The sequence below is a fragment of the Eutrigla gurnardus genome (assembly GCF_963514095.1).
Source record: "Eutrigla gurnardus genome assembly, chromosome: 18".
In the NCBI taxonomy this organism is placed as follows: domain Eukaryota; kingdom Metazoa; phylum Chordata; class Actinopteri; order Perciformes; family Triglidae; genus Eutrigla; species Eutrigla gurnardus.
This window is the reverse complement of record NC_139929.1, coordinates 17,246,657-17,390,835: the sequence shown is the minus strand read 5'-3', so window position 1 is coordinate 17,390,835 and position 144,179 is coordinate 17,246,657. Positions and strand designations below refer to the sequence as shown.

At 41.0% G+C, this 144,179-nt stretch overlaps 2 protein-coding genes across 2 annotated transcripts; both read left to right on the top strand.

Moving 5' to 3' along the window:
* Nucleotides 1-24,799: 24,799 nt before the first annotated feature.
* Nucleotides 24,800-86,839, top strand: hecw1a (HECT, C2 and WW domain containing E3 ubiquitin protein ligase 1a). The gene is made up of 29 exons (XM_084033929.1): nucleotides 24,800-24,835; nucleotides 37,862-38,183; nucleotides 39,421-39,528; nucleotides 43,811-43,905; nucleotides 49,268-49,343; nucleotides 50,309-50,478; nucleotides 60,570-60,712; nucleotides 60,988-61,088; nucleotides 62,420-63,387; nucleotides 63,693-64,269; nucleotides 69,137-69,235; nucleotides 72,368-72,521; nucleotides 73,774-73,880; nucleotides 74,082-74,188; nucleotides 74,336-74,521; nucleotides 75,157-75,291; nucleotides 75,626-75,734; nucleotides 75,828-75,924; nucleotides 77,485-77,568; nucleotides 77,691-77,797; nucleotides 80,072-80,186; nucleotides 80,732-80,845; nucleotides 82,026-82,178; nucleotides 83,355-83,453; nucleotides 83,586-83,715; nucleotides 84,320-84,466; nucleotides 84,649-84,763; nucleotides 85,074-85,272; nucleotides 86,671-86,839. The coding sequence occupies exons 1-29, from the start codon at nucleotides 24,806-24,808 to the stop codon at nucleotides 86,780-86,782; spliced, it is 4,959 nt and encodes a 1,652-aa protein (XP_083890055.1). The 5' UTR covers nucleotides 24,800-24,805; the 3' UTR covers nucleotides 86,783-86,839.
* Nucleotides 86,840-93,276: 6,437 nt separating this feature from the next.
* Nucleotides 93,277-122,217, top strand: stk17a (serine/threonine kinase 17a). Its single transcript, XM_084034301.1, has 7 exons — nucleotides 93,277-93,680; nucleotides 106,640-106,852; nucleotides 116,230-116,377; nucleotides 117,282-117,408; nucleotides 117,493-117,541; nucleotides 118,520-118,699; nucleotides 120,772-122,217. The coding sequence occupies exons 1-7, from the start codon at nucleotides 93,499-93,501 to the stop codon at nucleotides 121,139-121,141; spliced, it is 1,269 nt and encodes a 422-aa protein (XP_083890427.1). The 5' UTR covers nucleotides 93,277-93,498; the 3' UTR covers nucleotides 121,142-122,217.
* The last annotated feature ends 21,962 nt before the right edge of the window (nucleotides 122,218-144,179 follow it).

Sequence of the window (144,179 nt, the reverse complement as noted above, 5' to 3'; positions counted from 1 at the left end):
TCATAAGATGGAGGTGAAATGAGTGCTCTGGTGGACATAACTTTACCAATAAAAAATTCTCACAGACTTCAGAGGAGGCTTCCAGACTGACAGACTGGGGAGCATTCAGAATAGAACTAATAATGCTGAAAAGAACAAGAGGCTTGTCATGGTTAGATAAAACAACATTAGAAAAGTGGTCGTTTGTAACAGCTTTCACACTTTTCTGATAAGAACGCCAGCTGTCTTTCAGTGATTCAAACGACACCTGCAGCTTTTCCTTCTTCCACTTGCACTAAGCTCTTCTACACTCACGTCTGACAGCACCGGCAGCATCGCTTAACCACAGTTCAGACTGCGGTTCGGGGGGCCTGGCTTTTAATGGAGTCACAGTGTTTTTCAGGCAGGTGGATTGAAACCACGAGGTTAACTCCTCGGTAGTACCACGCAGTGGAACTATTAAAAGCAGCTGAAAACTGGACAGCAGTGGGAGGGTTAATCACACGGCAGCTCTGAGCAGGAGGTTTAACCTCACGACAGAGAAAAAGGATCTCAAATATGACAGGAAATGATCAGAGAACACAGCAACACTCAGTCCATGTTGCAAACCGATAAACCGCATGATAAAACCGCATCAAGAGTGTGTCCAAGTTCATGTGTGGGACCAGCCACGGACTGAACGAGAGTAAAATAATCATGCTATTTATTTAGTTTGTTATTATGCAAATGTATTAATTGTTGACATCATCACTTTACAGAAGAAAAGGCAGGATTTCAATCAAGGTGTTTTAGACATTTCAGGAGCAGACCTTCTGTGGGGGAGAGTAACACCATTTGGACTTTTACATGAACAAAAAACTAGAACACACTGAAGGAAAGGCAATTTTTATGATCCTCCACTGAGCACTAAGTTTTGGTGGTGAAGGAGGGATTGGTGCAATTTCACTGGTTTGGCAGGTTTAGGAGAAGTGTGCTCATTTTTTGTTTTTACACACTGTTTTAAGCATTTATAACATATAATAATGACACATTCTTGCCAGGTTTCGAAAGTTACATTTCTCCTGAAAAAGAAGGAATATAATTTGCAAAAAGGACACATTTATTGCAACAACAAAAAAGACAAAAATGACCAGGTGGACAGTTATAATTATAGGACTAAAAGAGTAAATGTACAACTTATTTGTTTTTTTTTTCATTAAGCTACCAAACCAAAGTGTGCTGTAGGCAACCAAGTAGTTTTAGGAAAACCTTCAGGAAGAATCACTAGCTAACTGACATATTGGATCATGTCCCTGTACATGAAACCGATGAATTGTATTTGTTTCCCATCAGGCCATGATGTCAAGTGAAAACTATCTACTAATTGTGAGTCTGTTCATATTGACAGTCAGAAAAAAATGGAATATTAGGGCCATTGAAGATAATGTAAAGTTGAAAGTATTTGGTGAACATGGAGGATGCAGCATTGGACCAAATATAATTGAAAAATCATTTTTTTCTGTTACTCTCCAGCGGTCAAGCAACATTACACCTCTCATGAAAAACAGTGTCATATAATGGACAAAGACAGCATGCTCGTAAACCAGTGTGGATTTGCAGCGTCTGGGATGACAGTTGCCGTCCGCAGATTTTGTGTGACAAAATGAAGCTGTTGAAGAAGCAGCATGGGGAAATGTTTGTGCAGCAGGAGGCGTCGGCAGCTTCATCAAAGACAGCAGCACACAAAGGAGCGTGTGGCATCCATCATCGACAGGGAGATAAAACCATGATATCAGCAATCACCTGCTGGCTGCTGTGATGGAACTTCATTAATTCATTATGCTCACTTATTCCGTTATAATAGCATGATACATGATCAGTCCTCAATCAGTGCAGTGTAATCAGTTTCCATATGAACCAAAGTCCTCATGTAGACCGAACCATGTACTTCGTGTACTTCAGTGTTACTGCTGCTGCTCTCACCTGTCCCCGGATTTAACTATTTTCTGACTTTTTGATGAGATGTAAAGTAGGGCGTGTGGTCTCCAGTCGGCGATTGGTCTCCGGCCCCCTCCAACTTCCTGTTCGGATCTCCACAGATCCTGATTGGAGTGGCACCCAACCCAGCTCCAATCCTGAGGGAGCAATCAAGCTCACCTGCTTCTAAATACCATGGTAAACCATCACTTAGGGCCAGCTGTGATGACTCTTGATCATCCCGCCGTCATGCTCTGTGTGACACAAACATTTGTTGTGTGCTATACGTTTAGTATTGTGAGATTAACTTGGGTTTTGAACGAAGCATGTTTGCTGGATATTGCGTTTTATTTGTATTCATCTTTTGATGTAAAACTCCAGTTTTAAGGAGTCCTTTTTTAGTTTTCTTTGTTTTAGTAGCACCCACCGGCCCTTTTTCCTCATTTGTAGTTGTTTGATCACCTCTGTTATAGCATCTTAAAACTGTATGTTAAAATAAAAGACTTACTATACCAAAAACACCTGGTTTTATGTTGCTTCCCTTTTCCCCTCACGAGCCAGGTCGTAAAACAAAAAGTCCCAGCTCGGAATGACGTCACACCATTGTTTGCAATGGAGAGGCTAAGCCACGCCCCTTCCGGTGTCCACCATGGGAGCTTGTTTTGGAGAGAAAAAATGTACAGTATTCAACAGTTCCTGACATCCAAATACATGTGTTTAATTGAAAAATATTATGTGTAATTCAAAAATATCTTTATAACAGTTGAGGACAAGCATTATGCGTTATTATGCACATTAACATATAGAAGTTGGACAGTACTGTGTGTACGACTGACTTAGCAAGACATAAATAAAGACAGAAGTGCTAACAAACACTATATTGTAGTGATGGTGAGATGAAGCCTCATGAGGCATTGAACCACTTGAGCCAATTGGTTCGAAAAAGGGTTCATTTCTCGAAGCTTCATGGGCACACGAAACCACCTACTGGCCAAGTGTATAATCACAGGCAGCTATATCTGAACTAGTGATGTCCAAATGAAGCTTCGTGAAGCATTTTCTTTATTTCCTGAGCCCAATAGATGGCGCGCTCTGTTCAACAAAGGGTTGAAAGCAATGGAAATATATCGGCCTTCAACCCTTTGTTGAACAGAGAGCGCCATCTATTGGGCTCAGAAAATAAAGAAAATGCTTCACGAAGCTTCATTTGGACATCACTAATCTGAACCACATAATGTGTGATGCATTGAATTTTTGTGTCTGTTGGGAATGAATTACAAAAAAATGTATGACCAAATAATTTCTATACATAAATTATCACATATGTGTAGCCTATAATAATTTTTTTGAATGTATTCTGTGTGTGTAAATTTTCCCCAAATGGTAATATCATCACTCTTCTAAATCTCTCTCTCTCTCTCCCTAAACTCTCCAAACTATCTCCAAACTATATAAACGCTATCCAAACTCTAGTATCCAAACTCTCCAAACTCTATCCAAACTCTCAACTGACTCGTACGTAACGTAACGTAACTCTCCTTCAAAAACCCACATTTTGAATGGAGCCTGAGGGGTTTATAGCTGTAAAACCTTGCAGCAAAATCTGAACCACTTCCCGAAGCAATCACGTGGTACAGCCGGGCAGCCAGGCTTCGGACGTCATCATTTTTGGCTCCTCCCCTAAATGAAGCAAGCCTCGAAACGCCCCCTTCATTACTCGACACACGCTTTGAAGCCTCGGCACATCTCGTAACATCACTACTTTATTGGATCAGATTTCACTTCTGTTGATGCCCCCGAGCAGCCATCTTGGATTTAGGTTGGGATTCTTGGAAATCGTGACAGCCCAGTTCAAAAGCTCAACATGAGTTGCCTTCGCAAGCAGGGGTTTGGGATTTCAGTACTCTGCATGACCAAAGCTTCAAATCAATGTGCCAAACACTAAGCTTTAGCAGAAAGCTGAATAATCCGATGTTTAGCAGCAGAAGATCTCACTTGACCAGAACCGATTTTGCCTTTGTCATCGGGGCATTCTGTATCTGACCACAGCAGCTTTAAGATATAGGCAGGCTTTGCATTGCTTTTCTTGTATTTTGTGGATTTAAAGTGTTTATTGGTCACCATTTAAAGTTTCAAAGCAGAGCAAGCCCTCTAAAAGCTGAGCCTGTTGATCAACATCTTTGGGTACATTTTGTTTTTTCCCCTTTGCAAGTGTGACATCTGTGGGTTTTTGTTTTGTTGGTTCAGCAACGTGACACAATATTCATCAGTCATATTTTAGTGTCCAGACGGTTTAACATTAGTGGGAGACGAATGACTTGGACTTCTACAGACATCTGATATTTGTTTGACATCTGAGCTGAAGAGAACAGAATGTGCTTATTAAATGAATGTAGTCATTTGAGATAAACTTGAGGAGAATTGATGTACGCACCAAACTTCATACTATGAAGTTCTCACATAGCATCACTTTTTTCCCTGTGTCAGTGGCAGCGTGTCAATATACCCTCGTAACATACATAGTGTCTTTTCAAAATAAAATTCCATCTTCACATTAAGTTGACTGACTAGAAGTGATGTCCAAATCAAGCTTCGTGAAGCATTTTCTTTATTTTCTGAGCCCAATAGATGGCGCTCTCTGTTCAACAAAGGGTTGAAGGCCGATATATTTCCATTGCTTTCAACCCTTTGTTGAACAGAGAGCCTGGCAGGTTGCATGTGCACGGTCGATCACTGCTGAGTCAGAGTGGAGATAACCTCCGTGATTGGCTGCGTAGGAGTGCTCGCTGCTCCTTCGTACACTCCCCTCTTTGTGCACTGTGAACCGAGCCAGACTGGGTACAAAACAAACCCAAAAGTATTACTTTCACTCTGATTCGGAAAAGCCAAAGGAGCTGTGGCTGGTGAAACCCTGTGACTGAGTCAGAAGTTCATTCAACGCTGCTGAAAGGCACAAAGACAACATTTGGGAGAGCCAGTGTGCACCTCGGGCATTCAGGATAGTCATGCTGCTCAAAGCCGGTCCAAACTCACTACAAACCTGTGGCACGCAGCAGGGTACGGTCTTGGACTGCGTGTGCAGGTTTGATAAAGATAGTAGCCTTCAGGGAACAGTGATGATGGAGCCAAATGGCAAAGGATCAATTGTCCTTCCATGTCTGCCCAACACACATCAAGAAAGTGGCATCGTCACAGTGGAAATATCATCATCAATTTTATTTCACGTTTGAAGGAGTGTGTAATTAGCATTCAAATGGAAGGAGGAAAGGAACTGCACTGCTGAAAATTGTGTGCCAAACATTCCTGTTTGGGGGCAAAATATAGAAGGAGAGAATGGAAATGTATGCAAATATTCACTGCACCTGGTTTACTGTATGAGTAAAAAAATAAAAACTGGAGCAGCAGGAAGCTGTGTCTGAAATGTAACATCTGGGAAAAGCAGATGTAAAATCTGCAGCCCTGTTTTAGTAGACGTGCACACACACACACACACACACACACACACACACACACACACACACAGATGCAGATCGAGAGACTGTATAAAACAGGAACATAACCAGAGAGAAAAAACACAAATTAAAAGATGCATTAAAAGTTACTTTAGTGAAGCTCTCCGCTCTGTGATTTTTCATACGACTTTACCAGTCTTGTCTCCTGCGGTGGCCTCCTGCTTCTTTTTTTAACTTGACTTTTAATGGCTTCCAGCGCGCTCCGGTGCTGTGTGATTTAAGCAGCCTGTAATTTTGGCTGTTATTTTTCACAGAAATAATCTATTCAAAAGGAGAGCATTTTACCATACATCTTTGACAAATCTTTTAGTTATCAGCAGAAAATGTTCTTTCCCACACGGACCAAGGTACGTGATTGCTAGGTACTTCCTTGGTACTGCCGGAGTGCCCCTTGAGCAAAGCACCGGTCCCACAATCTGTTCCCTGGACACCATAGTCACCACAGTCTCACAGCCGTTTGTGAAATATTCATGAAGCAGCCTTTTGGTTTGGTATACAGGGATGCAAATTGGCCTTTTTTTCATGTCATTCAGCAGGAAAACAATGTCAATGGAAAGTTAATTAGAATCCTTTTTGTGGTGGACACATTCATTAAAATACATCCATGTGATTATGCAACACCCAGAGCTGGTGATGTATTATTAAATATTGGGAAAGACTATTTATAGCAGACGGGTGGGGAATGTGGATGGCTCCAACAACACAGGACTTTCAACCATGAGACCAGCGTTGGAACCCGCTCGTCCCAAAGTGAACCTAATGTTCTGTTTGTTGTTTTAATGAACTACACTTAGTTATTTTAATCCCAATCATGACGACTGACAGAAAAGACAAGTTTACTTCCAAATGAAAATCATTAGTTTGAGAGCTGAGCAACACAAAAATGGAAAATTGTACATGTAGATTGTAGTAGATTAAATTGTGTGACTATTTCACGAGCTGCTGTGAGACGGTGTTGCTATAGTAGCTGCCCAGAGCGAGAGAGAGAGACAGAGAGAGAGAGAGAGAGAGAGAGAGAGAGAGAGAGAGAGAGAGAGAGAGAGAATGTCGGTATCGCTCCACCGTCGTAGAGGATGTTCATGGAAACAATGTTTCTTTTACATTCAAATCGATGGCATCAGCCATACATTCAAATACTCGGGGACAAGTACCGCCCACTCCTCATCACCGTCGCTTTCAGGCAGCCTTTAGACACAAAAGTCCAATCTGATGAAACAGATACAGAAGTAATTGGCATTGGAGCTGATTCAAACTAATGGACAAGCATGCACATTATGTTTTCAGAATGTCCGCCCCGTCCGTTCTCATGAGTGCGATATCTCAGAAACATGATGGTAATTCTTCCAGTTTGGCACAAACATACCTGGACTTAGGGTTGAACTGGGCACATTTTGCGGGGCAAAGGTTAGGATGACTAGGACCTCAGGTCCGACCAACGTTCATGATATCTTCAATCCTGTGTGGACGTTTTTGCCAAATTTGAAATTTAGTGATTCAAAAGGTCACTATGGGTCATTCAAACTTTTATCCAGATTCCTTTGGTAAAACAATCTATAATGTGGGTGGGAGGCATCTCGAATAGATTTGTATATATGTTGGACATTAGATGTATGATATGACTATATTGCAAATACCATGCCTACAAATTGTCATGTATATTTTTGTGAAGCTGCCGGAATAAGACTTTCTCTCCTCTCTTGCTCTCTCCCTCTCTCTCGCTTCACATGGTGAAACTTGAGTTGCTCGTAAAGCCGATACTAAGTTGCCATTGAGTTGCATGGTGTGAGCCCTCAACAATGCCCTTGAACCTTATTTTAAACTCAGCCTCAACAGTTGCAAATAGCTAGTAAAACTACACAAGCGCATGGATCCTCAAGACACCAACATGAACAGTGAGGCCAAGAGTCTCAGGCTGCACACTGGGAGCGTAGTCAACATGAGTCGTCTAAAACGGAAACGTCCATGCTCTGGCAGCGTAGAGGTACGATCATGTGATGTTCAGCCGTTCACCCGCTGCTACTCTAACTGCTGCCTAAGTCCTGGCTAGCGAACAACAGCACATGTTGTGGTTGCATAGGCACTGTCCAATCGTGGAGGAATGAGCTCCATCCATAAAACGGAGCCGGATCAATGGAATGGATTTTTGCATGGGATTCTAGCTTCTCACCACTAGATGGTGACATCGTGTTTCTAATTATTTATTCAAGCAACAACTCATCATACTGGTTTGCATCAAAGGGTTACATTGTGTATCTATGAAGAGGAGATCTAAAAAACACAATATATATTGTGTATCGCGATATGACCTAAAAATATCACAATATTATTGATCACCCAGTTTATCACTTATTCACCCACCCCTAGCCCTTGAGACAAATCTACTGAAGCTTAAATATTTCAGATATCATAACAAAGATTATCTGAGTGACCGAAAGTAACACCAACATTAGCCCTGGATTAGCTTTTCCAGAGAAACTTACGGGCTGTGAAGGATATTTAGAAAATTGATTCCAGGCGAGATTCCCCCGGTAGCAGTTTAGCACAGAATGTCTTAGAAACGGTCTGGTACACATAGAGAGAACCATTAATAATAGAGAGCACATTGGAGTATATGGCCCCTATTATCTCCCTGGACAGTCTTGTGGTGATAATGTCAAGGGGACTGGATGAGGGCCTCGTGTGCAGCTCAATATTCATAAGTGCATGCAGTGATATTAGCTTAAAAATATTCACGTGCAACAGAAGTCCAGTGCAGAGAGGAGGTGTGAAATTAGCCCCATGTCAATATTACTGACAAATGTTTTTCAGCAGGGGAAGTATTCATGACCGGCAGTGTACTTCTGCATGCTCTTTTAAGGCTGCTGGGTTCTGTGTTGAACTCTATTTCACATTTGTATGACAAATATATTTTACTAATTAAAAAAAAGACAATATAACAATGTTAGAGGTCTTCTTTACACAGTGATTTTGCCGTTGTGGCATCGGGGACGTACTGCAGGTCGGGGTGAGAGAGAAACCGGCCCCCGCTGCATTTACACCGATAATGTTTTATCATTCGTGTTCGTAATAAACACTATTACTGCTTTGTACATGTAGTGGAAGTCCCGGACACACCGGGAAACTAAACGGCGTCCTGCCTGAGTTCATAGCGGAGGGAATGTTCCCATTCATTGTCTATGTAAGAAGCCGTGTAATGCCGGCGCGGAGCGGCGAGTTTCCAGAGACGCCGCCGCCGCCCACAAACTCTCGAAAATCTTTCAAACTGAGCGTTGTCGATCCAAAATAAAGACAGATTCAGCAACTGCATAGCTTATTTCTCACCTAAAATGTTTTCAGAAACACATTTCACTGAACTATTTGTGTAAAATAAGAGGGAGGTGGGAGGCTGCGAGGGAGAACGATACAAGCTCGGAGGAGCACAGAGGGGAGGGCTGTGTGTGTGTGTAGGGGGGGAGGGGGGGTTCAAACCTTTCAAATCGTAGAATACAGCTTTAAGACACATTAAAGGGATACAAGACAATGCAAATAAAATACCTATCCATCCATGCATATTCACATATGCCTCCACACAAATACAGGCACACATACATAAAACACAAATATACATAAAAACAATACATAGATAACGAGGAAGGTGCAGATCTCCACCAGGTGTATCTGCAATAACCACTGTTACACTGTGTGCTTGAATGAATACAACCCACGACAGGCTAACCCCTCCCACATCCCACACCCTTGTGTCTACATCGCGGGAGCTGAGGTGGAGCAAGGGACCAGTTATAGGTTCCTGGTAATCAACATCCTGACATGTTCATCACACATCGGTGAAGAAAGCTCATAAACAGCTGTATTTCTGAAGGAAGTAACCTAACTCTTAAGAAGGTAAAATGATTGTACCAATTTCTACTCACTTTTGTATTGATACACATATGCCAAGTATCCATCTTTTATTATGAAACTATTAATATTGCAAATATAGGTTCAATTTGGTATGATCATGGAGAAAGTCAGAGGGATTGGCAGGAAGTTGGTAAAGGGCTCTAAAACGGGTGATTAAACCCAAGAACACCGCTGGTATCCATCTACTGAGCATCAGTGATATTGGTGACAAGAGGTGCCTGCAAAGAGCCCAAAGAATGTTAATAGACAAAACCCAAGACACATCCTTCTATTATTTCCATCACCTAGTAGTGACATCAGTGTCTCTTTCATTTACAAACGAAACACACCTCCAGGCATTCATCTACAGATACATTATCGGCACATCCGTAATGGAAGTTGAGGGCTGTGGGCAATGCTGATAAAACTAATTGGCTGTTATGGCTGTAGATGCTACAGTCATCACTTTTTACAAAAAAACAACAAATTACTTTCTTAAATACAAGCAGACTTTCCAACAGCAAGAGACCTCTAAATATGTCCTCAATTAAATTGGCATACAACAGAGTAGAAAAGGTTCACGGTGATTAAATCTGCTATGGAAGTCATGTTTTGGGTTCAGTTTGTCAGTAGGATTTTGGAACTGATTTGTATTAAACTTAGTGGAAGGGTGAAGCATGGGTCAAGGGGGAACGCATTACACTTTGCAGCGGATCCGAATCATGAGGTGGATGAACGCATTATTAGTTCGCTTATGGAAATGGCCTTGGTGAAGGTCTGCACTCTTCCAGTGCCCTTGTAGTGGTAAGAGTTCATTAGCGTTGGCCCATCCCAGGCCTGGAAATCAGAGTGGATTAAGAAAGGCCAATAACTGTTTCTTTTTCCCGGCTAATTGGCTCAATCTTTTGCACAGCTGTTGAAATCTACAGCACCGGGACTCGCCAAGGGTGGGAGTCTACCACGGGGGTCTGAAAGTTCACCTGCCCCCCCTTCCTGCACCGAGAGTAGCGGAGGCATCCCTTTGTTTGGTGTTTGATTTGATTTCCTCTCTCTACATATATTTATGAGCCAAGATTAGAAGACTCATGGAACCAAGGGGTTCGATTGGCTCATTCATTTTCAAATGAAGATGGCATATTATACTATATATATATACTGTATATATATATATATATATATATATATATATATATATATATATATATATGTTATACACATTTGTCAAATGGCATGGGATGATATTCAAATTTCATGCCATAATCTTCGTGGCAATTTACAATATTATCCTGCAATTATCAACATTTTCTTAAAGCTCTTTAATTTGTTGTATATCTGAAATTCATATTGATGTTAGTGTGACATTGTTACCCGAAATAATCCTGTTGGTTCCATTTTCTCCTCTCTTTTGTCTCTCCAGGTTTTCACTCTCTAACATCAATATTCTCTGTCTCTGTCAGCACAGTAAATACTTGATACTGCAGGCGGAGAGAGCTGATATCATGTGTAAACACGTGGGCTGGAGTTTTTGTTTGATGTGACTTTTCTGAACCCTGGTTGTCCAGGCAGAAGCAGCTATTAAACTTCACATGTCTTTTTGCTTCATCCCCGTAAGCAGTAAGTCAGTTTGCTTCACAGGTTTATGTGTGGACAGTCTCTTGTCATTGTACCATTTAAAAAGACAAAGTACATGAAGCTCTTAATTAAAGCAGTACTCAAACTGTATTATCCGATGTTACTCCGTCCCTGAGCAGCAGAGCTGCTTCTCTGCCTGCCGCTCATTAATGATCTGATTCTCGTGAATAGCTTGTCAAGAATGACGAGACAATGAATGCCTGTCATTTGTGTGCCTTTTGACGTGGCTTTCAATCCTGGCACCAAAATGTGTTTACGTCAGTATGGATTTACTCCAACTTTATATATGATATTTAGTTTAGTTTTTTTTATGTCCAGCAACACAAGCGATCAGTGCACCTAGAGTGTTTAGGCAATAAACTATGTAGGTAAGTTGAGGACAAGATTGTGGTAGGCTTCAAATGAGTATCTTTGTAATGTAAGAAAAAGTTTTTATTACGTAACTTACATAGTCAAGTTTGTAATTTCTCCTACGTAAGAGAAGTAAGGTGTAGTCCTTGGTTTCCCTCTGGACACACACAGCTCTCCTGGGTGAAAGTCCTATGTTTGTCTGACCCTTCTATCCACTCCGACTCCCCTCCTTTGTGTAGACTTTGTGCTACATCACCTGACTTCCTCATGCCGTATTCACTTTAACTTTAACTAGTGATGTCCAAATGAAGCTTCGTGAAGCATTTTCTTTATTTTCTGAGCCCAATAGATGGCGCTCTCTGTTCAACAAAGGGTTGAAAGCAATGGAAATATATCGGCCTTCAACCCTTTGTTGAACAGAGAGCACCATCTATAGGGCTCAGAAAATAAAGAAAATGCTTCACAAAGCTTCATTTGGACATCACTAAGTTCAACACACTGACTTTGGAAGATCTGCACACAAACCCAGTCTGCCAAATATTATAGCATAGCTGAACTTTATTATGCATTTTTGCACAGATCAAGGATTATGGGATCAGTGGAAGTGCTTCATGCTTCTTGGCCAGTATGAACAGAAGGAAATGATTTCACTGACCAATTACTTTCAGTATATATTTCCTTTAAAGCTGCAGCGGTTACAGCAGTAGATCTAAACAGAGCAGCAGTATTTACAGCTGTTATAGTAATAGTTACTTGTTGTTATCATTATTATTATTATTATTATTATTATTATTATTATTATTATTATTATTATTATTAGCCTGCTGATGATGGCAGAAGCATACTGAGTAGTAGTGGTAATATTAGCAGCAGCAGTTGATGCAACAGTGTCAGATGCAGCAGGATTTATGTATATGTAATACTATTTTACTAGTAGTAGCAGCAGTATTAGTAGTAGAGGTAGTGAGAGTAGTAGTCGTGGTACTGAGCTGTATAACAGCAGTATTAGTAGTAGAGGTAGTGAGAGTAGTAGTCGTGGTACTGAGCTGTATAACAGCAGTATTAGTAGTAGAGGTAGTGAGAGTAGTAGTCGTGGTACTGAGCTGTAGTAGCAGTATTAGTAGTAGAGGTAGTGAGAGTAGTAGTCGTGGTACTGAGCTATATAACAGCAGTATTAGTAGTAGAGGTAGTGAGAGTAGTAGTCGTGGTACTGAGCTGTAGTAGCAGTATTAGTAGTAGAGGTAGTGAGAGTAGTAGTCGTGGTACTGAGCTATATAACAGCAGTATTAGTAGTAGAGGTAGTGAGAGTAGTAGTCATGGTACTGAGCTGTAGTAGCAGTATTAGTAGTAGAGGTAGTGAGAGTAGTAGTCGTGGTACTGAGCTGTATAACAGCAGTATTAGTAGTAGAGGTAGTGAGAGTAGTAGTCGTGGTACTGAGCTGTAGTAGCAGTATTAGTAGTAGAGGTAGTGAGAGTAGTAGTCGTGGTACTGAGCTATATAACAGCAGTATTAGTAGTAGAGGTAGTGAGAGTAGTAGTCATGGTACTGAGCTGTAGTAGTAGTAGAGGTAGTGAGAGTAGTAGTCGTGGTACTGAGCTGTAGTAGCAGTATTAGTAGTAGAGGTAGTGAGAGTAGTAGTCGTGGTACTGAGCTGTATAACAGCAGTATTAGTAGTAGAGGTAGTGAGAGTAGTAGTCGTGGTACTGAGCTGTAGTAGCAGTATTAGTAGTAGAGGTAGTGAGAGTAGTAGTCGTGGTACTGAGCTGTAGTAGCAGTATTAGTAGTAGAGGTAGTGAGAGTAGTAGTCGTGGTACTGAGCTGTATAACAGCAGTATTAGTAGTAGAGGTAGTGAGAGTAGTAGTCGTGGTACTGAGCTGTATAACAGCAGTATTAGTAGTAGAGGTAGTGAGAGTAGTAGTCGTGGTACTGAGCTGTAGTAGCAGTATTAGTAGTAGAGGTAGTGAGAGTAGTAGTCGTGGTACTGAGCTGTAGTAGCACTGTGAGAGGCAGCAGCAGCATTAGTAGTGGCTCGGTATACAAATATTGGCGTGAGCATTGAAACGCTGCCTGTTTGATTGTTTGATTGTCACCTTCACAGCAGGACAGGATTTGAAAAGAACAAGACAAATAGAGAGAGAGAGAGAGAGAGAGAGAGAGAGAGAGAGAGAGAGAGAGAGAGGAGAAGCTGGTGGTGTTCAAATATCTTCTGTTCATTGCAGCAGATGTCGTGCCTTGCTGCCACTGGACAGTACAGACCAGGCAAACCAATGCTGAGACTTGTGTCTCTCTCTCTCTCTCTCACACACACACACACACACACACACACACACACACACACACACACACACACACACACACACACACACTCCTTCTTATGTAAATACTAGATTGTGCACTGATGTGAGAGGGGGAGATAGATGGAACCACATGATGTCGCAGAGAGCACACAGCGAGCCTTTTCAATGGGCCCACTTCAAAAACAGTGAGGAAGAAAAACCTGCAGCGTGTCGGCTCTGCGGCAGGACCACACTGCCCTCTAGAGCAGGAGGGAGGAATAACACCGGGGACGCTGCAGATGATTTCATCCCTCCCACTCCAACGAGAACAAGTGGATTCTCTCTTTATTCTCACACTTGTTCTGTCTCTCTCTCTTCCTCTTCTGATGTTTCACTTTGCTGTATTGATCCCATTTCCATAAAGTGCTCGAGGTGTTTGGTTGAGTTGAGATGTGGCGACTGTGAAGGTCATAGCACAATATCTACAACTCATTCAACCATGACTCCCGATGATCTCTATACAAGCATCTGCATTGCCTCTTCATTCTTTCATTTAGTCATTGAGGTGTTTTCTTTATTTTGTCACCCATCTGTAGATATTTCATTTATATGGCTCAATAAATGTCATCTTGGTCTAATATGATTTAATGGCCCAAAAATAGCAACAAGCATAGAGTGGCTCTGTTCAAAGCTGACTGCACACCACTCTATACTGCCCATCTGTGGTCTTACAAAAAGCAGAAGTTACAAGTTGCCTACAATAATGCAATGAGTATTTTACTCAAGGTTCCCAGAGGAGGGAGTGCTACTCAGATGTTTGTATCGTAGGAGTTAACACACTGAAAGCACTTTAAGAAATTTGATGTTTAAGTTTATGCAACGTCTGGATGAGTCCACCAACAGTATCATGGTGGGACTCAAATCCCTTCGTGAGCTGCTCCAGGTACATCCGGACTGAGAGTGCATTGGCTGAAATGTCTGTATGTATTTGAATTCTTGTATTTGTTTTTCTTCTTGTTTGTTTGCTTGTCTTGTTTGTTTTTATCTGACTTGTCTTGTGTGGCTTTTGGACATGAGTCTGGCAAAATAAACTGAATTGAATTGAATTGTTTCTATTGACACAGCTGTACACATTGCTGCAAGGCCACTCAGAAATACCAACTCTTAAATCAACATGCTTGTTTGTTCGATATGAACTACTCCTGCAACGTCTGTGTCAAATGTAAATGATGTTGGCTGAGCAGATACATCACTCACTACTGAACAAAGAGAAATTGGTAAACAAGAACAGAACGTCAGGCTGAATCAATGGAGTGGATCAGGCCATAAGCTACCTACCTAAGCTTGGACTAAACCAGAGCTATAAGGAGAGTGAATATTATATACAGTATAATATATACTGAAAAGTTGAGATGAAATTAAAAGGTTGTAATAATCCTTTTAGATCACACCCCCATTCCCCATCCATCAGTGTGTCTAATGTACCCGGCCTTCACCTGCTGTCCTGGCTGGTGTCGTCAAAATTCTACTTCTTTACTCAAGTAAAAATGAAAAAGTACAGGCTCTGAAAATGTATAAAGTAAAAATTATCCCTTTGAAGGACATTTCTACTGGCTGCTTTTTTTTTTTTTTTTTGCAAGGCTGACTGAATTATTATTAATAAGGGAAATAAATAATCGATAATTCCCCTCCAATATATTAAAACTAAAGTAACAAACCTGATTTTGAAATGTAGACAGGAGTTGAAAGAACAGATCTTTGTTTTAAAATTGAGGGAGAAAAAGTAAAAATTTACCAGAAAAATGACTACTCAAGTTTAAGTGCAGATACCAGAAAATTCTACTTAAGTAGAGTGATAACGTATTTGTACTTTGTTACATCCAACCTCTGGTTGCTGCCTACAGGGTGATAATCATCAACTGTTTTTAGCTTGTTTTGCTGCCCCCAAGTGGGCAAAAAAAATATGAATGCAGCTTTGAAGAATGATTGAAAACACCATGGGAATTTGACATTACAACACAAAACGATCATAAGTAATGAGAATATATTATATATGATACAGATGGAGTATTTTGTAACAAATGCAATCATTTGCCGATGTGATATTTCTAATCTACAGTACATAAATATTAAAACTGTATTGCACACATTAGCAGATTTTAATGTTCATTATACCCTGCATTACAGTTTATCATTGTTTTTTCTTTAAGCACACAGCTTGGAATAATTTAAAATGGTTAAAGATAAATCAAAAGTTTTTGACTTTAAAGCCCAGATCTTTTGTCAGTTTTTGGTTTAGCACTATCCCCAGGTGCCTCTCGATGGTTGCACTAACTCTCTGGAGACGTGACTCTCTAATAAAGAGGCGACAATGCATTTTAATTACTCTCCACAGTGCTTTGCATCACCAGCCCAAAGCAGAATGTGCAGGCAGTGTCAATTTAAAGGTAAACAGACTGGGATCCGGCTGTTTTAACTGCAGTCAAATTAATGTCACTGGTGTAATTAAACCCAAAATACACATCACGGGGGCTTCTTCACCTCCCAACTGTCAGATTGGGATTTTATTAATTAGACCATCATCATATTTAACTTGTCAATGAAAGTAATTCAATGTGTCGTCACAACTTTTTGAATGAGTGCACACAACATCTGTATAATGTTCAAATCAAACAGCTAAAAAGCACTGAACACTGTCAACCTAACATGCTTTTACAATGACACAGCAGAATAAATATGTCTCTATATTATTCATGTTCAGGCTTGCAGGGCAGTGCTTACGATTCTCTGATGTATACTTTAGGGCCAGTGTTAAATATTTGGATATTTCTCTTCTTCCCCTGGATAACTGACCAAATGATTGCATCAGTTGTGGCTACAGCAGAGTTGAATTGAAAATGTTTCATTAATAAAACATCATGAAAGGCACTCTGGGAAACACATGATGTGTGCTGCAGGTTGAGGGGAAAGTTGGTACACCAACATTTTTTTTCCTTTAACGATCTCCTGATTATCTGGAAGCTCTTAAGACATTCTCCTCTGGTTCATTCATTAGTAGCCGTGGTTGTCACCATCGCGAACAACCTCCGACTTCTTAATTAGAAACAGATTGGATAAAACATCAAGGGGCGACTCCCCTGGGTGCTAAAAGAAGTCTGCTTTTATAGAAAATTTCACTTCATTTATTATCTCAGTAAACATTATAAACATGAGTTTATGGTCTCAGTCTCTAGTTTCAAGTCTTCTTCAATCCAGCATGATGTTCATTTAGTACATTATGGTCCATTTAGAGTCCAACAGACCAGAAAGCAGGGGATGCTTTGGGGGCGGGGCTACCTGCCTACCTACCTGATTGACAGCTCACTACCATGCAACCAATAATTAGCTACTAAGATGATTTAACACTTAGCTGTAAATTTGACCTTGAATTATGAAGCTAATGTTGTTAACAGCTTCACACCAGAATCCAGATGGATCCAGATCCACTAAGGTTGCTGCTCGGGGTTACGCTCTGCCGCTTGTGTTCGCCAGATCCACCCGTCGCTTCTCCACGGTCCAAATTTGGTCACTTCCTTCACTGGTTGAAAAAATACCTATACGGCAATTTCCAAAATGCCGAACTGAAGGCTTATAAAAGTGACTGAGTTATCAAAGCCAGATTGCTCAATCTATTGTTGAATACGTCAATACAGTAAACTTTACACATGTGCACATGAATCTGTTCATCCACACATTCCTAGTTAGGGTTTAACTAGAACCAGATGTTTCATGAGCGAAGGTTTAAGGAATGTTGCGTGGTTTAGGAGTAGCTGTAAGAGGTCCAGTTCTTAAACAAGTTGTCTGTCTGGTGAGGCCAGAGACAAATTAATTCTGTCTCTCCTTGTGTACGTTAGAAGCTAGCTTTAGGAAGTTTGGCCCATATAAGGTAGTAACAGGAACTATTATTTGCCGCACACTAGCTGAAGCTAAATATTGCCATATAAGTACAGGTTTAGCTTTAGCATGGGGGCCGTGCAACCTCTCTTTGTTCTGTATTAATTTACCAAGGTGACAGAATTAGCAGGAAGTAGTTAGGAGTGCATGTGGCAGGGAGATATTTCCTGAATTTGAAGGCTTGATAAGATTTCTCCGGTGGAACAGGTGGCGAGGCTTTAGGCAGGACTTTGCCAACCTCCACAACAACAAAGGGGGCGGCATTGATGTCACTCCTAATGTCACTCAGGACCACGTCTGAGATCATTCTGTAATTGATTTGGACGTTCTGGAAAATACACTTGATGTACGAGATGTCTAGCCAGTTCTCAGTACATAGTGACCCCGATAAGAAGAGCCAGCGCTTTCATCGTTGCCACAAAAAGATCTTTCAATACTTCACGGTTTTCCTTTTGCATTTTTTGTGGTCGCTGATGTTCAGCCTCCTTTGCTCCTCAAGAGCAAGATCGATCGAGCATGTTTTTCAGCGTGATTTGACACTGAATGTGAGCTGCAGACTTGTCATGCTTGGTCAAAGCTGCGGCAGGTTATTCAGGTCGTCCAAGCAGTATGGCTCGCTGAAAAAAGCAGGCAATGATAGCAGTACAGTCGCTGAGTGTTATTCAACCACATAGCCGATCCAACAGGGCTGACATGTAGAGACAAACAACCATTCACGCTGAAATGTAAATGTAAATAACATATTTACGTGCAAAGGCACACAAGAGTTGTGTTCTTTGATGTACATCCATAATGAATGGACATTAAAAGCTGCTTACTCTACCATCTTTTTGTATTTGATAATGCGTGCTGCTACATTTCTCATCATAACGTTGAAACTATTGAAGTAATACACAAATCACATTTAGAAATCACAAATATAAACAGTAAAAATACAAATACAAGTTTATTAAATGAAATGTTTATGTTTGATTTGGCAGGGTCGGCCTACCCGACTGCACGTCACACACACACACACGTGAGCATACATTATAACAAACTACTGCGATAATACACCCTTCGATTCATTGAAGGGTTTTTGGTTTAACAACTGGCTTGGTTCTTATCTTTTTCATGAACGAGTTGTAGTCAGGAATTAAAGATTCAAAGGCCTCGTTGCGTTGTTCTCCTTTGTTATGACACTGAGACCTTCTTGGAAACATCACGATGACGTAAAGCCATGCGTGTGTCGTATTACAAAACGATGACGTATGTACAACAGGCAATCTGGCCAAGGCCTATGTGGGCTTGGAGCAGTGTGAGTGCAAACCAGGGGGACAGTGGAGGGGGGGAAGGGGGGAGGAGGGGGGGGGGGGCAATCGTGCCAAGGCACAGTACGGATCAATTGGTCCCGGTGTGAGTGCACCCTAAGACCTCCCCTCCATCCCCCTCCTCCTCCCTTCCACATCACAGCCAGTGGAACGATGAATAGGCAGCTGTTCCTCCTTGTACTTCAATGAATCAACCGTAATGGAGAGGAGCTGACGGAGGGGCCGGGAAAATGAAACTAAGGACTGGAAATGAGGAGGAGGAGGAAGAGGAAGAGGAGGAGGCGAGCCTGGGGAAGGATGGGAGAAGACAGTGAGTGAGTGAAGACGATTGAGGAGGATTGAAAGGGAAGAGGCGATAATGTGAGGGGGAGACATCAGGGGGCTACAAGCGCAGGAAGATGTAAATGTTGACTCCTCATTTGCATTCATATTGACAGTGTTTCTCTCTCCCCACTTCCACACAAACACAGGCAGAATACCAACAGAGTCACTCACACTGATTGGGATGCTGAATAACAGCTTGTCCTTGCCTTTATATTAAAAGTCTACGATGAACTGATTCCTGGTTTGGGTATTCAGTGATGTCATTGAGATGTTGTCCAGCAGATGTCACTAAAGGAACAGTCCACCTTATCTGACCTCTGCAGGAAATGACACCAGTGATAAATATCCCATCATGGCAGATCTGAAGGTGTGGTTCCCAAACTTTAGATTTGTTTTTTAATTGCAAGACAAAAAAGAAAATATGCGAACCAAACATCGAGGACGACAAGGACGGGGTCACAGACCAGTAAACAACACAGAGGATGAGCCAACAAGGTGACGTTGATTTGTGTATGTGGAAGCAATAATAAATAATGCTACATTTTGAACTGAAATTATGAATGAAGACTGAACATTGTAGGCATGAGAGTAAAGTCAATTTTTGTATTGGCTTTTGTCTCGCCCACTCTAACTCTGAACATTATGTTCAATAATGTGTAAACATCCATCCATCCATCCATTTTCTACCGCTTATCCTGTATTCAGGGTTGCGGGGGGGCTGGAGCCGATCCCAGCTGTCATTGGGCGAAGGCAGGGTTCACCCTGGACAGGTAACCAGTCCATCAATGTGTAAATATGAGAAAGGCATTTCTAGGACGCTTCCATGAAAAAAGAAAAAAAGATTCTGAATGAAACCCCACATGTCTGTCTGGGGCCCGTTTCACAAAGCAGGTTCAACAAACTCTGAACCTAACCCTGAACTCTGAGTTGACCAACTCTGAGATGGGCAACTCTGAGTTTTCAGTTTCAGAACAGCAGTTTTTAATTAGTTCAGTCAACTCTGAGTATGTAAACTCTGAGTTACGCGCGTGCCTGCCGACTCTATAAAGCCATCATCAATGGAGCTCCGATACTCACCATGGCAACGGGGAGAGCGTCATTAGATATTACTGAGTGTTTATGTAGAAAACGAGCTCATCCTGAGAAAGCGGAGCAACGTAACTGCAGCAAAGTAGCGATAGTTAGCGTGGAAGACAATTACTGCCCGTTCTAATGTGTATAACTGAATGAAACAGTCTATTGATCTAAAGGTAATATGTGTTCATTTTCAGCTTTGCAGAGCAACACTGTGGTCTAACGGTTAGCAACGCTGCCTATGGTGCAGGCGACAGGAGTTCAACTCCTGTAATTCACAAAGTAGCGCACTGAATGAATTATCATTTTCATTGGGTGTAATCCCCCCAGGCACAGAAAGAAACTGGCGTCAGTTGAAAATTAAGGATAAGAATATTGCACAAATACGTTTACTAAGGCATATGATTTTAATCATATTTCACATATTAAACCGTAAATATAAGCAGGTATTTCAACACAGAAATGTACTTAAACATTTCATAAATCTCCCGTTCGCAAAAACACTACCTCCGCAAAGAATCTGGTTGCGGATTATTTCCGCTATATGAAATGTTGAAAATGTCGGAGAACATTGTTTAGATAATATCTAATGTGATTGGAAGGAAAGGTAATCAAAATTGTCTCCCAACGCAAAGCTGCTAGAATCACTTTTATTTCCATATCGATTAGGTTTAAAAGGATGGCACACTTTTTTCAGAGTTGGTTCAGATTCCGGAAAAGGCGGAGACATGTAGGAGAAACTCAGGGTTTGTTGAAGCAAACCTGCTAGCGAGCAGGTTAGGTTCACGGAGTATGTTACCCGGGTAACTGACTCAGATTTATGCTGAACTGGCTTTGTGAAACCAAAAAACCAGAGTTTCCCTCATCTCAGGGTTAACTAACTCAACGTTTTCACTAAACCTGCTTTGTGAAACGGACCCCTGGTCTGTGTTGCTAGTTGTTGAATAACAACTTCAGATTATGTGTCACTACTATTTTACTCCTGAATGCAAAACCAAGACACAAACATAGACCTTTGGCTCTTTTCTTTCTGCCTGTCTTAAACAGTTTGACCACAGGGTGGAACAGTTGAATAAGTTGCTACAACAAGACAGATTTGGTTTTGTACATTAACATTTTTTTCATCCCTACATTTTTGCAATTTTTAAAAACCTGTTTTATTGCATTTTCTGTGTATGGTTTTCTTTTAGAGTCTCTGTGAAGACGTTCTGTATTTCTACTGGCAGAATGACTTTGTGTCATTTATTCTGACTTTATTCTGTATTTATTGATATTCTTATTGTGAATTCAATATCCAATGACCAGCATTATAGCATGTTTATTAGTATACATGTTTTGTAATGATGTAACTCCTAAAACTGACACTTATCAGCCATGTGACTGAATAGAAATTATGTTAAATTATGTAGAATGTGTTTCTTGCTGACAGACAGACTCTACTCTCTGACTTTAATGATGTCCATAAGAAAAGTTCACAGCAGATCATGATAAGAGACATAATACTTTTACTATAATAATAAAAGTTACTTGTGATAATTTAGTTGTCCAGACCTTCAATTAACTCAAATATTTAACTAGATGTTGAATCAGAAAACAAATAGAACATAAAACTTGGAGTGGTTCACTAGCATTTAATCAGTTATCTTTTTTCTATATCAACTGCGTTCAATCACTAACTTTTTGTTTGCTTGCTTTTTGATTAATTTGTCGTTTATGTAACTCCTGGGGTCAGGGGCGGATCTATATCTATATCTATATCGGAAAATATTCATTGGGTGGCAGGAGATTTTGAGGGGTGGCATCCTGTGGCAGAAGTATATATGCTGAGTTAATCGCAGTCATTGATTGATAATCAATGTTAACTTGGAAAGTTAGGGAATAAAAGGATATTTTAACTCAATAACATCAGGCTACATTATTGTGACACATGATTAAAGCCTTCAATGGAAACATAGGTGGCAGACATAATTTAATGAATTATAACTGAATTATCCTGCCTTACAATAAAATTGTGTTTTGTTTGTTTTTTACCTTATTACACCAGCAGGGGAACCAAATCTATGTAATGACTCAATAAGTACATGAATTTACAGTAAATTATTGGTTTATTGGTATATGTATACATTAACAATTTTAGTCAAGTATGAAATATAGATTGTAATAAAACTCAAGTGAGAGACTATGAGGAATACATACACTGGGTTTTCAGTTTACATGAGATACAAATCATTAAAACAAAAATAATGTGTGCCATTTTCATGTTGTGTCACAAATAGTTTCACCTGTTAAACACACTGTCTTATTTACGACGGCGTATTAGGGCCACTGTAGGAAAAATACAATTAAAAAAAGAGCAGAGAGAGTTGGGTCACATATGAATGGTTGTAGTCATGACAACCATGGTTACCATTGCCATGGTTACCATTGCCCTGATTACCGTTACAATGGTTATGTAACAATGTCAATTGTTGTCATGGTTACCGTTACCATGGTTATTATTGCCATGGCAACCGTTGCTATGGTTACCATGATCATGGTAACACAGTTTGTCAACAGGTTCCACACAGATTAATATGCATATGCATATTAATACCGTTACAATGGTTATGTTACAGTGTCACCCGTTGCCATGATTCCCGTTACCATGGTTACTGTTGCCAATTTTAGTATGTCAACAGGTTCCACAAAAATAATTTGTTACCATGGTTATGGTTGGCATGGTAACACTTAGTCTAGCATAATTTTGGTTTCTCAACAGGTTCCACACAAATAATTGCGTATTAATGCTTCAAAGAAAGTTAAATATCTTGAAAAGTTTGAAAAACAGCCAGAAAGTGTAGACATGTGGACCGGAAAGTTTGAATGGTTTATGTATGATGGAGTGTGTAGCAGTTGAAAATGCATGAAGTTTGAACAATTATCTAATTATTAATTATCTATTTATTTGAATGGGAGTCTCTGATGTTTGAAGGAAGTTTCTATGTTGAAAATGTGGAATATGACGAAAAACGGGTGGAATAATAATAATAATTTGAATATTTACACGCTGAAGAACAAATATGTATAATGCTTCAAGCATTCACAACAATTATAACACAAAAAACTACCTTTTCCATCAGCAAGATCACCAACCTTCCCAACAACTAAAACATTAAGAAATTCAGCTGTAGGGCAGGCCGGCTCGCCCTCTGGCAGCGGAGCACAGTTATAATTCAAAACAAAAATCTAAGGCAAGATAATGCAGCAAGGCTCTCAGGTATTCTGTTTTGCTTTTAAATATTATTCCCCTTTAATTAGTTTTATGAATGTAAAGTTATATGTGGTGAGTCAGCACACATGAAGGCCTCTTCCCTCCTCTTCTGTGTATTAACATGTGTGTTCATTTTAATTAATTTATAAAACCATAGACGCTAATAGTTTGGATGTGTTTCAGCAAGGTTTCTACTCATGTTCAAAACATGTGCCACTTATCGGTGTCGCCTGAGGTTTTGAGAATAGAGTCATCATATTTAGAGGAAAAACATTATAAAAATGTTGTATTAAAGGTAGCACTAACATAATTTAATAAGCATAAAGACCTTCTACAGAACATTATTTTGGTCCCTGTCTGGATGAGACAAAGTTCCGGGAAGCAGCTACGTGCTTATCTTCGGAGGTAGAAAACGAAAGGTAGAAGAAGGCAAAACCAGCTATGTGATTTGTTGCTGCCATCTGGCACATAAAATACATAATTCACGTAAAAAAAATGGAATTTAATATAAAAAAATATATAATAGCAGATAGCACTATTATTTATCACCTAAAAACGTGCAGTAGTAGTAGTATTTTTGTCTTGTATAACTGAGATTTGTTCCATTAATATCTACTGCCATGAGTCTTTACCAGCAGGCTCATATTTACTCTGTTTTCAGCTAAAGGCGGAAGTGAAGGGTATTATTCTAGCATGTTCAGCCTCCTCTCATCAGCTGCAGCTCTCCGAAAGAATACGATGTGCGTGAGTAGAGTGATGTGGATAATTAATGGGCGCGTGCCACCGCGTGCGCGTGTCCTCGTGTTTATGTGTGCGTTGGTTGGTAGGTGGATGGGAACAGAGACGAGAGGAGGCAGCGCGTTTTCTGATTGGCTTGTAGGCATTGGTACCCAGCTTTTATCCAACATATTCATCACGAATGCGACCGGAAGTAAAACCTTCAAAGTAAAAGCGTATTTAAAGTTGCAGTTGCCTAAATGGATAACAAACGAGATATGTCTTAACGCGTGGCATCGCATCTTATTTAAAGCAAATGTACTAATTTCAAACAAAAAAATAGCGAAACCCCCCCCAAACATCTTCACAGTTGACGGCTTTGTAGCGGCTAGTTTTGGCAGTAGCCGGAAGTGGTTGTTGCATTGTGACTAGCTTTACTCTGGTCCACAGAAAGAGGAAAGGATGTGACTATAGTCTCTCGCGTGCCTCATCGGCCCTTTACTCGGTACGTCGTTTGTTTGTGTTCCCGCTGTCGTTTCCCGTCGAAATGGAGCTCTGTGGAAATTAGCAGGCGTGCACCTCTTCGAGTAAACACCGCTAGCTTTGGAGAATGATCCACCGGCAGGTTATTTTACCCCAGGTAGGTCGTCTCCATTGTTGCTGTTACGTGATGTGATGCAGCCTCTCCTATCAGTCTCCAGCAGCGGCCCGTCGCTCTGTAGCCCGCATATGTGTCATTATCTCCCGTGTGGAGGACACCATACGCTGAATGAGTATGTCACAGAACGGGGCATAACGTATGGAAGATATGTTTGTCTGGGTTTCCTTCTTCAGTGTGCAGCACGTATCCGCACTAAAGTGAATGTGTATTATTTTTTAGAGCTGGTTCACTTTACGGACAAACACGGCTCTGCCCTAACTCAATCTTCTGTCGTTGCTAGCTAGCCACATCATTCCTAAAACTTAGCATTATATTAAATGAAACAGGATAATTGAGTCATTGTGAGCCATTGGATGTGTGCCGAATCAAAGAGCGAACACGTATCTGTGAAAGTCTCGAGTCATCGTTCGTGTTTAATGTCTACATTTGCCAGCAAGCAACGTAACATTTAAGTGATTCATTTTCTAAATGGCCTTTGGTGTGATGTGTCGAGGCAGGAGACGTTAGCGCCATATGGCATCGCCCTGCTCGCCGTGTGACTCGGGATGTAGCTTACTACGAGGAGAGGCTTTCCCTCTTTGTGTGGGGATTCCCATCCTCAAAATCCTCTTAAATACTGGAGCAACACACGACGTGGATTTTCCTTTTGTTTTCATCTGTGTTGGTGTCATGCAAAACTAATCATCGATAAGTGAAAACAGAACAACTGCCAATATAAAAGATAAAGTAAAACATGCAATCTCCTATATATATAATATATATATGGGTTTTGGGTTTCTCTTCAACCACATACAGGAGAAGGCAGTTAGTTCCCATTTGCTATTTTTAACACTCATGAATATGCATATCTTTGTTTGGTGCCAGTAAAGGATGTTGTCTAATTTCAGAAGTGAAACTGTAACTGAAGGGTTTGTGTTGGTGTGAAGTTGGTCTTGTGTATGAAGCCACTGGAATGAATGAAGCTCTGCTGTGATTGGCTGAGGCCTCAGAGGTGAACTCAGGTAGTCAGGTGGAGGAAAATCTTCTGATAATATTAAAGGCCTGTAGTGCCAGGTCATCTTTAGTTATCTGTTTATGTAACCCCCTCATGAGCAAGTGGCCATTTATCTCCAATTATAACCCTTAACAGTGGTTATATGATACATTCAAAGCTTTGGCACATGCAAATGTATTTCTTTCTTAACCATTATATCCCGCTCACATGTTTTTGTGCTGGTGCTGCCTTTCTCTCTGCTTAGAGAAAATCACCTGAAACTATTTTCCTTAAGTGACTCAGCATCTTGTCCAAAAGATGCTCTGTGATATTTCTACTCTTTTGCCTAATATGACAGAAATCACTGTTTCTGTGTGACTCACAGAGTTTGAAACATGACAAAACAATATCTGACATGCACCAACACAGAAATGGTGAGATAAAAGCAGGCACTTTTGAAGGAAGGTTAGATTCTTAGAGACAACTGCTGCAAGTGATAATAACTATTATCTCAATTCATCTTTTGTTTTTTTATATTGTTTTCTGACCAATAATCCAAAACTTCTACATATTCAATCTACAATTATGTAAAAATACCCAGCAAATCCTCACTTTTAAAACAGATACTTAAATACAAAGTGTCCCCGATGCTCCGCCATCTGCGTGTGAATGTGTATGAATGAGTTAGATAGATCCTGATCTGCGGCTCCTCTGTGTGTGTGTGTGAACGGGTAAAAGTGATTGATGCCGTGTGAAGCGCCTTGAGTAGCTAGTTAGCGAGAAAAGCGCTATATAAATGCAGCTCCATTTACCAGTTTGGCATGTTTGTTCTGTAAAAATGATATTGATGAATTGACTCATCATTGTATTTCTTTTTAAGTCTGTGATTTTGGTCAAATAGAAACTAAAAGAGGAATACAGTCTGTTTACAGCAGTAAAACAATGCATATGTTAGTGCTGTGATATAGAGGGGTCTAATATCTTCATCATTGCTGGAAAAGACAAATGAGCACTTGCCAGTGACAAAATGATCAGTCAAACCACATGCTGCTGCAAAGTTGGATGCATAAAACAAAACAGAACACTGCTGGAGTATTAATGTCATAAGACAACAGCTGATTTAGACAACTTTCCCCCTCCTTATATGACAGTAAAATCATAATATTTTTTTGTTTGGTGGACAAAACAGCTATTTTAATATGTCGCCTTGGAATTGTAGTGGACATGTATTGTCATTTCTGACATTGTATACCAAACAATCAGTTAATAGAGAAAGTGATGATGAAAATGTGTGCGCTAACAGTGATTTCACCGATGTGATACTGAAACAGAACGACAGGAGAGTCTGTCCAAGGCCTATATGTTCCTTGTGAGACGTCACAACAAGAGTCATGTTGCAGAAAAGCCACTCATAAATACTTGGATAAGCTGCAGTCATCACCACACAGTGCTGGATATAGAGTTTGTATTGATCTACAGTGCAGGATGTCGCCCTGTGTAGAGATATAGACAGTCTGAAGCACAGAGGGGGATTGAGTTTGGGGTTAGTAATTGCTTATATGTTGAACGCATGTATATCTTGCCTTATGGGGGGGGGGGGGCGATTAGTCGATTACAAGATATAAGATAAGATACATTTTATTGATCCGCCAATGGGGAATTCACATGTTCCATCAGCTCAAGTATAAAAAGAGGTAGACAGAGCAAGTAAGATACCAAATCAAAATAAGATCAGACAGTAGAATACAGATACAAGATAGAGATGGAAAAGCTTACAGCACCTGTGAATCCAAGGCACTCTCCCATCCAAGAAACAACCAGGCTCCGCCCTGCTTTAGCTTCCGAGGTCAGACGAGGTCGACCCTGTTCAGGGCAGTGTGTTGATTTACCCGCCGGCCCACCAGTAGCTGTGCAGTCAAAGTATGCATTCCCCCGAGAACAAGCTGCAGCTAAAAAAGAAAACTCACCCACGATCCTCATCCTACGAAGTGTGGATGTATTTTAGACATAAAAATAATAATGAGGCACTTATCACACCAGCGCTGCAGCGCCTTGACAGAATGACAGCGGCAGCAAGACAGCATTGTTCTTGATGATGTTATATGGACCAATCTTATCGCCCAAACGTTGGCATATTTATTTTGAACTGTATTTTAAACTAAACTAAAAACTAACTCTTGAGGGGAGAAATAGTAGTGATTATTTTCTCTTTTTTAATGAAAATGGGCCAAGAACGTTAGCTTGCTCCACAGGATTCCCAACTGTGCCTTCAGTGTGTGCTTTCAGATTTATAGCCTATTGTGAACTGTTGCCTTTTGGGAAAGTGCTGAGGGTTCAAGTTGAGCTGAAAAGGTAGAGTTGCACCTATATTGATGAAACAACACTCAGGCTCTGTAGTCCGAAACAAGACGGCAAACTTAGTATCCTTTCAGCCTTGACAAAGGCAGCACAGACCAGACTCCTCCTTCCATTCTTACCTTTCACAATAAAAGCCCCAGACATAACTGTAACTGCTTTCCACAACCTCCGGTTCTGAAAAAGTGGAGCCAATACTATAGTGCCTTAAACTTACACTCTTCTAGCCATCAGGCAGCGACTCCTCTGGTCTGACTGTATTGAAATCTATGATGAATTTATTGTATTTCTCACTTGATTTATTAATACCGTTTGCCTTAGGGTACCTGTTTGCACAATATTCTTATGCTTCATTTTCAGCTGCAGCCACGTTCTTTTTGTGCCTTAGATTACACCTCTCAAAAATAATAGTATTACATTTCACTGCTTTTAATTGTGCAACACAGGATTAAACTGCTGACACCTGCATAGTAGTCAGCATTGCTAACCATTGCACCACAGTGTTAGCTGTACAGCTGGAAAGAAAATGGTATCAACTTTTAGATCAATTGACTATTTCATAGGCATTGAAAGGATTGATTCAGGCAGCAGTTACACCAAATGTCTCTCCCAAGTCGGTCAACTCAGAGTTCAGGTTCAGAGTTTGTTGAACCGGCTTTTTGGAATACACCCCATGTCCAACATTCCCATGCGTAGCTTCAGTTGTTTAAACAAGCTTGTAAAGAAGGGGTGAATTTCCAAGTGAAGATGACACGATTAATCGAAAGTGAAAAGGGAAGTGGAGACTTTAGCTCAGTCCGACTCTACTCTCAGTCAACAGGGTCCAGGTAGTTGGTGCTCTGCCTGCACAAATCTATTCAAACCTTTAATTGAAAAGGTGGTAGGTGGCTATTTGCAGACGTTTATTTCACTTTTTTGCATTGATTATTCGTCATGTCCTCGGTGTGTAAAGGCCTCTCTACAGTTTGCAGTGTTTTCCTATCATGGATATTAGCATGGTGCCATCAATCAGTACCACCAATAACACTGGCCAAACATGCAATATCTGTAGTTGTTTTGTCCCATTTTCATGAAACACACCAGCACACACTCAACGGCGAGCAACAACAGCTGAAGAAGCCTTATGTGATCATCGGGGAGATAATTACTGATCATTTCTTACTGCATCATTTCATTTCCAGCAGAGGCTTACCAAACTCTCCTGCTCTGCCTGCTCTATATGTTGAATTAATAATCATGTAGTCTTGAACGCAATTATTCTGGTTAATTATGCGAGTGTCAGAACAAGGAGGAAGGACAACTGGGGGAATTTCCCAGGAGATTACTCTGAGTGTGTGTGTGCGTGTGCGTGTGTGTGTGTGTGTGTGTGTGTGTGTGTGTGTGTGTGTGTGTGACTAGCTGGGCAAGATACTAATATGGTACATGACTAATGAGGCCTGTAGGGATTTGAACATGGAGTTTGTATAGTTTTTGTGTGTGCCTCTGTGTTCTTACATATTTGCACGTTTGTCACATTTGCACACTGTAGTATCTACTAGCTGACAGGACCACAGCTGGAGTCTGTCATAAGAAACTGAAGAGATGTATTCATGATTTAAAAAAAGAGTGCAGTATGGAAATCAGGATGTCTCGTGTATTTCCGACTGAAACAGGATAGATATAACTTTGGAAGGAATTTGATTCTTGAAAAAAAATGAGCTTGATGAATTTGTGAGTGGAGCATGGCTGAGACAGTGGGTAGCCCACCTGTCTAGTGGTCGGGCAAACACTAGAAGAATGTAGATTACTATTACCAGCCTCCTATGAGAGCTAAACCCGCCCAACAGCAGGCAAAAATATGCATTAATCAACCTCCAACTTATTATATCCAGAACTGAAGGTTAGAGATGTGAGGTGAGATGTGTGTGATTTAGACAGAGAGTGATCGAGAGAGAGGAAGAGAAGTTGGAAGGTGATGCGAATAAAGAGAGGTTTTAGTTTGTGTTTTCATTTTGCATGTTTGGTATGATCACCTTTATTGAGTAACAACGTCAGTACCGTCTTGTTATTGCCTTGTCACATGCTGTGTTCACACATTCTTAGAGCCTATCAGCATTGAGATTCTCCTCCTGTCGTCCTGATGTTGCTGAATCAGAAATGGAGGAAACAAATGTCTACGATAGTAACTCACATTAGTCCAGAGACCAGACCAGACTATGTGGAGAAACCAGAGACTGTCTGTGTTACAAACAACAAGGTTGCTGCCTTATTTATGTCTCGATAGCCGAGCATACATCACTCTAAACTCCATTCAGAAAACAAGCATTGCAGGTACAAATCAGCTTGGTGTTTTTTGTGAACACACCATTAGTATATATTATTATTATTAGAAATAAAGGTCGTTGACGGACATATTTGGGCATTGTATTAGTTAACAAAGTTAACCATATCCCCATCTTGGGGTTTTGGGTCAGGTGTGTGTGATTGAAGAAATTCCCTTCTACTGTGGAGATGGGGCTGGCAAAGCGAGACTACTCCGCCTCATTACTTTTCCTCACAAAGATTCACCCAAAAAGACACCGGGATCAGCGGCAATCAGAAATGAAGGTCCGCCCTTACTCGGCCTCTGATTGGCTCAGACCGTGGTGATTCATCTCTGTATCCTGTGGGGGGAAAACATTACGCTACACACATAAACAGACCAGCTGAATGTTGGGAGCACCGGTGCGACCAAGGAACAAATTTAGTCGCACTTCACTGATATTTGGTCGAATGTTTGCCCAATCTGGAGCCCTGGCTTGCCTCTCCACTGCAGCAATACAAAAACCACATGACCAACGACAGATGCACATGAAAACTGAGAGATGGGAAAATAAGATGTTGCGTTTGTAGACGTGTTGTTGAATATATTTCATCATGAGACACTTCAATGTCTGTTTGTTGCTGTACATCTCCTTGTTTCTGTGTGGAGGTCAGTGTCCTTGTCTCTCTGTTTCTTTTTCTTTGTCCATCTGTGTTTCTCAATTACTCATATTTGTATCTGACAAAGATGGAGTATGAAAGTCTGATGCTGCTGTTTTCTTTTTCCCTCCTCCACATAAATATCATACTTGATTGGTGCAGTCACGTCCTCTGCTTGTTGTTTCTGTGGTTAGTAACCCTTCTCCTCCCACTTCCCTCAGGTTTTGGTCTGCTTTGGGTTGACTGGTCATTATGCTGATGCAGCTCTGTAGTATCAAGGTCAGTGCACCCCTCCACCCGCCAACCCAATCACCCACCACCTTCTCCATTTGCCTGCTTACCAATACCCAGTTTGTCTGTAGTATTATGGGAAAAAAACAATAAACAAATATCATACCAGTATCAGAAATGCTGGATCGGCTATCATGTTTACGCCAGTCTATGCATGTATCCGATATCACATTATCATGTATGAAACAAGCAAATTGACCCTACACAACACTACTGCACATGTGCAAAGTTGCACTGTACACATATGGTTAAACATTGTCGAGTACCTGATAATTCTACATTCTGAACAACAAGTCTGTGTTGAAATCCGCAGTAGGAGAGCTAGTTAATTTTAGCACAGACGTGTGCTAAAACACTGAACACGATGGATCAACTTAGAAAGGGAGCACACGTAAAAACAAAAAAACTGTTCTTGTAATTAATAAAATAGACAGTAGAAGCAAGAAGTTAGGGTTTAAGTGTGAGTCGTACCTAACATTGTGTAACATAATGATGCACTCTCCCTCTATTCAGTAAAAATTAGTGTAAGACAATTATAACGTTATCATTGTGTCTTCAACATTAATCTTGTAAAATGTCATTTTTGGCAGGAGACTTATGAATCCAGTTGTGTGAAGGAGATGTTGTTCATGGCAATATCTAAACTTACTCCATTGTATATTCATTATTGTATATAATGGGCAATATTAGCTTAAAAAACATATTGGTACAACCCTTTGCTCAATCAATAATAATGCTGTCTTTTATTCATATCACATGGTGACACAAGAAGGCACATGAAAATCATACTGTGCATGCAGACGACCTTTCCTCATTGCACAAAGTGCCCCAGCATTTGGAACAATCCGTCAAGGCTGGCTGGGTCGTACCCTGGAGCTCCTTTCCAACTAGAGCGTTCTCTGATCTGATGGAAAGCTCTCCTTCACATTTGAGCTTGCTGGTAATGATGCCGCATCCCGCAGTGATAACATCATCCATGCTGCCGAGACAATGAAGACTCTTAATGGCTCATGCCTTTAAACATGTTTACAGGTGCTGAAAGGTTCAAAGGTCCACATGTTCTCAATTTTATTTCTTTTTTACAGTACATTAGCTGTTAGCTATGAGCTGCTGGCTCAGACGTTGTGAAGATGAGAGCTGTTGAGAGGTAATAAAAATGCTCCCAAGCTCATATTGAGCAGCTCTAACCGAATCCTGGTTTTGACAGTATATTCTGAATAGGAAATCTTGTCGGAATTTGAACTCATTTAAATATATATGTAAATACCTATTTGTTTCCTTTGTAAACTATTAGACTTTTCCTTACTGACAGTGGTAGCAGCTTGTGTCACATCCAATGAAAACAATTAAACATCAATGATTTCTGGGCTATAGTTTATGGTGTTATTATATTATGTTTAGAGTGGTTCTCATATTTTGTCCTTTTACAATTGTAAAATTAAAACACAGAAACAGCTTTTTATTATTTATTTATAGTTGTTTTGTACTGCATTATACTATACGGTATTTCTGTTAAGTCGTTCCTATTCTTTTCATGTATAGACCGCATTTCTATTATTTTTTCAACCTTCAAAAAAATACCACAAATAATAATAATAGACCTGATACCTGCATGTTATTATGAATCCCAATGTTTTTAGCATTCAAGCATGAAGATTTCTAATTACTGACTACAAGACTACTAGTATACTGTATCATTTTGTAAGTACATTTTTGTGAAATTACAGCTGTATACTCTGACCCCAAACTAGTTAAACCAGTATACTACTGTGATTTTGCAGTATGCAGTTGTATAATCACTATATTTCACTGTAACTTCATAGTAAATGGCAATCAGATTACTATGATTTAGCAGTAGCTACGTAGCAGCCAGCGGACTGAATGTGGGGAAACACCACTTTCTGTGAATTCACAATAATTTGCAGTGATCGTTGATAACCACACCTTGTATTACTTTCACAATATATGTTTAAATACTGTATGGCATTGTGAAATATACCCGTCAAAGCCTGTAAAGTAATGATAATGCAATTTCTTATGAAATATTACAGTTAGATCTTATGACGTTGTGATAATAATTTACATTTTACTATCGATTTCTTACAATTTTGCTCTTGTATTTTTACTTCATGGTCAGTTCCTTTAAAAAAAAGAAATGGAGGCAAGGATGATATATAAAAAAAATAAAGGATTACAGTATCAAAAATAAGTTAATTAAAAATAGAAAGGAACGATCTTCATGGTAAAATTAAACAAAATAAAAATCAACAAATCAAATAAATATACCTGTATTAAATAAAAGTCAGTTCCAATCCGGTGCTGAAAAGACAATTAATGACGACTTTATAGATAGGCAGTTATAAAGCAAGTACACTGAATATCTATTCCTGAAATGGTGTTGAATATAGTGAAAAGGATTATAACACTGAGAATGTGTATCAAGTTTGAATGGCTCTTGGATGTGCTAACGTTGGCTGACATCTCCATCTCCTCCCTCCATATTAACAATCATGTCAGTGTCACTCATCACCACCACTTATCTAACCTGCCTTAATGATAGACCTCTGCCTATTTATGTGCCCTAGTCCAAAAGATGTGTTGATGCATGCATGCACGTATAGCCTTTGTGTTTGACTGACTACTCTGTCAGTTGGTGTGAACAGTTTTCAGCATGGCCTATAAAGCCAGCCAGAAATAAGGCATCCTGTGATGTAACCAGATATTACTGAAAGAGAGACCACAGCGGTCTTATTCTGGCATTTTTAGACTGAGTTGATGTTGTTATTATTATGCTTTTCCTACCTCAAAATGACCTCAGTGCATCAAATATAAGCAGCCAGTCATTGTGAACGACTGGAAATGATACTGCATACTGATATTAGATTTAATAGTTTCCATCAAAAACTAAAAGGCACAATGATAAGGATTTCTTTTCATGACCACACAGCGAATCAGCTAAATGGAAGAAGACTACACCCTTAAACATTTGAACACAAAGGACGTCTAAGTAGCACATCATGTTGACATATTTCAGTGTTTAATAGAAAGTTTTAGATATCAAAAAAAAGCAGACTATCAAGTTCCCACGATGGCAAAGGGAGATATCAGGAAACATGTCAACCCAGTCATCTACTTCATGATCTGCTTCATCAACAGACATCATGGTGCGTATTCTAGCTATAAACACTGAATTATGATGTGCTGTTCAAACTTCAATGCTGGCGATGTAAATCTAAAATATCAGTTCACCATTACAATCCATCAGTCAGAAGTAACAAACTCACGAATAGCATGAAAATGCTGTTTTTGTTTTCTGAGTCGCCTGGTGTCTAAAGCATTGTCAGGATTATATGCTGTACAGTATATACAGCTCTGGAAAAAATAAGACACCACTGCAAAATTATGACTTTCTCTGCTTTTACTATTTATAGATACAGTATGTGTTCAAGTAAAATTTATATTTTACTTTATTCTCTAAACTGACAACAATTCTTCCAAAATCCAAGTAGAAATATTGACATTTACAGCATTTATTTTCAGAAAATGACAACTGGTCAAAATAACAAGTGTCTTTAGACCTCGAATAACAAGTTCATAATTATACGCAATACTAATGTGAAGAGTTAAGAAATCAATCAATCAATAACCCTTATTTTGTGGAGAGATTCATCTTGGCATCTCTCCACCTGTCTCTCACATTGCTCTTGGGTGACGGTGTTTGGTAGGGTTCAGGTCTGGAGATTGGGCTGGCTATGACTGATGGTCTGGTGGTCCTCCATCCACACCTTGATGGACTTGGCAGTGTGGCATGGAGCATCGTCCTGCTGGAAGAACCAATCCCGAGTGTAGGGGAACATTTCTTAGAGCAGAGGGAAGCAGGTTTTCTTCCAGGATGACCTTGTACGTGGCTTGATTCAAGCGTCCTTCACAAAGACAATTAAATAACACAGCGGGTGCAAGACACTGTGGCTTGTAGGCCTCTCCAGGTCTCCGTCTAACCATTAGACAATCAGGTGTTGGGCAAAACTGACATTCTGATTCATCAGAGTAGATGACCTTACTCAAGTCCTCTATGGTCCAATCCTTAGGGTCTTTTGAAAACCTCTGCCTGACTCCCCTTTGCTGCTCATTTATGAATTGCCTTTTTCTTAATCTTAATTAACATTTTATGTTTATGTACATTCGGTGTAGGAATTATCTGAGAATGTGAGCCAATGCCTACACAGTATAGGGCTGTCAAATGATTCAACGTTTTAATCAATGTGCTTGCAGATAAGCTAAACTTCTCAACCTCAATGATTATTTTGTCAAACACCACTAGTGATAGTGAAAAGCTGCAAACAGGCGCAGCTAATAGCTGTCAGCTATTAATACACAGTCAAATGCACCAAAGGTTTGGTAAGCATTCCTGGCCTAGTATCCATGCTAAATTATGTTTGATCTATCATTAGTCAACTATAGGCCAATATAATTCTAAATGTATTCACATAATGACATCACCATTAACGTTATTGGCTGTTGATGCTGCTGCACAATGTTAATATGAAAATCTCAAACTGCGAAACGACTTCAATTAATCTAGCTCCTCCTATAGCAGTCAACGATCGCCTTGCTGTGGCAAACGTTTTTCATATCTAACCGTTTCTTTGACAGTGTGACCCCTGAGGTGACACGACATTAAACGCACTCATTATTTTTCCCAATTCAATGGCCTTTGCATGTCTCAGCTGCCAACTTTCCTTTATTGATCGCTGTAAAATAAAAGACTTAGTCTTACATGGTATTATTAAGGTGTTAAGTATGCTAATTTATGATTCTCATGAAGACGTGTTCATTTACACAAAGGTAGCATTCATCATGCTTGTATTGGTCATTTGCACAGTTATCTGCAGTTAGGATGGTTTGTTGAATCTGACGTAGCATACTCGTAAGTAAAGTCAGAAAAACTTTGGATAAGAATACCACAATATTATGTATGAAATTCAATAACTGACCCTACACCAAATAATAATTTTGTTCAGTTGGGTCCAAAACACTCGGAAGGCACAACAGTGTGTTTACCTGAACCTACACAGTCAATACAACCATCTGTCACAAATGTCTTTTATCTACACCATCATCAGCTATACAGACATCACCTAACACATGCTAGCTAACAGCAACCATTTAACTACATGTCAATCAACTAGCATGTTGCTATCACCAGCAGCAGGCTGCTCAACAGACCTCGCAAAAGCCAGTCAGCTAACTAGTATGCTAAGAACACCATCATCACCACAAAATAAACAAAGCAATCCTTATTCAAGTCAACTAGCTTGTCCGCTTTAGTATTCATAAAGCTTTAGGCAGACGACTCCAATGTTGGGTCTGATAGAATCCAATAATCCACATTTAGGTATCAAATCAGCGGAGAGAAAGTATGGATTGGTGCATCCCTACAGTGGCATAGGATGACTGGCTGACTTATCAGAGATTTAGCAGCTTGTTCCTCAGCTGCTAGTTGCAGCTAAAAAGCAAGCTGCTAAATAATTTAAATTCACACACTGGCTCTGGGATTCCACCAAGTGAGTAGAGTGAAAGACAATGTTGTCAAGTATCACCCAACACAAGCTGCTGTGCTTTGAGCTGTAAAAACAAAATGACGTGAAAGGAAATACATTGAATTGAGTCTTATTTTAGACCATAATAGACATGGCCATTTGCTATATTGAATGTATGTCAATGCATAGCCTGTATTGCTGAACTTAGCTATTTATTCAATATTTTAAACAACACGTACAAAAGGAAGCTGCTTTACTGCAAATATTTTAAAGATGTGTTCTCATTAAGGACAGTCCATAAACCCCACATTTTCTAAAAAAGTGCTTCCTCGAAACTACAAATGATGCACAGTATGAAATCTGTGGTTTCACCAGGATCCTCCTACCATTGCTGTCGACTTAAAAAGTAACCTCACACCCTTGTTTTTTAACCTCCCCAAATAATCAAGCAATACAACTAAACTTCACTCTCAAACACTGTATTTTCCGACCCATCCACTAAGCCATGCTCTTCCTTACATGAGCTTCCACAGTCTTGTAATACATCAAGAGCAAACGTGATCCACAAGAAAATATTTTTCCCATTAAACTTAATTCACAGTGCGGTTTTGTTGTGTGGGAACAGTTTTTCGGAGACCAGGCTGAACAAATACATTCAAACCTCACAAGCGTGACCCTGAAGCATCTATTTTATCAGACCAAATTGAATGCGGTGACTTCAGTCCGCCCCACAACCAAGTATCCCCTTTCACGAACAGCTATGACTGGTTCAGAGCTGTTATCGTAGCATTAGCTTAGCAAGGATTCAAACACCTATTTGTTGCTTTCTCCTTTGGTTTTCTTTGAGTTCAGAACAAATAATTTCACCTAATTTGGCTAAAGACGTCTTGTTGTCTTCTCTTACAGAACTTGTACCAGAATCGGTTCCTGGGCCTGGCGGCAATGGCCTCCCCGACCCGCAGCAGCCAGACCCGCCAGCGCTGCAAGGATGCGGTTCGTCACAGCTACGGCCCAGACAGCTACACCGTCAACGGTCTGAACCAGGAGGAGTTCATGCTGGGGCTGTCCCGCTCCACCAGTGACACTGATCTGGTCTCCCCAGACACTCGCTCCACCCTCACCATCAACACCTCCCACTACACCATAGGCCAGTCTGAAGACCTGGTGATCACATGGGACATCAAGGAGGAAGTGGATGCCGGTGACTGGATTGGCATGTATCTTGTCGGTAAGTAAGATATGACTTGATGCAACACAGTCATGGTAGCATGTGAAATAGTCATGAAATGAAGATCCACTGATTCGTGTACATGGACACAAATTTAAAAAAATGTTGTCGCTCTGCACATTTTTAAAACTAATGTTTTTCCAGTTTTAACATTCTTCATGTCTTCCACCATGTTTTATTTTCTGTCTTTCGGGACGAAATTCTGCTTTTAGGTTGAGGAAAATATAATGTTTGGGTTTAAAAGAACTTGGTACAGTTAAGTTTAAAATGTAAGATTCACTTTGACCTTGAAATTCCTTTGTTGTTGGACCCATCCACCTTCCCATCATCATCTCTTGAGTTGGATACCTGAAACGCAAGGCGAATAGATCAGAAACTATTTGCATGGCTTGATGCCAGTAAAGCTACTAATAGAGTGCCCATTTGGGCCATGGCTGTTTGGCTTTGATCCTGGTATTGTTGCTTACAGCATTGTTGGGGGTCATACTTGTTCTGAGCATGTGGCTGTTAGGAGGAGTTGGGTTGCTTGAAGAGTTCAGCTGTAACGTATCCAGTATCCAGCAGCAAAAGTGAACTGCAGTCAATGATCTACCTGCTGTGGATGACTTGCTGGACTCTGTAGAGTCTCTAGAGCCCTAAGGCTCCACCCCTGATGCTGCATAGAGCACCTTTCTCTTGTTTATTCAAAGGTTACACCTGCCAAGTGTGAAGTAGATCAGATGAATGGTTCTCAAGATATAAAGGACACTCACACACAGAGATTCCTTGCTTTACAGTTAGATCGGGTTTAAACTAACTTCATTTCAATGCTGACTGGTAAAACAGGTCCAGCTGATTACTGGACTACCTTTTGAATGACAGCTGTCTGCTAGTGCTGTGAGTGTTTCCTCACCAATATCAAACTGATTGCTACTGACTGCACAGTTAGACTCTACTCATCCCAATTTATACAAACCCACAATGTTTTACTCTCTGCAACACCAGGAGGTGATTGATTAATTACACAATATATGATGTCTTTAACAATCAATCATTGTCACCTAAGCCGAATCAGATCCTGACTTGAAACATCTCAGAAAATACCCCAGATTGTTATATGATACATTTTAGATTTACATCAGAAACATAATATATATGGTCATGTAATGTAACTGTAGTGCACACTGTTTAGGGAAATGTGATGTAAAACATGACTTTGGGATGGCAGTGTGATTACGACAGCATCACTTCTTTCCAGATGAGGCTTTGTCTGAGAACTTCCTGGACTACAAGAACCGAGGCATCAACGGATCTCACAAGGGACAGATCGTTTGGAAAATTGACTCCAGCTCGAACTTCAGTGAAAGTAAGTAAAAACAAATGTTTGTTTTTTTCCAACAGAAGTTCAGTTTTCCTCAAGGAAATGAGCTTCTCATTCAAATCAGTTCAATAATTAGCCATTATTGTGTTGTCTATGGTAAAGTGTTGCCTCAGGGCAACAGGCTATTTGAGCTTTTTTTTTTTCATTATACACCCATTTAATTGGTCACTGCTATATCATGGGATGGTTACTCAAATACTAACCAATGAAAATGAAAAAAATGGTCACATGACCCACAGGGGTCCATTTTGCGTCCTCTTTCAGCACATGTGCATGGGTCACACAGGGTCACATTTTCTCTCATAAAACGCGCATTTTTCACTAATTTTCGTCCAAATAATCACCAACAAAAAATCAGCTTGACCTTCACTTGTAAGTAAAGAAGACATTTCAATAACTTTCTATGACATATCAACAAATATTTCAGAGAAAATTACAAAAAGCTGCATGTTGCCCTGAGGCAACATTGTACCGTAATGAATCACATAAGGCCTTACCAGCCTAGATTGGAATACAAGTATCAGTATTTACAAAGTAAAATGTATTTGCTATGAATAACATTTTGGAGTGCATCTATAGAATATGTAATTCATGTAAGATATATGTGCACATAATGATTTAATGCAGGAGATGAATCTAGTGATGTCCAAATGAAGCTTCGTGAAGCATTTTCTTTATTTTCTGAGCCCAATAGATGGTGATTGAGTGGTTGTTTAGTTGACACCAGAGATTGACTGACAGCTCTCAGACCAGCCTAAAAAAGTGAACCAAACCCACCGTAGTTTGGTCGAACTTATACAGGTTCAGTGTGAAACCTCCCTTAGTTGTAGACGGTACAAACTCTGGACAAATATGATTATAATCATTACAGTACATTCACAACTTGTCTCCAGTTTTCGTGCCAAGTAGTCTTGACTGTGGTGTTTTTAGATTCTGTCTCAAATAACTTAAGTAGATTGATCCTATGAGGCCGGACAGTGCTGCAGCAGTAACAGGGTTGCTTACAGAGGCACATCATTAAAGGGAGGGAGAGGGGAAGAATGGGTGCAGGGAGACAGTCACAAATGGTGCACAATCGCTGCGTTTAGGGACATGGGGAATTGTGTGTATAAGTGAGAGAGACTATGTGGAAACAGAATACAGTTATCAGTGTGAAGCTGTCCAGGTGTTCCCATTTAGTAACTGGTGATACCTCTTTTTCTGTCCCTATGCATCCTGATAGCTGAACTTTTGTATTATAAAGTGTATCGGTTGCTACTGTGTACCAGTGCATTAAAAACTAAAACATATATGTTAATATTATACACCATACCCTGAATGGATATGCTATGGTCATTGTTGGATGGCCTGGCTCAGGTTATACCATTTGTTAAACGTGAATAACTTTCTTTTATTGTCTAGTTTTACAGTCAGTCATGACAGAAAGATGTGACATTGATGAATCTGGGATGGAATAAAGAACAATTCTTTTCATAAATTGTTGCAGTCTGCCACAATTTAGACAGAAGTGAACTTGTTAGCGCCTTCCATCATCCATTTCAAACAGTTGTTTTGTTTTTTCTGGAGCTGACGATGGAAGTGGGAGTGAGACATTTTGCTTCTTCATCATCTCTGTTGACAGTTGCACCTGTGTTGTTGTTCCTATTTAGCACAAATGAGCTAATAAATGATATGATAAAGTGACACTGGATTGGTGGATAGACTCGTCTGCTTGCTGACACCCGAGCTAGCATTTTAGGGCGTAAAGATATTTCTGTTACTGGTATCAGAAAAACTCGGATCCATCTTATTCTATGCACATCTGGTCCAATTGCACCCAGATCCTGTACTATCCTACCCAGATCAGGTCCGATTCTACCAAGATCAGGTGTTATTCTACCCTGAATTTTGGTCCATATCTCTCTTGAATTATTATAAATGGGATTCATTGTGTAACTAGACAACTGACATACTCTCTCTCACTTGGGTTAACATAATTCTAAATATAACAATGTAACTATATCAACAATGGCATTCCACATAATTCAGTCTAGTGGATTGAGCGATATCATTCAAATGATAGGTTGTATAATAATGTACATTTCCATTGTAACAACAGTCAATGGGAACCAAAATCATCAACCCACTGAGGGCTGGATTCAAAATCATACAGACAATCAAAGAAAAACAGGTAAATCACAGGCAGCAACTCATAATGTGAGTATTGTGTTTGGCCCCATGTGCCTGTATGGACTCCCTACAACGTCTGGGCTCTTGATGAGTCGGCGGATGGTGTCCTGAGGGATCTCCTCCCAGACCTGGATCAGGGCATCACTGACCTCCTGGACAGTCTGTGGTGATACTTGGTGGCGACAGATGCACTGATACATAACGTCCCATAGGTGCTCAATTGGATTGAGGTCAATAAACGTGAGGGCCAGTCAATGGCCTCAATGCCTTTTTTCATCCAGGAACTGCCTACACACTCTGGACACATGAAGCCGGTTAGTTCTGCAATAGCAGGAACCCAGGGGCCACTGGACCAGGAAGAACCCGGGGCCACTGGACCAGGAAGAACCCAGGGGCCACTGGACCAGGAAGAACCCAGGGGCCACTGGACCAGGAGGAAGCCAGGGGCCACTGGACCAGGAGGAACCCAGGGCCCCCTGCACCAGTGTAAGGTCTGACAATCACTCTGAGGATTTCATCCTGGCACCAAACAGCAGTCAGGGTACTGTTGGCTATGACATGGAGGTCTGTGCACCCCCCAACGACATGCCTCCCCAGACCATCGATGACCCACCACCACACCGTTGAATGATGTTACAGGCAGCATAACCTTCACCACGGCGTCTCCAGACACTTTCACACCTGTCACATATGCTCAGTGTGAACCTGCTCTGAAGAGAATGGTGGTGAGAATTCTGGTGGTCTCTGGCGAATGCCAATGGAGCTGGCAGGTGTTGGGCCGTGAGACCAGGTCCCACTAGAAGACATCAGGTCCTCATGCCACACTCATGGAGTCTAATTCCAACAGAAAAACAGTTGAGACACAGAAAACCTTCTTGTGACGTCACGTATGGATGTGGATCCTGGAGGAGCTGGACTACCTGTGAACCTGATTGGACTAGTAGTAGTGACAAGGGCACTAGCAGAAGACAGAACTAAAGAAGAATGAGTCAGGAAGGAGAAGAAGAGAGCAACTGTCTCTGGTCTCCACATCAGAACTATTCCCTTATTGTGGTTGTCTTGATTTTGCCTCCATTGTTACCACTTTCATTTACACCAAAGCAGCTGAAACTGACTCACAATCACTACTTCTCAAAGGACGGATTGATCTCCCTGAAGTCTGACTGACTTGGTGTTAGACTGTGATAATGAAGTGTTCCCTTCATTTTTGGAGCAGTATATACATGTATTTCCCGGGAGACGGGGTTGCCCTGTGCTGGAATTGTTGCAATGATTATTACCTCTAATGACTTAAAGCAGCTAACCGTGCTACAATCATGAGTCACAGAGTCTGTTCTGACTGGATGATTTATTTAATTATCTCATTTTGTCACCAGCTTGTGTCTGAGGAACCATCCCCAGTGTTTCCTAATGAGGTTTACTATGGACCTGTTCCTTGTTCTCCTTTCAAGGGTACTTAAACTGAGAAGTATAGCTGTTTTCATGCTGTGAGTGTTATCTAACCATGTAAATAGAAGTGACTAGATTGCATGCAGTGTTGCTGTGTGTCCCCCCTCTTCTTGTCAAATCGTCTGAGTGTGTCTGGCCAAACAAGCAGAAAAACATGGAGCTTTACTATGACCTTAATCTCCTCGTGTCCCCCAAGCCTTTTTGCATTTTTTGCTCCACTTTCCTTATTTCCCAAAAGACTATGGAGTCCCAGAAATGTTATGATATCAACATATCATTCAAAACTAATCACATAATTAGATAAATACATAAAATTATTGTGAGAAGGTATATATTTGTTCTCCCCCTAATTTCTTTAAGTATTAAAATAAAACATGTGGAATGTTATATTATGTAGTCATCCTTTCATAATGATATTTCAACATTGCATTAAGTACAGTGGTTCCTATCATTAGAGCCAAACTGTCAATTCAAATGAGACACGAGACGTCACACAGGAAGTCCTGCTTATTGCGACACATGGAAATTGAGATTCAAATGTGCACAAATGAAAAATGCAAAACCCCAAATCCTGATTTTCAAAGGACAATGTGGAGTTGGATTCAGTGTTGGTGAAAAGGAAAACTAATTCTTTGTTTCTCTCCCTCAGCTGAGACCCAGGTCTGCTTCAGGTACTACCACGGTGTCACCGGAGCTCTGAGGGCAACCACACCCAGCATCACCATAAAGAAAGGCTCCGTACATGTGAGTGTCAGCACACCTTCTGGCTTTAAGTCGGCACATGCAGCTTTCTCAGATTTGTGGGGTTTCATTGATTAAACAGCAGACCAGCCTCTTTATTTCTGCTCCGGTCTATCAGACATGTCAATCAACCTAAGAGGTGAGCAAGCTACTTCTGAGCTACTCCCCAGGAAGCTACGCTGCAGCTACACCTCGGATCAAACAACAACATTACATTACAAGCCACTGAATATATTTCATGTCAGACACACGTCAAAGAGTTGACCATCCATTGGAAATGGTTCCACAGTTAGATTCAGTAGGGAAAGGCTCTGCTCTTTGAAGGAGCTTTCAAAGAATTTGAGCAAATCCTCTTAACACTTTGGATACAGATTAGCAGAAATACACATGATCATGGAGCTTAAAAAGGTAACAACTTTGCCCAGCAGAAATATATGTATGTATGTGTATATATATATATATATATATATATACTGTATATATTGTATGTATAAGTATAGACACGTTGTTTGAATGAGTTTGCATCCCTGTTTTAGTTAGTTTGGTTACATGTAGAAGCTGAGTAACTGAGAAGCTGAGCCTTTGTCAGTGGGACTCTAAGCATATGGCAGTTTCCGGGAGGCAGTAAGGTGAAGGCTGGTGAAAACTGTCAGTGCAATGATGCAGTAGGCGGTGCAGGAGGTTTCTTCAAGGTCTTCCTGAGCCTCTTTGAGAGCTTTTTCCAACTACTTCATGTAGAAGAGCTTCTTTGTTGCTTGTCCCCTCACATAGGAGTTCCTCTCCTAAGGAAAGCAAGGGAAAGAGAGGAGGGAAAACCGGTTGTGTGAATCCTGTTAAGTTATTGCTGATAAAAACAACAACAACATACTCCTTTTGGTGATTCAAAATTAAAAAATATGAATAACAAGACTTTTATTGTGAAAAATGTATAGTGAAATGGGTCTATCAGCAAATTAACAGCACCTTCTGGCAGCTACTCCTTAATAAAACAAATCTATAGAGAACCCCCACGGAATATTATTTATTGTGCCATGAATTACACAAATGATGTCTGTCAATTTAAAAGACAATTTTTGCCTCTAAGAGTAAGCAGCAAAAATAATGTGGGACTATTATTGTGAAGAATTTTATGAAATGTGTTTATCACAGTTTTACAGCCACAAAATATATCAGATATCGATCCAACCAGGCAGGTCGCTTGAATTCTTTAGTGTGGACACAGCCCAGTCTGGATTTGACGCATCTGATCACAAAAGAGGAAGAAGCACAACCTGAGGCCTCCATATCTGTACGTTTCCCATGCTGCCACAGTGCCTGGCCATTGGATAAGCAAGCTCCCACATGACGAATTGCCACTTGTATATCATCATATGAAAATCTTTGCTTATCAGCATGTCATTGCCCTTCTAGAGGTTTTGTCAGCCAGACCCTGTTATCAGGAGGGTGTCCAGCGAGGCGATTGGGTTTCAGCAGTCGCCTTCCCATTCTGCTGCTCTGGGCCCCTGGAAGTGCTGATGGGCCCAGAACTTGATCTCTACTTGCTTCCTGAGGACAAATGAACAAAAATAACCGCCATAGGAAGGGAGACAGGGAGGGGGAGGAGTAGAGATTGGAGAAAAGAGTCCAGTCCAGGTAAGTCATCCAGGTTTTCGTTGGCGATGGTTGGAAAGCTCCAGGTCGAACTGCTGGGGGCCGACGCAACAAAGGGAGGAGAAGGAAAAGCATCGAGGAGATAGGCTGTTTTTTACGCTAGACAGAGAAGACAGCGCTTTGTATGGTGGTGATGGACGGCATGTGTCTCCAGCTGGGACTGCTGTCTCCCAGTCATCCTGGGAGGAGGAGCGGGAGGAGGACGAGGCTCAGCTGGATAGCCTGGGTAACCAAAATATGCACTCCGTCCTTGTCTTCCTCTTTACTTAAACATGTGCCTTTGTTTTCTTGCAACATTTTGAGAGGCGCATGCCTCTGAATTGAAATATAATAGCTGATGCATCGTTTTTCAAATGTATGCTGCTGTTCAAACGTTTGGAGTTGCCTGTTGTATGGATGTATTCCTTCCTTCCTTCAATAATAATTATTTTAATGGAGAATGTCATATTGGAAAACCCTTTAATCTGTGAGTGTTTGCCCTCAGCTACTTAAGTATTCCTTTATGCATTTTAAAGAAAGTCCTTCTAGAAACTCTGAACATTCTAAGGGACCCATACCAATTCCTTTAAAAGTGAACTAATTTGTTGAACATGAGACAATGGCTGAATTTATGGTGATTGAAGGAGCAAATACCAAGTTAAAACCCACTGGACACTATAAGCAATGTGCAATTCATTCTCACCAAGCTCTATTTACTGGATCTAGCAAGACAAACAACGGCTGGTTCACCACAGCTGGATGAACCACACAATAAACTATTTACTGTAGCTGTGATTTGTTAGCTAAACAGATGCAAAGCTGAAATAACTACACAATGATGGTGATTAGTAACAAGTCTGCTTTGTTGTTGCAAGCAAACAACTTTTAAAACGCTTGTCTTCTGAATGAAGTCTGGATTGATGGGTGCTAGGCTATGCTAACATTGTAGCGGCTCCATCAACACTCCAAATAAGGTCATCTAGACATAAATATGACAACGACCTTGTTGTTTGGACCGCAGACAGTCTCTGGTTTCTCCACATAGTCTGGTCTGGTCTCTGGATTAATGTGAGCTACTATCGTAGACCTCTGGGGGACCACAGACACAGGAGACAACATTTGTTTCCTCCATTTAGGATTCAGCAATGTTAGGACGACAGGAGGAGAATCTCAATGCTGATAGGCTTTTGCGACACGGTGTCACAGGAGACTTGCAAGCCTCATCCGCCCTGATGTCTATGATCTTATACAGTATTCATTATAAGCACGTTAGATCATATTCTGTCCTGTTTGTCTTTCTTTTTTAATTCTATTTTTGTCATCCATTTTGGAGAATCTAGCCAACACCAGCAGTAATACTATGAAATAATGTTAAAGGTTGATGATGTGAGTGAAGCCAGTAACCATGGTAACTGGAGTGAACATGTGCTTGTGTATTTTGACAGTATCTACTGTAAAAGCCTCAGCCTCCTTCCGTAAACAACCTAAGAGGATTAATGGGGTGCTAATGTCAACCCCTGAGCTGAGGGAAATATTTAGCATCATGAAAAACCATAAGTCTGAAATGTGAACTTGTTTAAGTGAAATAGGACTGGTGACTTCCTCTGTTGTTGTTGAACCGTTGCTCAGAGTTATGTTATGGGTTATGTCCACGACCCACTGTGGGGTGTGAAACGGTATAAACGGTGCAATCGTGGCATATTGAGGGCTCTTCTTTCTCTGATTATGGCGGGATCTCTGTGTTAAAATGCTTGTATAGAGAAATCCTCTCAGATGTCTGACTGGAACCAATCAAGCTTTGGTGGCTAGAGATTTCAAACTTTTAAATATGTCAGTCCTGTGACCTGTCAAGGGTGAACCCTGCCTTCTTCATGTGTCCAATTTCAGAGAGATTACATCCAACATTCACAAAAGTATGTGTTGATTTTACTTATTTGTCTATTGTCCTCGATTGGTGGATTTTTTCCTTAATTCACCAAAAGTTACCATTAAATAACGCCTCATTTGCATATTTAAACATACATGGAGTAATGTCAGTGATCAACAGGGGAAGGGGGATATCTATGAGTTAGTGTTAGAACTACGTTGTGTTTATCTCTATTGAAGCACCGACTACTGCTGGCTGATCAACATCAAATGATGACAAACCCACCAGACCTCTGAACACTGAGCTGATAGAACCTCCTCCAGTCGACCCTGTGTCTCCGTTAAACCACTCTGACTGAGTTAAATCACTCAGCCTCTCTGTCAGAAAAGGCACTGGGATGTATTGAAACATCTCACACACACTCGTCCAGAGGTTGGCGCCTTGCTGTTGCTGACCTGTAATCACACGTGGATCCGCTTAGTAAATGTCGGCTGTCTCTTTCAGGCTCGTGTTTAGGTGGATGGTGTGCTCTTAGTGGTTGAGATCTCTCCTCTTACATCATTTAACATTTACACACTTATAGAACGCTCATGAATTCTACATACTGTTCCTTGTATATCCTCGAAGCGCCCGAGCGTTCCTCCGTTCTGCAGTACGATGGTCGATTATATAAAGTGTGTTGAGTCGTCCTTTGGTTTCTCTGTGAGATTAGAATCAGCGAGGAGACTTGCGCTGGCACTTTTCTCTAACTGTACCCAGAAAGGCAGATTTGCATGTCATTAAATGAATTAGTCCAAACATCTGTCATTCCCTTTATCCTTGTATCTCTTTGTTTTTCTTCCCAGCCAGTTGCATATGAATTCAGAGCTCACAGAATTTGTGAAGAAATGTATGTCTGAAGACTCACTAGCTGATTCTGTTCCGTCTCTATTGTAGCTTTTTGTGTCCGACTTCTTTTGCATTGATGATCAACAAAATTGTTACTATAGACACAAAATAACTCCTAACTTAACATTGAATGTTGTTTAGATTGTTGCTAGTTGTTATGGTGACACATGTGGGTGGAGCCATAAGTTGTTGGACCGGTGTCTAGTTAGCTAGTTAGCTTGTCCTTCTCCTTACTGTCAGGGAGTGAGGCGGAGGGATGTTTTTCAAATTCCCTCGAGGACCAACTCATCCTACAGTGAGTAGTGGGTGATTTCAGACTCAGACTATGACTGTGCAATGTCCCCGCGACTTTAATAATTCATTAGATAACCGCTGTGACGGCTCAGCCATCACTCCTGTTCTTTTCCCTTCTCATATACATCACACCGAACATTTCCACACAGCAGTGTTTACACTCTCCCCCACTTCCTCCTCTCCATCAGCTCCTCTGTATGTCTCCCACCATCCACGCTCCTCCTCTTCCTGGCTCCAAAATCAATGTGTGGAGAGAGAGTATTGATCGCAGGCCGCTGTCAGGCTGACTGGAAACTGAGCTTTACAAAATTCCATGTTGAAATGAGATTGGACGTCTTGTTTCTTACCGAACACCAAATATGATTTAATATATGTCATCTGACACATTTATTTTTGGAGACATTATGGAGGCTTAATGTATTTAATTTTCTTTAATTTAATGCAATATGCTTAGTTTTTGTATTAATTGATTGTGTTTCGCTGTTGAGTTTATACTGTTATGTGTGACTTTTATCATGTTATTTGTGGCGGCAGTGACCTACTTTCCTCGTGGGTATCATTAAAGTTTCATCTTAGAGCAAAGGAAGAAAAGCTGGTGTCGAGGAGGAGGAAGGACTGAGTGTGTTTCCATGTTCTTTCCGTGTGAGGACAGACCTTAACTCTGTGTGTGTGTGTTTGTGTCCTCAGGTGTTAAAGCCGGTGGTTAGTCCTGAAGTCAACCATGGACTGGGCAACAGGAGACTCATTAACTTCTCCTTGTCAGGTAGGGTACCAGAACATCTGCCGTCTCCTCCCCATCCAGTCCTGTTTTGCTTGATTGTGCATTCAATCAATGCTGTCACACACTCTGCCCTTATCTGACCCTTCATTTGACCTGCAGCTCTCTAACGTCTAGGGTGTAAGTGTTGCCTCTCTAAAAACAGGTGTGCGCTCAAATCAGTGCCGGCCCAGCGGATTAACTCTTGACATTTAAAATGTATATACCATGTGTGTTACTTGATTGAATCATAACATAGCTGGTGCTGAGTTGATCTCCAGAAGCTGTTTCAAAATGAGACCCAGCTTTTCTATGGATGTCAGTGTTCAAAGCCCCAAGTGTGGCCTGTGTGTTGAGGCTTGTTTTTGCGTAGCCAATGCCAGTAATGCCTTTTGTTACTGAAGTAGTTCCTTGGCAGCTTTATTGTAGGCAGCGGGACATGCTTGACATTTTTCAAGACGTTTCCCCTCTCATCCAAAAGGCTTCCTTACTTCTAACTGACCCTGTGTGTACTCACACTCATTTGTTTATAGCTGTAAAGCCTAGTTCGCCTTTTATGTCTGGCGATTGCATCCATGCTTCTAAAATCATAAAAGTGGTTTACAGTTCTGAGCTTATTTTAGGAAATAACTTATAACCCAATGGGGAATCCCATTGGCTTTTCGTGGGAGGGACCAGTGTGATGCTAACTTCCTGGTTAGCCTGCAAATATACTTCATCCCTGATGTATTATCAGTAATAATAGAAATTAATAGAAGTAGAAAGATTATCCTGCCATTACTTTTTCTTCACCAATTCTTATAAAACACATAAACACAGAATCCTGTTTTTGGGTAATTAAATCAAGCTCAATTGACTCTTTCTACATGACAAGTTCAAATACTTGAATGTTTGCAGTCTTTCATTATTGAAAGTAGTATCCAACCCGTGCCAGTTTTCCTCAGTTTTCCTTCTTTGTCCACCTCTTCCAGACCTCCAGGCAGTAGGTCTGAAGAAGGGGATGTTCTTTAATCCCGACCCCTACCTGAAGCTCTCCATCCAGCCTGGAAAGCACAGCATCTTCCCCTCGCTGCCCCACCACGGCCAGGAGAAGCGCTCCGGAGTGGTCTGCAACACCGTCAACCCACAATGGAGCACGGAGGTACATACACACTCTCTGACTCATGGGTTGATAGATTTTTACATGTTGAAATTGTTTAAACTGCATTATCTGCATCTGTACTGCTTCCTGTATCCTCTGTGTACTACGCTGTGCCAAATCCAATCTTTATTGAATTCAGGCTTTTAACCAACTCAACCTTTCTGCATCCCTTTATAAAAGTCACTCTGATGCCCATGGAGGACAAAAATCATGAAATGATAGACATTTCACTGAGTTAACTATTTTAATCATTTCAGTCCGGATTATAGCTAAATTCACACATTCATTAACAGAATTTTAATGTTTTAACTGTATAAATAATAATAATGCCAACATTGATTTTTATGACAAAAATATTTTCATACTAAATGCTGTGGAGGATTTTTCTTTTTTTCACAATCTGGGATATAATGATGAGCAACAACCTTGGTTTTGATGCATTGCATCAGACACTGCAGTGTTCATAACACAGCAGCAATGCTCCTCATGGAATCCAGGGAGATAGCATGTTTTCACCCCAAAGGGCAAACATGAGCAACTGGCTCAATCTGGTGGAGAATTGTGAGCATATAGAAGCCAGGGGTCTAGATATGAAACAATGCATGATTCTATGCTGTAGGTTAAACATTATGGTTTTATTATTCATTATTTAATTATGTTTTATCGTAGGCAACTGGACTTGCTTTAGGCTTTTTAAAGCGTTTCTCCTCTCATCCAAGATGCTCCAGTTCTAACTGACTAGTGGGGAGTTTAGGTATATTGCTGTGCTTGAACGGGGATGTGGTATTTGTTTTTGTTGTTTTCTTCTCTGTCCGTGTTCAGGGGATCCCCACGTTATTAGAGTGTCTCCCTGTTCTTTCCCTTGTGGGAATATTTTTGGCACGATGCTAAACAATTCTGATGATCCCTAACTTTTGTTCCAGTGGGTGATGTAAGTCAGATAGCAGGTATTTATCACTGTGGATTTCCTGTACATGTCGATGTCATCTTGAATGGGCACTGCACAATCCAAAATGGCCAGACTATTTCCTCTGTCATCTTCCTGGGGGAACCTGATGATGAGTAAAAGTCACCTGCTGTTTTTGAGCAGGTCACTTTACACCAAGTCCCATTTTCCAAGAGAAAAAAATTATCAATCAATACTATGTGAACTGAAATGTGTATTTAAGCTTCAAGTATATATTTTTTTTTCGAGGTTGTTGTAGTGATGCATACTAGAACCATAGAAATTGAAAAAAATATATGAATACAGGTACATACCTCCTTTTGCAGTTCTTTGACCACAGTGAAAATGTTGGTTTTGAAAGGCCAATGAAAATGGATTGAACCAGAATATGTTGTGACATAGAAACATGTGGTTATTACAACTATCTTCTTTTCAGTAAATGTGGACTTTTTGACGTTGCAATGCTATTGAAAATGTTTGGATCGTATGAGTCAAATCCTCCACTCAGCCACCACTGGAATCCTATTCTTATAATATTAGTGTTGAGCTTTATAACTGTGCAGAAATAACAGGTTTAAATGGATTAAAAAGAAATAAATATATATATATATATTTAGATTTTAGATATTTAGAAGTTGAAAACATCAATATAGTAGTCAATTTTATTCTTGACTTAATTTTGGATTGTTATGTAAAGGGACACTGTGTTGGATTAGGTGACATCTATCTCTCTGCTCATTCCACGATCCCCATAAATGCTATACACTAGAATTTTAAATGAACTTCGAAGGAGAAAAAATATCCTCCAATTCTCAGCTTTCTAATACAAATCCAGTATAACAGATTGCACAACACAGAAAAGGAAGGATTGGGTGCTTATTTGGTTTCAGCAGTAGGCTGAGGGTCAACATTGTGGAAAACAAGATCATCCGATTGATTTTCTCATTTAGGGACTTTTTCTTCGAAACTATGTTTCTGGAAAGTCCATCACCAGTCAATGCTGTTATCGACAAAGCAGTTTAGTGGAATAAGAACAAAGACTTACAGTTACATTAACATTCGATACACTGGAGGAATTAAACCTCAGAACCAATGTTTATGGGTATTTCATTGTGTTGTTAATGGATTCAGGTTCTAATCTTTACATTTTAGTCCAGAGAAGTAGTTATTCTGAAATACACATATGTTCAGAGTTTATCCTGTATTTGGACACTTACAGAACCTTTGCAGCACTTACCGAGCCGTAATTTTAACAAAAATCAACATTCTAGAGATGAGCATTAACGATTAGTGCTAGCAATTAGGATTAGTACCACCAATTAGCATGAGCTAATAAAAGGGTACCAGCTGTCATGAACGGTGATTTAAAAAGCATAAAGTCTGACTTTATGTTCAAGTAATGTAGACGAAGCCCGACGCTTTCAAACTTGTTTGCGTTCAGAGATTCCACTTTCACAGAGACGTACGACAATATTGTTTTCATATAAACTATACACTATTTCACCTACAAAATATGAACATTTTGAGACATTATAACTCTTTTAAACCCGTAATATTCAGTAACAGTGAGCACACATAACAAAAATGAATAATATTATTATTATTATTATCTTTCCAGGGATTTATTATACCACTTCATTTAAATCATTTCCACCCTTCCTTAAAATACTTTGCCTTAAAACTAATGGTTCATAGTTTGATGCTTAACGTCATGATAACGGCATTAGAGGTGAGTTATATCACTACAGCTCATGTCATGTCACCTCATAAAGGGCTTCTCCAGACTTGCCAGTAGATCATCATCATCATCAGTGACAGTAATGTGAGTTCGCTCTATTAGAACAAATGAGGATGAAATCTCATTATTGTAATAGTGTAACCTTGTCGACAAATGTGAATAAATATCCATATCATTGAACATGTTTTTATTTAATTGAAAATGTAAAGACCTCCAAAAAAAGTCCCTTTATCATAAACTTTATAACGGATTAACAGTGGCAATGTTGCAGTTTAAAATATATGTATTATGTCCTAAAATACAAACACAACATGAAAAATAAATTGGTTCACAGGATGTTGAGGAGATGTGGGGAGATGTTGGAGCAAAAGCTTTTTGCATCTGCAAAGTTGGGTTACAATTATCTGTGGATTCTGGTCAATCATTCTCATATCATCATATTACATATAGTGTATTTTTTAACAATGTTACTTAAAAAAAGTACTATAACAGCTTTTGGAAAATAAGATTCTAAAGTAAAGAGTAGATGGACATTTTTCAAAGTTTGGAGGAAGAGAAATAATGCATCTGAATCCATGTGTTGTTTGTTGTTTCTTTTTAAAAAACAAACAAACAAAAAATATACAAAAATGCAAACTACAAGCCAATCACAAGGTTGTTTGTGGGTTTTGCCTGGTCTGTTGTTAACATGGTTAATGGTGGTTTCCGGTACTACATTAGCTCATGTGTCTGACTAATGAACATACATCGTACTTCTTGTGCTTGGAGAGTACCTACTTTGAAATAGAAGACAAAAAGACCTCAAAACGATGTTTGTAGAACTCTGTCTTCTTGTGGTGTGGAAACAGTATTTTCGTAAGAATTATAAAAATAATGCAATCAGACGCAAAAAAAGGGAACATTGCACAAAATAATTTGTACATAGTGGTTGCACAATTCATGGTTCGGCCGCAGTCCGTTCTGAATTCGGCGGTCAGTGTTTCATGCATATTATGAAGCTATTTTCTGTCAGACTAGAGTTTCTGTCTCACAATATTGTACAGCAGAGTTTCTACCTTTTATTGTCCCTCAGGAGACTCCGTACATTGGTTTTATGTAGTGTCCCTCTTGGCAGATTCCACAAAGCTCAAAGCCACTTTACATTTCCAAACAGCTCTCATGTTGAGTGGAGCTCGACTTTCGAGGCAGTAATGTACTGTATAACTCTAATGGATCTGCATAGCATGCTAACTCGGTCAGCTCATACTTTCCATACTGCAGTATGTACACTGGATGCTGGATTTACTACACAAAACTGAATTATTCTCCTTTTCCCCAGAGTCAAAGAGCGATGAGCTCTTCTTGACAAAGCTGCAAAAAGACATACTGCAGTTCTTGGCAGGGCAGAGGCCGAGTAACAGGCCTACTCTGAACAAGCATGGATTTTGAACATCCACATACTCCAGTAGTAGATTTTGTTGCTAAACCTAACCAAGTAGTTATGATACCTTAACCTAACCAAGCCGTTACGGTGCCTAAACCTAACCAAGTAGTTAGGATATCTAAACCTTACCAAGTAGTTTTGGTACGTAAACCTAACCAAGTAGTTATGGTGCTTAAACTTATCCAAGTAGTTTTGGTACGTAAACCTAACCAAGTAGTTATGATACCTTAACCTAACCAAGCCGTTACGGTGCCTAAACCTAACCAAGTAGTTAGGATATCTAAACCTTACCAAGTAGTTATGGTGCCTAAACGTATCCAAGTAGTTATGGTGCTTAAACTTATCCAAGTAGTTTTGGTACGTAAACCTAACCAAGTAGTTATGGTGCCTAAACTTATGCAAGTAGTTTTGGTACGTAAACCTAACCAAGTAGTTATGGTGCTTAAATTTATCCAAGTAGTTTTGGTACGTAAACCTAACCAAGTAGTTATGGTGCCTAAACATAACCAAGTAGTGCTTGGTTATGGTGCCTAAACATAACCAAGTAGTGCTTGTACCTAAACCTAACCAAGTATGGTATCTAAACATAATCAAGTATTTCTTGTGCCGAAACATAACCAAGTAGTTCTGGTGGTTGAAGCAATCGGCCTATTCCTAAGATGTACACCCAGAATGGGGACTGCACTAGTATACAAATATACAAAGATAATATATACAGCAGTTTAAAGCAGAAGTACGGCTCAGTGTAAAGGATGATATGTACTTAGTGTACAAAGATCCAGCTAATGTTGGCCAACAAGTACAGAGTATTCAGCGATATTGGTAAATACAAAGTGCAAATATTCACAGTTTTTGAGTTCTAGCATGGCATATGTATGATTGTTGAATTGTAAGACCAATGTACAACCCATTGAAAATGACCTTGATGACTTTGTTAGGATCGATACCTTTGATGTAGAGAGAGAGACAGGAAAACTGACACCGTGCCACGCTATAGCTCAAACTGCTGTACGGTCAGCATGTGGTGCACAAATGAACTCCCATTATCTGCCTATCTGTGTATTTCTATTATCGGAATGATCGTGAATAAACAGTAAATCTGAAATATTGTCATGAGTGACTTAATAAAGCTTTCTTGCTCGCTGTCCTGATCCTGAGTAAAAATAGAGCTGGATTTAAAATAGAAAAATACATTTTTTAAATGCATTCATCCTATATTCATACAGGGAACTATATGATTTATGATCATTTTATGATATATTATTTGATTGTTTTTCTATAAAAAAAGATGATCACCATCAATTCAGTCACTTTCTGTGGCTGAATTAAAATATTTGTTTCTTTGCTAAATATTTTCCCCCTAGTTTTAAGCATTTTTTTATCCCAATTATTTTGGACAGCATAATGGTATCATGAAATGTTCATATGTCCCATGCCGCCTGCAGAAACACATATGCTGCAGTTAATTTCTTATTCCTCCTGGTCCTCTCTGCTGCTCTTGTATCTCCGGCTCAGTAGCACTGACATTTGAATGAAGTCATGTTTCCTGTAATGTCAGCTCCAGGAGGAATAGAGGCAGAGGACCTGTTATACAATGATAGCACTGTTTCATTCTGTTCAGGTTGGTGACGGGGGGACAACATTGACTTCTTCTTGCAGCTTTATTGATTTTACATCCATATAATTCAATATTCAGTTGTCATGCTAATGAAATGGTGCTCTGTTCTCACAAGCACACGAGACAGTACAAGCATCATAAAACATAAAAAAACATTGTCGCCATGGTCAGTTTACTCGTCATAAGGACTCATCCTTTGGTTCTGGAGGAGCTCTGTCAAGTCTGAGAGAATAACCCAGATGATGTCATAGTGATATCATCAGAGTTATCTCAGCTTTTATGACAGTTTTAACAGAAAGCCTGTGTTACCAACGAGAGGCATGGAGACTGAAAGATGTGTGTGTTCAGCGAGGGTCTAATGAAGAGACATGCAGCTGTCAGCTGAGAGGGACTAAACATCCAGACTCTGCTGCACGCATTTTAAATTGTCTCTCACACAACTTTATGACAGTGCTTTATTGTTGGTGGTTCCCTTTTAAATCTTGTCTTTAATTGGCTGCCACTGCTCTAAACTCATATGTGATTTATCACGTGACCCTGGGAGTAGGAATGCACCAATCCGACTTATTACCAGTCGTACGTGTTTAATTAATAACCTATATGCTGCACTGTATGAATGTAACCGGATCATTCTTTTATGTGGGAGGCAACATCCGGCTTGACTTACATTGTCCTCGGCTCACCGGCGTGCGTGACATAGTACGCATGTGTAATCAGTAGGGCTGGGACTTTAACGCGTTAATTAAGATTAATTAATTACACAAAATTAACGCGTTAAAATTTTTTACGCATTTTAATCACATTTTAATCGCACTTATTTTTGGACCGCGGAATGTTTCTCACTGGATGAGTTTCAGGCGGACCGATTATACTGGAGCACCAACTAGCGTTCATGACTTCAGACAACAACAAACCACAGTGAACATGAACGAAGAAGAAGCTGATGAGACCGCTTTGGTTGGCCCCGTGGATGGGAAATTTTGTTATAAAAAACGAACGGATGGAGCGCGATAAGAGCATGGTTGTGTGCAAGCTATGCAACAAGGAATTTGCATATCACCGCAGCACATCGAGCCTCAAGTATCACCTCAATGCAAAACATATAGCAGCTAGCGTGGACGCACACCCAACCCACACTCCACCAGATGCTATTGCTACACTTAATGGCAAAAATTGCACTGGTCTGTTGGACTTGGTTGAACAAAAATAAACAATATTTTTTGCTTAAGTCATTATTCAATGGTATACTAAAAATCCATGTGAAAAAAATTACTTCTCACTGTTCTCAGGTCAAATTTATATGCAATTAAAATGCGATTCATTTAGATTAATTAATTACAAAGCCTCTAATTAATTAGATACATTTTTTTAATCGAGTCCCGGCCCTAGTAATCATACATTAACATAGAATTGAATTGAATAGATCGGCCCCATTATCACTGATACCCAATCCACTTATTTGAGTCAGTATCTGATAGTGATCGGTGCATCTAGGGTTGCATGATATTGGAGAGAAACCGACGGTGATTGCTGTCAGTGTTTCGTGACGGCTCAGGTGGGCTCGAGCCCCTCCCAGTCTGGACAATCTGCCCCAGTTGACAGTGGACCGGGTGTCCAGTTCCTCGTGCAGGGAAAGAGGGTGAAGCAAGTACGAAGCTGTAAAGCTCACGGTCGGATCCATGAGCCACCTCCAACCCGGAGCTTTCCAAGAGTAAGAGTGGGGAGAGAAAAGGTATCCAGAGTTCATCGTGAAACTGTGATGGGCCGACCTAGACTGTAGGTCATGAACATGAGAATCATGGGAGTTTTCCTTTCTATCAAGCAGCAAAATAGTCCCCCCTAAAAAAAACAACAACAAAAAACAACAACCCTTACCTATAAGCACTCTGATCGTAGCACTGTTGCTCTAAACGTACTACTTTACTCAGACGAGGACCTAACACTTGTTCTATTTTTAGCTCTTACTTTATCGGCAATGATACGTTGTGGTTTCTTTGTTTCCTTCTTTTGACAAATGTACTTATTGTAAGTCGCTTTGGACAAAAGCGTCTGCTAAATGAACTAAATGTAAATGTAAATGTAATGAATACGTCTTATTCCTTCTGGGCAGGGGCCTGTTTTCTCCTAAATTGGGCCTTAACAGCTTTCTATCACAGACTCATCTTCCTTCACTCTTCCTGTTTCTCCTCAACTCACCCTATCCCTCCCTCCCCTCCCTCCCCTCCTCCCCTCTATCCTCTGGTCCTTAACAGCTTCATTTCACTCCTCTTCCCAGAGATTGACATTGTTCTCTGCTGCTGCAACAGCACACACTCCCTCCCCTCCCATCTTCTCTCCCTCCCCACACTCCCTCCCCTCCCATCTTCTCTCCCTCCCCTCCATCTTCTCTCCCTCCCTCCCCTCCCATCTTCTCTCCCTACCCTCCCATCTTTTCTCCCTCCCTCCCATCTTCTCTCCCTCCCCTCCCGTCTTCTCTCCCTCCCTCCCATCTTCTCTCCCTCCCCTCCATCTTCTCTCCCTCCCTCCCCTCCCGTCTTCTCTCTCCCTCCTGTATCTCACCCTCTTTATTGAGTCTGTCCTGCATCCTCCACTCACAAACACACACTTTTGCTCTGTCTGCTCCCTTCTGGCTCATCTTGTAAATTATTCACTCTGAGTTCCATCGTCCTCCTTTATCACCCGGCACACTCATTTCCCCAGCACAGCCTTTCTTCACCTCCTTATCATTTTGTTCTGCCTTCTTAGCAGCACAATGTCATTTCATCGCCGGCAACTGGATTTATTTTTTAAATTTCACTTGTCATCATATTCTCCTTTCTTGCCCAAATGGTTACTGTTTCCTTTAATCCTTTTTCTTCCAGCAGTATGGATGGAAAATGAAGTATCAGCCACATCAGATTATCAAACACATGGAGTCACTGTCTGTAATGCTGGCTCAGGTACAAGTCAGGTGAAGGTTAGCAGAGGACAGCAGCTGACATCTGCTGTAGCTGCAGACACACACACACACACACACACACACACACAGTCTCACTTAAATATATATAGCTGAAAACACGTAGGACAAAGTCAAAGCTGAATTGTAAGTAAGAAGAGATGATGTGAATTTGAGTCGGGCAGTGTGAAGGATGCGAAAGGAATCAGGCGAATGACAAATGTTGTACTTGCTCGAGTTGAAATATAATGCAAGTACCTAAACCTAACTGCCCCTGAAGTCAGAGGCTTATTTTGACAGCGTGTCACGAGCGCGTGTTGAGACACCGTCACTGACACTGTGATGAAGTGGTGTTAGATGGTCATTCGCATGGAGACTAAAGAAAAAGAATATGGTGTATTGATAACTTTCAAGGAAGCAGTACCTACAGCTGGTGAAGCTATTTTAGAATCATTCATATTTCTTCAGGTCAGGATCATTCCAAAACACAATTTATGACCAACTTAAGCTTCTAGTCCAAAGAAATACGATATTCAAGTTTTATTTTGAAGTTTGCAAGTTGCAGTAAAATAAGTTCCACTTTCGTTGTTTTGGCTCTACGAGGTAGTCTTCAAAACGCCTACGAATCGAGTTCATGGTTTCTGTTTTCACATCACATTACTCACTTTTGAATTGAATTTAGGTGAGATTCGATTGTTGTGAGAACGTAATCCACCCGGATTGCAGGAAGTGAAGCAAAGCGTGCGGGGGATTAAGGGTTGCCTTGCATGGGCATTTGTTGAGATGGACACAGGTAAAAGACAGGTTAACAGGAATAGGAGAGGACTGACTTGTACTTCTGTAAAAGACCAATGTTTGCTTGACGTCTGGGCTGAAGAGAAAATACACAATATGCAAAAAAAAAAGTCCATAAAAAATATTGATCTTTCGAAAGTCAGGAAAAAACTTTTTTTTAATTGGTTTAATTTGTGAACAGTGAATCCGAACCAACTAAATAGAAAACGTGTTTCACTCAGCTTTAGAAGAGACAAATGGACTAGTGTGTGCAAGCGCCCTTTGTTAATGTGCATAAACAGCAGGAATTAGGAATAATGCTGTTGTAGGGTAAATTAATAATCATTCACAAGAAACCAGGGAGGTGGTTATATCTTTGAGTTCACAGGAACACTCTGGGTTCATTATAGAAAACAGTCATGGGGTTTGAGATGAAGCCATATTGGTTATCTGCCTGTCCTGTCCACAGTTATTATGCTATAAAAATACATTTTCATAAAGGCCTTTGCAGCACTGTGCTCACGTCCACCTCTTATATGTAGTTTGTTTTTTTTACTGTAAATGAGTTTCAAGTTCAAGCTGGTAGCCTTTCTTCAGTTGAATATCGGCAGTTATTCTGATCAATGATGGTCTGATCTCTCTTGTCTGTGTCTCCAGAGGTTTAACTTCGTGTCTCTGCCCACCGACGTCCTGGAGATCGAGGTGAAGGATAAGTTTGCCAAGAGTCGGCCAATCATCAAGCGTTTCCTTGGGAAGCTCTCCGTCCCCGTCCAGAGGCTGCTGGAAAAACACGCCATTGGGTAAAACACACACCTACGCACACACACACACACACACGCACACACACACACATTTCTACAGTCAATGTGTGAGTCCAAATATTACTCTTAGTGCTTGATGATTCAAGTCCAGCTCTGGAAGTTTCCCACATGCTCTCGCCCACACCGGCGGTGGACGTGATGAGGGATGTGTGTGCCAGTTTAAACCTCATGTGACCATCAAGCTGTGTTTCACTTCCCGTCTCTCCCCTCACGTCCACTTCACAGCCTGTCTGTCTCTGTCTCTTCGTCCACAGGGATCGGGTGGTGAGTTATTCGCTGGGTCGCAGGTTACCAACAGATCACGTCTGCGGCCAGCTGCAGTTCCGCTTTGAGCTGAGCTCTTCTATTCACCCAGGTACACGAGACATGACGCCATGTTAGCACTCCGCTCTGCTTCTTCCCTCGTCTCTTACGTTCTCCCATCAAGTGGCTCTGCAGGAAAAGGCTTTCAGCTTTGAAGAAACCGAGGATTCTTACACAAACTGGCCCTCAGCAGATTTTAGCAGCTGAAGATGAATAGTGTTAAACCTTCAGTTTGCAAACATTGTAGAATTCAGACTCGACGAGGCTCTATTTTCACTTCTCTATCATGACATTGAGCTTGGCAGCATTTTCATGTTACTTATGACGATATTTACGACGATCCTGATATGGAAATCACCAGGATGAACTTATTGTGAGAGCGTTTTGACCTTCAGCGTTTAGTTCTCACAGGATGTGATCCTGCAGACTAAAAGACATCAAGTTTATTATTGTTATTATTATTAGTATTAGTATTATCTTACAGTATTATATTAGTATTATCTTGAACAGGTATACCAGTCAATTTGAAGGGACATATTTTATGCATGTGTTATTGAAAACATATATGCATATTAAATACTTTATAAAAGAGACTAGTCAATGCATTTATGCAGATTTAACAGGCTCTCATTTTATTTTCCTTCTTATCAGTTAAACAAACAGAACGTACGCTAGCCTTTCATATTAGATGTAATGTTCAAAAGTTATTAGAACAACAACATTCAGGCTCCCTCATGTGACTCAAACGTGAACTGCATATATACATTTTGAATAATAAGACAATGGAGGACATTTTGCATATTTATATTAAAAAAAAGTATCTGTCAGTCAAACTGTAATAAAGTCCATGACCCGACAGTCTAAACAATCTTTCGCTCCTCATTGCCATGTGAATGAGGTCATTATTCATTCATGAGCACAGATCTGTAATGCATGCACATGATTTATTCATTCCTCTTGCTTTTTATTTGTTGGGGTCTCCCTGACACCTGCCAGGCTGCGTACTGTACCATGTTGAGGAAGAAAAAAAGTGCAGTTCACGACGTAGCAAACAGCTTCTTTGTGCCACTGTTTTCAAAGGGGAAGACATCAAAGTGTGTCTCCTGGTGCTGAGGAGTTTCCCTGCATATGTGATTCATTGTAAAGTGACTTTGGAGGGAGCTGAGAAACATCAAGCTGTCCTCAGCTCTGTTTGGGTCTGAATAAAAAGGTCCAGTCCCAATATTCCCTCTAGTGTTGAACCCTGAACCCTCAGAAACTTGACTGACTGATGTTTTTATGTCTTTACTCTTTTCAATACCGGGTCGGACCGACATAATTCAGTCCTTATTCAGTGTGGTAAACACATCTAACATGTCCATGTCTCTGTCTCTCCGTCTTTAGACGATGAGGAGATCTCCCTCGTCATTGAGTCGGCCTGTCCTGAGGGGAGAAATGCAGCGAATGAAAACCATGATGCACCTGATGATGACACACTGAGTGTTGGCCCTGACATGCCCGACCTCCCTCTGGACGCTCCCCCCGACCCCGACACCTCAGTGCCTCCCGCCTCCACGTTGGAAGCCTCCACACATGAGGAGGTCTGCCCTGCTGAGACGGAAGAGCCTGAGGCGACACCGGGGGAGCATGAAAATGTGGAGGAGGAGAGCACAGTCAGGGAGGAGCCTCCGTCTGCAGAGCCACAGGTGGAGGAGGAGGAGGGCGCCTTGGCTGAACAGCAGGAGGAGAACGGGGGAGACGAGGGAGGAAGGGAGGAGAGGCCGCAGGAGGGAGAAGAGGAGGAGCAGAGAGCAGAGTCTGCACCAGCTGAGGAGGAGGTCACGGTAGAAGAAAAGGAGGTTGGGGAGCCAAAGCCAGACTCAGACAATCCTGTCGTCGTAGCAACAAATGATGAGGCTGATAATGTGGAGGCCGGCACGGAGAGACAAATCACATCCGAGGAGCCTCCTGTAGAACAAGCTGTCCCACCGGAGGTGACGGAGGGAGGAGAAAGTAGCCCCGCCCCCTGCTCCTGCCAGTCCCTGTTCTCAAACTACAACTCCCATACTCCCTCACGCCGCAAAAACCGCCCCTGCTCCCTGCCGGTGTCAGAGCTGGAGACGGTGATCGCGTCGGCCTGCGGCGAGCCGGAGACGCCGCGATCCCACTACATCCGGATTCATCACCTCCTCCACAGCCTGCCCTCGGCACAACACAGAGCCCTCAGCCAGGAGGAGGAGGAGCCCGGGGACGGAGACAACACAAGCACCACACAAGACATCTCCTCCACATCGCCAACGCTAAAAACCTCCAAAGAGGAGGAAGGGCAGGAGGACGAGGATGACGACGATACAACCCAGTCTCCCTCTCAGGTTTGTAGAACAGCCAAACTCTCTACTCGAGTTACTTGTTATAATTGAATTTTGAAGTTAAAGTATTTGTCAAAATACTGACTTGAGGACAAGTACATCCCCTGGAAAGAAAAGTACTACTTAAAGAACTGCACTTATACGTGTTATTTAAGCTATAAACTAAATACTAAACGAAATAATACAACTGTTCTTTACTTCACAACTTTAAAGCCAAAATGGAAAAATTTTTAGAATCACCAATTTTGTACATCAACATGTCAAAATGAGCAAACTGCTAACTTTTCATGTGGTCTACCTTCCTGCAGGTGCCAGAGTGTCCCGGCCCCTGCTGCCGTCGCTCCCTTCCTCGCAGCCTCTCCATCGAACGTCTCTCTGAGCTCAACCAGCTCCTGGAGGGCGACGGAGGAGGAGGAGGAGGGCATCCGGCCGTCAGGAGGATATCCCCCTCCTGCATGGAGAGCGAGGAGGGCGATTCCAGCGGAGGAGGAAGAAGAGTCGGCGGGAACACCCTCAGACACCCGGGAGAGAACGAGTGTGAGTTCTGCGACACCTCCTGCTACAGCACCTCCTGCTACAGCACCTCCTGTTACAGCACGTCGTGCTACAGCAACTCGGGCTACGAGGGGAGGAGCCGCTTCTGCAGCCACACCCGCCTCTCCTCGGTGGACAGTAACAGACTCTCCGGCAGCACCGTCTTCTCCTCCCAGGATGAAGATGAAGACGAGGAGAGTGCCTTCGAGTCGGTACCCGAAGCCGGCCAAATGCCTGAGGGCCAGGAGGGCGGCTCAGGAGGAGAGAGGAGGACGGGGAGGCTGAAGGAGGCCAGGAGAAGAGAGCAGGAGGAGCCAGCTGTGGCAGGGCCCAGTGACAGAAACAGCATCGGTGAGATAAATCACAAACTTCTTTGTTGTCTTGGTCGTCTGCTGGAGTCTCAGCTCAGTTTCTCCTCATGGGGAGAAATAATACTGTGAAGTGTGTGACTCCTGGACTCATTCAGCCCTCAAGTCAAACTAGAGTTGTGAGCACTTTGGTGGGGAGTGGGCCCTGAGGCATCCAGTCAACTACTCACATGGGTGTATTCACAGTATTAACGACCCTACAAGGAATTAAATACCTAAACTCTCCACTAGTCGGTAAGACCTGGAGATGGTTCTTGGAGGTTGAGCTTTAAAGGTCCCATATTGTGAAAAACAGGTTTTCTCTGGTCTCTACACCTATAAACTGGTCCTCCCTGAGCCTGTCAACTCCCGGAATGAGGTAAACAGGCAACTCCTGCATGGTCTCTGCAGCGCCCCCACTGGTACAACGATGCTCCTACAGGCTGTTCAGATTCAGCTCCTGTTGTTACGTAACGAAGGGAGTAATTTGCATAGACCGAACTCCTCTGATGATAGGAGATATCCGAGAGGGGGCGTTCATCACCGAGGTGAAGTTCGGTGTCGTGTCCTGCGGTGAGACAGCAGTGAGATAGCGTTGTTTCACAATGTCGTCGCTCAGAGCTAGACACACAGATTGCTTTGCCTCGACACTGACCCTCGTTAAAGGATCTGTCCCAACCATACGGGACCCAGCAACTTCACCTGAACCACATAGGCGAGCCATAGCGACACATCCACTATAAACATTGGCGCATGCTACCACTAGCGTAAGCTGCATCGTCTCCGTCTCTCTCCAAGTAGGCGATGACAGACGGAGCTCATTAGCATTTAAAGGTGCAGACACAGAAACAGCCTGTTCTCAGGAGAGCTCATTTGAGCAACTTTTAGACAGCTGAAATTCAGGACCACGGATGGGTTTGGGGCAATGCATATCGAATACAGTGTTGTTGGACCTCTGACAGCTGTGTGGAATTGATGAAAATCAGTATAATATGGGACCTTTAATTGCAGCTATATACTAGTGATGTCCAAATGAAGCTTAGTGAAGCATTTTCTTTATTTTCTGAGCCCAATAGATGGCGCTCTCTGTTCAACAAAGGGTTGAAAGCAATGGAAATATATCGGCCTTCAACCCTTTGTTGAACAGAGAGCGCCATCTATTGGGCTCAGAAAATAAAGAAAATGCTTCACGAAGCTTCATTTGGACATCACTAAGTTTTCAGGAATAGCAATTATGCCATATATATATGTATATAAATTAATTAGCGAAATAAGTTATGAATTTACATATGAAATGCCAATGAAAATAGCATATAGATAGATAGAATAAAAAAAGTAAACATAAAAATAAAAGCTCAAGTAATAAGCTCAACCCCACTCATAGAAAGCACACCAATCGTATGAAGATCCCAGGAAGCAGCAAAGACCAAAGGTCTGCTTCCTGTGATCTTCATATGATCTTCACTCAGATGATATGTTGACTGTTTCACTGGATATGTCTTCATGTTTATACTGGATTTGTACATTTTACACAATGCCTGCTATAGATTAGTAGAAAAGTAGGTCACACACACACACACACACACACACACACACACACACACACACACACACGCACACACACACACACAGTCATGCAGGAACAAAATGAAATTCTCCTCCTTGAAATGCAATCATCATCCTGCCAACGCTCTGCCAGGTTTGCTCTTTTGTTTGTTTTCTCTTGTTCCCTTCCTGTTCCATCAAAACACAACAGCATATTCTCCATCTGGATTTCTCTATGAATTTTATTTTACAACACAATCTCAGAACACATTTATTGAGCTTATATTGGCTGTATTAGATGATTGACTACTTAATTTTAGAGAAGGATGTTTAGGCATGTATATTGTAGTACATGTCTAAACATACTTATACTGCACTCACACTAACAAATAACTACTGTGCTGAGTCTAAATCATAATTGCTAATCATTTTAAAAGTGGGTGTGAGGAAGCATGATGTAATCATGCAGCAGAGTAAAGAAGGCTGTGAGTGAGTGCTGAGTTGTAGCTGCAGTATATAAACATCTCTGTTGCGGCGTGTTGTTTTTTTAGGGATTTGAAACTGTGAATGTTTGTAGTCAACAGCATTATTATGTCAAAGATATTGACAAAATACAACATGAGCACTGCCTGATCCGTACTGAGCATGTGCAACTCTCACGATCTGGAGCTGATGATGGATCAGGGCTCATTTTCCACACGGCGATGTATGATGCTGGTGATGGAACTGCAAAGCCTGAACTTATTTTGTTATTATGTTTATGTGTGTGTGTGTGTGTGTGTGTGTGTGTGTGTGTGTGTGTGTGTGTGTGTGTGGGGGGGATTCTTCAACTTACAGTGAGCAGAGGATGACATGTTATTCATAGTAATTCATGTTGTGGTTTCTTTTTTTTCTTTTTTCCTCCCCATCTGTACCTGCTGTCATAACAAGGTGTTTCTGCTTTTTACATTTTACATTTTATGATGTATCTGCTCGTGTTAAAGTTAAGTTAATTTGCTGCTGCAGGGTTTCTGCCTTGGTGATAGTATGTCAACACTGTGATGTCATGAATGTGATGGTAAAGGTAACGCTTCCTCCAGCTGATCTTACCACATTACCATCTCAAATCACATGGTGTGTGTTTCCACTTTGTATTTCCCTCCATCCAGATCACTCATTCAGGTACAATAAGGATTTAGATAGCAGATGGAAATGTCCATCCTATAGTATTGTTTCATGTTTAAAATCACAGGTTATCATATCAGAAGACAGTTCATCAATCTGAAGACATTCTGCAAAATATTTATTTTCAATTACATTTATTTATATCGCCCAAACATTACAAATCTGGGCTTTACAATGTACAACAGACAGCATCCAAAAAACAATATTTATGCCAATATTAAAAATATATTTAAAACTGTGATATTTTTTTGTAATTTTCTTTTTTATTTTAGTTTTGACTTTTCAATGTAATTTTAATTAGTTTTTGTCTAGCAGACAGACTGCATGCAGATAGACAGTTAAGTAGACCGTGTAAGCCTGTAAGTAAATGAATACATAACTAGACTGTAGCTATGCAAACACATAAATAAAAGACCTGAGACTGTTTGTCTATGGAGCGGCACTGCGTTTCAGCACCATGGACAGCACCACACCGACACATCCCTATACACAACAAACAGCACTTTGGGAATTGCTCATTATTAATAATCAATTTATGTGGTAATGCATAACCTATATTAACCAAAAAAAAAGTTTGTCAATTTAAAAGCTAATTGTTCATGTCCAGAAAGACTTGTAGATTTGTCGTTGTATCATTTAGTTTAGTGTGAAACTACATCTCTGGTCTCATACTATATAAGTCACCACCACGGCTTCAGCTTGGCTTACTAGCTAGCTAGCTAACTTAGCTACGTTCCATCACTAATGATACGTTATCTTAGCTGATGTGTTTCATCCAGAGACTCTATTTACCAGCTGGGAAGAGAAAGAAGGAGAGAGACCTGTTGTTATAGTAACATTACATCCTGGTACCCAACACACAGAGAGACCTGTTGTTATAGTAACGTTACATCCTGGTACCCAACACACAGAGAGACCTGTTGTTATAGTAACATTACATCCTGGTACCCAACACACAGAGAGACCTGTTGTTATAGTAACGTAACATCCTGGTACCCAACACACAGAGATACCTGTTGTTATAGTAACGTTACATCCTGGTACCCAACACACAGAGAGACCTGTTGTTATAGTAACATTACATCCTGGTACCCAACACACAGAGAGACCTGTTGTTATAGTAACGTAACATCCTGGTACCCAACACACAGAGAGACCTGTTGTTATAGTAACGTTACATCCTGGTACCCAACACACAGAGAGACCTGTTGTTATAGTAACGTTACATCCTGGTACCCAACACACAGAGAGACCTGTTGTTATAGTAACGTTACATCCTGGTACCCAACACACAGAGAGACCTGTTGTTATAGTAACATTACATCCTGGTACCCAACACACAGAGAGACCTGTTGTTATAGTAACGTTACATCCTGGTACCCAACACACAGAGAGACCTGTTGTTATAGTAACGTAACATCCTGGTACCCAACACACAGAGAGACCTGTTGTTATAGTAACGTTACATCCTGGTACCCAACACACAGAGAGACCTGTTGTTATAGTAACATTACATCCTGGTACCCAACACACAGAGAGACCTGTTGTTATAGTAACGTTACATCCTGGTACCCAACACACAGAGAGACCTGTTGTTATAGTAACGTTACATCCTGGTACCCAACACACAGAGAGACCTGTTGTTATAGTAACGTTACATCCTGGTACCGGACACACAGACATCGTAGCTTCAGAGAGAGACAACACTAACCACACTGTTGGGTGTGTCCTCTTTATAATTACATATTGTCACAGTCTTATACTTCAACATTTATACAATCAAAATTGCGCCTTTCTTGATGTGTACAATCATCTTTTAAATTGACAAACATCATTTGTGTAATTCATGGTACAAATCAAACAAGACCAAAAAATGATTTGTCTCTCGCCGTTGACTACTGTACATATATGTATTCCAAAATAAGGTCACATGGTGGTCCACCAGAAGGGCACCATAGAGACGTAGCCTCTCTATGGTCGAAGCTTTGAAGCATTTGTGTCACCCCTATACATATACACACACACACACACACACACACACACACATATATATAGCATAATCCACATCCCAAGTGAGTTTCCGTCTGTTGGCCTGCCAGGCGCTTCAGTGTTTCCCCAACATTCTGGTCATTTCTCCCTACTGTCTCTCTGATGTCCTGTAGGCTCAGGCTTCTCCCCTCCTGTTGGCCATCCTCCAGTCCTGAGACCCAGCCATGACCTAAACCATTTTCCTGCTGCCACTGACCAAGCCTTACCTCCAAGTAAGAAGCAACACCTCACCGTCTTACTCTGGAGTCACACCTTGGTTTGCTGCTCGTGTGGCTGCATGTTCCAGTCCGGTGCATGCTGCCATGTGTGTTTGCTCTCCAAACATGTTCCATCTCCTCTGTGTTTCCCTGCATCAGCTCATGCTCCCTCCTTGCACACCTCCTTTAGGTTTGGATGTTCAGCTTTGTTCTCTCCTGTGCTGCTCGGTTCATGTTTGAGTCTGCTCTCATTGTTGGACGGCTCGCTGGGCTTCACTGACTGAGATTGAAGGTCTGCTGCCAGGAAACCCCGAATCCAGTTAGCTGTATCATCATCATCATCATCATCATCATCATCATCATCATCATCATCATCATCATCATATACAGCAGTAATTTATAAATAAATTTGCTGGAACAATGTGACACTCATGTCACTAAAGCAGGGGTCTCAAACTCAACTAACCTAATTTCAGGTAGGGGGCCGCAAAATATCGTTCAAGGGGCCGCAATTGGCCCGCGGGCCGCGAGTTTGAGACCCCTGCACTAAAGCATTATTAGGTTATTAACGTTATCTTTGCAGTATCGTTGCATAACAATCAGAACAATCACTGTGTAATGGGGGAGCACAGTGATTGGTCTCAGTGCCAGACTTTGAAACTCCTGCTGTCATAGATATAAAGTGCTGGATTTAAAATAACAATTTTGTCAGACCAGTAGTAATAAATCTACGTTTTCAGTGTAAACTGATATGAAACAGACAAACAGATCGACACATTTGAGCCACTGGCACCAGAAACTATTTAGTATTTTACTTGAGAAAATGCACAAGTAAACATTTAATTATTGTTATAGTATCTCCTTGTTCCTCCTTGACTTGAAGTGTTTCAAACCTTGAAAGCCTGATGACTATCACTGTGAGTGTCATGATTAGATCACTTGAACACCAAAGACTTGACCCAGACCACCTTCAGCCTTGTGAAATGGAGCCACGGTAGGAAGATTAACGCCATAAATCTGGTCAGGACTGCTGATAGGGGTTTAGTATTGTAAACTGAAAGAAAGAAAACAGTGTTTTGCACTTTGTTTCGATGTCGGAGCATCAAATGAGAACCCAGCGTCCAAAGATGTTTTCTTTCTGCAGCCGCAGTCTCTGTTTAGAGAGGTAAAAGGAATAAAAAGCTAAGGATTTTCTCCAGAGCATGGTGTTTTATTATGTAATCAATTATTAATAAGTAACAATAATAATCCTGCCGTTTTTATTGGTTCAAAGCAGTAGGTCACATCGGCATAGTTGTCTGTACTCAAACAATGTGAGGGAAGAGGTGAGACAGCGACAGTGAGTGGTTTTTGTTCTTTCAACAATTCTGACATCGAGTGGATCTAGTTAAAATTTGATTCATATCATATCAATAATTTACTATCCACTTTTGATCCAGGACCATCATTATTTTGATCAAGTGAAAAGATTAAGGGGAATCTGTCATATACACAAGCTGGTGTTTCCTATGGGATGCCTGTAGAGCTCTATAGGAGCATCAGTACCAGTGGTCGCTTCCAGTTCAAGTCTGACTCCAGTCAAGTCATGTGACTCGAGTCCAAACCTGGAGATGACATGCAGTATTCAACAAGAACTCTGACCTGAGGAATCCTTCATAGATCATTATAAGCTTTAAGACAGAGACTCGTACATTTACTATTTGTTCTGGTAGTATTAGTAGAAGTATTAGTCCTAAGACTCATACTCAGTTATTGCTATGAACACAAATACTAGTATTGTTAGTGTTGCTATTGGTAACAATAACAAGTGTTACATTGCAAATATCTGCCTATAACTGAGCTCTTAATGAGACAGCTCCCAGTCAGATTATTTCTATAGTTCTATAGTTTTTTAAGGACTCTAATGAAATGATTTGGGGTCGGAGTGTTCAGAAAATGGTCTTTTTGCTGAAGTAGGAGTAGTCTTTTACACACACCGGGGGCCCGATGGGTCAACATCCCAAAAATGCAAAATACACATCTGTGAATATTTTGCACCAGCAATGCTTTCATTGACCACAGTTAAGTGAAATGTAGTCTGGCTTTGCCAGCCTCGTCTCCACAGTAGAAGGGTCTGACTATCACATCTCCAGGGTCGGGGAGAAAACGCTCTGGCTTGTTTGTGTTTCTTTCAACCAATCACAATGGTCTTGGGTGGTGCTAAGCTTCGGAAGCTGACAGCAAAATAGTGCCGGGAGGAAACTTGTTGTGATGGAATCTCGAGCCCCGTCATTAACATGTGGTGGTAATGCGAAAATGTTATTCCATACACATATTGAGGTTTGAATTGTTGTACACCGTTTAAACCGTCTGTGGTGCAGACGTAGAGCAGATCGCCGTGTGTTCACAGCTTTTTTGATGGATTTTCAGTTCCGTTCCTCCTTTTGACACGTCTTGTTTTCTTTAAGAAGTTGTAGTGTTATAACAGAATGTATCTCCTCTCTCACTTAGCAGTTTTCACCAGTGGTGGACACTGTGATCAAGATTTCTTCTCCAAACTTGGAGATGAAGCTTATATTCTCAATCATTTGCTCCGTAGGCTTAGATTCTACCACCAATCAGCGTGTCAGGAAAGTCCTGGACGCTCTGGGGATCTTTGAGGCGGCCATCAGCTCATGCATGAAGGGATTAGTTATCCACCGAGTCTTGGTCTTATGACGTACACACAGCATCAAAGTAGTGGGGGAATGGGAAAAGATCAAGAGGAGACTCAGTCCTTGTGAGTGCATGGTGGTCAAACCAAAAAGACTTGGAAAATGTGTGAGAGGGATTTAGAAATGAAATGAAATCCAGGATTTTATGTAGATTGTTAAATGAGAGTTTGCTGTTTATATATGTTACATAATCTTTTTTGTAGATATAAATAATGCAATGACTCTTATTATGTGTGGAGCTGAAATGAAGCTTCAGATTTTATCATTGTTTTAGACCAAAAGTAGAATGCATAATGAATAACGGTTGCCATCCAGGGAAAATAACCATGTTTAGCTTCTTTTATTTGTCTGTTAATGACATTCAGGGGCAAAAAAGCTTTGTTTACATACAATTAGCTGTCATGTGTTTAAGGAATGAATGGTCTGATTCTTGCCGTCATCTCTGTCGCTGCAGACTGGGAAGCTCGCATCGACAGCCACGGCAGAGTTTTCTATGTGGATCACGTCAACCGGACCACGACCTGGCAGAGACCGAGCCACGCCGGCAAGTGTAGCCATGGCATCCCTCGCTCAGGATCCACACAGCAGATGGAGCAGCTCAACAGGAGGTCAGACCGGGAAAACATGCTTCTAGTGGACACTATATCACCCACGTGGCTTGTGTTAGCGTTGTGGGGAAGTTAATACTCCAACCAGATCTAGTATGTTTCTATTCAAGCACTAAATGAAACGTGTACAGTTTATCTTGTTACAACGAGAAGTGTTCTTGTTTTTTGTGTTGTGTAATAACTAGAAGGTTTCATAATACTGCATGTAGAAACACACTCAAAGTACTCAAACTTTACTTCGCTGTCATACTAAATGTATAGAGTTGTTGTAAATACATATAAGGAAATGCTTTTAGCATACACAAATATGTACATCTAGATGGCATATGTACATAATTACACAAATAAACAATAAATGCATAGGAAGAAAATCACCTTCTCCAAAGGGAAATCATGTTGCCAGTATACTACTGTCTATTTATATTTTATTATTTGTAGTCGACTCTATAAAGGAAAATTCACACCGAATAAGAAAGGCATCAAATATATTATGCTAGATACAAAAGGCAGAGTTGTTACATGACTTAGAGAATTCAATGACATGAAAGGTTTAATGTCAAAGTCCTGCTGAAGTCTTTTAGAGGCCACAATGCTCCGTGTTCTTGTTTTACTAGAAGAGCCTGGTGCTCGAACCGCTACCAGCAATAAGAGCCGCTCTAACGGGAGCTACTTGGTCTGCAGCTCTATCTCATTTAATTCTGTCACTGTCAAATCCCAAATAAGAATCTCAGAGAAAACTGGGTGAGTGGTTTTGAAGAAGATAAAAAAATCGGTGACAAGGGGCTCAGAAAATGAAGAAAATGCTTCACGAAGCTTCATTTGGACATCACTAAGCATATTCAACATGCGACCAAGATGGATGAGGATGGGTGTTTAAAATATAATGTGGATGTTTTAGAGTTGCAGGTTAACACAGGGATTGTTTCTGACATCACATGATGGATTGTCCAGTAAAAAAAAAAAACACACAGCGGAATGCTAAATGCAAGAATGCCTGTCATTCAATATGGACGTGAATATATTGGTCTTGCCTGTGTGTTGAAGGAGGCAGTGAGAGAGTGGAGGCAGTACTGTATTCCATCCTGGTCTTATAGTGGAGTTAGGCTGACATCTGGTGCCTGAAACGTAAACTTCAGCCAGGAATATGCAGCACGGTGCAGATCGCCTCTGTTAGAAACCCAAGGCTGCTTCTCAAGCCAAAGAGTTCCATCTTCATAGTCGTGTATAAGAGGAGGACTTGTTGCTCCTGCAGGTACCAGAACATCCAGCGGACCATGGCCACGGAGGAGGATGGTGGGAGTCCCCCCCGGTTGGAGCGGAGCAGCAGCACAGAGACCGATCCTGATACTGTTCAGACAGGTACCGGCTTCAACTTTGTCTGTCAAGTAAGAGAGACAACTGAAGACAGGTTCTATTGTCATTCACAATGATGGAGTGTCAGACATGATTGTGTTATGAGTATTATGATTTATTATGAGTACGTAGAATACCTCCGTCTAAATGTACTACGGTGCTTAAACATACTATACAGGGAGTCCTTCACCTGTTGTCTGTCTGCAGGCCCCGCCTCCCCTGTCAATCACCAGAAGATCAGCCATCTCCTCCAATCACCTGCTGTCAAGTTCATCACACACCCAGAATTCTTCACTGTGTTGCACAGTAACTATGTGAGTCCCACACACACACACACACACACACACACACACACAGAGGCCCTCGATGTTGCATGTTAGTTGGTTGATAGTGGTTGATGTTGTGCCATGAGAGTATATAGAAGAGAAGAACAGTGAAATGCGGGGCCGTTCTCTCTGCAGGCAGCCTACCGGATGTTCACCAGCAGCAGTTGTGTGAAACACATGATCCTGAAGGTGCGTCGCGATGCCAGGAACTTTGAGCGCTACCAGCATAACCGGGACCTGGTGGTCTTCCTCAACAAGTTCGCAGACACTCAGCTGGAGCTGCCAAGAGGCTGGGAGATCAAGACCGACCCCCAGGGCAAGGTGGGGTTCATGTGTACATGGAGCCTTTAATGGAGGGGATGGATGTAAACTGATAGTCAGCGCTGTGTCATACATAATCAAACATAACATCTAATCATTGGTGGAGGCAACAAGATATCAGACCTCATGTAAGAAGATTTTCATATTCTTATTCTAAGCCGCTGTTACATATTTGGTCAGATTCACCAAATTCTCTGAACAGCATCAACTGGTTGTAAATTCAGACCAAACTCTGCTATGAATGTCAGTTTTTAAGCTGCGACAAAGGTCAAAAAGTGGCTTGCAACGGACTGGATCGACCAGTTTCTTTAGCCGAGTGGAATGCCTTTTGCTACTGAAGCAGTTGTTGTTCACTTGTGCCCTCTACTGGCTGGTTGAGAGCAGTCAGGAGTCAGCAGTCAGTGACGGTATAAAACAATCAATAAAACTGTAAATCACTGCAACCTTCGAGCATACCGAAACAAACCGTATTAAGCTGATGAGTCCAGCAGTATGTGAGATTAGCTGCGAACAGACAGACAGACAGACACATGCATAACCGAACGCATCATCTCCCCACAAACGTGCGATAAAAATAAATCAAATAGATTTAAACATGGATCCTGAATGTATTCATTCTCTTTTCTGTGTCTCAGTCATTCTTTGTGGACCACAACAGTCGAGCCACGACCTTCATTGACCCGCGCATCCCTCTGCAGAACGGCCGCCTGCCGGGACACCTCGCCCACCGACAGCACCTGCAGAGACTACGCAGCTATAGCGCCGGGGAGGTCCGCCCACACACACGTTTAAAGCACCAATTTGATGCCATTGAGTCTTGATCTATAAACTACTCTATGCTGTTATAATAAGTATATATTCCTGTACTCACGAGTTGTATCGATATGAAGGCATAAAAAGCCTCCCTTAAAGCAGGTGAGTTCAGGCCCCTCCCACTCACCCGGCCCTCCCTCGGGGAGAGAGGAGAGGGTTGAAGCGAGTACCAAGGAAGCGGCGAGGTCATTTCCCAACATTTGGTTGCTGTAGTTTTGAATGTTCTTCAACTGTCTTGTAGTTCTTTGAGCAGCAGATGTCTTTCAGTGTCCCGTTGGTGTTTGTGTCCAGGCCTCCGACGTGTCCCGGAGTCGGGGGGCTTCTCTCATGGCCCGGCCTGGAAACAGCCTGGTAGCCGCCATACGAAGCCAGCACAACAACCCACAGCTGACAGCTCCGTGTAAGCACTGTCAGCTGAACACTCATCTGAACGAACGCAGAACATTGTTCTACTGAGCCTTTCTCATGAGGCTCCCTGTGTTCATGTCAACAGCGTACAATGACAAGATCGTGGCATTCCTTCGACAGCCGAACGTATTCGACATGCTGCAGGAGCGGCAGCCGAGTCTCAGCAGGAACCATGCCCTGAGGTGCGTTCATGTTTGTAAACGTAGTAGACCAGACAACACTTTAAAGTGGAGCAGACACAACGTTGAGAGGAAAGTGATGTGGTTGTTGAAAACTCACATCCTTCTCCAGCTCTGTGCTGCTTAAAGCTGCACATTGCTTGATGGATGGATGTCATGATATTATGAGTTGGAATTGGTAGCAGCAAGAAAATACTGGATTTTGATGTAAAAAGGAAAGGAAATTCATATTTTTTTAATTGTTTTGGTACGTATTGTTAAATGGGTGCACAATATGACCGAGGATGTGATCTAAAAGTGTTAAAAAGGCATTTTGGATTCCCGCTCAGCGCCAACCTAACCTGCTTGGTTTTGGTTGGCTTGTTTGCCAGTTTGGTTCATTTCATTAAGGCTGATGTCAAAGCTGTCAATCAAACTCTGGTGGCCACCAGAGTTCCCCAGCCAGATTTATCCTGCCAGTCCAGGAATCAAACCAGCAACCTTCTGGTCAAAATTGGGCTTCAATAACCTTAGAAACCATAGAAACATTAAGGATAGACACTAAATTAATTCAATTATAATAATAATGAATCACACCCCCCCCCCACACCACAATAATTAAATTGTTGCAGCAGCCGGTTATCTAAATAAATGAACACACTAGATGTGTTTATAAAGCATATATTAGAAGACACTATGAATATATCAAATTACAACCACTACAGTCTAAAATAAAAAATCATTTATTTGTGAAGCAGCCATTAAAGTTGTGCGAGGACCATGTTGGACCGGCTCTGTTCCAGTCCGGGTCTGTTGGTTTTGACGGCCGATGTGGTCACTTGTATGTTACCCAAGAGAGACATCCAGTTAAAGAATCAGAAGAACAGAAATGGTGTTTCCTGTGATTCCCTCCCTCAGCTTCTCCACTTGTTTTCTCCTTCTTTAGCCGTAAAATAACACACTGCATACAAACAGCACAGGCTGCTGGTTGCTTTGGTACAGGAAAGTTGTTTCCAGGTGTTACTGACCAGCAGTTCAGTGCGTTTCAGTGTCGTTGGAAATGAAGTGTCAGTGGCGAGGGATTGTGCTGTTTATATATTGGAAACATAATTGTTCATACAGAGATGCTTTTTCCTTCTAATCTGCCGTATATGAAACTGTGAGGATGACTGATGAGAAAACAATACGATTCTAGAATACAGATGCATCTTTCATGATCAACAGAAGGTCATCACATATTTAGAAGGGGTGGGGGGGAAGTCAATATAGCATGATATTGTAATATTTTACAATATGGCAATATTGTATCGATAATAACTGGTCTGTTTCTCAAATGTATGATGCAACATTTATGATTATGTTCTTTTTGCATTGGTCAATCTTGACAAACCCTTTTGCTGCAGTAAATAGAATTTAAGTAGATGAATCAATACTCATTATATCGCAAAATGCTTAAAATCACAATAATATCCTACCGTGACATAAGAATAATAAAGCGGGGCCTCTGGTGATTCCCACACCTTATTTTTAGTTGTATTTACTATTTGAATCCAGCTAATGGGAGTTTTGTTGTTGACTGTTCAGGGAGAAAATCCACTACCTTCGGACAGAAGGGACTCAGGGGGTGGAGAAGTTGTCATGTGATGCAGACCTCGTCATCCTGTTAAGGTACAGCTCTCACTGAAGCCCAGGATACCATGTAGAAGATGGAACAATGTCTAAGCTTGTTATAGTGATGAGCTCACAGCACAGAGAATGAATGTCTTCTCTGCTTTTCTGTGTCCTTGTAGTTTATTTGAAGAGGAGATCATGTCTTATGCTCCGCCTCTCCCCATCCACCCCGGCTTCAGCATCTCCCCTCGCTGCTCCCCCGCCTCCTCGCCACAGAACTCTCCTGGTAGGTCTTCAAACATGCCGATCACAAATGTTTGGACAGATTCTCTGACTGAGAAGGTAACGTGAAACACTCCTGAACTTTTTTAATTGAAATGGATGGAATCGTCATTGCAGAGAGGTGTCAAACACACAGTTACTGGATTATTTCTGTAAATTACATTACATAACATAGCATCACATAGCATGACATAACACAACATAGCATAGCATAACATAACATCATATAGCATGACATAGAATCACATAGCATAACATAACATAAAACAACATGGCATAGCATATCATAACATAACAGCATAACATAGCATAACATAACATATAATAACATAGCATAACATAGCATAGCCTAGCACAACATAACATCATATAGCATATAATAGCATAACATGACAAAGCATGGCATAACATAGCATAACATAGCTTAGCATAACACAACATAGCATAGCATAACACAACATAGCATAACATAACATAACATAACATAAAACAACATGGCATAGCATATCATAACATAGCATAACATAACATATCATAACATAGCATAACATAGCATAGCACAACATAACATCATATAGCATATTATAGCATATAATAGCATAACATAACATGACAAAGCATGGCATAACATAGCATAGCATAACACAACATAGCATAGCATAACACAACATAGCATCGCATAACATAACACAACATAAAACAACATGGCATAGCATATCATAACATGACATTGCATAACATAACATATCATAACATAGCATAAGATAGCATAGCATAGCACAACATAACATCAAATAGCATATTATAGCATATAATAGCATAACATAACATGACAAAGAATCGCATAGCATAACAAAACATTTTCTTGTAAGAACATTTCCACGAAGAAGAAATCTCACGACGGCGTCTGCATCCGAACTCTCTATGCACGAAAACCCTTGTTATTGTATTGCAAGGTTCTTACCAATACAGTAGTAGTAGTAGTAGTAGTAGTACTAGTACTAGTCAGTGTGCATCCTGTTAAAGCTGTATGGTAGAAGAAGGCAGATATGGAGACAGAGTGGAGATGATGCAGTCTGGAGACTCTCTCTAATGTAGAACGCTCATCTAACGCACACAATAAACCCTCATGATGGTAATCACTGCTGTTTGACAGAGCCTGCTGGGCTACGTTAGGGTGCACTAATGTTACCGTAATGAGCTCCAGCAGGCCACAAGTGTGTGTGTGTGTGTGTGTGTGTGTGTGTGTGTGTGTGTGTGTGTGTGTGTGTGTGTGTGTGTGTGTCTGTGTGTGTGTGTGTGTGTGTGTGTGTGTGTGTGTGTGTGTGTGTAATGCATGTTATTGATGGGAGGCTCTGTAATGGGAAATTGGGTCACAGCAGGGAAGCCTGGCTTCCTTCATTAGTTGTGATATTTTCTTTGTGGAAACCTGAAGCGGAAAAACAAACTGGAGCTCAGCTGAACGGCTCCACATCAGTCAGCCTGTAAAGAAAGGTCCCTCAGAGGTCACTCACTTCTTATTGACTCTTCAGAAATGGTTTTTATAATAGAGATCAGCTCACCATTACTGCAGAAAGATATCTGCCTCTTAAAAGTGAAGAAACTGTCCTTAATAACTGTTTTGCCTTATTCCGGAGGATTATTTAGTCCTACACATCTGTGGAGTGTAGAGGAACAATAATGCCACGGATGAAGCCATGCACATCTTTTTTTCTTGCAAATCATGATTTAATAATCTCAGAGAAAAGCCTTGTTTTTTTGTTTTGATTATTTATTTATTTTAATTTCTTTACCTACAACCTCTTTCATCGTTGCACATTTCTGAGCATAATATAGTGAAACATTTTCACCACTTAAGTTATTTTTATTAATTTTATTAATATGAATTATTTTATTAATTCTTCATACAATGCATTGTTGTCATTTTAATCTCTATAACTATAACTATAACAACACTATAAAACTCGAGTATTAATTATCCAATCATATAATTGCTTAATAACATAGCTAAATTATATTTATTCATACCGTTTTGAATGGTGCAAACTGTTTTGTGATTAGTGCTTTTAGGATTTTCCTCAATCATCATGGTGAAGAATTGATTTCTTGAGAACATTATTCTCCTGGCTAATTTTGTACAGGAGCTGCTCAATCAGTCTTTGTTTTGTATTAACTCCAGTTTGTCCGTGTGTGTGTGTGTGTGTGTGCGTGTGTGTGTGTGTGTGTGTGTGTGTGTGTGCGTGTGTGTGTGTGTGTGTGTGTGTGTGTGTGTGTGTAGGCCTACAGAGGGCGAGGGCTCCAGCTCCGTACCGCAGAGACTTTGAAGCCAAACTAAGAAACTTCTACAGGAAACTCGAAGCGAAGGGCTACGGACAGGGACCCGGCAAGATCAAGTAAGACTCGAATGATTGTATGAAACAATGTTTGTACAACACAAATAAAAGTAAAGGTTGTCCGAATGCAGTATTATTATATTCTATTTATCTGTGTTAGTAGATACCCTGATCACAGTTCTGATGCACTAGATAATCATATTCTGGTCCCACATACAGTTATGTTATTGTGTTTTTGATCTGCTTCATCTTAATTATGATATTTGATTTTTTTTCTTTTATTGTGTAAGTACATATATTGGTATATGTGCTGTTTCCATGGAGACTAGAATACAGCTGTCATTGAAGACAAGTAGGTAATGACCTCTGAAAGTTGTGTTTTGGATATTTGGGGAATCAAGTATAGAATAACATTCCTGCCTTGTTAGGAAAATAAAATGAACAGAAACGGAAACTTTGAGAAACTAAAATGTAAACAAATCCAAAGAAGTCAAATATTTGATAAAGGTTGTGGTAAAACTGTTGGAGGGAGACTGGTTTCCAAAGTCCGGTCCAGGAGCCTGCATGGGGAGACCGGTCTCATGGAGCTGTGCTGCTTGTTGCAGGCTGCTGATCAGGAGAGAACATCTGCTGGAGGGAACCTTCAACCAGGTGATGGCGTACTCCCGCAAAGAGCTGCAGAGGAACAAACTCTACGTCACCTTCCTGGGGGAGGAGGGGTGAGACACACACACACACACACACACACACACACACACACACACACGCAATGGTCATTAGAGTGTACTCACCTGAAGAATCATTGTGTTTCCGTTGACTTAAAATGAGCTCTTCATTTCTAAATACAGACTGGTCTCACTCTCACAGACTGGTCTCACTCTCGCAGACTGGTCTCACTCCCACAGACTGGTCTTACTCTCACAGACTGGTCTCACTCCCACAGACTGGTCTCACTCTCACAGACTGGTCTCACTCTCACAGACTGGTCTCACTCCCACAGACTGGTCTTACTCTCACACACTGGTCTCACTCTCACAGACTGGTCTCACTCTCACAGACTGGTCTTACTCTCACAGACTGGTCTCACTCCCACAGACTGGTCTCACTCTCACAGACTGGTCTCACTCCCACAGACTGGTCTTACTCTCACACACTGGTCTCACTCCCACAGACTGGTCTCACTCCCACAGACTGGTCTCACTCTCACAGACTGGTCTCAGTCTCACAGACTGGTCTCACTCTCACAGCCTGGTCTCACTCCCACAGACTGGTCTTACTCTCACAGACTGGTCTCACTCCCACAGACTGGTCTCACTCCCACAGACTGGTCTCACTCTCACAGACTGGTCTCACTCCCACAGACTGGTCTTACTCTCACAGACTGGTCTCACTCCCACAGACTGGTCTCACTCCCACAGACTGGTCTTACTCTCACAGACTGGTCTCACTCCCACAGACTGGTCTCACTCCCACAGACTGGTCTCACTCTCACAGACTGGTCTTACTCTCACAGACTGGTCTCACTCCCACAGACTGGTCTCACTCCCACAGACTGGTCTCACTCTCACAGACTGGTCTTACTCTCACAGACTGGTCTCACTCTCACAGACTGGTCTCACTCCCACAGACTGGTCTCACTCTCACAGACTGGTCTTACTCTCACAGACTGGTCTCACTCCCACAGACTGGTCTCACTCCCACAGACTGGTCTCACTCTCACAGACTGGTCTTACTCTCACAGACTGGTCTCACTCTCACAGACTGGTCTCACTCTCACAGACTGGTAATCACTTTTGATGATTATCAGAATATCATGAATCTCATATCTTATTGTGTTATCAGTTTAACTCTCCACATGAACCAAATGTGTGACGATGTTTGCTGTCTCTGTCTCTTCAGATTGGACTACAGCGGTCCATCCAGAGAGTTCTTCTTCCTCTTGTCTCAGGAGCTCTTTAATCCCTACTACGGCCTCTTTGAATACTCTGCCAACGACACCTACACCGTTCAGATCAGCCCCATGTCAGCGTTTGTTGAGAACCATCTGGAATGGTAAGCTGTTCAATACAAACACACAGAAACACACACATGGTGGATTGGGAACCATAGTGCAACTCTGCAGGTGTTCATTACTGTTTGATCTATTGATTCCAATAAACCAGAATAATACGGCTGATATCTGCTGTGTGTTGGAGGCTGGGACCGTTCATGTGGTTATTCATTTACTGTAGTCATTCAGTACAGAGCATCCGTTTAATGAAAACCCAGAACACTCTGAACAGATTATGGAGTAACATGACTTAGTACTGAAAACCTGAGATGCAGGTGAGAAATACTGTTTTCTCTCCTGCAGCACTACCTCATGTTCTACACAGTCATGTCTTTCCCTACAGCACATTAGGACCCATTCACATATGTTTCTAGTCAAAAGAAAGACTTGATATAAATATTAAATATGTTTATAACACACAGATTATGTTCAAACACAAAAAATCACATAAAGCAACTGAAGTACACTGGGATGTACAGTTGTTGTCGTTTACATTTCTAAGAGTGGTGGAATCTCACCAAGTACATTTACTCAAGTACTGTACTTTACTGTACAATTTACATTACTATTATTATGTGCATACTTCTACTCAGAGGCAAATATTGCACTTTTTACTTTTACTAACATAATTTATGTTTAATTCCAGGTGAGCTTTAATTTATATAACTTGTTTATGTCTGTATAATGGGTTGCTTGTTGCTTGAACAGAAAATTCAATAAAAACACTTTGATTATTATTATTAATTTACATAACTTGCGAGCACACAATCTTATGTACACTGTGTTTAGAGTGCATGGAGAATGTAAAACCCATCAGTCCTGTTAGCAACATGAGCTCGTGGTGCACTTTAGCACCTTGTGACCTAAATGAGTATTACAGCCACAATGAAAGAAGTCTGCCTATTTGACAGATGGAAACAAGCAAAGGAACTTTGTATGATTATCCTTTTTAAACAAAGAAACATCTAAATCTGTTTGATTGAAAATGTGAAGTCATATTAGCCCCATGCCGTGAGCAGCGTGATACTTTAAAGGTGATATTCCTAAAAATAAAGTGGATTTAGAGATTTATTTTATTGCGTATCAGGATACTTCTATTGTTGATTCTCCTGTCCTGTGTGTGTGTGTGTGTGTGTGTGTGTGTGTGTGTGTGTGTGTGTGTGTGTGTGTGTGTCCAGGTTTCGTTTCAGTGGTCGTATTCTGGGTCTGGCTCTGATCCACCAGTACCTGCTGGATGCTTTCTTCACCAGACCCTTCTACAAGGCCCTGCTCAGACTGTTAGTACACACACTCACTCTCACACACACACACACACACACACACACACACACACACACACACAGTGTTAGCAGAATGGCATTGTGTACAGTAGTGTTGTGGGTCGTTGTGTGAGCCTGTGTGTCCTTCAGGTCCACAGACCTGTCTGATCTGGAGTACCTGGACGAGGAGTTCCACCAGTCTCTGCAGTGGATGAAAGACAACGACATCACTGACATCCTGGACCTCACCTTCACCGTCAACGAGGAGGTGTTTGGCCAGGTCAGCGTGTGTGTGTGTGTGTGTGTGTGTCTGATCCAATACCAGAGGCTCATTTACTAATTGTTACTTTTAAAGTATTGGTGTCCTATAGAGAGGCAACGTCCATATTATTTCCTAAATATGGTACACCAGGAGGGGCGGGACTCAGCCTCTCACCCGATCCAGCTCAGCTAGCTAGCGGTAGTGATGTCCAAATGAAGCTTCGTGAAGCATTTTTTATATTTTCTGAGCCCTATAGATGGCGCTCTCTGTTCAACAAAGGGTTGAAAGCAATGGAAATATATCGGCCTTCAACCCTTTGTTGAACAGAGAGCGCCATCTATTGGGCTCAGAAAATAAAGAAAATGCTTCACGAAGCTTCATTTGGACATCACTAGCTAGCGGTATCAGTATTGGGGCTTCCCTAGAGATCACAACAGGCTTTGTCTAGATAAGTAGGCTTCACTTATCAGAACATTCAGGCTCCCTCATGAGACTCAAAGGTGTACTGCAGATATAAAAGCCTACAGGAATTTTTATTTGGTGAGCCTCATAAAAACTAAAATGTGTTTGGGAATAGATGGCTGATACTGTTGACTGTAGCAGGTCCTTCTCGTGTTGTTAGGTGACGGAGCGGGAGCTGAAGTCGGGCGGCTCCAACCTCCAGGTGACTGAAAAGAACAAGAAGGATTATATAGAGAGAATGGCCAAGTGGAGGGTGGAGAGAGGGGTGGTGCAGCAGACGGAGGCATTGGTCAGAGGCTTCTATGAGGTAAACCACACGGCATTATAACACCCTCACACACTTTTACCAACATTATTAAAAGGTTTACTCTCATTGGGAACCCAACCATCCACAGAGAAACTAAATGAATATAGTTCATATAGACTGAATGCATCATCATACACACATGCACATAACATTGAAGGACTTGTTGTTCTTCTCCGTCCCAGGTGGTCGACTCCCGGCTGGTGTCTGTGTTCGATGCCCGGGAGCTGGAGCTGGTTATCGCCGGGACAGTCGAGATCGACCTCAGTGACTGGAGGAGCAACACTGAGTACAGAGGAGGTGTGTGTGTGTGTGTGTGTGTCTGTCTGTGTGTCTGTATGTAAAGCCCATGTGCTGTGAGATTGGTTACTGTCAGAATATGAGTGTAGGGCGGGTTAACCTTCGCCTTCCCAGGAAGAGAAAATCACTGACAACACAGATTGGCATCAATCTGAATACATCACCAGGCCCAGCAAGAAAGGAAACACTTTACTATCAAACTATTATTATCAAAATGCCTTTCCAAATTACATACATTTCTTCTTCTGGATTCATAATGGAAGAATTGTTTATGCGGTCACATGTTTACTCCCCGACTCCCCGTCACTAGGTTACCATGACGGTCACATCGTGATGCGCTGGTTCTGGGCCGCCGTGGAGCGCTTCAACAACGAGCAGCGTCTCCGTCTGCTGCAGTTCGTCACCGGGACGTCCAGCGTGCCCTACGAAGGCTTCGCCGCGCTGCGAGGATCCAACGGCCTCCGCCGCTTCTGCATCGAGAAGTGGGGCAAAGTCACATCACTGCCCAGGTACATCTGGACCCGTTACCATGGTCACACCGTCATGCTCCGTGTTCCTGCAAGTCAAACGCCTGCTGTCTCAGGAAAATGTATATTTTCTTTGATGAAAATCAGAAGTTTAAAGGAAGTTGTTGAACTTCCTCCATGTGTGCTGAAGAGACTTGGGATGCAGCCATGGTTGACCAGGCTGCAGGATTTAATGATTTCCAAGTTAGAATGTATTGGAGATTGTCACGTCTGTATTTTTGCACGTTCAGCCATAGTTTTGGTCCCGTACCATACATAGCACTTAGGAACAGTAACATGAATGGAGCGGTTTGGATGGCAGACGTGTCATTACGGTTGTCCCTTTGACTCAAAAGTGCGAGGTGGCTGCTAAATAATAACATTTTGCTTGAGTGTATATTATTTCATGACTTTGAGATTTGTGTGCAGAGTAAATCCCCTGACGTGATCGGTTCACTACAGCTCAGCAGAGGAGCTATTTTGGCATTTTCCCTCCTCTGTATTTCATGGAGATGTGATATTGAGCGAGTTGTGAGCGTCTGACCTTACAGAAGAGTGAATGTGGTTGCTCAGCAGACACAAAGAGCGGGGCTCACATTTCACTGCAGAGCGGTGCCAAAGTTTGACTTTGTGGACAGTCGAAGCTTCAGCATCAGCAGTTACACTGTAGGTGTACCCGTGATCGCTAAGTGAAAGAACCAACAAAACTTGCTCAGTTCTAAACATTCAGGGGTTTTGCTTCTACAGCTTGTGACATGTAGCTTGTTCTGGCTAATGTTAGCAAATGCGAACAAACTTTACATTGCTATAACTGTGTAGTGAAGATTGCATTTTGACAGTTTGCCCCCCCTAAACTAGTTTTTAGCGTTCACCATTACCCTACAATCATCAGGAGGCTGTTTAATCTAAAGTTTAGGTGGCATATGTTGCAGGAAATGCAATATTTGTTCAGTATTCTTGATATTTGGTCCCCCAATTTAAAACATAACCAGGTGTCCAGGGTGAGGAGCATTATTGTTCTATGTTTTGAAGAAAATGATGTGTCATATCTGGAGTGTCTGGCAGGAATGTTACCCATGAACACAAAGGAGCAAAAAGACAAAAAGATGGTAATTCATGAGGCCAGAAAGGGGTCGGATGGGTCCGTGTAAATGTCCATCCCCCCGGTCCCTTCGCTTTCTGAAAATGTGGACCCCTGAACAATATAGTGAAATAGCGCTGGTGTACTGTATTGAAGGAAAGGGTAAATTGCACACGAAAAGCATATATCTTTCCGTGTTTGTGTATTGGTGTCCAACTAAATGTTTGTGCCGTGAATTTCAAAAAACTAAAGAAAACGTAAAGTAAGCTTCAGGTATCGTCTTCTCTCTCTAACAGCCGGTGTATCTGTCTGTCTCTCAGGGCTCACACCTGTTTTAACCGTCTGGACCTGCCTCCATACCCTTCATACACCATGCTGTATGAGAAACTGCTCATCGCTGTGGAGGAAACCAGCACGTTTGGCCTGGAGTGAGACAGACGGCCTCCCTCTCTGTGTGAAACCCACTGGGCTAAAGAGCTAAGAGAGATGCGAAGAGAAAGAAAGCAGCTCTCGTCGGCTTAATGTGTCGTAAAGATGCCTGGATTGTAGTGGACAACGTTTTGGTCACGTGGATGTATGTCACTGTTATGGTACTGTGTGTTTAAGTCTCTCACCTAGCTATGAGGATGCAGCCACTTATAGACCACAGCAGGATTAAGGTTGTTTTTCTATCAATCATGGGCGAATATATACCTATACTACTACATACCTATATATATATATATATATATATATATATATGTATATATATATATACTGTATATATATATATATGTAAAATGGAATCAAGATCAATTATAGTTGCATGTACCAAAATGCATCATCTATCCATGAATGATAAAAATAACTGCTGACAAAAAGTAAGAGCTACAAGTCAAAGTATAATTTCATAATGGCAATGAAGACAAAAACGTACACATACATACAATCTAAGCTAAAGACTTGAGAACTTGAGGAAGTTATGTTTAAATATATCCTTGGGTTGAATTCCTGGTAAAGATTTAAGAAATGAAGGTGGACATTTTAAAAAAGGACAAAAACAAAGACAAACATTTAATGAAAGAGAAATCACTGCAGGGCAAATAATGAAAACAGTGCACATAACAAATCTTGAGGTTTGCCATTTGCCACACACCAAATCCTAATGGGAGAAGTTGAGATGAATCTATAAATGTGGCTATAAAGAATTGGTTTAAAGTATAATGCAGATGTTTAAAAAAAGCTCCTCAGGTGGATGCAAACTCTGGTAGCCCTGAAGCCAAAGTAACAGTTATGTCTGGTCTTTAATCTCGAAGATCCTTACGGATCTCATCTGGACTGTGGTGGGCCAGGAGCGACTGGGCTCAGACTGCAATCTGGTACATAAAGAATTATATAAATGCAATGAAGATTTGTGTCAGAAACCAGCCATTTCAATGCCTTAGGGGTGATCAGTTGAACCTTACAATCAAATCTAAAACTGTAACCAATGTAAAGATGCTTGAATTATATAGATAAGAGAAGATATTTTGATGACAGACAAAACATGCAGAGCTGCAGAAGTCTAAACAGTTTATAAAAGGATGGATTACTTTATCTCACCCACTTTTACATGTGGGTTTAAGTGCAAGATGTCATGGCAAGTGATGGCAATTAAGGAATCAAGCATTTTGCAAGTTGATTATGAATAGAGTTATATTTATAAGCAGAAACAGCAAGATGTGAAGGACATATTAAATATGTTCAGAGAGAATTCAATAAGTCCAGGAAGAGTTTTTGAAATTAAGAAGAAAAGAAAAGGCCCCAAATACGATCCCTGAGGACATTACCAAAATGATTTACTGGGAAAATAGGAGCTGGCCCACTGAAGGGATTCATCAATGTCAGTAATAATTAAGCTAACCATAATTATCATTCTGTTATACTCTCATATTACTATAGCAATGCAGTTTATTTTCAAGCAATGTCAATCTCTTCTTGTCTCCTTGGTGAGCAAAGACACAAGAGAAGAGCTCAGTCTTTCCTTTGCTTAGAAATAGGAAACTGGGGAAAGAGTCATATAGGGGTACTTCAGAAGGCCTCTGGTCTAATTCAGATGCAGTACACGACAGCAAATCCAGATAACGGGTGTTATGTTTATATAGGTGGTTCTGATGGGAAGTCACAGGCTCAGCAACTACTAGAATACTATGTTCAGTTTGGATACTCAAGAAGTATTGGTATCATCCAGGAAGGCCTAAATCTGGACCTTCACCATCAAATTCTCGGTCTCCCTTTGGTTCTGTCCAAAGTGAGGACAGCAGCTGGATGCAGATCTGTTACAGATACAGAACTCCCACAGTCTCCCCAAGCTTTCTCGCTCTGCTATGCTTTTAAAAGCAGACACAATGATGTCGCATCTCCTCTATCAAAGTAGCCATCAATTCTAACACAAGGGCTTCTGGGATTCCTTCCGTGGAGACCGAGGGCGATCATGTTGACCATGCGTACCAGTAGTTCACAACTCCTTGACGACAAAGAATGGAATGGACACTGTATCCATCTGGCAAAGGGGGAGTTTCTATAAATCCTTTTGGCCAGAGTGGTGCTTCACCTTTCAGCGTCTCTGGTCCTGCTGTTTGGATGGGACATGCTCTTATTCAAGCCCTCCACTGATGAACTTGTTTTCTCTGACTGGGTTCCTTCACCACAGTGTTGCTCTTTTTGCATGGAGCAGATACCCCAGTATCTCAGACCGTTACTGTCTCCAAGCATGTAGGTCTCCAAGGGTCTGGGATCATCGGATCGGCTCCCTGAACCCATCCGGTTCTTCTGTGATGTGTACGGGGCCCTTTGGACAAACCAGTGTAATATATGCAATAGTTAAGACCTTTACTCCAATGTGTTCCACAGTCTACTGTCTTCTTTCAGACAATGATCGACTGCAGTGTACCCTCAGCATTCCCAGCCCCCATCTGCATCTCTTGTCCGGTAATGGAACTGTGCCTCAGTTACTTACTGCCTCGTGTGTGGCCTGTGGGGATGTGCCTGACAGAAGATAAGTCAGGACTTCAGATGTTTGCCTTGGTTCTTTTTTTTTAAAACAGTTTGCATGTCCTCCTCGGTTGCATGTGGGTTTCTTCTCACAAGTCGGGTTCATTCAAGACTCTGATATCCCATTCACATGTAGCCACCTCATGCATCTTGGGCAGATAGCTATCTGGTATCAAACAAGCCAAGTATAAATCCTACCAAGAAGCTTGAAAGCTTGGATTGAATTGTTACACATTAGCCAGATATTGATAAGATAGGGGCCGATCACACTGAGACGCATCACTACAAACGCCTATGCCTGGTGTGCCTCTCTTTTGCGCCATGCCTTGTGTTTTTGCACATTTTTTAGACACCCATAACAGTTCAAATATTCTCAACTTTTCAGAGCCAAGTACGGAACCTCACCACTCATCAATGTCACAATTAGGAACTATATATTTTTTCACTATGAACTCAAAACCTCCTTTTCCCCTCCTCATCCAACTGTGGAGCTTGACATCTGTTTGAATCAACTTTTGATTGCCTGGGTGATCACACACCCCACTATACAGGATCATCAGCTGATTTGCCAGATGCACTTTGTCAAAGGGTGTTTTTGAAGTGGCTGCGCCTATTGCGACGCGTCTTGGTGTGATCGAGGCCATACGAAAGCTTTCATCTCTATCATCGTTATGATGGGGTTTGTGATAGCAACCATTGGATGACTGTATGATTGAAGGGGAACGCCACACATTTGACATGTTCCCAGGTGTTGGACGGTTCTACTGCAAATGTGAAAAAAAGTTGTACAAAACAGTTTTGTGTCTCCAGCATGTCTGATATATGTCCTCAACTGGTAAGAGAGTCACTTGGGTCATTGTCAGATTTGAAAGAAGTGTCAAAGTCAATCAGACACACACTAGTTGGTTTATGTAGGTGCCATAAAAAAAACAAAAAACATCACTTCTTCACTGAACCACAAGTCAACCATACTTTATTGCCACAACGACAATCTTTCCCTAATCTTTCCCATACCATAGTTGCCATGTGCTGGTATTGTATAAAAAAATGCCATTAGATGTAAAAAACAAAATTGTTCTTCAAAGTTATCCGGGCTTTTCACAGAATCATCTAATATTGTCTGACTATGGCATTACAATATGATACCCTTGAAATGCCCAGTGTAAATGGGGCCTAAATTACAGAGGGTTGAAAGTATTATTAACCCAAGCCATGCTGCGATAGGCTCATAGAAGTAAAATAGGAGAAGAAGGGACATTCTTATTCAAATCAACGTAGCAGGATGGTCAGAACAGCTGCCATTTTTATGTGTACCAGTGCCATAGCAACCATTGTAGCGGGCCACTTCTGTATAAAGTAAACCGACTCACTGAGGTGACGTTTTCCAGTAAGGACTATCAATGGAGTGGTAATGTTACGAAGCATTGAGAGACAAATTTAACTAATACTTCATCCACACTGTAGGGAACAACACACTGGTGTTGATGTTGATGACTTTACGGCCCCACTGACATGTGACGTCACTATGTCCATTAACAGCAATCACCACTTTCTTTTATACTAGTCACATGACCTCTGAAAACAGTCCCTTGTGCTACTATTCTATTTGGATGGATAGGCTCCAGCCCCTGAACCTGAATAGGACTAAGAAGACTTATGTTTGGCCACAGCTGAAATTCTGACCGCCATTATCCATCAACCGCTTGTCAGATTTCATGACATGATCTCAAGCAGTTGAATACACCATTTCAAAATGTCACTTTTTTTATTATCTTCATTTGAAAGACCTTAACGGTGCTTTATTTGCTCATGAGCTACAGAGTTGATCACATTGGGCTAATGTGGCATGATAACAGAAACGTTTAGAACACAACACTCATCTATGATAAGACTCAGACAGCTGTCACTGTGCAGGCAGTCCGATCAGTAGTACACCGTCATCGTTGACAGTGCCGAGGCCTTATCCACGCATCTCCACAACCAACAGGACAAGGCTGTGATTACGTTGCATCTTCCTCGTCTTTCTTTTCTACAATCTTTTGTACTGTTATTTATACTCTATTGTATTTATGAGTAAAGGGAAGTCCTGAAGTTTTCCTTGAATGTTTTGTTTGTTTGCGTTTTTTGATATATGAGAAGAAGCATCGGTTGAAGAGTTTGCCTTCACTTTTGAAGCCTTTGAGTTTTGATATGTGCGTCTTTTCTATTATCTATTAAGCTTGCTGGTTATCTGTCGCTCATTGCAGGAAATGTGCTGACTTTTTTTTATTTTCTCTTTTTTTCCTGTCCACCACTCTGGTTCATATTTCATTAATGAGGTTCTGTCGAGGTTTTCAGGAATTTTTCTTCCATGTGTTCAGCAAATCCTCTGTGTTTCAGATGGTTTATGACAACAACTAACGTGCATAAAAATAAGAGAATTTTGTATGTACTTTGTTGAAAATGTAAAGACAGTGTAGGAAAGTCTTGTTTTTATTGGGTTGATCATGTTGAATACACTCATTGTAGATCTTACACACATTTTTCTGGTTAACAACACTCCTATAACACTGACATGTAAGTGCATTGATAGCAGCTATTGTAGAAATATTTAAATAATTATTTCAGAGAAGTAAAGAATTGTGAGGTGTTTACAGAAAGGTACGGTGTTGGTGTCTTTTCAAGCTATTTATTTGTCTATTTATTGATTTCTAAATGGAACTGAACGAAGGGAATATGTGAATGGTTGGATGAATGGAGGCACTGAAGCATGCAGCTTTTTTTTGTTTCATGTTGAGTGTGTGTGGATTATACATGTGTACATATTGTTGAAAGGTACAGTTCTGATTTGTCTGAGAACGGGTTGCTAAATACTCAGGCTGTGCTATCGCTCCACCACTCCATACAACTCTGTATGAATCTCAATAAAAAGGCTCACTTTCTTACACTGCTGCTGTTGTGTGGATGTTTTGGGAATGAAGCTAAAACAAGACGACTTAAAGGTAAGTGAGTCGCCAAAAACTGAACTTCACTTGTCTTTTGGAAGAAAGAAATTGTAAAAAAAATAAATAATAATAATAATCTTTAATGGGTTTTGTTTGGTGTTTCTCAATTAATCATCTTTATGGTGTTATTATAGGGGTAAAATATGAAACCCAGCTGTCTTTCGCTTACAATTTGCAGGTTTGTCTCCTCACAGATTGGACTAGGAATTAAATTTGACTCAGGACTTTAGACTTAAAACCAGGTTCATGTCCCTTTTTACAGGAGTTCTGTAGTAAATAGAGATTTGGTTACAAGCATACATGAAATTTAATTACCTGTAAATTGTAACACGGTACATTATAATGATAATACTGTTTATATCATTGTGGAGTGTTATCATTTTTATTTACAGAAGGTCAGTTCAGATTCAATACTGATTGTGTAAATACTTTTTGAGGTTGTATTGGAAAAACTTGTAATATAATACAAGTTCTACTATAAAAGTACTACTATATACATATAACTGCTGGACTGGTTCTTTTGGGCGTTTTGTTTTTTGTTCATTTTTTGCATCTCTTTTTTTTTGTCTGTTTGCATTGTTTTGCATCTCTATTATGAAAACTAAACCTAACTCTAACCCTAACCCTACTGATAAAACATCTAATTATTTTTAATACTTTCTTAAACTTAAACTAATTTGTTGGTATTATACAGTTTATCATGTGATTAAATGTAATATATAATAAACTACTATTATTATATTGAATATTGAATAATGATGTTCCATAATGTGAAATCGTCATCTTTTTTCCATCTGAACGCAACGGAGACCTGCCCTCCACCGACTATTGGTCAGCCCGTCTGTCACTCAACTGGCGCTGCCACGGTTACCGCAGCGCAGCGGCTCTGTTTGTCAGTGAGGAGTAGAGAACCAGTGATAGACGGAGTACAGAGCGGAACATCAACATGAGCTCATCACTTCGGTCCTCTGATACCATGTTAACACACGCGGAGCTTTCCAGCCGTTTTGCCGCCGCACAGTGAAACATTTCTGTCGCGCGAATGTTGTTTGAAGTTGTCGCTCAGCGTCTCGTCTCCCGTCTTCTCTATTAGTGTGCTGCTCCACTGTTGTCAAACTTTTGCTTAACAAGCCGCTCCGTCGAAACCACGCCATGATCCCCGAATGTCCACGCGCCGGGGACTCGAGGAGCCGAGTCCGCTTCCAGCACAGTCCGGCAGCCGAACCGAGCCAGGGCCGCGGGGTCAGCGGCTTGTTGTCCGAAATCAAAACCACCATCCGGAACGAACCCTTCACGGACCGCTACACCATCATCCCCGGGAGAGAGCTCGGCAGGTAGGACCGGCCGCTGGAGCGTGATGGATACGTGTGGTTGTGGTTGGTTCAACGTTATTTGTGAACGTGTCGGTTGTAACATGCTGCCACTTTATTACTCATATTTAGTGTAATATCAGCAGAATATTACATTGGTTTGATATCGCCATGAAACTTTCCCAGCAGATTACTGACATTAAGACAATTACTTTTTTGGCTTAGACGCTTTGTGTGATGTTTTAATGTGCTTGGCATTATTTTATTCATATATAAACGAATTAATATAATTTGTCTACAATTTCCGAACAGAAATCTGGACATTAGATTAAGCCAGGTTACATATTCTGTTTTTTCTTGTCTGGTTTTTACAGAAGTTAAAGTACAGTTCTGGATATCTTTGTATCGCAACCTAAATCAGAAAATACGAGGCCTATAGTAGTAATAATATAGTCATCAAAATAATAATAATAATAATCAGTGATAACATGTCATATAAATGAGTCAATGAATGATATGAAGAAACCCTTCAGAATAATGAATGAAAGTGTAAAGTATGAAGGAGAGATTTCTGGTTTTGAAGACAATGTAAATAGGGTAAAAAAAACAACACCTAATAGATATCACCATGCAACTTCCCCTTCTATTACTAACATTAAGACAATCATTTCTTGAATTACACGTTTTCTGAATATGTGAATGAGACATTATGTTATGGTAACTTTTATTGAATAGCAGAAATCTACAAACACAAATAGACAAAATAGTAAAATAAATGTGCATTTTGGATGTTCTTTTTTCTCCATGATAATTTGAAAGAAGAAGCAAAATAACAACCTGGAAACTCTCTGATCCGTTAATAAATAATCACAGTTGGATTTAGGGCTGTGAATGCCGTCGGCACAGGTCGCCGATGTTTTACATTTTCCAGAACGTGCCATAAGGACAAATGCCGGTTCAACCGGTTTGTGCATGTACGGTTTAGCTCCAACACCGAACTGATCCGGTGAAACCGTATATCGGCCCAACCCCAGTTTGCTTAGCATTTTTACTAGCATTAGCCAACGCTCAGCCACTGGCTGCACCTGAAACTCCTCACCAACATAATATTTAGTTGCCACAACACTGTGTGACATATATTAGTTTGTCTGACACCTCAGTAAGAAACCAGTATTCGTAAATTGCAGACTAATAACGTGGACATATCACAGTATGTCGTACAGTGGTGCTAACGCAGTATAACGCACAATAACAAAACAGGAAGGAAATCACGTGCTTCACGTGCAACAGTGTTGCCATGGTGACTGACTGACAGGCTGCAGGTTGTAGAGACGGTTTGATTCGAGAGAGAGATGGATTTTTATTCTGGTGTTTAGCCATCATCATCAATCGATCTCAATCATTCAGTTCAGGACGTTTAGCTTAGTTCCAATTTACCACATTAACCAACACTTTCCAACCAGATACAAGGTTCCACCTGGTCTTGTCTCCATGTGCTGAGTTGCTTTGACTTGCAGTGATTGGCTCTTGCTGCCCTCAGATGCATCGATGCACACAACTGCATGGGACTGACTTCAATTTGGATTCAAAAGAACAATCAGTGTGATCAGAATATGACTTTGACCGCTGATGAACTGCTAATTATGGAGTTGTCAGTTTGTGATCCTTTTTCCAGGCTTTGTTGGCGTGACTGATTACAACCTTGGTGAATTCAAGTCTACTAGTCTTTGACACTTGGAAAGTCAAATCTAGAGAGTCATTGTTTGATAGCAGGGACCATTGTACCCTTCGGAACAGCTAATGTTTTACAGGATTTCTGAAAAGTTAATTAGTAGAGGAAATGCCCACCATGCTGTTGGCTAAACTGATCTGGAATCAGATCCCCTACCAGAGTCACAAGGCCAATCCCCCTTTGATTAGAACATGCTTTTACCACGACTAATAACCCTCTGAAAGACTTGAGTCCCATTGAATTGCTTCTCCGTCAGCTTTGACAAAGCTAACAGTGTTGTTGACCCAGGTACAGTCTGAGATAAGAGCTGAATCAAAGGCATTTTATACAGCTACGTTAGCTGTGTGTGTGTCCGTCTTCGAGGGCCACAACAAAGGGTGTGTGTGTGTGTGTGTGTGTGTGTGTGTGTCTTTGCATTGCATGACCTGACATTGTGACTGAGATTAGCTGCCCCAGAACAACATAAAAGGTTACAATAATCTGCGGTATGGCTCTGATCTACTCGACATGAGTTCCTGTGTTCAAGTTCATGTACACCAGGGCGTCACATTGGCTCCAACGTGTTGACTTATTGTATTGTGTCATGTAAATGTAAACATGTGGACATAGCAGGCAGCAACCTCCAGTTCTGAAAAGTGAAGCCAAGGCTGAAGTGCCTTAAACGTTAATTCTTGCTACTGGCCTACGTCTCTTGAGAAAGAAGTCTGAATGTATAGAAGTTTATGAGAAAATGGTCCTACTTCTCTCTTGATGTATTATCTCAGTAAACATTGTAAACATGAGTTTATGGTCTCAATCTCTAGTTTCAAGTCCAGCATGATGTGTGTTCATTTGTTCAATGTTCATTTAGTAAATTATGGTCAAATAGACCATGATGCAGGGTACACTTTAGGGCGGGGCTAAAGCTAAAGGTGTATGAAAGCTCAAGGGCACTTAAGTAGGGCAGGGTTTGAACCTGAAACTTCAAAGCTATCCAAGCATGATTCAATCTCTCAAGACAGTTCAACTGGGGAATAGAGACTTTTAACACACACTTTTTTCTCACGTCAATATATTCAGTCCTTTAGGGGCGGGGCTACCTGGTGATTGACATGTTGCTACCATGCTAGCTATTCAGTTAGCTCCTTAGATAACACTTAGCTGTAAAGTTGACCTTGAATTATGAGGCTAACTTTGTTAGCAGCTTCACACCAGAATCCAGATGGATCATCAAAACCCAACCAATGGATGACGTCACTATAAGTCCACCTCTTATATACTGTCTATGGGACAAACGGAAAGTCTCTTTCTTTCTATTAAATCTTTAGATATTTCCACTTTTTTTTTTTTTTTTTTTTTTTTTTAGGCATAGACGCCCTTTATTAGCAGTGGATAGATCGGAAACATGAGGAGAGAGAGGGGATGTGACATGCAGCAAAGGACCTCCGGCCGGGATTCGAACCGGGGTCGGCTGCGTATGTACGTTCGTACATGGCATGCGCTTAAACCACTCCGCCAACTGCGCGCCAGATATTTCCACTTTTAGCTGCATAGTTGGCCATGTATTCATTATTCATCATGTCTCATGAAGTGTTGATGATGATGTTGGTTTGAGAGCTTTGCACTCGTTTTACAGACTGGCAGCATAGTGGAGGACTCAGTTTAGAACTTTTAAAGGAGAGGTTCACAGATTTTTGGAGTTGGTTTAAAACAAACTCATCTTCAAGGATTAAAAAGACGTTTTCATTTTTATAATGTTGGAAGTGCCCTTTTATCTGCATGCTAAATGACTTATTTACAGCCATTGGTCATCGGCAGCCTGTTACTTCAGTAGTTTGATTGATTCTTCCCCCTCATACTTATCCTGTGAAGACCAACCCTGCGCTGCTTCTGATTGGCCGGTACTTGTTGCCTTCTTTGTGGAATTTCTTACAATTCTTGTTGATGAAGATTGGTGGAAGTTGGTCGGTTAATGATTTCAACCAAGATGTTTTCATAACCTTCTTGTATAATGCACTCCTATATGATAACAAGTGATGGGAGGGCCAAGCTACCTGTCTGAGGTGATCTCCTGTTCATGTTGAACAAAGTCGTATCACTCCGTTACTCAGCAAACAGACAGAACCCACCGATCACTTTTTAAAACATCATAAATGACACACAGTCTTGATTCTTCTTCCATAAATATTCAGTGACTCCACCACTTGACGTATGCCGGTTTAGTGGCCCGCTACAATGATCAGTCTTTCCATTGATATGAATAGGAATCTCCCTTCTACTTCTATTTAATTTCTGTGGCTCTGAAAAAGTTGGAATCAATCAAACCAAATGAGTTTGGGATCTTGTCCTGGCTCTGAGGGGTTTTTCCCCCTCATTCAGTGCATTGCTGAGGCTGTTTTCATCAGGAACATTGTTTTGGTGGTTAATCAGTGTAATAGCAGATGAAGTGGTTGCCTTTCTTTGGCAATACAACTAGTGTTTATTCGCTGGCTGACTCTTGGCCAGTTCCCCGGTGGAGCCTTGAACTCAGCAGTGGAATTCCAGTCATTTTCAGATTAAGGCTTTGGCCTGAAACAGGGTTTTGTCTGGCGATGTGCTGGCCCGTGCCTGGTCGACACACATCATCAAACATCTGATAATGCATGTGGTGCCAGCTGGATCCTAGACATTTACTTTTGGTAAATAAAAACAACTTGATTTGTTCTTTATTCAGCTGAAATGTAATGTTATATGGAAGGTTGGGTTCCATCATTCCTCTGTGGTTTGTGTCTGCTGCTCAGACTCACAGCTGGTACCGCGGACTGGAAACCTGACGCAGGGTCACCAAACAAGCATGCAGAACATTCTGCCTGCAGCACGGCCTTCTAGCAGCGTGTTTGTGAACGGTGAGCAGGACGGAGATGTGGATAGATGCATCACACCTCTCCGCCCAGCTGCCCTCCCAGCATGCCTGCTCCGTGGGGAATCTCCCTGCCTGTTAGGGGACCCCACTCAGTGTCAACAAAGGGTTAGGGTTAGGGAAGCTCCAGATGAACTTCACTTTGTACATTCACAAGACATCACTTCCTCTGTTTCCAGCTTCCCCTCTGACTGTCCAAAGCAGTTATCAGGGGAAAGGAAAATACTTTGTCTGTGACGGTTCTCAGTCATCCAGGTCCTGCTGATCTTTAAGAGCTTCATCATAGACAACTGGACTTTAGGTTTTTTAAAGACGTTCAGTAGGCTTTGACTAAATGCTTTCCATTTTAGTTTTTTCAGTTGAAATGAAACGGCATCCATTCAGTGTATAGCTGGGTGATAAAAGCTTTTACAGGAGGGTTTCTCCCGATTCATTATGGCGAAGGCTTGGGATGGGACTATATAAGATTTTTAAGAAAGTATGTCAGCGCTCTCCACCGGTTGCTGTTTGACCCCCACTCGGGGAAGGCTGAGGGTGGGGGGTTTAAGGTAATACCCTCCAATACGTCTGTGCACTGGGAGTCCCAGATGGCCCACAGCCAAGCTCCTTTGCTCACTGCAACAATGGAGAAGCAGTCACTGAATTCCATATGGTTAAGACCCAAAGCTTTTGCCATGATGGGTCTTAGCGACAGAAATGGCCACTCTCTTATTAGCCCATATGTTCCTGGGCCGAGCTCTTTACTCGGTGAGGAGTCGGTCCTCACTGCTATGGATACTATTAGTTTTCATGGCTTGGAGTACAAAATGTGACAAACATGTTTTCTACACGGAATTGTATACGTCTCAGGGAGGTGAGTGTAATAATAGTTGATATTAAAAAAATAACACACAACGGGAGAAGCCTAATAATCCCTTTTCTTTTGATCAATTAATTGATTAAGGACATGTTTTTTTCTGAGCGCAATGCGGAGAGTGCACGTGACCACAGCGTCTTTTTTACCTGACCTTTTTTGTGCGCCCGCTGTGAAGGAGCTTGTTTTGGCCTGTCTGTCTGTCCTGAGCTCTACCTGTCAGACAGACACCATCATAACAGACACACACCGAACATACGGTCTCCAACGGATCGTCCTCGTCGCTCTAACATTACGGCTGTCAGATTGAGGTGATCAGTATGAAACCGTGCAGCGCTACTGTAAATATCACAGCCTTACAGTGTCACTGGTTGGTCTCAGTGTTGGTCATCCTAGCTGTGCGTTTGTGGCTTTGACATGAGTGACGAATGTAATGACGGGAGGATGAGCAGCATCAGCAAACACTGGCGTGCACGTGGAGACTCTGTTGATGGCAGCGGGGGCGTTTGGCCCAGAGCCAGTGGAAATCTTTATTTCATTAAATGCAACCAGGGCTGCCTGGCAGCCTGCCACTCAGTTCGGCTATTAGACTGTAAACAGCCTCCGGAGTCCACATGGTCAGAACCAGGGACTTCCTCTCTTGGTTTTAGGAAGCTGCTGCATTGAAACCACTGATGGCTAATATATAGTTGTGGTTAGAAACACATTTATAGAGCATCAAAGATGAAGGAAGGGCTTTCTTTAGCCAAACACCGTAGTCTATCATATGTACACTATATATATATATATACCGTATATATATATGCGCCTGTGAATAAAATCTGCTGAATTAAAAGCTATGATATTAAACACAGAGTATGGTATATCATGGGACCTCTCAGCCAGGGAAAATCATGAAAACAATCAGTGTCCTTACAGCTTGTAAGGAGTCATGTCTTAAAGCTCAAGGGCTACCATGCTACAATTACAATTTGTTCAAGTTGACCTTGAATTATGAAGCTAACTTTGTTAGCAGCTTCACATCAGTATCCAGATGGATCCAGATCCAGTAAGGTTCCTGCTCGGGGTGCTGCCGCGTCGCTCCTCCACAGTCCAAATATGGTCACTTCCTTCACTGGTTGCAAAAAACCAAGATGGTGACAGGCAAAATACTGAATTTGAGGCTTCAAAACCGTAGTCCACACACCAATGGGTGACGTCACCATGACGACATCCACTTCTTACCTACAGTCTATGGCTGCAGCTTTCTCCATTAGAAGTATTGTGTTCAAATGTTGGTGAGTGCATTAATACACAGCGAGCACTAAGACTCTCCACTGCTGCTTTGCTTCAGGCTGTATCCTTCAAAAGATAAACATTACATCCATACAACTGCTTCCATATACTAGTTCTAACTGTGCCATCACCTTTGTGTGTACACACACACACACACACACACACACACACACACACAGAGAGAGAGAGAGAAGCCATCTCTTTCAGGGTGTAGTCTGTGAATGAGGCTGGTGGCTTTGGAAATGTGCTGAGGCTGCTTTAGAAAAGGCTGTGGTGGCCCAGTATGGTTTCTAAAGAGCAGGCCTAGACTCCCAAACCAAACAGCCTCTATCTGCCGTTCCCAGGCATGGCCACACCCACACACACCGCTGCCACGGGTCTTTGAACCATCAGTAAAAAAGTAGAACCATAGCTTGATTATGTCTGTTGATAATCACCCTCAAAACGGATAAAGTCACCTTAAGACAACAAAATAAAATCCATCAACGATCCAACAAAAGCCTGTAAAAGCTAGACTCCAGCGCTGCCAAATGAATCCACTTATTTTACAAGAGATTCATTTCATATTCATGCTATAATACAGGCAGTGGTGTGTATGTATAGATCAATCTCCTTGTGTTCCTCCCTCTTTCCCTTCACTTCTCTCAATGTAACCATTACCATCATTTGTGGAATGTCATGACATTTTAAAAGGCATATTCCTGAAAGGGGAAGTCAAGGGTTTAATCTACTTCCCGACACAGTCTCCCTTTTGTTTTCATCCAGCTGCAGCGCAACAAGAATCCTCCCTTAATGAGATATCACGACTATCCCTCTCTTCATCTGATTGGTCGCTGCCATGTATGAATACATGGACAAAGAAGACATGAGTTTAATATTCTTTTTGGAATGATAAATTGTAAAAAGAGTAGAAACAGGGAAATACCAGCTGGATCGAGATTCTCCTTCAGTCAGTCGTTAAGAGAAACAGATCTACAGCCGCTAGAAAAAAAACTTGAAGTTAAGACAGTCTCGCCAGGGAAGGGGGCCCCGGTGAGGTCCAGGCAAGGGCTCCTGTAAAGCTCACGGCTGGAGCAGCGAGCTGCACCACCATGGAGGAAATGATCTGGTGAGGCCACATCTCAGGGAGAGAGCCACGCAGGATCCTCACCACTTTAATCATATCACTGATGTGTCTGAGTGTAGAGGATCACAGGAGAGGTAATTCCAGCTTAACAGGATTGGAGGGAATGGGTGGAGGTGGAGATGTTCAGAGATCTTCAGTTTTTAGTGTAGTAGCTGAACAATACCTGCTGGTTTCCTCCCGGGAAGCTTCAGTTCATGATCACTGCCGGAAGTCATACCAAATACTAAAGAGTAGCAAACTGAATGTGGAACATGTAGAATCGACCATATTTCGGTGCCCTGTGTACCTTGTGTGAACAGATGGAGGCTGCCATTCTTCCAAATCATGTTTCACCCACATTTAAAGGTGCAGTGTGTCAAACATTTCACTTCTAAGCCAACGACTAAGTAACACAAGACTCAAGGACATGCAAATATTGACCAGACTGAAACTCAGAGAGCCTGATAAATAACATATTAACAACAGTATTACCTTCATTCCAGCGTCGGTATGGAAATAACAGTGGAGAGGTTTTTATTTTGAGGAAATGTCATGACAACATCTCTATCTCAGTGTTAACTTTCTGTAGGGCTACGACTGACTTTAAAAAAAATAAAATCTGTTCCCTGTTAACAATACATTTTTGACAGTTTGGTCCAGGAACTTGGTTTTAAAAAAAAATCAATTTTCCCAGAACCCCGGTTGACATCGTCTTGTCTTGATATTCAGTTTAATGACATAGTGGAGATTCACATTTGAATTTTTCCTGAAACAAAGGCAGAGGAAAGACCGGAAAACATTACCCGAGTCAAAATAACGATTCCCTGTTATCCGCCGGCTTAATAATAAGTAGATGTATCGATATAATAATTAGATGTGGCAACTTGGAGAATGAATCTTTGCATTTGTGATGCCGTTGATGTTGAAGATGTAGAGAAGGACGTCCGTCCTCATTAGAAAACGTGTCGAAGTGATGGAATGTGTAGCTCGCAGCGGCGGCGGCCTCATGACTCTCACATGAGGCTGCTGGATGAAGCAGCAGGCGAGGGCTTCAGGCTCTGAGCTGATCCACTCACTCTCATCCCTGGGTTCAGGGCTCCTCTTATTATTCTCCTCTCAGATATCTCTATTTGCTGACTATGACCAATGTTTCCAATGTAGCCGGCGGTTCCATCTTTTAAATAGAGCTTTGATAAACAGACTCAAAGTACAAGTCTTTATCATTGAACCTCAACCTTTTGTTCTCCACATCAATTATGAGTTGTGATATTAAAAATGGGACGTGTTAATACTACTCATATTAGTACAAACAGAATACTTCACAACTTTGTTAACTAGAGTTGAAAAAAGTTGCCAGTGGTGGAATGTAACTAAGTACATTTATATAATTACTAGAGCTGTCAATCGATTAAACATTTTAATCTGATTAATCACAGGGTAGCTGTGGATTAATCAGATTAATCACCATTTATAAATATGCCTGAAAAATTCCCATTTTCTCTGTATGTTGTTGTGGGAACGGTAAGATGAATGCCAGAAGACGTATAGGCGTGTATATACATGTAACATTTGTTTTTTTATTCATAACAAATCCAAATGATGGTTATTAAGCTGAGAAATAAAATAAAATCAAACTAAAACATACCACACCATAATTCAATGTGACTGTCTCTTTGCTATGCTTCTAAGCAAATCTGGAGCAGATTTATTGAGAACATTTTTCTTTTCTTTTTTAAATCAAACAAACAACCACACCTTTAGACAATTACATGTGGCCCTCTTAGCTACTGGTCTTTTAGCCACTTGCTGAGGCAAACTAACTGGTTCACATTTACTGAAAGTAAAGCTTTTGCATAATGTGGCCGGCGACTGAGAAGAGTCTTTCACATGGAACCGTGGATGCAGGAGTGGCCAGATATCTGCGAGGCAGCTCGTCATGGGCTCTTGAATGAGCAGACCACCACTCCAACGGGCAGTCCTCCATAGTAATGCTCGGCTCTGTACCTGTGTACGGCTCTGTCAGGTTGCACCTCTTCATCGGATTCTGATTCTGAGCCCATCTGGAGAACACTCGTTTTCTTCTTGGGTGGTCCATGTTGAGAAGCCTGTGGAGACCTTCTGGGTGATTGTTCATGCAGCATGGTCCACACTCTTACACTCTGGGGGAGGCTCTTCAAGTCTTTAAAACGTGGATCCAGTGCCGTTGCAAGCTTGAGCCATGCATTGTTGGTATTTACTTGACGGGGGCTGGTCTAACTTGAATGGCTTCTTAAATCTTGCCACATGCAGGAATCTTATCAGCAAGTGGCAGAGGGCAGGCAGTACCACAGAGCACGCGACGGAGGCCTCCCCACCCAGAACAGACATCAGTAGGTTATTAGAATACAAGTTGGTACATTTATAAATAAAATAATATTTAATTTGAATTGAATCAATTCAATTTAATTTCAACCTATGTTAATAGTCAGATGTCGATTACTTGCCTAATGGGCTCCAGAAGAGTTTCCATTTTGGTGCCGTCAGCACAACCAGTTGGTCCAGGGTTGCTTATATATATATATACAGTATATATATATATATATAGGGATATCTGTATTCAGATAGAATGCATGCACATGACTTTAAGAATGGACGTTATCACTTTTCACTCAGTTTTAAAGCATTTGAAAATATATCCGGGGATACTCTGACAACATTGAGCCCCAGCGACGCCAACAAAGAGCCCCAGAAAGCCCCGGTCCAATGTAACCACTGCCTGTAGCACAGACTGATCATAACACTCTTCTTTGTTGTTGTTATTTTGTCCGTTCATTCTGTTCATTCTTGTATATGTGGAGCACTGTTCCCTCGGCAACAGGAAACAAGCTGGAGACATTTATCAGCGAACATAGCATCACGATGGAAACTGATGATGAGGATTATTCTTTTAAAAGGTGCCGTTTGTCTTCAGCCGACAGCCGAGATAACAGAGCGCCTGGTGTTACAAGCCCAACTAGACACGTGTTTCCTTCCATTTGTGGCACCGAGTGAATCGATGCTGCCAGATCAGCTGAGTCAGGTTTGTTCAGCCAATCAAGGTGGAGAGAATCATCTGTAGGTAGAGCAGAGACACAGGTAGTGTCGGGGTTACCGAGTGCAGGGACTTCCATTACCATCATAAATCCAGACGCTGCCCTCTCTGTGATGCTGTATTGGTGCGATGTGTTGTAGTGACCAGCAGACGCCACCAGAGGTCACCTCTATAGTGAGCTCAGAAAGATGGAGACTCAGCCTTTCTATCTTTTGTTTCCTTAAAAAGCGGATAGTTTATCTGTCGCTGGGCGCCGTGCAGCTCGGTGCCACTGGAGGTCGCTGTGATGCGTCCTTTCAATCGGTTCATAAATAGACCTATAGAGCGACTTACGTGACCATAAAACACGTCCTGAATGTCTATCTTTGTCTATTGTTTGTTCTCCTGGCTAATTCCGCAGCGGCAGTACAATTTTAATACTTTCTCACCTGAAGTTTGAGTGTTTAACAGAGAAAAAATATCAAATTGTCCATGGAAGGGTCTGAAAATGACAAGTAGTTAAATGTTTGCTCACGTTGAAGAACGATCTTACGGTTAGAATCAGTGTTCTAGCCACAGGATTGTGTTCTTGTTCTCTGGTGGACAGTATGCAACAGGCAGGAGCGGACAGCAACCAATCAAATGAAAGTAGACTAATTGCTTTGTATCCAGCACACTCCTAACTGGCTGCCTGCTGCGCTGCTCTACATGAAACTAATGAACAAGAACTTTAACACTATAACTCTTTGGTCGCTCTTAGACCTGCAGGCTTTCTGCATCTGTTAAAAGCTGTACAGGTGTTCTTCTGACAACTGATGTTGTTATAATATATCCCGTGTACGTTCATGTCAAGTCACAGAATGACTCATAGCCATGTTAAAAGAAGGGTCTGGCGTATCAGCCTCACAGAGACTTGGCTGTGGATTGGTTCACGTTCAGCCGGGTCGCTGCTGCTGATTATTGGAGCATCGACTGCCAACAGTAGCCAGGGGGAAGTCCCGATGTGGGCCTGTCATCTCCATCACCGGCTGCTTGTCACACAGTTTCCTCTGGGCAGCACGCACATGTGTTCCTCACATGAGAACACCTTCTGGCCCGAAACAAAAGTGGGTCAGACACAGAGGTGTGATAGAAGAGAGAAGAGAAACTCTGCCAACAACAGCCTCCCATCCATGTGTGCAGAGTGTTTCACACTGAAGCTGCCTCTGGTTCACTGAGAAACGTCTGATGCCTCAGTCCTTGCTCACTAACAGTTAGTTAGCAGTACATTGAGATGTCTTACAGTTAGTAACCGTCCGTTGGAATCACTGACAGCTGTAGCAAGCTTCCAGGAAAGACTGATTTGACATCTCTTGTAACCATGGATATAAAATAGTACAACGGACATTGAACTGTTCTCAGTGCAAAAGAAAATTGTAATTGTGGTCAGTTGTCATGGTGACAACACGTGTGTGTAGTGGGGCCGTTAAGTGTTACAGCTCAACAGGAAGAGTCTCATGAATTCACTCGACCAACTGGAGAACAGAATTCAGAAGGGTTCCCATTAGAACAGAAACAAAAACGCCAAACCACAGTTGACTACGTGTATCTGAACCCTCCTGACCATCTTTACTGCCATTTCTATATCACCTTCTATTATATTGCACAAATAAACCAGCCATTTTAGATATACATTGTTTGCATGTGTCATTGAAGACAATACTTATGCCCAAATACATGCATTTATGTGGAGTTAACGTTTGTTCCCTCTCATCAGTTAAACAAACAGAATGTACGCTAGCCTTTCATATTAGATTCAGTGTTATAGGCTACAAATATTTGAACAATTCACACTTTCAGGCTCCCTCATGTGGCTCAAAGGTGTACTGCAGATATGTTAATTTAAAGACTATCAAAGAAATTCTGCACATTTATTTGGTGACCCAAATAAAATGTCCTGTGACCCACCCGTGAGTCCTAAACCGTTCTTTGGGAACGACTACACTCGAAGATTAAAGCATCTTCTGGCCAGGATGCTTGCTGTGATAGCCGTTAGCACGATGTGTCTTCAGGTTACACCCGTACGGTACTGATGATCTTCTTGTTTTCCAGGGGGAAGTTTGCCGTGGTCAGGAAGTGTGTGGAAACAAGCACAGGCCATGAGTACGCCGCCAAGTTCATGAGGAAGAGACGGAAAGGCCAAGACTGCCGGATGGAGATCATCCATGAGATCGCCGTGCTGGAGTTGGCCACAGCCAGCCCTCGGGTGATCAACCTCCACCAGGTCTATGAGATGGCTTCTGAGATGGTGCTGGTCCTGGAGTTGTGAGTATCGGACCTGCACACGATGCGAAACTCTCACAAGCCAGAAATATGAATATCTACCAAATGTTTGGAAAACGCTTTTTATGTTTTCAAATCCTTTGATAATTCTGGCAACTCACAAACAGCATGCCTCTATGAACTCTATGATCTATGCCAGCTGTTAAAGAGCATCAACAGAACCACCTTCTTACTGGCTCATTTATCCTTTTTCAACCTGTGAATTTGTTTAGTTTTACTGTTGTACTGGTTGTTTTTACCCTGATTGTGAATTACCTTTAGATTTAGTTTTTATTTTAAAGTTTGCTATATGAATTACATTTATTATAATAAGAATTATTATGTCTTAAGTAGCATGAGAGGAAACAGTAAAACCTGCTGGAAGATTACTTTTTGAGAGCACAACAAGTGAAATTCAGTGAGGTGAAAATATAATATAATCACAATCCAAACCTATGGAAGAATAGAAATGGTTGCCTGATAGTTAGCAGTTCATTTGCATCTCATTATTCATGTCTGTTCGTTGGAAGACCTCTTTGACAACCAGAGGTCACATGGTGTTGAAGCTCTTATGTTATTTGCCTTTAACCACTTCATCATTATATTAAATTGAAATTAAAGATTTAGTGAAAGAACCGATAATAAACCCTACAATATTGTTGCAATATAGATATTGAGGTATTTGGTCAAATGATTGTGATGACAGATTTCCTAACTTTTATAGTAACAGTACGTCAGAATCCTTCAGGAATGACGACTGAATCAGTCAGCGGGCTGTTGACATATTTTTATCTGATTCTCTGAGGTTACCATGGTGACCAACCCCTGGCTGAAAGGGAGACACAAAACCCCAGTTAGACCCAAAGATGGTTGGCAGGGCCATTCATCTTGCTTCATGATAAATGAACTGTTTGTGACTTTGACAGCAACGACTCTGTCTCCGACATAAAGGACATTCCCTCACAGTTAAAGTAAACCAGACCGAGGGCAGAAACTACCAGAGGAGACAGAAACCGGTCTGAATGAGAGTCAGCTAGTTTCATTATTGGCCCGATTCAGACCTTATGTTTCATTTGTTCCGTGTCTGGTTTAGTTTTTAACTTCCAGTTTCTGTAGAGTGCTACAGTGATGACGTATCATTCATCATCCAGAGAGTTAGCATCACACTGGTTCCTCCACAAACGGCCAGTGGGATTCTCCTTTTTGGATTATTGCAGGAAAGAATCTCTCAGGCAAACCGTTTGTGATCCTAACATGTTTTCTTCAGCAGGATCTTCACAAATTACACTTTTACGATGTTCAAAGCGTAAATCCAGTCGGTAAAAGTAAAAATCTAATGTTTGGCTACAGACAAACTCTCATTGAGGTCCTTCCTGGTGAATATCATTTGCGGGATAAATCACTCAAGTGGATATCATCACATATAGGAAAAGCTCTCCTGCTTTAAATATGAAGACTGATATTAAAAACAGGAGCAGGAACTAAAAAGAAGAACATACAATGTTGCTATTTTTTTATTCATCTTTTCCTTTTTAATGATCATCTTATTTAAGATTGATGATTTTTCACTTAAACAGATTTGTCAAATCTGTGAAGCACAGTGATTCCAGCGTGTTTTAGCTCCATTTCAAGAGTTGATGCATATTTTGATGACTGTCGGGATAATATCGTGACTCCCAGTTATTTCGGAAGGATGGTCGTGACATGAAACTTTCAAATTGTCCCACGCCTAATCCTGGTCACATGAGTCACCACCACTGAGCTAATGGCAGACTAGTGTTCTCATCTCATTTAGCCACTTGTTAGCAACCACCCACATAAAGGCTTCAGATGGAGGAGTTTTTACTGATGGAGTTCAAAAATCTCTTAAGTTTGTGTTAAACCAAAGGGAAGCCAAATGCTAACAAGCTAGTTTTGGGACTCATACGTTGCAGTCCTGACTGGTCCACTCCAAGGCTATTTTCTCTTGCCTTTGTGTGATTGTTGGCTGTGATTGGTTGTAATTGTTGGTTTGTGGTTTTCTGTTTTGTTGCCGAGGTGGTTTTCATCGTCTTAGTGTCATGGGCTGTTCTTAAGAATATGGGCCGTAAACGTTGGTGTAAGCAGTGAGTTCACTGAGAGTGGCTTTCCCTGTGACTAAACATAGAAAACCACAGGAAGTAAACAGTGTGATGGTCTCGGAGCTGAAGTGTGAGAGGAACAGGCGATATAAAGCTGCAGCTTTTTTAGTCCCGCAGAGCTCCAGGCCGAACTTTAATGCTTCAGCAAACACTAGCTATTCTAACAATGTCCCTTCCCTGTGTCCTTTTGCACACGCACACACACACACACACACACACACACACACACACACACATCCAGCTTCTGTGGTAGGATCGGGTTTCCTGTGTCCCAGGCTAATGACTAAGAGGTGAAGGACAGACAGACTGACAGCAGTGTGATGTGCTAAATCCATCAGTAACACCGAATAATGCACAACTGGGACACAGCTTGGTTTGACCCAGAATGTGAGACACACACACACACACGTTAGATACTATGGTGTTGACTACAGTAGCCTCACCAGTTGTCGATGATCTCATCTCACTGGTCTCAATTCCTGGGCCATGTTTGACCTGGTTCCCAGAGTGAGTGTGTGTGTGTGTGTGTGTGTGTGTGTGTGTGTGTGTGTGTGTGTGTGTGTGCGTCAGTTCATGGCACACCAGGCCGATCAAGAACGTCTCTCTCACCTCCTGTCCCTCTCTTTCTGTCCTCGTCTCTCCCTCCACATGCCATATTGGATTTTGCCTGCATCCCTCACCAGTGACACCCCCCCCCCCCCCCACACACACACACACACACACACACATATCATATAGTCAGGGCAAACCTGCTGGATTAGATGGTATTGACACATTGTGGATCAGCAGTCATCTGTCATATGACCTCTACACATTCAGCCACTGATGATGTTAAAACCAGGCAGCTGCCTCCTGTTGTGAAATGTCAAAGCCGAAGTGCCTTAAACTTGCATTCACTCTACTGGCCATCAGGGGGCGACTCCTCTGGTAGCAAAAAGAAGTCTAGTTTCAATCCACATCTACAATCCAGTCCATTTCGAGTCAAATAGACCATAGAGCAGGATATGCTTCAGGGGCGGGGCTACCTGGTGATTGACAGGTCATTAACAATGCAGTTAGTTACTAAGATGACTTTAACACTTAGCTGTAATGTTGACCTTGAATTATGAAGCTAACTTTGACATCAGATCCATCCATTGAAGGATTGTCTAAATTCAGGCTGTTTGACCGTCTCTGTCATTTCTATTCAAGGTGGAATATATATATATATATATATATATATATATATATATATATAAGGCCGAAAGTTCAAATTACATCCATGAAAAGCAAACGGGATAAGAAGCTGTCTCTCACTTGATGTCGGTGTCAATACAATGTACAGCGCCACAAATACATCATCACCCACACACAACAGCTAAGAGATAGCAACTTGTAGGGAAAGCATTATATCACGGTGGAAACACAGGCTTCTGTATTTCTCCCAACTTTGTTTATTACTTTTCTCAATAAAAAGAACAGACACAACACAAGACAGTACAGATAACAAAACTAAACACAGTTAGTGTGAATCAATTTTGAAAGAAAATATATGTACATATTAAAAGTAATCAAATAAATACATAATTAAAAAAACACACAAGTGCAATACCAGTCAGTTGTAAAATAGAAAAAAAAAAAAATGAATCAGTCTTGAATATCAATGAAACTTAGTTTCTTAACTAAATGAAAAAAGTTTCCCAAATTTGTTTGAAACCTGAGTTTTTCCAGTTTTAGGAAATAAAGAACATCTGATCCAATGAAAAAAAAAGGAGGAGAGGGTGATTTCCATTTAAGCAAAATGAGTCTTCTATCCAGAAGATTAGTGAAGGTCAGAATATCTTTCATCTAAGAGGCTAGAGAAGGAGAGGGAGACACCAAATAAAACACTAAGTGGGTTAGGAACTATGTTTTCCCCAGTGATTTGAGATAAGGTGTTTAAAATCTCTAACCAATAGGGGCCTAATGCTGGACAAAGCCAAAACATATGAATAAGATCTGCTGCGTCTCTAACAGGTGGGGGACATGGAATCAGCGTCTGTATTTATGACGGTATTGAAATTCATAGCATCAGGATATGAAGACAATGTGGTTCACCGTAACACCATGACACCTCCCAAGCCTGGTGTTGTTTCTGGTTCACCTCCACAGTCGGCCTCTCTGGTTTCACTCCCCGTTTGCATGAAGTGAGACCGGAAAAGAGCAAAGAGGCCGCTGGGATTATTGGGATTGTAGTGTTTTACAGGATTAGGTGCTGTCAGCAGCACATGCCATAGGATGCAATCTGTCCTGTTTAGGAGATCCCATAAACGCCCCTTTAAAGGCTCCATTGGGCCCCATCCTCCCCCACCTCAGTCCGTAATCCCAATCCCAGCCATTGTTCATAAAAAGGATAATCCAAGAATTAACTGCTGCCTTGAATGAGGATGGTTCTCTATGACGCGGACACACACACACACACACACACACAGAGACCCAGTTTGGCTGCTGTTGTAAATCCATTATTCATTCCCCAGAAAATGATAAAGGTTTATTAAGGAATAGGAATTTGTGATGTTGACGGATATTTATTTGAACCAATGGAAATTGTGACTTTGATCATTCTAATTCGGCAGACAATGTGCTGTTTGTGAATCTTAATTCATGTTTATGCTTTTAGGTCTCTTAAAAACACGTGAGCCTCCATGCCTGGAGGACACTTAATTATCAAGTTGTTTTTTTTTGTTTTTTAGTGAAAGATAGTCTTTCATTAATCAGATAAAGCAAGAACAAGAAGGCATTATTAAAGGATCCAGTAACTCCCACATCCTTCATGAACATCTCTTCTGTCTGACTGGACCATCGTCTCTATGTTAACTTTAAACTGTTTTAGGAATTTCTGCAGCACCAAAACTCCTCACATCCATGCCGCATGAATAATAATGATAAATGCATGTATTCAAAACAATGCTATGTTCTTTCCACAGTAAATGGAAAATTACATTTTAAACTGTATTTCCACCTTTACACTCCCTATAGTCTCACACTACAGTCAACTTGATACTTTTATACTTGTGCTGCAATTTTATAGTCTCTACTACAAAACTTTGCACCTCTGTAGTTCTGTGAATGGATATATATGCACGTGTGTGAGAAATGGAGCAGAATGGTTTCATTCTTTCTTTGGAGGGATGTTGACAACATAACCCATCTTTTATTTAGCCGACAGCTGACGGATATTTCGGGCAGTGGGGCAAACAGCGGCGACGGAGGATGGATGGAGGAGTGGATGGAGCGAGGAGGGTGACAATATTCTATGAATAAGGTTCAACATGACATAGAAAGCTATTCATGCCATGATGAGGGGGGGGGGGGGTGGAGAAAAACAGGCAAAGGGGCCAGAGGCTGGAAGGGAGAGACAGAAAGACGGAGAGACAGAAAGGCTGAGAGGCAGGCGGAGTTTAAACGGGAGGCTGATGGAGAGAGGAGTTGAACAGAAAGAGGACGGCGTCCTCCGTGGCCTCGTTGCTGGCTGAGCTCCAGCCGGGGGTTCATCATGTCAGTCGAGCTGCGTCAATGCACGTGACCAGCCAAAGCAGGGCCGCTTGCCCAGAGAGAGAGTCATGCAGGGGAAAAAGCACAGGAATGACTTGACAGGCTGACAGTCTGGTTGTTATCGTACAGATTCTGTGATTAAGGTTTTCTGGAGACTCCAGACTACAAAAAAGATGAGGGTTGTAGTCTTCTTACTGTCCAGACATCTGATGAAAAGACCCAACACCTGTTGGTTTATATATTTACATTTACATTTCGGCATTTAGCAGACGCTTTTGTCCAAAGCGACTTACAATAAGTACATTTGTCAAAAGAAAGAAACAAAGAAACCACAACATATCATTGCTGATAAAGTAAGAGCTAAAAATAGAACGTGTTCGGTCCTCGTCTGAGTAAAGTAGTAGCTGTTCAGCAGGGATACCTTAAGTACAACAGTGCTATGATCAAAGAACTATAGGTAAGAACATAGAAGTGCTTTTTTTCAATATATCACATTACATCAACATTTAGAGGCTAGATCTCTAAACAATTTGGTGTTCTAGTAAAAAAAATATATTAAAAATATCTAAACTCACTATTGTATAAATATGAAACACCCACAAAGCAGGTTAACTCAACAGGCTCTTAGACTGTATGTAAGATGTGCACGTAGTCACGGTAACGTCACCCTGGGATTTGTGGACTACATTTTATAAACTGATCTCCATCTTGGATTTTTTGCAACCAGTGAAGGAAGTGACCATATTTAGATTGCGGAGGGGTGACGGGTGGATCTGATGAACACAAGCAGCAGAGCAGCACCCTTACTGGATCTGGATCCATCTGGATTCTGGTGTTGAAGCTGCTAACAAAGTTAGCTTCATAATTCATGTCAACTTTACACTAGTCATCTTAGTGGCTAAATGCATTTAACACTTTGCTTCACGTTGGCTTCACTTTTCAGAAGTTGATGTTCCCTGGACAGGGAACAGAATCATGGGACTTTTCCTTTTTTCAAGCAGCAAAATAATTACTAATAATAATAACTTGAAACACTAGATGCAGCTTCCTCGGTCTGTGATCCACTTGGTTGAAGAAATCCATAAGAATGAGTCACAAATCTGTGGTGTTATTTTTTAAAATAAGACTCAAACAGGAGGAAATAGTGCCTTTTTTAGCTGGGGACTAATAACTATACTAAGGACTTTTTTTTGCAGTATGTTGTCTGACTCAGGACAACATATTCCAGCATAGAAATATGGGTTAGTTGCCGAGTCTGTGGAAGAAAATCAGCTCCAGGATCATATCTGGGGCTCATTTTTGGCCCAAAGGCAGCTTAATTCAGCCCTAAATGTAATACATGTCGATGTCAGACTGGAAGCTGCTCTTTCTCTGCAGTAAATGGAGTCGTTGCCATGTGGGGAAGTCCGGTTTGCTGGACATGAATACATAATGAGCGCACGATGAAGAGCTGCTCCGAGGCGTTCACTTGACCTCGCTGTGACTTTCCTCTCTGTCACGCACACGTCGTCTCTTTGTCTCTGCTGTCCTTTGTTGAGACGATGTCCCTTTCCTTCATTACCGTTTGACTGCTCATCTTATTTCTCTGTTGCTCTGAATCCCCGGGAGGCATCTTGGTGACTTCAAATCCAGTGCTTTTAGATTTGCCTTGTCGTCGATCCGATACGTTCCTTCACTGTGTTGTCTGTTTGAAGAAGATTATTTAGGTCAGCTGACGTTCTTGTTTTCATTTTTTGTTGTTGTTGTTGTTGTTGAGCGTAACGGGTGGCTGATCAAAGCCTGAATTGATCCATTCCCACAGCACTGCGCTGACACTGATTTCATTAATTACATTAGCAACTCGCCAATCAAACGTCCTGCGTGAACCCGACCTCTCGCTGGGCTTCAAAGCCGCCGCCGGGCTTCAGGGCAACACAGACAGCAGCAGGCCAATCTGCTTTTGTTAGAGATCATATCAATGGAGAGGTTTTTTCTAGTGTTTGTCTGTTTGTGCCAGTGTGGATGACCCACTTAGTGAGGCCTCTGGGTAACTGTTAAAATTTCAATTCATTCAGTTTCCTGAAAATGGTCTTTCCATGAACAATAGTGCTTTGAACAACAAACATTAGCTTCCTAAACTTCTTCTGGAGCTCACCACCTGAGAATCTGAGGCGTTAATGGAATTGAATCTTAAAAACACTCAAAACTCAAACTTCTAGCCTCCACACGGCTCTCAAATAGGGCACTGGCTGAGCCATTGGCTAGCAGCTAATGGTGCTAACAGTGCTGACAGAGCTAACTAAGCTAAGTGTAAGTGTTTCCAGTGAATGTTTTGCAGATATAATCAGTGTGAATTTTTTTGCATCTTTTGCATTCTTTCAATACAAAATCGACTTTATTATGTTTATAAAAAATGCAATCCAGGGAACATGAAGTCCCTTTTGGAACATATTAGTTGCTAATTACTAGAATGTGAGAATGTGAGAAGAATGTCATATTGAGGTGTTTTGATCCCACATAGTGCATGTTGGAGTATGGAGACGTTTGACCTCAAGGAGGTGCTGTAGTAAAGGTCAAAGGGGACAGAATACATTTTGATGCTTAAAACCTTGCAGCAAGGCCGGCCTGAGGCATAAGCGAACTAAGCGGCTGCTAATAATTGTATAATAATATTAATAATAATAATAATGTAATAATTAAAACAATTTATAATGTAACATTATAGTGTGACATTTGTTTCAATAATCGTCAAGCATGCGTGACTCTGTGGTGGTGGGAGGGAGGCCCCAAATCAAATTCTGCCGAGGGCCCCCAAAAGGCTTGGGCCGGCCCTGCCTTGCAGAGTAGGGTTAGATGAATCTGGACACCCAAGGACCAGGACCTGTAGTCCCCACACTGCTCTGTTTGGAGGTTCTGTGGGGAACTCTGTCCCTTCTCACCACCTATCAAGCTTCACATCCCATGTTGTTATTCTCTCTGGCTGGGTTAAAGGCCTTTTCTTCTCACCTTGAAAAACCAAAACACGCTCACTCGCCCCTCCTCTTCCTCCCTCTCTCCAGGTCCCTCCGAGATAAAGCCTAATTCAGCAGCACCCTGAGGGGACGCCTTGTCTATTCCTGACTGCCCTCTGTCGTTTTCTGTCTAATTGAGTTGATCCATCAGAGTTTATCTCCGGGCAGAGGAAATTAAAGCGGCTTTAAGGAGGGCAACGGTTTTCATTGTGCTGTTTATTTGATCATCAGCACCGTGTTTTCTCATGTCCGAGGCGGAGAGGAAGCGATCAGTCAACAGTACTGGCCTTATTCAAGTGAAGCTCATAATTAGTTTGCGCTGCTATTTCTGCCACCGCCTCCAGCAAGCTGTAACACATTCACACATCCGGTGATGCTGAGGAATGATTTCTCTTGTGGGTTTCACCAAAAAAAGCTTGACGGACCATCGTGGTTCTGGATTGTGGAACCACGATGGAACCACGATTGTAGTTTGGCTTTCATCCCACGATGCAAACAGACTGTAAAGCACAGGACAATGTGTTTGTCTTTATATATAGTCTATGGTTTGCCTCTTGCCTAGTGCATGCTGGGATAGGCTGCAGCCGCCTTGGCTTTGGACAGAGTCTGGCTTTTGCAAGGAAATAGATTCTGGAAAAACTGTCTGATCAATGTTTTTACACTGAATCTAATCTGATGTCCTGTGTGTGTCCTGTGTGTGTGTGTGTGTGTGTGTGTGTGTGTGTGTGTGTGTGTGTGTGTGTGTGTGTGTGTCCAGTGCGGCTGGAGGTGAGATCTTTAACCAGTGTGTGTCGGATCAGGAAGATGAGACCTTCAGTGAGGAGGATGTGAAGAGGCTGATGAGACAGATCCTGGAGGGAGTGTCCTTCCTGCACCAGAACAATGTCGTCCACCTGGACCTGAAGGTCAGTGGACAAACATGAACACGATCCTCCATCACCGCCTGGAATGAGCTTTTCTTGTACAGGCCTTTCATTTCTTCATGATGTCTGACATGAAGATGGAGCCGTATTCATTCAGTCTGACATTAAAGCTGAATCATCGTCTCCAGAGCATCTGTCTTCCTCATGGTGAAACAGGACAGACAGGACACGATGGAGGGGATTTTATTTGATGGTTGAAAAGATGAGCTCACGACCTTCCTTGCAGATTGATTGATGTGATTGTTCGTACTAGATGATGTAAGCATGCATCATATTAAATATACAGCATGTATGAGGGTGGATGTGATCTAAAAGGGTTAAAAAACACAATGTTTACTTCAGCTTTACTTTAAAATACTAATGAAAACTGTATTGAATGTAAATACGCAACACTCAGTACCTCAGGCAACAGGTTGCCCTCTGGTGGGACTCGATGTCATTACTGACTCCTCTGTTCACCAGAAGATGCACATGGTTGCATGAATCACACACTCTCATACACACACACACACACACACACACACACACAAACACACACACGTGAGCATGATCCACCTGGTGGAGATATTAATAATAGCATTTTTAGAAAAATAAAAACATTGTAAATTAAAATAATAATAAATGATGAATAAGTACATAAATCCACAAAAAGAATGCAAAACAGAACTGAACGTATGCTGTGTGTCTGTGCAACCTTTACAAGTTAAACTTATTTCCTAACTCCTCCACCTTTCAGCAAGGTTTTGTCAAAATCCCTTGTGGACAGGTCATCAAATGTTTTCTTTATGATTGTAAACAGTATATCATAAATCAATGTCTACACTGAGAGGAATTATACAGATGAAGGTAGAAGCCACTCCCATACGTGCGGTGTTTCCTGTCTCAGCCCCAGAACATCCTGCTGACCAGCTGCTCTCCTCTGGGCGACATCAAGATCGTGGACTTCGGTCTGTCCAGGATGGTCAGCAGCCACCAGGAGCTCCGGGAGATCATGGGAACCCCGGAGTACGTGGGTGAGTGTCTGCCTCACCTCACACTGGTGTTTACACTGATTTCATTCTGGATGCCTGACTGTGTGTTTGTCTTCATGTTTTCAGCTCCTGAGATCCTAAATTATGAGCCCATAAGCACAGCGACAGATATGTGGTAAGACGAGTGTTAAACTGAAATATGTACTTTCTACAGTGGTGTGAAAGTGATGTAGGGGCGCCCCCCAGTGGTGCTATCACAAAATACACTACGGCTTGTTTCAGCTGGTGTTTGTTCATAAACCATCGGACCAATAAAATCTGACCTGTGGTGGCGATGAAAACTTAAATATATTAATAAATGACCAAAAGTATTCAGGGGATCATAAATATCTGAAGCAAATTTAATGACAATTCATACAATAGTCCACTTAAAACCACATATGTTAACCGACTGCTGGCACTAGAGGAGAAGTCAGCAGAATTCATCCTCTGGGGAGCATGCATGTCTGTTGATTCAAGAGTTTAAAAAATGTGATTTGAATTGAATTGAATGTCAGGCGTGTGGTTTTGACCATGCTTCTACATTCAGAGTTTGGGGGGAAATATGCTCTGTGTGTATTTATTGTCATTTGATGAAAACATGTCTGATTGTTTTTTATATTCTTTATTTCAAAACTTTTTTTTTACTTGCATAACCTTCAAGCTTGGTTTGAACAGAATGAAAGATATTTTTAGTGATTTACTCCAAGAAAAGTAAAATACCAATGTAGGTACAGGGGAAATCTTTCTTCTTACAGACTTAAATTGTTGGACATGGAATGATATGAACTTCATGTCACGATTATCCTGGACAAAATAATTGTTATTCACAATATCATCCTGACATATCCATTTTTCTTCTCACAATAACCTCAAATACTGACAAAAACCAGAAGACTGAATACAATATGAAATACAGATGCACTAGTCTTGCTGTATATTATTGTTGTTATTATTATTATTATTATTATTATTATTATTATTATTATTATATGATATGAGGCATTCATTACATTCCTGTTAGCCGGTACTTGCTTCACCGCTGGTCGCTGCTAGCATGAGGAGGAAGGACGTCCATGTTGGCTCTTCATCGTGTCCCGTGTCGTGTGTTTAGGAGTGCTGGGGTTCTGGCCTACGTGATGCTGACAGGAATCTCTCCGTTCCTCGGCGAGAACAAACAGGAAACCTTCCTCAACATCTCCCAGCTCAACGTGAGCTACAGCGAGGAGGAGCTGCAGCAGCTGGACCAGAGCGCCCTGTCCTTCATCCAGACGCTGATCCGCAAGCAGCCACAGTGAGTCCAGCCCCCCTCCCTACACCCAATCAGTCTGTTTATCATCATATTTAAGATCTGCTTACATGAACACAGAGAGTTCTTCATATGAAGGTATGCATGATAACGCTGGTAGTCTGGTTACTGATGACTGCATTCCATCAGACACACATAGCTGGCAGTGCTGAACACAGGGTTCGTGTGCTGGCACATTTGATGGAAATCCTTGAAAACACTTGAATTTTAGTGCGGTGTTTCCAAGGTTTGAAAAGTACTTGGATTTAGAATAAAGTGCTTGAAAGTGCTTGAAATGTATGACATGGATCTATGTGATGACATGATGTAGCCCAGAGAAAAGAAGACCTCCATATTTGAGGACTTAAAACAGCATTTTCTGACATTTCTGCATGAAAAATGACTTTTGATGATGAATAGATGATGAAAATAGTTGGTGATTATATTTCTGTGGATCTGTTTGTGGAATTAGTTTTCATTTGTGGTCGTTCTGTAAAAAAGCTGTCTCAAAACATCCTGTTGGTTGTTTATAGGACAATAACATGTAATTTAATGTGATGAACACGTGCAACAATAAGTAGACTGAATACTGAGGATTGTATTGTATACAAATATATAGTTTACTACAGCTGTAAGGTGCTGGAAACGCATGAAAATACACCTTGAAATGCTTGAAAAGTGTTTGAATTTGACTTTGGAAAAATGTGTAGGAACCTTACCCTGTCAATAACCAGGATAAAGGTGGATACTCATAATTTCATCATGTTTTCTCATAATCACGACATGGGCTGAAAACTTTTTTTTACCAGTTTATGTTTTAGAGCACAACAGTCACTACACACTTTAATTTATAGAAGTAAATTAATAAATGTGTTCCTATTCATTCATTCACTCCACTGATGTTTCAGAAACTTTTAAGCTTGGAACCAACCACGAGATGAATCGTGATCCTAAATTAGTGATGTCCAAATGAAGCTTCGTGAAGCATTTTCTTTATTTTCTGAGCCCAATAGATGGCGCTCTCTGTTCAACAAAGGGTTGAAGGCCGATATATTTCCATTGCTTTCAACCCTTTGTTGAACAGAGAGCGCCATCTATTGGGCTCAGAAAATAAAGAAAATGCTTCACGAAGCTTCATTTGGACATCACTATCCTAAATGCAAAGGAAGAAGACTGGACTAGACTTGGCAGGATCTGTTTCTTCAGACTGGCAGTTCATTAAATCACGTGACTACAAACTAGCGCTCTCATTGGTTAACAAGGATGTTTTTGACCATATAATCAGGTTGCTCTATAGGTTAGTTTATATATTAACTAATTAAGCGGTTGAGAGAGGAAACAGGCATCTCTGTGGTGTTGAGCTCACACACTGCTTCGCGGTGCACCATGACGAGATCCAGTGTATGAGCTTGTCGAGCCGTTTCACTGACATCAGCCATGTAGTGCTCAGCTGCAGCAAATGTGGCGATAAAATATAATAATATATAGTATAATATAGTAACCAAAAAGACAGTTACAGCACAAAGCATTAAAACTGGATGGATATAGACTTATTGAGTGAGAGGAGGCCGGAATAAAGGGAAAGTTCATGTCAATTTCGATTTCTTCTAAAGCAAAATGAACCAAACTCACTCCCAACTATAAACTATCAGCTTTTTAAGGCAACAAAAGATAGAAACACTCAGCATAGCTGCCCCACTATAGAGACACTGACCTCTGGTGGAGTCTGCTGGTCACTACAACACATGAGGATTTCTAAACACCCTGGTACACCGTGTTACCGCCCAAGCCTAAAGCATACTGCAGATGCTGTTTGTATCAACAGCATTATGTTGTATTTTTCAAGTCAGAAAGTGAGGATTATCTCATGAACATAAGACATGTTCCCCAAGTTATTGTTCAAACTTTATATTGTATTAGTAGTATCATTTAAAGGCCTCCGTGTCCTGATAACTGGACTCCCTAAATCCCGTGGGATTAAAGTGACAGCTGAGCCGTCTTCCTCCCAGTTTGAAACCAAGCGTTCAGGACAGCAGGATGTCAGGTGTCCAGCTCTCATTGTGTGTTTCTGTGTTCAGGGATCGGGCCACAGCAGAGCAGTGTCTCAAACACCCCTGGCTCCACTTGTCAGAGCCTGAGGAAACCCAGGGGGGGAAGGAGATCCTCCCGGTGGAGGACCAGGAGGCGTCCAGCTCCACCAGCAGCTCCCCCAGCAGCCCTGAACCTCCCAGCACCACAACCACAGCTGAGGATGAGGAGGAGGGAGGTGCTGTGACAGAGGAGCTGATCGTCATGGCCGCCTACACTCTGGGTCAGTGCCGGCAGTCCTCCAGCTCCTCCTCGGAGAAGGAGGCGCTGGCCGCCGAGCAGAAGGCCATCTCCAAACGCTTCAAGTTCGAGGAGCCTTTCAGCACCCTGCAGGAGGTCCCTGGGGAGTTCATCTATTGAGCCCCCACCACATGACAGCACTGTCTCGGGACGTTAGTGTTGTCATGGTAACAAAATAAAAAACCCTTGGATTATACAAATTCCCCTCCATTTCTACTGTATGTGTGTAATCAGAGGCCCAGATTTTATTGAAGCAGTTGGATTTTTAAGTGCATTTTTGAAGTACTACTTTCTCCCATAATGCATCACCTTGCTCGACACCCGCCCCCTCCCCCGTCTGAAACGGCTCCAGTAGATTTATGTCTCTTGTACTTGATTTGGTTTTTCTTTTTTGTTTCTGAACGCGACCACATCTACACACACATGTCAACAGGCTGAACTATAGATGTTGGTGAGTCTAGAGCTGCCATTGTAGAGCAGCTTCCCACAGTCAGACAGGGAGATCTCCACCATAGAACAGGCAGTCCTTTAAATCTCTACGGTGCATAAAGTGAAAAGAATTCACACTGTACACAATGTAAAGCCTCAATAAATAATATTTGTATATATATACACGGAATTTAAAGTATTGATTGAAATATTGAAGTTCGCTTTTGACCTTGATGACAGCAGTTGATAAAATCTTCCAACCAGGTTCATTCACTAGCTCTTCCGGAGCTTTCCGTCATATCACTTGAGCTTCTGTGTGCTGCGACCGAAAGCTCCAGAACAGCTACGACATGGAATTCCATATTTGTGCTTTATGACTAAATTAAACACATTCTCATTATTCTCCATAAAGTCTTCTGAGTTCCAGACGTGCAGAAGTCTGTAGAAGTCTGTAGACGTGTCAGTGACTGTCTGCACATTTAGACTCTAGCAGAGACGGAGACGCGACGTAGACCAGCACAGATATAGAACGGCAGGTGTGACAGGATACTGCGTTTATTCAAGACATAAAAGTCTGTCTATCATGAACCAGTTTAGATTATTATATCTCCAAGAGAACAAACCAAGCTTTCAATCATGAACATAATCTCCTAATTCTGCATTTCTATTGAAGACAATGATGTATTGTTGTTCATTTTGCTTGGTGTTCTGATATATTTATATATTATTCATTGCAATCAGACATAGAAGAGAGAAAGACACCTACTTCAACATTTTAATATAAGACCTTTGAGCCATGTTGCATTTAAACATATGTTTGCTGCTTATAACGTATCTATTGAGCTGACAGATCACATGTCAAAAGGAAACACAGGCAAGATGGCGGACGGTGACCTCATGAGTTATGACAGAATGTCACATCTACTGATTGATATCTGTGTGAGTCGCTCTAATCAACACGTTTCAGTGGTTCATATGAGAGTCTTCAGTCCTCATCAGAGCCTCACTGATACTGGATCACTGAGACTAATCCCTTTGTAAAGGTAAACTCTGTTCAATGGGGTTTGAACTTAAACAGTTTTGATCAATATTCTTTGAGTGGTTATTAGAGACGCAAAACGACCTGAGCATTTATGCACAATTAACCAGTTAAAATGACAAGTCGGTGTATATATTTTTATACTTGTGTTTACAGAACACAAATATACCTTTTAAAAGCAATCATTTACATTTTGAAACCAATTCTGAAACATACTGGAATTAGATTAGATTTCACTACTTCTTTGAGCTTTCAATACTGATCACATGATCACAGAACACAAGGCATTCTGGGAAAGGAGAACAATGTTGAAAAAGAGGAGGTTTTGAAGTCCTGCCACAGATCCCAGACACCATGTTGTGTTTAATGTGGGTGGATGCTGAGAGGTGGATTTGCCGTTGGGATGTGACACAACAGCAAGAAGCAACTTGATTTTTGAATTCCGAAGCCAAATGTTGGTCGTTTCCTGTCGTCTCCTTCACAAACTCAACAAGAACGCCACCCTGTTGGTGTTTTGTCTCATTTTTATTTGGTGCCATGCTCAGAGGAAACATTTGATGATTTTTAGCTCTTGTGTGTGCGTGTTTTTTTTATTATTGCAGGTGTTTCTGTGTAATATTGCAGCAAGTATATTTGACTTTTCTAATTTTTGTGCGCATGGTGCAAATAATTCTTATTGTTTTTAAGAGGTTTATTCAACGGTATTGTAAAGAGCCGTTTCATGTTTCCCTCTTCCATGAATGACTGACTTCCCATGGTGCAGTTCTCTCTGAAGCAATAAACATGGATCGTTTTAAACACGCAGACGACGGCGGCTCTCGACTCCCTGAGGGTCTGTGCTGTAAATGTATATGAAACAATAAGCTCTGGTACTATAAATACTGTAAATAAACATTTCACAAGTGTGTTGAGTGTTATCATTTCAGTGTGTTGTTGATGATGACGACAATGATGATGTCGTCAAGGGCCTGAGTGCACACCAGTTATTAGTTATTAAACACACACACACATTAGGTGTATTATATATATATATATATATATATATATATATATATATATATATATATATATATATATATATATTTGATCATTAATATGGTAATTTTACAACATGTTCTCCCTTTAATGCATCAAATAACAGTTTGGCCAGAATATCTTTTCAAAATAAACTTCCATCTTCACACAAACTTAGGTTCAGACAACAACAGAGCATGGTAGACGTTAACCTGACTAACTAACGACACTTCCCATGATGCCGTGTGTGGGAGCATCACAGACAAACTAAATGAGCGGCCGTGTCGGGACCAAGCTGCAGAACAGGCTGGGTTTCATGAGGGTTGAAGGCCAATATATTTCCATTGCTTTCAACCCTTTGTTGAACAGAGAGCGCCATCTATTGAGCTCAGAAAATAAAGAAAATGCTTCACGAAGCTTCATTTGGACATCACTAATTATCAGGTAAACAAGTGTTGACAAGTGTGCAACCAGAAGGGAACAATGTCCTACTCTTGCCCTGATGATACAGACAATAGTCCCAACCCCCCTGCTGATGCACGAGATGGAAGAGCTGTTAGAGACATGATACGCTTCAATCATTTCTAAGCGACCCATCACCAGTGTCGATCGAAGAAAGACAATATGCCCGTTATTTTATGAGGTCTTCTTTATTTCCTGGAAGTCCAAATGTTGGACAGTTAATCTTTTGTTGTTGAAACAATTAAAAATCATCCACCTGTGGGCACATTACCCACCTTTAACTGATGATCCAGTAGTTGTATTTCCATTTGTTCCTTTTGAATCTGCAGCCTGATGTGATCCATTTCCAGATGTGATTTATCGATTTGTGTTTTCAAATACACTTTGTACAATTGTCTCACAGGCAGCTATAGGGAACACAAATAACGTTGAATTTCACAGTGCCATGTCAACCAAGTGTCATATTTAGTTGTGGCTCAATGCTGAACAACATCTTACTGAGGTAAGCTGTGCTGTGGAGGTTAAAGGACCTTCTTCCTCATTGTAATTTCCAGCATTGCTCTGTTAGAGAGAGAGAAGCTGGAAGTAGCATTGTGGAACACCATCATTAACTAAAAGTTATTTTAAAAAGGTGTAAACCTCAACAGGCCTTTCTGCATCTTCCCTGCAATAAAACAGAATTTTTATGTTATACTCCACCCATCATGAAAATGTGGAATATTAAGAGTACTTATAACAGCATGGAGGTCTGTTATAGCAGACGGCTCCACAAGACAGATTACACCATCAGTAACTGCTAGAAGAAGATTAGTCAGTTGATGATTACCCAGAAAAGTGCCCACCTAATGTACATTTCCTTTTTTAAACAATAGTGTGCAGGTCGCAGCTCAGACTCTGAGTCACCTTGAAATAGATTGATATCTGAGAACAGCAGCCAATTACAGAGAAGTGTAGCCTACTGCTACAAGAAAAATCAGTGTGCCAAGTTGTGTCTATGATGAATGGATTACTGAGCCAACACTAGAAAAAGGATGTACATATATGTACATTCATCCTGAACGCCATATATGCCATTCATATGTATATATATTCTTTTTTCTGTTGGCTATACAGAAGGTCAAATTTTAACATATCCACAAAACAGACACATGCATGTCCAACAGGCATTTAGGTGTGATCTCATATAGACAATATTTAATACTGGCAGTGATGGGATGGCTGAAGATTTGACTTTGTCTTTGTTTCCCTAATTACTTAAATATCACTTTCTCATGTTGAATGGAGCCACTGAATGCTGTTTAATGAGGGCAGGCTAAACAACACCACAATTGCTTGTAATTAAATGTGACCTTACCTGTTTGGACTATATCTTTATATTCCATCTTTAGTTCCGTTTTGAGCCTGTTAGGTTGTACCTGTGTGCTCAAACACACATAGAATATAAATGTTGAATGAGTGGAACACTCAAGACGAAGCATTTCTTTTTTTTCTCCAATTAATACTCAGAGTTGATTGAACTAAATGTTAACACCTGGGGCCCGTATCACAAAGCAGGTTCAACAAACTCTGAACCTAACCCTGAACTCTGAGTTGACCAACTCTGAGATGGGCAACTCTGAGTTTTCGGTTTCAGAACAGCGGTTTTTAATTAGTTCAGTCAACTCTGAGTATGTAAACTCTGAGTTACGCGCGTGCCTGCCAACTCTACAAAGCCATCATCAATGGAGCTCCGATACTACGATTCACCATGACCGGGAGAGAGTTATTAGATATTACCGAGTGTTTATGGAGAAAACAAGCTCATTCTGAGAAAGCGAAGCGACGTAACTGCAGCAAAGTAGCGATAGTTGGCGTGGCAGACAATTACTGCCCGTTCTAATGTGTATAACTGAATGAAACAGTCAATTGATCTAAAGGTAATAAATCTTTATTTTCAGTCTTGCAGAGTGACACTGTGGTGTAACGGTTAGCAACGCTGCCTATGGTGCGGCCAGCCGCGTATACCCGTAGCAGACTTTTTCTAGAACAGAGGCACTAGAACACGGTTCGGTTCCCTCCTTTTTCAAATGCAACTTCCCATATTTGGTTCAGGATGGTTTGCTACAGGATGTGTGCAGAATATAGAAAACTTAAAAATTAACCTCTTAAAATGTTTTCAGTTAAATTAAATCATATATTTTTGAAGAAATCATGTGGAATCTATATTGTTTGTATTTAATGATAATGGTAGTAGTAATGATAATATGACTCAAGAAACACCCTTAAAATAACAATGCAAATAAGATATTCATTTCCAAGTATGTTGCTCCAGTTTTACTTATACTGTACTACTATCTGTCAGTGTACCGCTGAGCATTAAAACATAAATGTCACGGTCACAGTGATGCTTAATTTATTGAGAAAACACACAAAGTCCAAACTATTGGACGGTGCACGGTGGTGTAGTGGGTAGCACTCTCTCCTCACAGCGATTCCCAGGTAGGCCCTGGGTTCCTTCTGTGTAGTGATGGTGAGATGAAGTCTCATGAAACATCAGAGCCTCTCAGCCAGATGAACCACCAAAGTGGTTCCACCCCAAACATGCGGTCAAATATGTATGCTAGGGACACCTAGTGGTGAAAGAAATTATGAAGAAAGTAAAAGAGTTTCCAGTCAACCTGACATGAGATGTTTGCTATATGTGCAGATCCAACATCAAATCATTTGAGAATTAAAGTCATCTTGGTGATACATGTGTGAGTGTGCCTTTAATAAATAGTTCTGAACTCAAGATAGAAAATAACTCATTTGGTAACCACAGATTTGGATTTGAACCTACATCACTTTGATAATGTGTCTCAGTCCTTAGCCACTACACCACCTGAAACATGAGATAGTAGTAATACTTATAATGATATATAATGATAATCATTTGTATAAGTAATGGATCCATGGGGGTGGGTTATTGCAACTCTATCCTAGATTCAAACTTGCAACACCTTGACAACAAGTCTGACTTCTTAACCACTACACCACTGCCTCTTTGTAGTACAAACAGCAGTAGTAATAATTATAATAATGATTTATAATAATAATGATAAAGTGATATATTAGTCAAAGTGGTAGACCTACACTGCAATTCCACCTTGGGTTTGAACCTACAATGCTTTGATAATGTGCCCATTTTTATAATAATGATGTATAAGAATATATAAGAATAATGAATAAGAATATTGATAAACCCACGAGTTAATATTCGTCTATGAGGCATTTTTATAGTCGTAATGTCCCACCAAGTGTAAACCTGTATTGCGAAAACAGTAGCCCGAAACGAAGCCTCGCTCGTCATACGCTACGTCATTCTGCCGAGGCATGTAGTTAGGCCTATCGTTTACTCATCCTGTCCCTACTTTACATACATACAAACACTTGAATAGTTTATATATTTTAACCTTTTCTTTCATATTCTAGTGTCAAATCTGTAGTGTTTACTTATGTCTTATGCTATTGTATTGTGTATGTTATTATGCACCAATCACCACATTATGTTCCTTTTAATAAGTAATTAAGCCTGTCTGTTTCTGATCAGCAGAATGTGCTTACAACGCTGTAAAATGACCCCTGTGAGTGTCTTATGATTTAATGTAATTAAAGTAATTTTTCTGCTGTCGCCAGTCACGTTCAGCAGATTAAAACTATTTTTATACAGTTGAGTAGTTCTATTCTATATGTACAAAACACATGAAGAACTTTTAAAACATGTTGCATAATGTTTTATATATAAAATCTGAATCATCTAAAGCTATCAGATTATTTATTTGTTTGTTTGCTCAAAGGAATTTTAAAGATGCAGAACTATTGAAAATATTAATGACCAAAATACCTTAAAAGCCTCATCTGTGTCTGTGAGAAATACGAGGATGATATTTATTAATCAATTATACGCCAACTATTTTGATAATCAATGAGTTTGACTATTTTCTTCAGAACAAAAGTCAAAATCCTCTGATTCTTTTTAAATGTGAACACATCCCGCTTGCTTTCCTCATCCTTGGCAGTAGGCTAAGCTGAATATCTTTGAGTTGCAGACAAAGACATTTGAGGACGTCGACAATTTTCTGACATTTTTTTAAACCAAACTAGAAATCGATTGATCCTGTAAACAATGGACAGATTCATGGACAATGAAAATAATCATTAGTTGCAGCTCGAGTCTAAATGTTGGTCATATTCTTTCACCTCTTTGCTTCAAATGTGTAGATGAAGATGCAGATGTGGCTTTCCATGGAGATACACAGAGAGGAAGAAGATGTATCAAGCTTTGGATGTAAGTGAATCTAATGTATTCATTAGAGGCTGAATGCAGAAGGAAGTGGAAGACGCTGAGGGACCAACATCGGAGGGAAAGGCAGCGGGAGAAAGACAGACGTGAGAGTGGCATCGGGCTCTTTAACTACAGGCCGTGGAGATACTCGGCCATTTTGTCCTTTTTACACCCGTTTATTGATGCCAGCCCTCTCATCTCCACGTGTCTGAAATGGGCTGCAGCACAACCACTGAACCACGGAGCGACGACGACGATACCTACAGTTGGTACACTTCCAGAATAATTCACCCCCGACCTGATTTACAGTCCCAGTAAAATGAAGGTTGGAGCATCTTTATCTTCTGTTTTCTGAGTGTTTCCCAGTGAAACTGAATATTCAAGCAGTTACAAGAGGGATTTAAATCCAATCATAAGTCAAATCCTTTGCATTTGATTGGACTGCTAAAAAGTGGGTGGACACAAAATGGAACAATATACAGTGCAACAGAGGACTTTTCCTTTCTGCCATGGTCCCACCAAACGTGAAGCAACTTTGGGCCCTGCTATCATTTAGGTTTACTTGTTTCAGATGCACCAGGGGGTTTGGGGTCTACATGGAAAATCCATGTCCACATATACGCCAACGACAAGGCTCTGTGTAGTTTACCAAGCTGTAGCAATACACACGTCGGATGGTTAGCCACAGCTGGATGAACCCAAAATAAACCAATTAGCTGTGATTTGATTACAGTAAACGGATTGAAAAGGATGTTGAAAAAAACAACACAATGATGGTGATTTGTAAAAAAGTCATGCTTTGTTTGGTCTATCTGCAAAACAACTTTTAAAATGCTTGTTTTCTGAATGGAGTCTTTTCGCTCTTGGAACTGACTTTGTATCCAATCAATGCATTATTGTTAAATGTTTCAGTTTGATTGGTGGATGGATGTCATTACATAAGTGGTTGGTACTAGTTTTCTAGCACTTCATATATTGTTTTACAGGAATTAAAATTTGAATTTATTTGAATTTAAGAATGATATCTTTTGAGCTCTCTTCTTTTTACATGCATTGGTAAATAGGTGGGCTGCACGGTGGTGTAGTGGGTAGCACTCTCGCCTCAATTCCCGGGTCGGCCCAGGCTCCTTCTGTGTGGCAGAATGATGTTTAAATGCTTCATATTGACTCTCTCCTCACCGATACCACGGCCTGCTACAACATCTCTCTCTCCCTTTGTTGAGAACAAATTATATGTTTCTTGGATGAGGCGCCACCAAGCCATAAACACCACATCTGTACTCTTCACAGTCAATATATAGAAGAATAAAACGTCCAAGCAGAACTTTGAGTAGTTCCTTTATATTGAGGCCGGATTGTCAACTAGACCTCCAGGTTCCCGGGTTCACTATCCGCGACTTGTTCTGTGCACCACTGAAGCGACACTCATTTTAGTGTACATTTTGCTGACGTTGTGCATATTTCTAAATTAAGCCGGAGCACTTACTGAAGGTCATGCATACACTGGTAAATCATTCGGACTAAACAAGTCTGGCTACTGTTAATTTTCTGGAAGCTTATAAGATCAATTATTGGAAATGTAGCCTGTAGCTGCTGTCAGTGTTCATCCTTTGTTTAAAGCTATTTAAGTGGTAATTCATTACCAATCATGTTATATCATTTAAAAAATTGTTTTACTTTATGAAGCACTTGGTCGGTCGAGGTGGCAGTGTAGATGAAAACCGACTCAAAAACAAAGCAGGAAAAAGATAACATTTTAAAAATTCACATAAAATAGTTGTTTTAATTTTCACATTGCAAACGGCATAGTGGATATTTCTACATGAGGTTGTCAAATCAAGTGAAATAACCGGGGAGAGTCATCAGCCAGGACCTCAAGTGGAAGCAGAACATCAACTGCATCACCAAGAAGGCACAGCAGAGGCTGTACATCCTGTGGCTGCTGAAGAAGGTCAACCTGTCAAAGGCAATGATGGTACACTTCTACACCTCCGACATGCGTCCATCCTCACCTCCTCCATCACCATCTGGTACGCTGCTGCTACTCATATAAAATTGTAAATATTATTATGTCACAGTGTATAGCCGTTATGGCTGCATATAGCTTTTTCATTTATGGTAATTAAAAAAAAAGTATCTTCTTGACTGCAGTACTTTCCTTTATTGTTTATTCATTGTGAATATCGTGCACACATTCATTGGATGTGTGGCAATAAACTCCTTTCTGATTCTGATTCTCTAGGCCGGATTTATAACGGGTATGATATTTTTTTTTTATTACAGTATTTTCTGATTTATGGAGTGATATAAAGATATCTCCAGCCCCGTGTGAACCTAAACAAAACAAGATCTGTGAACCTGGTTTCCTGTCCGGGGAATGGATGCTAATTAGCACACAGGATAGTGGCTCATTGTGTCTGAATGGAGCAGCATAGCTTCCTATAACCAGGGCGTCGATCGCTCGATGGTTCATCAGCTGTGGCGAGTCGGTGACGCCGTTGCCTAGCAACGCGCTGCTGCTTGTGTTCGGCGGGGCTCACGTGACGTCGAAGCAGTGACGTGACGCGTGCTTTGATGCTTAGCCTATATATATCCTGACACAACTGTAGTTTAGAGCAAGAAAGAGAAGAGAGGAAGGAAGCAGTGGAGCACGGGCAATCCAGCGATACAGGAAAAGACGCAAGACTTCAATATCCACCACGTTGACAAGGAAAAGATAGGTCAGGTTCACATATTCTGTTCAGTTATCATTGTAACTGACATAAAGTGTAAGTTTACTCTCTTTCTTTTACGGAAAACTCAAATTATCCTTCTTCTAACCTAACTGTTCACAAGCACAGAGTTTTAACGAAACCTGCAGACTTCCAACTATAGAGGCAGAATAATCTCCCCTTGATGTCACTTTGCAACACACTGCTACCCCTATTGTACTGTTTATTTGAGCCAAACTGATAGGAACAGACCTCACAGCTATAGAGGCAGAAAAATCTTCTAAGGCAGGGCTATTCAATTATTTTTAAATGAGGGTTTTGTGCTATATCATACCCCCTCTCTCTCCTGTTTTTCTATCTGTCCACTGCTAATAAAAGGCGTCTAGCAACAGACGGGACGCTGCGCTGCTGTTTGTGTTCGGCGGGGCTCAAGTGACATCAAAGCAGTGACATCGTGACGTCACGCGTCACGTCACTGCTTTGATGCTTTGATGCTTATCCTAGTGATGTCCAAATGAAGCTTCGTGAAGCATTTTCTTTATTTTCTGAGCCCAATAGATGGCGCTCTCTGTTCAACAAAGGGTTATAGGCCGATATATTTCCATTGCTTTCAACCCTTTGTAGAACAGAGAGCGCCATCTATTGGGCTCAGAAAATAAAGAAAATGCTTCACGAAGCTTCATTTGGACATCACTAATATATCCTGACATGAGAGTAGTTTAGAGCAAGATAGAGAAGAGAGGAAGGAAGCAGTGGAGCACGGGCAATCCAGCGATGCAGGAAAAGATGTTAGGCTTCAATATCGACCACGTTGACAAGGAAAGGACAGGTCAGGTTCACATATTCTCTTCAGTTACCATTGTAACTGACATAAAGTGTAAGTTCACTCTCTTTCTTGTACGGAAAACTCAAATTATCCTTCTTCTAACGGTTAAGCAGGCAGAATAATCTTCTAAGGCAGGACTACAGAGACTCCAAAATCACTACACACACCAAGGGTCTCCTATACCTGTCATAATACAACAGCTGTTTTGATAAAATGTGCCTTTTTATGATTTTGGTGATTGTTTAATCATTAATATCTTGCTATATTAATCAATAGCTCCACTGTTATACAGTACAGTCTCCAAAATCATTACATACACCAAGGGTCTCCTCATTGTCATACTACAACAGCTGTTTTGATAAGATGTGCCTTTTTATAATTTTGGTGATTTATTTAATGGTATTAATCATTGATATCTTGCTATATTAATCAATAGCTCCACTGTTATAAAGTAACGAGTCTCCAAAATCATTACATACACCAAGGGTCTCCTTGTCATACTACAACAGCTGTTTTGATAAAATGTGCCTTTTTATAATTTTGGTGATTTTTTAATGGTATTAATCATTGATATCTTGCTATATTAATCAATAGCTCCACTGTTATAAAGTAACGAGTCTCCAAAATCATTACATACACTAAGGGTCTCCTCCTTGTCATACTACAACAGCTGTTTTGATAAAATGTGCCTTTTTATAATTTTGGTGAATTTCTAATCATTAACGTCTTGCTATATTAATCAATAGCTCCACTGTTATACAGTAACGAGTCTCCAAAATCATTACACACACCAAGGGTCTCCTCATTGTCATACTGCAACAGCTGTTTTGATAAAATATGCCTTTATTTAATTTTGGTGATTTTTTAGTGGTATTAATCATTAATACCTTGCTATATTAAACAATAGCTCCACTGTTATACAGTAACGAGACTCCAAAATCATTACATACACTAAGGGTCTCCTCCTTGTCATACTACAACAGCTGTTTTGATAAAAATGTGCCTTTTTATAATTTTGGTCAATTTTGAATCATTAATATCTTGCTATATGTATCATTGCTCCACTGTTATACAATGCAGAGACTCCAAAATCACTACACACACCAAGGGTCTCCTCATTGTCATACTACAACAGCTGTTTAGATAAAATGTGCCTTTTTATAATTTTGGTGATTATTTTAATGGCATTAATCATTAATACCTTGCTATATTAATCAATAGCTCCACTGTTATACAGTAACGAGACTCCAAAATCACTACACACACAAGGGTCTCCTCCTTGTCATACTACAACAGCTGTTTTGATAAAATGTGCCTTTTTTTAATTTTGGTGATTTTTTGATGGTATTAAAGTGATGGATCGGAGTAAAATGCACCCTAGGTAATTTCCACCAAGACATCCAGCCAAATACCCCCTCAGAAGCATTTTTAGCGATAGTCAGCATTTTTCAAGATAGGGAGATCAGCCGAATGGCTTAGTAATAGCGCGATGATGCATAGTGTATATCTCGTAAATTACCCCACTAATAATGCATGGAATGTTACCAAACTTCTGCAGTAGTACACATAGGGTCCGTACTCACAAAACGAGGCATTTTAAAGTTTGTAAGTACATCAGGAGTTTATTTAAATGAACATTTGCCTGATAGCTTCTACTGCTAAAGCTTCTGCTGTTGCGTGGACGGCACTTCCGTGTTTACCCAGCTTTTTCTTCTTCTTCGTTGGTGTTCAATGGCAGTCGGCGTTTACCCAGCTGTTTCCGTGACACGAGTTTCACGCCAGAGTATGAAAAAGTTTTGCAGATTTTTTATAAATGCTTGTATTATCATGTCAACACTTCTTGACCTGATAATAGAAGCATTTATGAAAAAAAATTAAGCGAAACTTTTTCATGCTCTCGGGTGAAACTCGTCAACACCAACGAAGAAGAAGAAGCTGGGTAAACACGGAAGTGCCGTCTACGCAACAGCGGTAGCTTTAGCAGTAGAAGTTATCAGGCTAGCATCTTTTGAATAAACTCCTCATGTACTTACAAACTTTAAAATGCCTGGTTTTGTGAGTACTGTACAGACCCTATGTGTACTACTGCAGAAGTTTGGTAACATTCCATGCATTATTAGTGGGGAAATTTACAAGATATATACTATGCACAATCGCGCTATTACTAAGCCATTCGGCTGATCGCCTTATCTTAACCAATGCTGACCATCGCTAAAAATGCTTCCGAGGGGGTGTTTGGCTGGAAGTCATGGTGGAAATTACCTAGGGTGCATTTTACTCCGAACCATGACTTAAATCATTAATACCTTGCTAGATTAATCAATAGCTCCACTGTTATACAGTGCAGAGACTCCAAAATCACTACACACACCAAGGGTCTCCTCATTGTCATACTACAACAGCTGTTTTGATCAAATGTGCCTTTTTTAATTTTGGTGAATTTTTAATCATTAATATCTTGCTATATGTATCATAGCTCCACTGTTATACAGTGCAGAGACTCCAAAATCACTACACACACCAAGGGTCTCCTCCTTGTCATAGTACAACAGCTGTTTTGATCAAATGTGCCTTTTTATAATTTTGGTTATTATTTTAATGGTATTAATCATTAATACCTTGCTATATTAATCAATAGCTCCATTGTTATACAGTAACGAGACTCCAAAATCACTACACACACAAGGGTCTCCTCCTTGTCATACTACAACAGCTGTTTTGATAAAATGTGCCTTTTTATAATTTTGGTGATTTTTTTTATGGTATTAAAGTGATGGATCGGAGTAAAATGCACCCTTGGTAATTTCCACCAAGACATCCAGCCAAATACCCCCTCGGAAGCATTTTTAGCTATAGTCAGCATTTCTCACGATAGGGAGATCAGCCGAATGGCTTAGTAATAGCGCGATGATGCATAGTGTATATCTTGTAAATTTCCCCACGAATAATGCATGGAATGTTACCAAACTTCTGCAGTAGTACACATAGGGTCCGTACTCACAAAACGAGGCATTTTAAAGTTTGTAAGTACATCAGGAGTTTATTTAAATGAACACTTGCCTGATAGCTTCTACAGCTAAAGCTACCGCTGTTGCGTGGACGGCACTTCCGTGTTTACCCTGCTTTTTCTTCTTCTTCGTTGGTGTTTAATGGCAGTCGGCGTTTATCCAGCTGTTTCCGTGACACGGGTTTCACGCCAGAGTATGAAAAAGTTTCGCTGAATTTTTATAAATGCTTGTATTATCATGTCAACACTTGTCGACCTGATAATAGAAGCATTTATAAAAAAAAATATAGCAAAACTTTTTCATGCTCTCGGGTGAAACTCGTCAACAACAACGAAGAAGAAGAAGAAGCTGGGTAAACACGGAAGTGCCATCTACGCAACAGCGGTAGCTTTAGCAGTGGAAGCTATCAGGCTAGTGTTCTTTTATATGAACTCCTGATGTACTTACAAACTTTAAAATGCCTGGTTTTGTGAGAGCAGACCCTATGTGTACTACTGCAGAAGTTTGGTAACATTTCATGCAATAATAGTGGGGAAATTTACAAGATATATACTATGCACAATCGCGCTATTACTAAGCCATTCGGCTGATCGCCTTATCTTGACCAATGCTGACCATCGCTAAAAATGCTTCCGAGGGGGTGTTTGGCTGGAAGTCATGGTGGAAATTACCTAGGGTGCATTTTACTCCGAACCATCACTTAAATCATTAATACCTTGCTATATTAATCAATAGCTCCACTGTTATACAGTAACGAGACTCCAAAATCACTACACACACAAGGGTCTCCTCCTTGTCATACTACAACAGCTGTTTTGATCAAATGTGCCTTTTTATAATTTTGGTTATTATTTTAATGGTATTAATCATTAATACCTTGCTATATTAATCAATAGCTCCATTGTTATACAGTAACGAGACTCCAAAATCACTACACACACAAGGGTCTCCTCCTTGTCATACTACAACAGCTGTTTTGATAAAATGTGCCTTTTTATAATTTTGGTGATTTTTTTATGGTATTAAAGTGATGGATCGGAGTAAAATGCACCCTAGGTAATTTCCACCAAGACATCCAGCCAAATACCCCCTCGGAAGCATTTTTAGCTATAGTCAGCATTTCTCACGATAGGGAGATCAGCCGAATGGCTTAGTAATAGCGCGATGATGCATAGTGTATATCTTGTAAATTTCCCCACGAATAATGTATGGAATGTTACCAAACTTCTGCAGTAGTACACATAGGGTCCGTACTCACAAAACGAGGCATTTTAAAGTTTGTAAGTACATCAGGAGTTTATTTAAATGAACACTTGCCTGATAGCTTCTACAGCTAAAGCTACCGCTGTTGCGTGGACGGCACTTCCGTGTTTACCCTGCTTTTTCTTCTTCTTCGTTGGTGTTTAATGGCAGTCGGCGTTTATCCAGCTGTTTCCGTGACACGGGTTTCACGCCAGAGTATGAAAAAGTTTCGCTGAATTTTTATAAATGCTTGTATTATCATGTCAACACTTGTCGACCTGATAATAGAAGCATTTATAAAAAAAAATATAGCAAAACTTTTTCATGCTCTCGGGTGAAACTCGTCAACAACAACGAAGAAGAAGAAGAAGCTGGGTAAACACGGAAGTGCCGTCTACGCAACAGCGGTAGCTTTAGCAGTAGAAGTTATCAGGCTAGCGTCTTTTGAATAAACTCCTCATGTAATTACAAACTTTAAAATGCCTGGTTTTGTGAGTACAGACCCTATGTGTACTACTGCAGAAGTTTGGTAACATTCCATGCATTATTAGTGGGGAAATTTACAAGATATATACTATGCACAATCGCGCTATTACTAAGCCATTCGGCTGATCGCCTTATCTTGACCAATGCTGACCATCGCTAAAAATGCTTCCGAGGGGGTGTTTGGCTGGAAGTCATGGTGGAAATTACCTAGGGTGCATTTTACTCCGAACCATCACTTAAATCATTAATACCTTGCTATATTAATCAATAGCTCCACTGTTATACAGTAACGAGACTCCAAAATCACTACACACACAAGGGTCTCCTCCTTGTCATACTACAACAGCTGTTTTGATAAAATGTGCCTTTTTATAATTTTGGTGATTTTTTTATGGTATTAAAGTGATGGATCGGAGTAAAATGCACCCTAGGTAATTTCCACCAAGACATCCAGCCAAATACCCCCTCGGAAGCATTTTTAGCGATGGTCAGCATTTGTCAAGATAGGGAGATCAGCCGAATGGCTTAGTAACAGCGCGATGATGCATAGTGTATATCTCGTAAATTTCCCCACTAATAATGCATGGAATGTTACCAAACTTCTGCAGTAGTACACATAGGGTCCGTACTCACAAAACGAGGCATTTTAAAGTTTGTAAGTACATCAGGAGTTTATTTAAATGAACATTTGCCTGATAGCTTCTACTGCTAAAGCTTCTGCTGTTGCGTGGACGCGATTCCATGTTTACCCAGCTTTTTCTTCTTCTTCGTTGGTGTTCAATAGCAGTCGGCGTTTACCCAGCTGTTTCCGTGACACGAGTTTCACGCCAGAGTATGAAAAAGTTTCGCTTCTTTTTTATAAATGCTTGTAATATCATGTCAACACTTGTCGACCTGATAATAGAAGCATTTATAAAAAAAAATTAAGCGAAACTTTTTCATGCTCTCGCGTGAAACTCGTCAACAACAATAAAGAAGAAGAAGAAGCTGGGTAAACACGGAAGTGCCATCTACGCAACAGCGGTAGCTTTAGCAGTGGAAGCTATCAGGCTAGTGTTCTTTTATATGAACTCCTGATGTACTTACAAACTTTAAAATGCCTGGTTTTGTGAGAGCAGACCCTATGTGTACTACTGCAGAAGTTTGGTAACATTCCATGCAATAATAGTGGGGAAATTTACAAGATATATACTATGCACAATCACGCTATTACTAAGCCATTAGGCTGATCGCCTTATCTTGACCAATGCTGACCATCGCTAAAAATGCTTCAGAGGGGGTGTTTGGCTGGATGTCATGGTGGAAATTACCTAGGGTGCATTTTACTCTGAACCATCACTTTAATCATTAATACCTTGCTATATTAATCAATAGCTCCACTGTTATACAGTGCAGAGACTCCAAAATCACTACATACACCAAGGGTCTCCTCATTGTCATACTACAACAGCTGTTTTGATAAAATGTGCCTTTTTATAATTTTGGTGATTTTTTAATGGTATTAATCATTAATATGTTGCTATATTAATCAATAGCTCCACTGTTATACAGTGCAGAGACTCCAAAATCACTACATACACCAAGGGTCTCCTCATTGTCATACTACAACAGCTGTTTTTATCAAATGTGCCTTTTTATAATTTTGGTGATTATTTTAATGGTATTAATCATTAATACCTTACAATATAAATCAATAGCTCCACTGTTATACAGTAACGAGTCTCCAAAATCACTACACACACAAGGGTCTCCTCCTTGTCATACTACAACAGCTGTTTTGATAAAATGTGCCTTTTTATAATTTTGGTGATTTTTTTATGGTATTAAAGTGATGGATCGGAGTAAAATGCACCCCAGGTAATTTCCACCAAGACATCAAGCCAAATACCCCCTCGGAAGCATTTTTAGCGATAGTCAGCATTTGTCAAGATAGGGAGATCAGCCGAATGGCTTAGTAATAGCGTGATGATGCATAGTGTATATCTTGTAAATTTCCCCACGAATAATGCATGGAATGTTACCAAACTTCTGCAGTAGTACACATAGGGTCCGTACTCACAAAACGAGGCATTTTAAAGTTTGTAAGTACATCAGGAGTTTATTTAAATGAACACTTGCCTGATAGCTTCTACAGCTAAAGCTACCGCTGTTGCGTGGACGGCACTTCCGTGTTTACCCTGCTTTTTCTTCTTCTTCGTTGGTGTTTAATGGCAGTCGGCGTTTATCCAGCTGTTTCCGTGACACGGGTTTCACGCCAGAGTATGAAAAAGTTTCGCTGAATTTTTATAAATGCTTGTATTATCATGTCAACACTTGTCGACCTGATAATAGAAGCATTTATAAAAAAAAATATAGTGAAACTTTTTCATACTCTCGGGTGAAACTCGTTAACACCAACGAAGAACAAGGAGAGGCTGGGTAAACACGGAAGTGCCGTCTACGCAACAGCGGTAGCTTTTGCAGTAGAAGTTATCAGGCTAGCGTCTATTGAATAAACTCCTCATGTACTTACAAACTTTAAAATGCCTGGTTTTGTGAGTACAGACCCTATGTGTACTACTGCAGAAGTTTGGTAACATTCCATGCATTATTAGTGGGGAAATTTACAAGATATATACTATGCACAATCGCGCTATTACTAAGCCATTCAGCTGATCGCCTTATCTTAACCAATGCTGACCATCGCTAAAAATGCTTCCGAGGGGGTGTTTGGCTGGATGTCATGGTGGAAATTACCTAGGGTGCATTTTACTCCGAACCATCACTTTAATCATTAATACCTTGCTATATTAATCAATAGCTCCACTGTTATACAGTGCAGAGACTCCAAAATCACTACATACACCAAGGGTCTCCTCTTTGTCATACTACAACAGCTGTTTTGATCAAATGTGCCTTTTTATAATTTTGGTTATTATTTTAATGGTATTAATCATTAATACCTTGCTATATTAATCAATAGCTCCATTGTTATACAGTAACGAGACTCCAAAATCACTACACACACAAGGGTCTCCTCCTTGTCATACTACAACAGCTGTTTTGATAAAATGTGCCTTTTTATAATTTTGGTGATTTTTTTATGGTATTAAAGTGATGGATCGGAGTAAAATGCACCCTAGGTAATTTCCACCAAGACATCCAGCCAAATACCCCCTCGGAAGCATTTTTAGCTATAGTCAGCATTTCTCACGATAGGGAGATCAGCCGAATGGCTTAGTAATAGCGCGATGATGCATAGTGTATATCTTGTAAATTTCCCCACGAATAATGCATGGAATGTTACCAAACTTCTGCAGTAGTACACATAGGGTCCGTACTCACAAAACGAGGCATTTTAAAGTTTGTAAGTACATCAGGAGTTTATTTAAATGAACACTTGCCTGATAGCTTCTACAGCTAAAGCTACCGCTGTTGCGTGGACGGCACTTCCGTGTTTACCCTGCTTTTTCTTCTTCTTCGTTGGTGTTTAATGGCAGTCTGCGTTTATCCAGCTGTTTCCGTGACACGGGTTTCACGCCAGAGTATGAAAAAGTTTCGCTGAATTTTTATAAATGCTTGTATTATCATGTCAACACTTGTCGACCTGATAATAGAAGCATTTATAAAAAAAAATATAGCAAAACTTTTTCATGCTCTCGGGTGAAACTCGTCAACAACAACGAAGAAGAAGAAGAAGCTGGGTAAACACGGAAGTGCCGTCTACGCAACAGCGGTAGCTTTAGCAGTAGAAGTTATCAGGCTAGCGTCTTTTGAATAAACTCCTCATGTAATTACAAACTTTAAAATGCCTGGTTTTGTGAGTACAGACCCTATGTGTACTACTGCAGAAGTTTGGTAACATTCCATGCATTATTAGTGGGGAAATTTACAAGATATATACTATGCACAATCGCGCTATTACTAAGCCATTCTGCTGATCGCCTTATCTTGACCAATGCTGACCATCGCTAAAAATGCTTCCGAGGGGGTGTTTGGCTGGAAGTCATCGTGGAAATTACCTAGGATGCATTTTACTCCGAAGCATCACTTTAATCATTAATACCTTGCTATATTAATCAATAGCTCCACTGTTATACAGTGCAGAGACTCCAAAATCACTACATACACCAAGGGTCTCCTTATTGTCATACTACAACAGCTGTTTTGATAAAAATGTGCCTTTAATATAATGTTGGTGAATTCTTTAATGGTATTTATCATTAATATGTTGCTATATTAATCAATAGCTCCACTGTTATACAGTGCAGAGACTCCAAAATCACTACATACACCAAGGGTCTCCTCAATGTCATGCTACAACAGCTGTTTTGATAAAATGTGCCTTTTTATAATTTTGGTGATTATTTTAATGGTATTAATCATTAATACCTTACTATATAAATCAATAGCTCCACTGTTATACAGTAACGAGACTCCAAAATCACGACATACACCAAGGGTCTCCTCATTGTCATACTGCAACAGCTGTTTTGATCAAATGTGCTTTTTTTTTTATTTTGGTGAATTTTTAATCATTAATATCTTGCTATATTTATCAATAGCTCCACTGTTATACAGTGCAGAGACTCCAAAATCACTACATACACCAAGGGTCTCCTCCTTGTCATACTACAACAGCTGTTTTGACAAAATGTGCCTTTTTATAATTTTGGTGATTTTTTAATGGTATTAAGTGATGGATCGGAGTAAAATGCACCCTAGGTAATTTCCACCAAGACATCCAGCCAAACACCCCCTCGGAAGCATTTTTAGTGATGGTCAGCATTGGTCAAGATAGGGCGATCAGCTGAATGGCTTAGTAATAGCGCCATGGTGCATAGGTTATATCTCGTAAATGTCCCCACTAATAATGCATGGAATGTTACTAAACTTCTGCAGTAGTACACATAGGGTCCGTACTCACAAAACGAGGCATTTTAAAGTTTGTAAGTACATCAGGAGTTTATTTAAATGAACATTTGCCTGATAGCTTCTACTGCTAAAGCTTCTGCTGTTGCGTGGACGGCACTTCCGTGTTTACCCAGCTTTTTCTTCTTCTTCGTTGGTGTTCAATAGCAGTCGGCGTTTACCCAGCTGTTTCCGTGACACGAGTTTCACGCCAGAGTATGAAAAAGTTTCGCTGAATTTTTATAAATGCTTGTATTATCATGTCAACACTTGTCATTTATAAAAAAAATTAAGCGAAACTTTTTCATGCTCTTGCGTGAAACTCGTCAACACCAACTACGAAGAAGAAGCTGGGTAAACACGGAAGTGCCGTCTACGCAACAGCGGTAGCTTTAGCTATCAGGCTAGTGTTCTTTTAAATAAACTCCTGATGTACTTACAAACTTTAAAATGCCTGGTTTTGTGAGTACAGACCCTGACAACAATAACAACACCCCTGTACAAAGAAGCTGTGTGGACCCGAGGAGTGAGCCACTAAGACTGTGTATTCCTAAGTTTTATACCTAGTTGAGAGGCTTAACTATAATTTCTGTTGTTTTTGTGTTAGTCTACATCTAATTTATTCTAATTGTTCTGCAGTTCTACGTTTTTACTTCCACTGATTGTTGCTTGATCTGACCAAGCTCTTCTGATCTTGCATTTAAGTTTCTTGTCTGACACTAATCTTATTTGTCTCACTCTTTCTGTTAAATTAAATAGCAGTTTCCTGCAACATATACTAGCCTGTCTCTGGTGTCATGCTTTATGATTTGTGCAGTCTGTATTGCACAGAACAGCTGTTGTAGTATGACAATGAGGAGACCCTTGGTGTGTGTAGTGATTTTGGAGTCTCTGTACTGTATAACAGTGGAGCTATTGATTAATATAGCAAGATATTAATGATTAATACCATTAAAAAAAATCACCAAAATTATAAAAAGCCACAATTGATCAAAACAGCTGTTGTAGTATGACAAGGAGGAGGCCCTTGGTGTGTGGTGATTTTGGAGACTCTCTACTGTATAACAGTGGAGCTATTGATTAATATAGCAAGATATTAATGATTAGAAATTCACCAAAATTATAAAAAGGCATATTTTAAGAAAACAGCTGTTGTAGTATGACAAGGAGGAGACCCTTGGTGTGTGTAGTGATTTTGGAGACTCTGCACTGTATAACATTGTATTACTGCACCACTGTCTTACTTCCAACTTGTCACTTAGGCTATAGATGATCGGACAGCGCCCCTGTGGTGTCACTTTGCAATATATTCTCATTCCCAACTCGTGACATATAGACGTTACATCCTCCTCTCTGGGGCTGCACGGTGGTGTAGTGGGTAGCTCTGTCGCCTCACAGCAAGAGGGTCCCGGGTTCGATTCCTGTGTGGAGTTTGCATGTTCTCCCGTGCGAGCGTGGGTTCTCTCCGGGTTCTCCGGCTTCCTCCCACAGTCCAAAGACATGCAGGATGGAGATAGGTTAATTGATGACTCTAAATTGCCCGTAGGTGTGAATGTGAGAGTGAATGGTTGTTTGTCTCTACATGTTGGCCCTGCGATGGACTGGCGACCTGTCCAGGGTGTACCCTGCCTTCGCCCAATGACAGCTGGGATCGGCTCCAGCCCCCCGCGACCCTGAAAACAGGATAAGCGGTAGACAATGGATGAATGGATGCTCCTCTCCGTGAACCATCACCTTACCGTGGTGGAGAGGTTTGTGTGTCCCTATGACCCTGAGGGCTGTGTTGTCTGGAGCTTAGTGCTCCTGTTAGGTTTTCCCATGGCAAATTGGTCTCAGGTGAGGGGCCAGACTAAGAATGGTTCAGAAGACCCCATTGAAAATCGAGGAAGAAGAGGAGTGACCCGCCCCGGAGGAAGATCGGAGCCCCGTCTGGAACCAGGTTTTATTGTATTATAATAATATGTTATCACTCCCATGCCGTCACATTTGGATGTCTGGCCAGTAACCCCTTGGTGCCACGTTTTAGTTAACTGCTATGCCCTGTTGTACTTATTATTGAGCCACACTGATAGGAACAGACCTTCCAGCTATAGAGGCAGAATAATCCTCTTAGGTCTGGGGAATCAATGGCAGTCTACCAATTGATTCTAGAAAGGGGAGATGTGATGTTTTTGTATTTTTCCAACCCATTCTCAGTCCAAACTCGTCACATATGGGCTTCCGGCCTGCACCCCCTTGGTGTGATTTTGCAATGAACTGCTTCCCCCTATTGCTCCTTTTGTTAGAGTCACGCTGATAGGAACAGACCTTCCAACTATAGAGGCAGAATAATCCTCTTAGGTCTGGGGAATCAATGGCAGTCTACCCATTGATTGTAGAAAGGGGAGATGTGACGTTATTGTATTTTTCCAACCCATTCTTAGTCCAAACTCGTCACATATGGGCTTCCGGCCTGCACCCCCTTGGTGTGATTTTGCAACGCACTGCTTCCCCCTATTGCTCCTTTTGTTAGTCATACTGATAGGAACAGACCTTCCAGCTATAGAGGCAGAATAATCCTCTAAGGTCTGGGGAATCAATGGCAGTCTACCCATTGATTCTAGAAAGGGGAGATGTGATGTTTTTGTATTTTTCCAACCCATTCTCATTCCAAACTTGTCACATATGGGCATCCGGCCTGCATTCCCTCTGTGTGATTTTGCAATGCACTGCTTCCCCCTATTGCTCCTTTTGTGAGTCACGCCGTTA

Coding starts and splice junctions, on each gene's coding strand:
- hecw1a (XM_084033929.1), top strand. CDS start 24,806: ATGATCCACCGGCAGGTTATTTTACCCCAG. Junction 43,906..49,267: donor TAAAGAAAGGCTCCGTACAT/GTGAGTGTCAGC, acceptor TTGTGTCCTCAG/GTGTTAAAGCCGGTGGTTAG. Junction 82,179..83,354: donor GTTGAGAACCATCTGGAATG/GTAAGCTGTTCA, acceptor GTGTGTGTCCAG/GTTTCGTTTCAGTGGTCGTA.
- stk17a (XM_084034301.1), top strand. CDS start 93,499: ATGATCCCCGAATGTCCACGCGCCGGGGACTCGAGGAGCCGAGTCCGC. Junction 106,853..116,229: donor ATGGTGCTGGTCCTGGAGTT/GTGAGTATCGGA, acceptor GTGTGTGTCCAG/TGCGGCTGGAGGTGAGATCT. Junction 117,542..118,519: donor AGCACAGCGACAGATATGTG/GTAAGACGAGTG, acceptor TCGTGTGTTTAG/GAGTGCTGGGGTTCTGGCCT.